General features: G+C 44.9%; 2 protein-coding genes across 4 annotated transcripts; both read left to right on the plus strand.

The window, feature by feature from the left end:
• The first annotated feature begins 7,151 nt into the window (after positions 1-7,151).
• Positions 7,152-7,313, plus strand: LOC137676317 (uncharacterized). Its single transcript, XM_068423032.1, has one exon. It carries the CDS (start codon positions 7,152-7,154, stop codon positions 7,311-7,313), a length of 162 nt encoding a protein of 53 aa, XP_068279133.1.
• Positions 7,314-7,765: 452 nt separating this feature from the next.
• NRG1 (neuregulin 1) lies at positions 7,766-119,261 on the plus strand. 3 transcript variants are annotated; one of them, XM_068423029.1, is made up of 9 exons: positions 7,766-8,393; positions 89,507-89,636; positions 95,710-95,777; positions 102,237-102,260; positions 106,835-106,937; positions 110,324-110,450; positions 111,967-112,097; positions 112,611-112,814; positions 118,560-119,261. In XM_068423029.1, the coding sequence occupies exons 1-9, from the start codon at positions 7,766-7,768 to the stop codon at positions 119,209-119,211; spliced, it is 2,067 nt and encodes a 688-aa protein (XP_068279130.1). In that variant the 3' UTR covers positions 119,212-119,261. The 3 variants fall into 3 exon arrangements, with proteins under 3 accessions (XP_068279130.1, XP_068279131.1, XP_068279132.1); XM_068423030.1 differs by lacking the exon at positions 95,710-95,777 and adding an exon at positions 96,432-96,490; XM_068423031.1 differs by lacking the exons at positions 95,710-95,777; positions 102,237-102,260 and adding an exon at positions 96,432-96,490.
• Positions 119,262-144,179: the final 24,918 nt, after the last annotated feature.

Genomic DNA, 144,179 nt, shown 5'->3' on the forward strand with positions numbered 1-144,179 from the left:
GTGAGAAGACAAGGTCAAGGAACTTCTGTCCCCTGGAGCATGGTCCTGTCCCCATTCTTCCAGCCTGTGTATGTTTATGGGGCCAGGCTGGGCATTAGTTGGTAAGCTTACCCATTAAAAAAAGAAATCTTAAAATAAATTCTTTTAAAGTCAAAAATCAGTTATCTGATCCTGTTGAGAGCCTGGCCACATGAAAAGTGTTACTGAATTAGTGCAGGTGACGGAACAGAGGGAGCAAAAAGAAGGGAGAGACAGGGAAAAGGATGATATTGCTGCCAAACTGTGTTTATCATGAAACCACAGCACTATGCTCCAAAATATCTTTTCAATTCCCGAATTAGGCTCTGATTCAAAAAGGCACTTAGATATATGATGTAGCCCATCTCTAGTCAGGAAGGCATTTCACCACTTGTTTAACTCCGTGCATGTTTAAGTAAGTACTTTATTAACCAGGGGTCAATGAGGGAGGGATAATTCCTTGATACGGGGCTTTCGGGACCTTTACTAAAATTATCAGTGTCCGGTGACTCCCCCAGCAGCAGTGGCAGTGCGGATGTGAAGGCTGGCCAGCACAAAATCCTGCATAGCCATGCCTGTGCAAAGTAGCAATATTGACACTGTCCCATGAACACCCATGAGGAATTTCTTCCGTCTGAATAAAAAGTGTCTCAAATGCAGGCACACAGATGCATGTGAGCACTCAGGTGGGTGGGAGTTAATAAATGAGCCTGCGCCCTGTGACTACAATGCTGCCCCATCTCACTGCCGCACTGTGAAAATAAATAATTGTGACCGCCTCCGCAGGTCTTCTGGAGACTCCAGTGATACGGTGAAGGTGGTGCCAGATCTGAAAAAAAACCAAAAGCAAAACCAAAAAAAACACAGAAAACTGCACATGGTCTTTCTTCTGCTGCTTCTGCCCTCAGGTAGAAGAGTGTAACGGAGTGCATTACATGTCTTTGCATCTCTTAAATGCTGCTTTACCACATGGCAGAGCTAATTATCATTAGTCTGAACAGTGGCAGGGCTCATCACAGTTTTGTGACTGAGCAGAGGCTGGGGGAATGACTCAGTGCCATTGATGAAAACTCCTGACATCCATGGTTTGATGTTGGATTTCTTTGTCTCATGTAGTGCCACTAGCTCTGCTTTTGTTTAGGATGAAAGAAACTCAGTGTCTCACATTTCACTTGAAGATGAAAAGACTCAGAAAACCTTTTGGTTCCCCTGAAATAACAGCCCATTTTATGGCAGTTTTCAGTTTCAATTACTGGCTGTAGCTATTTAAAGTATAAACATCTCTTGAAATGGCCATTGTAGTTTTGTTGTTTTTTCAGATTACTGTTTCTGCAAGCCACAGCTATTGTACTTACAGAAAGCATATTCCTCGTGTAAATGCCTGGTGTAAATGTGCATCAATACAGAAAACGCTGCCACAGAAGCAACATGAGCTCTCCCAAATGTTTTCACAAGCACTGAAGTTTGTATTCTGGGCCCCAGACATTTCCAAGAAATGTACTAGTGTGAGGACCTGCTTCTGACACACCTGTGTGGGCAGTGCAATAATTCCAGTAGTTTTGGCTTGAGGCTACGGAGATAGTTTGGACACAGTCTCTTCAAGTCCTTGTCTCCTGTGTTGTCTGCGGGTAGGGGGTCTTTCCACAGCAGCCCTCTTATACCAAATGAATTAAGCACACTAATGATTCTGCTGACATTGACGTATTTACCCTCATGTCTAAGGCTGATTATGTGCTTAAGGATTTGTATTTTTACTGCTCATGTTTTCCTTCATTTTCTTACAGGCTTGATGTTTCTTCTCCTCCATCACATATGGTTGCAAATAGCCAGAGGGTTTAAAAAAAATAAAGGGGAAAAACGTGGTAGGAATGGGCAGAGACATACAAACAGCACTATCACATGTACCCTGTTTGCTTTCCATCAGGTGAAAAATGGGATGTGTGTGTGCGAGTGACAGCCTGTCCCATTTTAACATTTGCAGTTCCAGTGACAGGACCAGTATGGAAGCAAAATGACGTTTTCTCCCTGTGCCATTTGAGCTGAGAGATGAGGTTGCTAGTGAAGGCTTTTGGAAGGACTTTTTGGAAGGAGAGAGTGCTGGCATCAATCTAAGGGAGATGGATTAAGGAGGGGAGGTTGGTGAAGCACTGAAAGGCAGAGTAAATGAATCGTTTGCACCATGTGTGATAGCCCACTCTTCCCACATCATGATTGCTGGCAGTGATGCTGCTTATTGGACCTGCTCACTGCCTTTGGGTCACATCCCCCCCACCATCTTTAAATAGTGCACTTATTTAATTTGAAGAAAGTGCCTGCAATCAATAAAAAGAGCTGCTTTTATCTTCCTCATCAATCTCTTGTTAATGAACATGCATTTTTTTTTCTTTTTAGCTTCTTGGTTACAATCCTTTTAATTTCTCAATGTATGGAAAAAAAGAGAGTGCAATCAAACACATGATGGAGCTGTTGATGCCACATATTGCTGCTTGCTTCTTTCTGAAGAATTGGCATGTTCTTAAAGGAAAGCAGTGGTCTGGGGGGAGATCACTTGCCCTGCATTGATGTGTGGTCCTCTGAGCATCCTTTCTTAAGCTCTGATCCAGCAGAGCCATGCATAACCACTTGTGAAGACATACTTTACTTTCCTAATGTCCCAGTAGTTGCAATAAAGGAGGTAATTCTTCAGGAATCTTTTTGTTGACTACTGGGACTTTATTTAAAGCAGATGGATATTTGAAATCCAATGGCTTCCATGAGAATGACTTGCCAAGCCTAATTTCCAAAACCTTCAGCAGGTTTGGGTCTGCTTATGGCATGACCAAAGGGTCAGCTGTGTTTAAATGGTTACTTGCTGCTCTAATTGGCAGGATGCTGTCAGTTATGATCACATATCTTTTTAAGCTTCATTCACATCTTCGTGGCTGGCCAGAGAGAATGGTCCTCTCCAGTTTGGTAATACAAAACCAGCCTCCTTTTAGGACTCGTAAAACTGGAGGAACAGATACAGCTTGTTCATCCTCATTACTAGAGTTAACGGAGGTTAATGCTGATTTTGGCTTTGTGTGTCTCCTTGAGTCTTTTGGGAGTGGAACTTAGGAAAAGAACACTTGACTCTTTGCAAAAACACTCCACAAAATAAAATTACAGTTTTGTATGCCTCTGAGTTTCAATCTGTCACTTACATATGGCAAGAGTCCAAATCTCAGTCACAGATTACCTTAATTAGTATAGAATCACACTACTTTTTACTTTAAGCCAAAGAGACCCAAGCCACATAATAATGAGAAATAAATCTTTGCACAAGGACCTAAGCTAATTACAAACAGGCAAGTCATTTCCTTCCTTATTCTTCTATGTTGCCCACCAATGGACTACCCTAGTAAAACTTGGTTACCTCCAAGGTCATGGTCCCTAGTGTTTTCTTCCAGGTTCTCCCTTTCTATTAACCAATTGCTGGCTCTTTTCCAAGGCACTTACGTCCTCCTGCCTGGGCCACAACTCATGTTTAAGCATGGCATGCCAGTGCTAGCATGTCACTACAGATATGTAAAAGGCTCAAAACTGCAGCTGCAGGGAAGTATTTCTGCATTGCTTTGGGAGGGAGGGGGAGAAGAAAGGACCCCCAAAACCAACGAACTCTACCTTCAGTTTACAGTTGTATCTTCAGACCCGAAGTGAAAGATCATCAGCCTTTACCACAGCCGCAAGAGCTGGCACAAAAGGCAGCGTGCTCCCTTACCAACCCAGATGTGGTAAAGAGCATGAAGTTGCATTTTCATCCAACAGGTCCTGAGAGGAGCCAGCCCTGTGCAGTACCGTGTTGCAGCATCCCAGGCAGGCTGTGTCCTGGCCCTGGCTTTGGCCACCGGTGGAGTGGGGCCAGGCCAGCAGTCTGGCCAATGATTCAGCATTGCCCTTCTCCCTTGTTGGCCAGGGAATAACGGGAGCTGCCAGACACCTCCGGAGGCAGGGTGCCACCCTGCTCTTCTCGACGCAGACCCCAGCACCCCGCAGCTCCAGCGGGACTGGGAGGGTGAAGCGGCTCTTGCAGGCTTCCCTGGGGAGGGGGACGTGAGGAGGAGGTCTGAGTAGAGCTAACCACGCGATGCTGAAGCAGGCAGCCTGCACACCAGGTCTGGAGGTGCCGCGGGGGAAGGGACCTGCAGCAGAGGAGGGTACTGCAGCCTGGAAGGGAGCCAGGCCCCACGGAGATGCTGCGGCCGTAGAGGCGGCGGGAGGGGCTGGAGGTGGCTGCGTGCCGGGAGGAGATGGTGCAGGCAGGCTGGGCCCTGGCCGCTGGAGGAGAGCGTGAAAAAGCAAGGGAGGTAGCAGAAGCTGTTCTGGCTCCAAAGGCAAGACCTCTTTGGCAAAGCCCTTCCCCGGTCCCTGTGAGCTCACGGCCCCGCTGACAGCAGGGTGAGGAGCGGGGCAATGCACCCACATGCCTGGGAGCCCCTGGGAGTGTCCCCACTGGGCTCCTGAGGCAAGAGACTCTGAGGTTTCACGGGGCACGGGGCATGCAGAGGTGGCAGCCCGTGGTCCAAACCGGTAAGAATCCATCTCTCCATCGAGCTATGTAGGATTGTGCATGATTAACTTCATGACAACCCTTGTAAGGAAGGTGCAAGATCACCACGTGCATTTCTGTTCACCTCAGCACCAGAAAGATGTGAGCAAAGCAGAAACGTAATTTAAAGGAGAGCAATTAAATGTGGATAGGCTAGCGAGTAGTGAAGATTATAGGAGATTGAACACAGGTTAGTTTGCCTGGAAGGCCAGCGCAGGGAAGATGTGGACAGGGCAGTGGATTAAACACAAGCTCAGAGCAGCATCAGCTGAAAGTTGTCTTACTGGAAATAGGAAGGTTGAAAAATTAGACGTGGGAGGCAAGGGAGGCAAGACATTTTTAAAAACTTGTGCCAAGCATTCAGGTACTGTGGTATCTCATCTGTGCAATGAAAGGAATAGTCTCAGCTGTTTCTCAACTTGCACAGTGCTTTGAAGAGTGATGCTGCAGCTTCACACCTGAGGAGCAGCTTGTGTGTGCGAAAGTACGTCTGGTTTTCCCAGATTTATCAGTTAATCTGATAAAAGATACATCCCTTCCCTAGAAACCTTGCGTACTTGTACCCACAGACCATCACAGCTGTCACGACAATGTTGCTGTGATGTTACGCTTTCTACAGTGGCTGTGTTGTTACTGCTGTTTGAAATTGATTTTGAGATACTTGAAAGAGGCTGCACTCATGCAGAATATTACCAGCTAAAGAGCACATGTGCTTTGTAATAAGAGGAGCCATGTATGTAAATATGCAATGCAAGCTGGTTGTTCTGTCTGAGGTTACTGATCACATCATTAACCTGAAGACCAGACACTTCAGTGGTAATGTAGACTAGATTGTATGATGATTTATCTTTTTACATTCTTTCAGAAAGTGTTATCACTGGCTGTGCTTTAAGGTAAATGCTCCAGGCACTTGAATGTAGTTGCATAGGGATTACTTCAGCTGGCTGAAGTAATCACTTCCAGCCTCACAGGAAGCTTTGTGATCAGACATCCATCCATCAATTAGTCCTTGACATGAGAGTCTGTGGAAACACTATGGAAACACTCACTGAGATTTTGATAAACCTGTTTTATGCTTATGTTACTGAAGTTCCCATGGAAGTCAGGGGAATGGGAGGAGAGAGTTGGAGGCAGAGAGCGGAGATGCGAAGACATCTTTTTTTTGTCACTGCCGAAAATCTATAACTAGAAGGGAAATTACCTTTTGGATGCCTGGCTAAGGTACCAGCAAAAATAAGTTCAGGGAAATTTGTAGCACTTGATTCGTTGTTTCCTTATGCATCCTGCAGCCATTTATACTCAGGAGACAGGGGGATTCATGCTGTGAAATCTTTAATGCAAATGTTGTCACAAAGTCCAAGGAACTGGCAACTGTGTTAAAAGCCCTTGTCCTTTTATACATACGTCTCTGTTGTTACACAGGTGTACTTTTCTGTGGGAGACAGAAGAGACTGGGAATAGAGCAGATTCTAGTCTTACTTTCATTATGTTAAGTGGACTGTTGATTTACCACTGCATCACACTGCAGTGATGGAAATGGGAGTTAGTGCTAGGTATTGGTAGAGGTGAGGAATGACAGGCAAATTTAAGACAAAGTGGAAGCCTTGTTAATAATAAAATTATTTGAATTTTTTTCTTTTTTTTTTTTTTTTTTTTTTTTTTTTTTTTTGCCTGAGGGGGAGTGAGGATATATGCTAGCAGCATGCCAGCTCATAAAAGTATGTTCAGGAGCTGGCTTTAGTGTGAAGTCTTTGCTTTTTTGGTTTTGGAAAGGAGGTTGGAAAATGGGATATTAAAAAAAAATATGCAAACCTCTTTGTAATAACTTACATGCAAATTTGTCAGAGGCAGGAATGGTTTGTTTGGGTTTTTTTTTCCCCCTCTGCTTGACCGAAGATGCATCCCAGCATTATTCCTAGTGAATGAAACTTACTCAGGGGCTTGGAAAGAAAAGCTGTCTCTAGGTGTCAGGCAGGGAGAAACTGCTGCTGGAAAGCGGTCTTCCCCCAGGGAGAGATCGGGTATCAGAGGGAGCGAGCCCAGTCCAGGCCGAATTGCTCCCCCCGACACCCGCTCCCCGCCCGCAGGACCGCGTCGCCGATGGCCGCCGCCCCCGCCCGCGCTCCGGCTGGGCAGAGGGAGCGGGCGGGCGCGCACCTCCTGCCCGCTCCCTCCCTTTGATTTGATGGCCTTTATTCCTCCTAATTGGATAAAATAGGAAGTCACTGACAGTCCTGCGTTGCTGGGAGTACTGATTTCCTTCAGACCAGCCCTGCAGAGGGCGGGGGGTGGGGTAGGGGAGGAAGGAGCGAGTCTGTACATCAGGGAAACAGGCTGCGAGGGGGCTGGGGGAGCGGGGCGGGGGTGTGGGGGGAAGGAGGAAAGTGAATGAGCGCTCAAGAAGGACAAAGAGGGAGGGGAGAGAAAGGGAGTTACCACCGTCTTGGCATCGCTCTTCCTTTCAAACCTCTGTGCGATGATATTGTTTGCAGTGATGCTCAGACAGCGAGCACCTGCTGCTCTGTAATGATTCAGCCTCTTTCAGCCGCCGCTGTAACACCACAGGATGCTGCTGCTACTGTCACTTCTGCTGCTGCCGCTGTTGTTACAGATTTTGCTTTTGCTCCTTCTGCTGCATGACAATTGTTTTCCTCGTCTAAGCAGATACCAGCCTCAGATGCTCAAGGTGAGAGTCTTGCCTTTCGCTCTGGGCTATTGGTTCACTTAATCTGTCAATTGGTTCGGTGTTCATGGTTTTCTTTCTCTCGTCACCCTCCTTCCCCCTGTTTTGTTTTGTTGTGCTTGCTTTTGGGGGGATGTTTCTTCCCTCCCACAGAAGAGCTGGAATTGCTTGAGAGATGTTTAAGGAATTATAAAAGTGGCCAGCAAACAGGAACTCAGTAATTGAGAAGCTACTCTTGCCTCGGAGAGGCAGAGAGAGCAACAGAGGGCTCAAGGGCAGGAGGGGTAGGGGGGGGTCTCCGTTTTCCTGTGCATTACTCCTCTCCCAGTTTGGATGATGTTGCCGAGCTCGGACCTTTTGTTGACTCCCACTCTGTGATTTTTGCAGAGCACTGTGACTATTACTACCATCTCTTTTTGTCTGTGTCTCACAGTAATGGACTGTGATAGAGTTAAGGCCTTTTGGAGGTGAGCTGTTTGAGAGCTGATGCTTAAAACATGTCTGAAGTAGCTGCCGACACTTTCCCCAGCCCCTCAGCTCAGCTGAGCCCTGACACGTCCCTCGACGGGCTCCCGGCTGAGGAGAACATGCCGGGGACCCAAAGAGAGGACAGGAGGGTCCAGGGGATAGCAGGCCTTGCTGCGACCTGCTGTGTGTGCGTGGAGGCAGAGCGACTGAAGGGCTGCCTCAACTCTGAAAAGATCTGCCTCGCCCCTATCCTGGCTTGCCTGCTCAGCCTTTGCCTCTGCATTGCTGGCCTCAAGTGGGTCTTTGTGGACAAGATTTTTGAGTATGACTCTCCTACCCACCTTGACCCTGGGAGGATAGGACAAGACCCAAAGAGCGCTGTGGATCCTACAGCTCTGTCTGCCTGGGTGCCTTCGGAGGTGTATGCCTCAGCCTTCCCTGTACCTAGCCCCAAGAGCAAGGCTGAAGTGACAGTGCAAACTGACAGCTCGTTCGTGCCCTCCAAACCGTTCCTCCAGCCTTCTCTGTATAACCGCATCCTAGATGTTGGGTTGTTGTCCTCTGCTGTACCTTCGCTGTCACCATCTGCCCTGGAGCCTACCACAGCATCTCAGGCGCAAGCAACAGAAACCAGTCTCCAAGCTACTCCAAAACTTTGTAAGTAGAAGCTATGTGTTTCTTTGTTTTTCCTTCCACAAGAAAAAAAAAAAGGCACTTAACTGTTCTGCAGCTGTCCTCGAGGGGGACGTGTGATTGGCATGCAAAGCTTAAATGTGCTAAGACAGGTATAGCATGGGCTGTCTTCTGAGGAGAGCACCTAAGGGCCTCTGAACTTAGTTCTGAGGTGCGCATGTCAATGAAGAGGGCTTCTTTTGGGACTTCGTAAAGCACCAGTACCACCCTTTTCTCTGCATCTACTTATACGGATGTGTGTGATTTATTTCAATTCCACGCGGTCTATCAGCATATTTTTCTTATGAATTTAATTTGCATCCTGTGATGGATCTTCCGTGTATTTTCTTTGCCTTGCCTGCAGAGCACTTCTGCTACCTCCTTCCTGAAGTCTGTTGTTGGCAAACATCCCTGTCATCCTCCTGAAACAGTCAGGGAGAACAGTGGGAAAGAGCGACAGCGTATTTGAAGGAGTTAGAGACTGGGAATTATTAATTTAGCAGTTATCTTATGAACTTTCCCTTTCTTTTAAGACCATAGCGTACATTTCTCTGCATCCTTCCCCTTCTCAAGGAGCTGATTCTTGTTGAACCTGTTTCTCAGACATTGCCTCATTGACTTTTGTGGGGCATTTCAGGAAAGCATTCTTGCTGATGCGGGAGGGGTCAGTTTCCAAATTAGTGTTTGCTCATCCTTAAAGCAAAAAATATCCAGGGGACCTGGATTATTTTCTCAGTAGCGATCATAAAGCATCAAAATACCGCATTGCTGAAGTGTAATGTCTTTGACATTCATCATTTTAACCCATGAAATCTGGAGCAGGTCAAGCCAGCAATTCCTGAGCTGTGTAAAATTCCGCAACTCTAGTAAAAGAGAAGGTAGCATGCCGTTGTGCCAAGAGCACAGGGCTGAGGTTTCCTTTGGAAAGCTGGAGTGACCAGAATGAGCAATTTTGTTCATTGCAAATTGCCTTGCAAGACCTCATCTCATTTATTCTCCCTCATGCCTTCCCTGTAATGCTGCAGGATGGCCACCTTATTCGTGGTACATATTAGACCTCACCCTGCAGCCCTGAAGTCACCAGAAGTTCGCCACTGAGTTTAGCCCACCAGGACTGGACTCAGTATAGATATGTGGCAATTGGATTAGATGCAACATTTTGGGCCAACCACCTTGCTGGTGAAAATGAGCATAACTACAGTGATTTCAGTGGAGGTCCTTCCAGCTGAGAGTCAGTCCTGAACAGCAATCCCAGAATCACTGAAAGAAATTTTAGGTATTCCTGTAGAAGCCCTGCTGCTTTTTGCTTAGATAATGGGTGACAACCAGCCTTTGGATTAAAAGTAATTTGTGTGATGGAAAGAGTCTAGTAGGGAGATATTGCTGTGCAGTTAAATGACAGGGGGCTTTGTTTGTGCGAGGTAAGATATTACTTGAATTATTGGGACACTTAACACCTTTGCAGTTATATAGAACTACACTAAGTGATGGATTTTTTTATTGCTGATGCAGAAAATCTTTTTTTTGTAGTGCAAATATCGTAAGTGACATTAAAGATACAACAGCACTTTTTACTTCATGAAGTGACCAAGGACCATCATCCAATCAAAATGACCTCTTTCATGCGAGAGGGAGAAGCAACCAAAAGCTACTTAGGCCAGGACAACCCTCACCCTCTTGAATTTCCACATGAGGCAAGCCTTTACCAATAACCTGCTAACTTCCATCTCTGAAGTGAATGAAGGCGGGGGAGGGGGGAAGATTCTTTGGAGCAGTCACTGACAAAAAGCTGCTATCTGCATTCAGATCTGCTCATATCTGGGGAAGAAATGGTTGTCCAGAAATTAGGTGATTGGGTTGAGGTGGTTTTTTTACTGTTGCCTTAATTTTCTTAAGATAATGTGTTGTAAGGCATCATAGACTTCCAGACAGATACAGACTGAAAGGAGAGGGAGAACTGGCAGCGGGTCAAGTTTGGTTTGCTCTGAGGTAGAAGGTTGTGTAGAAAGTATTTATTCTAACTGTGGCACGTAATTATGACTATGGCAAGGGGCTACAATTCCCTGCAAAGAAAAATAAGAAAACATAGCTGGAAAAGTACATTGCAGAAGATCTGCCTAAGAATTCAAAGAGGCATGAAAATAACTTTTTGGACAGCTCTAAAAACACTATCTTGGAGTTTTTCAAACAGCTGCATTTCAAACACATCATTGTGTTTTATGTAGAGCAAGATATGTTGGAGAGGTTGACAGATTGCATCAGTGATAACTTCTTTTTTTATGATTGCCTTTGACAGCTATAAAATTCTCAGAGAGATGGCTTGGAAAGTAGCATCTGCAAATTGGACTGTCCCTTCTTTTGACTCTCAGTGTTCTTTTTTCCATTTCAGGCAGAGTGAGGTAACTTATTTCCAGAAAGCCCCTTTTGTGCTGATATTTTTTTTCCAGTGTAGAAATAAAAAAGAACTGACATCTCATATTCTGTGGCTGATATATTGTTTCTGAACCAGGCTCTTCCATGAGTTTCTAAATCCTTTTCTCTTCTCCTCTCTTTTCTGTCTTACTCGGCATATTCCCCTTAAAGCTGTATACTTCAAGGTCATAGTCTGCTGAGAGCTAATTGATTCTTCTTTCTCCTGGAGCCTGGGAGAGAAAGCAGAAGAGAGACAATCCTAGTAATTGTATCTGGTGCATTAGATTCAAGACGGGTCTCACTCCTATTATTATACTTTGCCCTTTATCAATACAGAAATAATCTCTTCCTTTCTGTTTGGTTTCTGTTTTGTATTGTAATATCATTCCTCCTTTGCTGAAACAGAAAGGAAAGGTGAATGTTCTAAAGCACTCCCATATTTAGGGAGCGTGTCAATCTTACCATAATTACACCAGAGAAGATTTCATTACAAGCAGGATATGATATTACTCACGAACCTACAACCTACCTCCCTCTGAGAAGACATGCAGATTGTAAAAGCACTAGCACAGTTTGGGAGCTAAATTTTACTTCTTCCTACACCATCACGTTTAAATACAATTCCACCCTTTACCCAGGCTGGTAATACACGCGGCTCTGTAGTACCGTCAAAACTGTGTTTCGGTAATAACCGCGTCTATACATCTGCAAACCAACCACTTCACTCTTTACAGGTCTTCCCACTGTCTTCTCCTTCCGTTGAAGCAGATTTCCCCCAAAACCACTGTCCAAGGTCCGTGTGGGATTGCCTTTCTGAGGTGACCATTCTGCCAAAGGAGTGCAGCATTCCCGCATTTTGGCTCTGCCCTGAAGCAGAGGTGCCCGAGCCCTTGGCTTTGGGATCACATCTCTCCTGACTTGGTGAGGTGCCACAGGGCACACAAGGACAGGGCAGGAGGTAGACAAGGTCTTTGCTGGAGTGGGGTTCCCAGTGAAAAGGGCAAAAGGCCAACAAACAGCCGTGCTGCCCCTGCGTCCTTTCCACTTTTGACTTCCCTGGCCACCTCGGGTGCCGTGCACTGGTGGGCCAGCTGCATGCCTCACACCATGCTGGTGGCCAGCAGGTGACCAACAGGCACATCTGCATCTCTCTACCTCTGTGCCCACTGAGTTGTGCTGGCCATAACATGTAGGGGTGGGTGGATGGATGCAGCACTGGACCTGTGCATGACCCATGGGAACAGGCAGGGCTCCCTCCTACCTCACCAGTGCTAGCCCTCGCCTGGAAAACGTGGCAAAGTGAAGAAAGGGCTGTGCACTGCTGTCAGACACCCCTGGCTGAGACTGATCCTTTCTCGTGTTTCTGATTTCTGCTGCCACTCCAGGTGTGCTGGGCCAGCATCAGCAAAGGCTGCTGCTTTCTCATCCTTGGTGGAAAAAGTGTTAAAAGAGTGCCTCCGAGAACTGGTAGTGGGCGTTTACCTAGGAAATGGTCTCAGCTCTCTTCCAAAGTTATCCAGGCACAATGGCTGAATTTCTGGTATCTTTTTAGAGCTAGGGATCGGAAAAATGGAAAGAAAACCAGCCTGTCCCTTGTTTTGGTATCATACTGTAAATACTCCTTGCAGTTTCTCTCTGCCTCTTTCACCTCCACTTGTTTTTTCTTAGCTCAGCATTTGATGTCCTTTGTCCTATATACAGTGATTTGCGAAGGTCTGTGTTTTACTTCTGCGGCAGGCTCGAGGGAGATTTTCCCTGCAGTTATAGGTGCTGCAGCCCAGCTGAAGGCTTTAATTTATGGACAGCAAGGGTTTGTTCATAGCAGCTTCACATCGTGTTTATTCTTTTTCTTGAAACAGTCCAAGTCTGACCCATGTTCTGCAGTTCCAATCCCCATCACAGTGCCGCCGTAGGGTTGAGTCCATGCCTGGCAGCCTCTGAAAGTGTCAAGGTCGGGGATGTCTCAGGGAGCCGCAGGGGACTGTACTCACAGGAGGGGGGAGCAGATGATACAGCACAGGCTATATACCAGCCTTTTCCATGCTCACTGTTACTATGCAGGGCAGCGCCACAAGGGAGATTGCTTTTTCCCCAAAGGTTGAAGATGCAAGAGGAGAGCACCTTAAAGCAGATGTTGCTCCATTTCTGATACAGTATTGATGTTGATTAGCTTCAGACACCTCACTTAAGTGCCTGCATTAGGAGGCTAGGCAGCCTTCAGCTTCCTGTTCAGTGCAAAGAAAGAGACCTCCCCCAGGCGATTCCCAGCGTGAGTCTAGCAGGAGTTAACTCTCTTTCTCCAACGAGTGTATAGGGAGACTAACCTTGGAATTCAGTTTCTAAGTTAAATGTCTGCTACACAGTATGAAGACTCCTTTTGAAAGGCATGACTTTTCTTTGACATGTCCTGTGAATTAACAATGTCTTGTCACAGGGAAGTTATAATTAATCACAGTTAAGATACCAGACAAGTTCTGAGCCTAACTCAAGTGCGTAATAAAGAGACACTGATCTCAGTAAGCCCTGGAGACACAACTGGGCCCCCACTAACAAGCAGCAACAAAGCAAGTGCCACTGTACTGAGCCAGCGAGTCTGTATTTCCCTGAAACACTTCTTTCTCTGTGGTCCCAAGGTCATAGTGGTTTACAGATGTATATACTTGTGTCAGGAACACTCAGAGTAAAGTGGGATTGGGACTGATGGGGTGAGATGCATAAGACTCTGCAATTTTTAGGGAGTTCAGATCCATTAAGCCTTCTAAAGTGATAACTGAGACTTCCTCTCCCCAGCCCAGTTAGTCACACTGTCCTTAAAATACCCTCAACAAGCACAGAGTTTGTTCAGACAAGTTTATTGTTTTGTTTCTTTTTGTATCTCTACCATCTTGCTTTGTAACATCCGTTGCCTGCATAGAAACAGTTATTTTATTTAACATGCAGAGGACTGAACTGATCCATCCTGCATTTCTTTCTCTTGGACAAGCACCCCAAATTTATGGCTTTCAAAACTACCTCATGGGTATGTTTTTTCTTTCATGCACCACGCATCATGCACAGAACACGTTGGAGAAAAAGCAGTATTTTCTGAAATACTTTCTCTTAATAACAGCCTGAATTTCTCAGTGCAAAATAGTAGTCTGCACTTGTATTTCTTTTTAAAAGCTTTTTTTACTTTGTAAAATTGACTGAGAATAATTTATGTATTCATGCTACATAGAACTTCAGCATGATCTCCTGCCTCATTTATATACATATGCATATATAAGTATAGAAAATACAATAGTTATATGGAGTATATGGCCATTGTTTCTTTATTAAAAATGACATCTGGGACTGTACTACATCATAAGTTTCTAAGTAAAACTGATTAAAAATTGATGTTGTAACAAAACCCAGGGTTTCGATTTCTGCTGCAGGGGGCTGAAATTATCATCCTTCAGTATCTATTGTACTTTTAAGTGAAATGTTTTATTTCCTATTCATGCACTCTGCACATGAACGCACACAGCAGCCCACCTCAGATTTGCAGTGTCTAACTTCCAGGTGCAGAGAAACCCTGGGTAACTTTCTCAGCATCAGATGAGAAGGCAGAATTTGGCTTTCTGGAGGCTCAGTAGCAGGTTAATTGTGATGCAGAGCTGGAATGATATAAATGAACGTTTTCATCATTTGCAGTCTTGCTAATGGAAGTGCAATAGATTTGCTGCAGAAATCCAACTCGGAATCAATAGCAATGCAATGAGGCAGCTGGTTCAGGGAGAGCACATGTGATGCCAATCTACTGCAGACAGTACCTGAACGGAGACTGCTCTGGCTCTCTGTCGGGAAAGGGCAGACAGCCCTAGAAGATGCCACAGCAGGTAACGAAAGACTTCTGAAAGGAAAAAGCCTGCTTCACCTAGGATGGGGCAGTGTAAGGAGAAAACACTTTCTCTGACCGAGGGAAGAAAACTGTTTTCTTTGAGGAATTCAGATCTGTTTGGACCCAAAGATGTCTTTTTTGCCACAGAGTACTGAGTTAAGCAAAGACAGGAGTCTTTGTGCTTCAGGTTGTGTTCAGGCCACGTGAAATCAAGGAGGGACTGAGTCATGGTGCATAGCTTTGGAGACGGGTAGGTGGTTTTAGAGTATCTCCTGCTACGGGCTTCTGCCCTTTTGTTCCCCAGGCAGACCATGGAGAGGAGTGGGCGCTGCCTTTTTGTGGATTGCTTTGTAGTAGGCACAGGGCTACCTTTACTGTTCATACTGCAGGGAGTCCAGTTTCCTGGAGAGTAAGCACTGTGAATTGCATCTTTATCTTTCACGTTAAAATGTTATATGAAGCACCAGCCTCAGTAGGAGGTACACATTAAACTCAAGAGCCTGAGCATGGCCGTTGTTTGGCAATTAGAGAGCTGTTGAAAGCAGCAAGGGAGAAATACCTATGCATTATTTTTGGGCAGTGGAATGTCTGCTTATTTACATCCTGTCCTGTCTGATCCTGTCTCTCATCCCTACCCCTTCATCCCCAATATAGTTTTAGTCACTGAGAGAAAAGGAAAGGTTTTAGCTGCGGAAAAATGGGTGGGAACAAATCCAGTGGGACATGCCTGGCCACCACTCAGGGCTGCTCTAAGCTAAACCAGTGCCAAGGTCCATCCAGCTCTGGACAAGATCGGTGGTATTGTGGCATCCATCTATTACCTTTGCTCCTGTATTGTTTTATTATGAAAGCCTTATTTTAATATATATCTTCTTGCAGAGTATATCCAGCTTTTTTACATATGCTTTCCCTCCCCCCTCCCCCACTTTTTTATATCTATGCTTCATCCTGGAACTTGCTGGCAGTGCATTCTCATAACTCCGACAGCTTTTTATTTTGGCAATGAATATCGCTTCAGTTTTTGAGATGAAAGGAAATCAATACTGGGTTGGTAGTCACATGGCACGGGGGGGAGTATATGAAGCTATAATCTTAAGCATGATTCGTGACATAGTTCTGTATTTCTATGAAATTCCTGAAAGAGATTTGAATTTTACAATTTTTAACAGTCAATTAATTCATATGATTAGACAGATCAAAGGAGAAAAAAAGAGTATCAAGCTCGTTCAAAAGCCTTTCTCTTATGCAAAAGAGAAGAAAAGACTCCAAGCTCATGAAAGATGACTTGAATCTTCTAAGGTGGTAACTGAAAGCTAGTGTAAAGCTGCTGGAACTGGGTCTTGAGAAGAGAAAGTTACGCTTTTCACTCTAACTAATCTGGATAGTTAATTTAGTTTTTCAGCTTCAATGAAATGGCCTGAATTTTCACTGGCATAAAGGTTCTCAGGTCCGTAGCCCTGTAAGACCTAGCAGAGCATTGGGATGCTCTGGTCCATGATCTATATGACACAGAGCATCCTCCTGACCAAGGTTTCTTCCAGACTCCCCTGGCTGTGGTGTGAAGACTGAGAGCAGGACAGTGTCTGCCTTTTCCCTTATTCTAGCTTCTCTTTTAAACAGAACCACTTACTTTGACTTTGCAAATATGTGTTTGTATTCTGGTCATTCATTCATTTACACCTTTCTCTCCTAGATTAAAAAGCTCTACCGTGCCGTGTATTTTCCCCTCACAAAGGTGCACATACACTGTAATCAGCTCAGCTTTGGATAAGTCTTTTTGACAGGACAGGCAAGATGAGCTCCATAATTCTCCCCATGGAAGGAATTGTTTTCAGTCCTTGAATTATTTCATCCCCCTTCACGCTTTCTCAGTTTTCAGATAAATAGAGCTGTAATTTTGATATGATACTTATACAGGGGCTAGACCAAAATCCCAATGAAGGACAAAAACTGTTCAGTGTCTCAGTCACTGTTCAGAAGCACCCAAGATACAGGAACTAGCACCAGTGTCTGTTTAGTATTTTAAACAGCAAGTAAGTAATGATGTCCAGTCAGAGCAAAAGAGCAAGGTCTCACAAATGCAGGGGCCCTCACTGTTCTGCTTCCTGGCCCTCAGGGTGTCATGCTGCTTCTTACTGGGGTGGAACAACAACCCTAAGGGTCAGTCAAGGGAAGAAGAGACCAATATCGCCCATCCTTGGTAATAATGTGTGCATTTTAGGAGGAGTTTCAGTTCTCCTGTGTAATAATAATGTGTGCATTCTAGGAGGAGTTCAGCCTCAAGCTTCGCCAGGGGAGGTTCAGGTTGGACAATAGGAAGAATTTCTTCTCAGAAAGGGTCATTAGACATTGGAAGGGGCTACTCAGGGAGGTGGTGGAGTCACCATCTCTGGATGTGTTTAAGAAAAGACTGGACATGGCACTTAGTGCCATGGTCTAGTTGACAGGGTGTGTCAGGGCAATGGTTGGACTCAGTGATCCCTGAGGTCTCTTCCAACCTGGTTGATTCTGTGATTCTGTGATTCTCTTATTCCCCAGCTGGTTCTGTCTTGCTCTGAAGGATGCCCTTAGCAAGGCTTCTTGGGCGAACAGGTCAGCTAAATGGTTTTAACTGTGCAGGCTCCCCTGTTTGCCTGACTTCTGCACATGCTTTCAAAGATTTCTCCCCCTGTGCCCTGCTGACACTTCTCCCATTGTTGGCCCAAGGACCACTGCATCGGTTTGCCCTTCATATTGTCTCATCTTCTGCCACATTTGGATCTTCCTTCCAAAAGCAGAAACAGCCCAAGAGCATGGCTTTGTGGGAGGGAAGGATTTGGTGTTTGTGCATTGCTCCTGTCTACCCAGCTTAAAGACACTTTGCTTATGTGATGGATTCTCTTGCATTTCTGTCCTGCAGAGGGTCTGCTGCACGGATGCAGCCTGGTAGGGTCGCATGATGCACAAGCATCTTTTATCGTCACAGGACATGGGAATTCATGAGCATGATCATATCAAGAAAGTCACAATGGCTAATAATTTCAAGATAGCTGGGATTTTCAAGACATTTTTGTATTTTCAAATAGCATTTCTTGGGCTGTGGGTGCGCTCAGCAGGACTGTTAGCAGCATGAAGGTAATACTGCCTTAGTAAGGGAAATGAAGTGTATCAGGGTGAGAGAGACAACTGCAGGGCAATGGAAGAATGATCATTTCTGTATCTAGTCTGCGCTGGTCAGGGAACGAACTAACCCTGTGTTGTTAGGGTTTTAGGAATTAAAGAGCACAGGATAAAAGGGATGATGAAAAGCTTCCTGCTGTGTTGATACAGGGGCTTGGAGCAGCTTGAGTTCATACTGGCAAGAGAGGAACATCGTTAAGTAGCCAGGAGAGAGCCAGGGAACTGGGAAGAAATGGTTGTATCTGCCATGCGCAGGACAGCAGGGAAGGTCTGATGCTTTCTTGACTGGAAGAAAGCAGGAAGAATTGCTTCCCCAGTGCCACAGCTACCTGCAGCCTGCCTGGGACTTGCAGGAGATCCTGAAGCAGCTTTTTCCCCTGCTGAGGGGCTGGACTATGAATGCAATCATCCATTCTTTGGCCATGCTGCATTTCTAAGGGAACCTCTGCAGGGCATATCCTCTTGCCATCCAGCCATGCTTAGCACGGGCTCCTCACTGACACCAAGATCCAAGGCAATGCCCTTTGCACCCTGCTTTACCGAGTGTCCCCAGGGGCTGGAGCCACTCTGCTCTGCCTGTGCAGCAAATGCTGCCAAGTGGCTCTCTGTCATTGAATTCCCTCATTGAATTCCCTCCTACCACTTTGTTCAAAAGCCCTTGGTGTGCTCCAGCCACTGCCTCATGGAGGTTCATCAGCCCACCTTACTTTTTGGAGACTTTGATTTAGTGATAGCATTAAAAGATTTTGAAGGTTATCAGTAACAATTTTTGCAAACTCCTTCAGCTATGTAATTTTCAGGATGTTTGGCCGCGTATGTATTCTGTGTGCAAAGAAAGGCTGTGTTTCAGGATCAAAAAGCCAGTAAATGCATTAGCACACAGAGGCTTTTCTTCAAAGTCAGTTAACAGAAAGATACCTCAAAATTCTCCTTTTGCTTTATAAACTGGTATCTGGCCAGTAAAGCCAACAAATATGCTGGGTTTTGAACATATGAAGGTTCAAGAACATGGCTAGCAACCTCTCTGTTGCTAGCTCCAAGCGTTTGAATTCACCATGCTGTAGAGATTAATGGACATCTCTCAGATAAGTAGCTTTTCAAGCAACCCTCTAATTTTCCTAATTGTTGCTAATCAACTGTTTAGTGTGTGCTGGTTTTCCTTCTCTGAATTTGGAGGAAGGATAAAAAAGACGTGTTCTGTAACTGTATTCAGATAACTGCTACAAGCCCAGGAAGCAGATTTACTAGCTGTGAATCACAGGAAATATCAGTTCCCTCAAGCCACTTAGCTGGGCAGAAGCTGGCAGGGGAGGGGGCTGAAGACAAAGAAAACAGAAAAATATTCTGATGCTTCCTGAACAGGACTGAGATCCAGTGAGCATGGCATGTCAGTATGCTAGCATTCAGGGAAGAATTTGGTATCTAAATTGACTTGCCCCTAACAAATATTTAGCAGGTTCCCCGAGTGGCAGAGTAATATGTCATTATGCTCTGCTTTTGCTTTTGCAGATTATCTGTAATATCTTCCCAGGGCTGTTACTGATACTTTCAGGATGCTAATACACATTGATTTTAACAAATGGGTATACCAATGCTACTGTCTGATGTTAACTTACATTTTATTCATATATTAATTTTCATACATTACTCTGTTTTACAAATGGTGATGGCATAGTGGCAAAATATTCTGGATAATTAATCCAAAATAATGACTTAGCAAAAACACTGGCAAAGTTTTTAAAAAATACAGCTTGCAAATGCTGTTCCAAGTCATGTAAATACTGCCCCTGCAGAGGAAGACTTAAAAATGTCAGTCAATAGAGAAAGATCGGACAAATGACTTGACCATGACTTTTGTGTAATGACAAGTCATATAAGCAAAAATTCGGGGTGTTCAGATCCGTCAAGGAAACACTGCATCGTGTGAGAGTGACCTGAAAATAGATTATTCAAGCTAGAAATTAACCACAGTATTTTTAAGAATAAACCTGTTCAACTGCTGGAATTTTTACTTTGGGGGTTAACTGACCTCCACCAACCATTCGGGAAGAATGCATGTCCCAACCAGTGATGTCAACAATTGCACCATGGTAACTACTACCCCAAGGTGACTGATTCATATTGCAGTCTCATCAAGAGAGAAGCTTTAGCAAATTCGAATCCCACCCTCTGTGACTTTGGGTGAATGCAGATTTCTTCATGTTTACAATAATTACTTGAAAGGACTCTTTACCTACATGCTGACTCTAATTTTCACTGAAAACTAATGGGCAATTCAGCTGCACTGGCCTTTGCTTTACCTTGTGGTGCATTCAGGATTGAAATCCTCTCTACCTTTCCAGTTGCAGCTCAACCTCTCTGGGCTTGTATGTAAAAATAGAAGAAACCTTGGAATGCTCGTTTGAAATCTTGGAATGACCACTTGAAATCTAACACTAATTCTGCTTTAAATTCTGCTAATTTAAAGAGCATTATGTTCCATTCTTGTGGGGAGCTCTATGAAGAATATTCCTAAAGCACAAGAAAACTATGTAGCAGAAGGACCACAAATCTAGAGATATCTGTAAAACTATGAGAGCTTCTGGGGATGTTCACTTGCTAACAAAGGTTTTAAAGTTGTCAGTTTGTGGCTTCCCATGTGTGATCTCAACCTTAGTCTTTCCTGTGCTTCATTTTCTCGCACTGTTAGTGATCTGCCCTTTTCATTGTTTGAGAAGCCTTGAAGCTCGTGTTGCTTGGCATTCTCATCAGACTCGGACCCAGAGATCTGCTTCTGAAGGCAACTCGTGTTTTGAATTATGCATAAGTCCATCACGGAGAGGCTGCACTTCATGGCTCCTTTTTGGGGGTGGTGATGTAAGGGAGTCAAAGTAATATAGTGACACTTTTCATTTTTCATGTCCTAGATCAGTTAAGAGCAGCCCTTGAATTGTGTCATTTTTCTCCCGTGTGACTGTTTAATCACCTGAGAGAGTACCAGCCAGAATTTTGTGGTAAGATTGATTATACTCCCAACAAACTGCTTCCTTCAGCTGAGCACTGGGAAGTAGCCTAGTTTAGCAGCTAATGGGCTTCAGTCTGAAGGGGAAATGGCGATTGTGATTGAAACGTCACTGCGGTGCATGCCAGCCCTTTGGGATGCGTGCTGGACAGTACCTAGATCCTGGGGAGGTTGTTCAGGTTTCAAGGTGGAGGGAGATATTCCTGAGCTGGACCACACGAAGCTGTGCTATGGGGGGCACTTCACCTTCTCCTTTGAAAGCATCAGGGGGACGGGTGTAGGAATATCCAGACCTGCAAGCAGAGAAGGATGTTGCTGCAGACTTTTGTTCACACTGTTAGCCTGCATTGCCATAGGGCTGGTGCTGTGAGGTTTGCAATGCCGCTGCTGGCATAGGCAAAGAATGCTGCAGGACCAGCTAGGACCCCAGTTTGCATGGCATGAGACAAAGAGAACCGTAACAGACTGATCTTCCATTAGCACCCCCCAACACACATTTTGACAGCAGTCTGCAGACTCTGGGAGAGAACTAAGGAAATATACTCACCAGCTCTGTTCTACAGAGCGTGAGTCAATAATAACATCGTAGGTGACAGTTTACAAATGTTTTGCCTTGCTTGGGTGAATTCACAGTGTCTGAGTGCCAACAGCTCCTCTTACAGAGGCCTCTGTGATTTACCCAGTATCACAGAGGAAACCTGTGGCAGCACCAAGAATGAAGTCCCGCAGCCTGAGAGGCAGCTGTCCACTCTAAAGGGTACCGCATACTAATGAAAATCCAGGAAGAAAGGGGAGAAAAATCACAAATAAAGGGTAGTAAATATGGCTGCATAAAGATACAACAAAGCAAAAATCATTCCAGAATCCTTCAGTTCTAGAGGTTTGTTTTTTTTAGTTTGTGATAAGAAATATTGTTTAAAATACGTAGGAAGACGTCTTCACTGTTAAAAGACATTCCTTTCTGGAATTTATTGCTAAAAATAGAAGTAATAAATGTAAACAAAATCAGATCCTGACATTTCAAGTTAGGCTGTTTTTCTGTCATTGCTTCATTGAATGTAATAGACTGTTAGCTAACAGCTTCCTTCAGAAAAAAATAAAAGCAACATTGCACTTCATTGACATTTGACAACTGACAATTTAGCCAAAGTCTGGGGATAACTTTTCCCAAAGTTGAGAGCTTTGAATGTCTAAGACTTGTTCACCCTTTGGCTGAACCTCAAGCAGCTGCAGGGCCTGTTTGTTTATTTGTGTTTGTTTCTGGTTTTGTTTTCTTTTTTTTGTTTGTCTGTTTTTAATAGAGATTGATTGCTTCTTTCCAAACCTTTGCTAGTTTCAATTTTTGTGTATAAATACGCAAAATCAGCTGGTCTATTGAACACTGTCTGCTCCCATGGCTGTTTTTTCAGTCTTGTGTATAGTATGGGTACAGACCTCAGTTCCTCAGTCACTGCCGGAGCCCCATTAAATTTAGCAGCCTTGACTTGCACAAAGCAAGGTTGCAGGAATGACCTTCGCCCCACCACCTCCTCCCCGGGCAGCAGTCACCACATGGCTCTTCTTCTTGGGCCGGGAGAGGAAGGAGCCCACTCTCTGCTGGATGGAGGAGCGTGGTGGTGGGGAGGAAGAGGAGCTGTGGAGGGTCTGCTGCCTTGTCGCTGCGGCGGTGGCAGGGTGCCAGCCCAGTGACCAGGAGGGAGGGCAGTCCCCACAGCGCTGCTCTGGGAGGGTGCAGGCATCCGAGGGGTATGCAGTGCAGGGGTGGCTCCAGCTCACTGGGCAAAAAGGCAGACCCTTGAGGCAGAAGGAGAAGGGACATCAGCACTCTCTGAACACCCGTGGGGAACTTCTAGGTCGGAGTGCAATCTCTTTGGCAGAAATCCCCCTCCTTGCTGGTCAGCCCCGTTCAGAAAGATTTTTTAGCTTTGCCCTTCACTATTGTCATTGCTGTAATAAATTGAGGATAATTGCTTGGCTTGAAACTGCTCTGCCTTCTGCTGTGTAGGTGGGGATATGATGCCAGGAACAATCCTTTCTTCTGCCAGTTTGCTTTTCTCTGCAACAGGGATACTATACATACTGGTTCTATATAGCTGCTTCTGTTAGCAAAAGCAACCTAAGCACTGCCTCAGCTAGAAATGCAAGATTGATTACATTAGATGTGCTTTATTCCCAGTGTCCTGCATGAAATCAGCTTCTGAATAGGTTAATGCCATTGCTTCAGAGTGGAAAATGCCAATGTTAATACAGGGTTTGTTACGGATAGACAACTCCGTACAGATAGACAAATCCCAATGCATGGGATTGGGTCGCTGCCAGACTTCTATCTGAGGAGGGAGGTCAAATGAAGGTTTGCATGTGATGGTATCTCCTATACCAAATTCAGCACATGACCAGTTGGTGGGACACCCCAGGGAGCTGTATCCTGCTTACGTCTGAGTTCAGCTCTGCCATGATGTCATTTACAGAAAACTCAAGTTTTCAGCCATGGCCCAAATTATTTTGCTGCTTCATGGTGAGGGCAGGACACCATGACAACACCTGAAAATGAAACAAGTCTTCTGGAAAGTTTGTAGTTCGAAACTGCAGGGAAATTACTGGAAGCAGAGCAGAGAACATGATGCCTACTGCATGGGCAAGAGCCTCTGCATGGTCTTTGTGCACTGCAAGAGGGAGGGATCCTACCTCTTTTTTCGGACAATGCACAATCTCCAAAAGGCAGCAGCCCTTAGAGGGATGTTCAGGCCTTCTGTTCTACTGGCCCACCACTAGTGATGGTGAGTAGGTTAAGTGATTTTGGCATGGCTCTAGAGCAGAGATCAAGTCCTGGTTTGCCCTTGCTCTGTGATGCTCTTCCTCAGTGGTCCATTGGGCAGAGAGGATACTGGCCTTAACCAGCCATATGAAACCAGCATACCAGATGAGGCTGTGGTTCTTGGCTCTCAGGGGATGGATGTGCAAATGAATAGACAAATGTCTTTTTCCATCCATCTTGTCTCCAGGACCCCACCATCTTTTCTATACATCTTACCTCCAAGAGCCCAGCCTTAGAGTTCAGTTTGTGAGTGTTACTGTACAATCAGTGTAGCCTCCCACTCACAAACACTGTGGCTGGCATGGGGCCACTCACAGGCAGAATGGAGACTTGACAGAGCTGGAGTGAAACTTATGTTTCGGAGGGGTGTCCCAAGAGGGAGAGAGTGCCACTGGTCTGTGATCTGTCCCTGAGGAGTGCTGCACAGAGCCTCACATCATATTTCCATGTCCCCAGCCCCCACGTGCTGCACAGCATCTCATTCATAGCACCCCTTTGCTGTTAACCCAACTTCCAGAGCAGACATCGCTAGCGGGGGAGTGGCAGATTCACACAGTAACCTGGAGACGCTTGAACAGCAAATGACGTGCTGGCCCTTAGGTGAAGACTGGTGCTAGGGTACCCATACAGGGCTCTACACTTGGTTGGCGGTTGTTCAGGACCTCAGGCTGTTAGGAGGTCCTAATCCTTCTTTGGAGTCTGACCATGCCAACATAGTTAAATTCTCTGGGTCGGGATGTGCTAGTTCTGTACACTTTTACTGTTTTCCTGGCCTTTGCACGTTGTCAGGTCACAACCTATATCCATTCTGCACCCCAAGTACTTTTAGGTAAATGAAAGAGGAGTAGTCTACTGTAAGACAGGGAAACACCAGCTCTGAGACTTCTCAGTGTCTTCTGTTACTGGGCAAGGTTGCATATTTTGTGGAATGCTGCAGTCCACAAGGCATGAGGCAAAATGCTGCACATGTCCTAGACACCAAACAATAAAGAACTGTTTGGCTCATGAACTACCAGCAGCCAAAGTGATGCTCTGCCACGCGGCACATCTGGTTTGCATTCAGATCGGACAGAAAGGAAACACACTGAAGGCTATTTTTAACATTTCAGATGAATTGGTGGGCATGCCTGTGGGCTGATCTGTCATAAGAGTCAGAACTAGGAACAAGAAAACATACCTATTTTTTCATTGCTCCTTCTACAGTAGAGTGCATGTGTGCGATAGTGCCTGTTTAATGAAGCTGTAGTTTTAGGCCTGCCTGCTAAGCTTTTACCCAAACACTCTGGAACATCCAAGCACCTGTTTTCATTTACTTTGTTGGGATGATCTCTGAGGCTGGTGTGGACTTCTACAGATATTAAATCTTAATATCTGGAAGATAATTGTCAGCATGTTGTGAGTGGTGGCCTTAGATGGTATGGCCCTGTCCTTTCAACCTTCCTTAGAGATTTGACAACCTCAAACAAAAAACATCTGTAGTAAACAAGGTTTATTGTCCTATTGCTGTCACTGATACTCATGATTAACTGTCTGTCTCTCAACTACCCTCATCTATGTTTTTTCTAAGGCGCTTTTTTTTAAGAGGTCCCTTGCATCCTGAAACATTTCAGTGGTATATTGTTTCCTAATCACAATGCCTTATATCATGTCCTGGTTATCTGACACTTCTAGAGAATGACAGGGAAGCTAAAGTCTCTTTATCGATTGCCTTGGGACATGGCTAAGACCTCCTTTCGCTTACAGATTCAAGGTCTTTATGGGGAAAAGGAGGAAGTCGCCATTTCTTCTCACTAGGCTAAAATTACTATATTGTTGTTATGGAGATTAAATAGAATAATCATGAATGCTCTTAGTGTGTCAGCATCGCCTGATTCCAACTAAGAGACGGTTGAACAATATTTCCAGGGGACCATCTATTATTCATCTCTCTTCCTTCCGCTAAATGAAAGACCATAAACACAGAGCGTAACTGGTTTTACTTTTGCTTCAAAAGAAATGCCACACTGTTTCATCTTCCATGGCGCAATTCAGTCAGGTCCTTTTGGAGAACTACGTTAACAATCTGTTCTTGCCATGCCGGGGGAGGCCATCATTTATTCTAACTGAAAAGGCCTTTTCGGGAGTATAAGACATTACCAGAGCACAAGATACAAGGTTTCATAAATCTCCAGAGATAGACAGAGATCTCTCTAGTAAATGACGATTCTGGTACAGCCTCCCACTCCCCTTTCCAGTGTGTTGCCAATTTTAGGGAAAATTAAACAATTTGGCAGGGGCTGAAGCCATAGCGTTTCTCTCAAGACGACAGTTACAGCAGACCTTTCCTAGTGATGTTTTATTCAGTTCCTCTCACACAGATCTGCTTAGCTCCATAATTGCTTCTCATAAACTGCATTTTTCCGCATAACTCCTGCTTTGTCATTTCTGCAGTGCAGGGTCTTGCTGGCACTGACGAATGGAGCTCTTAGAAGCTCAGGAGAACATGGCAACAGGGAGCGGTGCTGAAATCCCATCAGGGCCTGGATTGTCACAAAAGAGTATTGCATAGTGCAGGGTCTCGCTGGCACTGACGAATGGAGCTCTTACAAGCTCAGGAGCACATGGCAAGAGGGAGCGGTGCTGAAATCCCATCAGGGCCTGGATTGTTACAAAGGAGTATTGCATTGTGCAGGACTCGCCCAGGGCAGGACTCTTCCAAACCATGTACTGACCAAGCTCCTTGGGTACCGCAGGACCAGAGCTGGAAATAATGCATATAGATGTGGTTCCTTTGGGCTTCTCTTGTAGGTCAGCATAACATTGTAGGCCTGTCAGCCTGACCTCGGTGCCAGGCAAGGTGATGGAACAGATCATCCTGAGTGCCATTACACGGCACATGCAGGACAATCGGGGCATCGGGGCCAGCCAACATGGATTCATGAAAGGCAGGTCCTGCTCGACCAACCTGGTCTCCTTCTATGACCAAGTGACCCGCTTAGTAGATGAGGGCAGGGCTGTGGATGTAGTCTATCTAGACTTCAGTAAGGCATTCGACACTGTCTCCCACAGCATCCTCCTAGACAAACTGGCTGCCTGGGGTTTGGATGGGTGGACTCTTAAATGGGTTAAAAACTGGCTGGATGGCCGAGCCCAGAGAGTGGTGGTGAATGGGGCAAAGTCCAACTGGCGGCCGGTCACTAGCGGTGTTCCCCAGGGCTCAGTTGTGGGGCCGGTGCTGTTCAATATCTTTATAGATGATCTAGACGTAGGGATTGAGTGCACCCTCAGCAAATTTGCAGATGACACGAAGCTGGGTGGGAGTGTCGATCTGCTGGAGGGTAGGAAGGCCCTACAGAGGGATCTGGACAGGTTAGATAGATGGGCCAGGACCAATGGCATGAGGTTCAACAAGAACAAGTGCCGGGTCTTACACTTTGGCCACAACAACCCCATGCAGCGCTACAGGCTGGGGGAAGAGTGGTTAGAAAGCGGCCCGGTGGAAAGAGACCTGGGTGTGCTGATCGACAGCTGGCTAAACATGAGCCAGCAGTGTGCCCAGGTGGCCAAGAAGGCCAGTGGCATCCTGGCCTCTATTAGGAATAGTGTAACCAGCCGGTCTAGGGAAGTGATCGTCCCTCTCTACTCGGTACTGGTGAGGCCGCATCTTGAGTACTGTGTTCGGTTCTGGGCCCCGCACTTCAAGAAAGATGTTGAGGTGTTGGAGCGAGTCCAGAGGAGAGCGACCAAGCTGGTGAAGGGTCTGGAGGGTCTGTCCTACGAGGAACGGCTGAGGGAGCTGGGGTTGTTTAGCCTGGAGAAGAGGAGGCTCAGAGGTGACCTTATTGCAGTCTACAACTACCTGAAGGGAGGTTGTAGTGAAGTGGGAGTTGGCCTCTTCTCCCAGGCAACTAGTGACAGGACAAGAGGACACAGCCTCAAGCTTCGCCAGAGGAGGTTCAGGTTGGTCATTAGGAAGAATTTCTTTTCAGAAAGGGTTATTAGACATTGGAATGGGCTGCCCAGGGAGGTGGTGGAGTCACCATCTCTGGATGTGTTTAAGAAAAGACTGGACATGGCACTTAGTGCCATGGTCTAGTTGACATGGTGGTGTCAGGGCAATGGTTGGACTCGATGATCCCTGAGGTCTCTTCCAACCTGGTTGATTCTGTGATTCTGTGATTCTGTGATTTCAGATCCTGTTAATAGCTTGCTAATGCGTATTTATTATTACTAGCATTATCAGGTATGTCTTGAGGTCTGCTACACCAACAAATTGAGATAAGAGGCAGAGCCCTTCCTTTAAGGTGTCGTACTGTACAGAGCCAGGGCAGACGAAGGGCTGAAAGGGAAAGCGGTGTGACAAAGCTCATGCTGTGAGTCAAAAGCAGGCCAAAGAACTGAATCTGAGGCTCCTGGGTCAGGTCTTCTCTGCTGAAGCTACCTTTTCCCAGATCCTGCTGCTGGAGCGGTAGTGATTTACCAAAGCTATTGCTTGTACGGCCAAAGCTGGTCACCTCCCATACACGCTCAAACAGCTCCCTGCCTTTGAATAGCACGTTGGGAGGATGTGATTTGATAGACAAACAGCTTTGGGAGGAGCGAGTACTGGGACAAACATACTTCATCCAGACGCTGCCAAGTACTGTGATCTGAAATCAACTCTGATGGTTCAAATTTTTTCCAAAAGTGATTGTACAGACAGGCTTTTGTGCCATCCAGGTACTGCCTGCCCCTCTATGGCTGGCAGAAGACCACTAAACAGCAAGTAATGAGTAAAACAGGTATTTGCACGTCTTGTTGTGGTGCTGGAAATTAAGAAATTCAGTGCAAACTCTTAAGGGGAAGTGTAAGGAGCAGTGTCTGTTACGTAGCAGCTCTGAAAGGGCTTGGCTTCGCTTTGGACCAAAGGCCAGTAGAGGGATTTGGAGGTGCAGGGCAGAAAGCTGCAGGTCTGAGCCTCAGCTGAAGCAGTGTGCGCTGACCCCAATGCCTGGCCAACAACAAACCACTTCCCAAGCAGGCTGGATGTCCCTGACACAGCGCAGCTAAGGGCTGAGTTTGTGACTACCCCTTACGGACACGTGCGAAGAGAGAGCAGAAGGCTGCCCCATGGCCACGACATCCCGGCTCAGTCTGCTGCGCCTGCTGGTTCGGGCTTTAATTGTGCGCAAAACCCCTACAAAAACAAAGACGCAGCTGCAGGCCCGTTTTGTGTGGCAGCCCTTAGTTAATTCTGTGTAATGTGAGAACAGGTCTGCACCAAGACCAGTGTCCCTCCTTCCTCCTGCCTCCCGCCATGCCACCAGATGCATCTCCAAGCTCAAAACCTGGGCCTCCTGCCCCAGACAGGGAACATATCGGGGCAGATTTTGCATAAGTGGAGAGGAGCAAAATCCCTCATGGCCCAGGCTTAGGTCTGCTTCGTATTACTCACCTGGAAATGGTCAGGATTATAGCCATCTCCTTCTTTGGTTATGCAAGTTCACATATTGCACATACTCCAGAACCACAGCTGCACCTGCAGAAGAACATAGAAAATTAACCTCTCTATACTCAGGTGTGAAATCCCCTCCTCTGGGGCAAATTCACACCCAACCCTCCTACAATCACACACACACACAGAGCAGTGAAAGGCATTGAGGTAGCGGCACTGAGGCTGACTGACAATAAAAGCTGTGGAAGGTGTATGCTCACCTGTTTCTGGTAGATGCTCCTTCTGTGGCAAATTGCTAGGACCCACTGGTAGCGGATGAAGTTATAGAAATGAACCTGTGCAGAAGGAATTGTGTGTGGCCAGCGCATGACGAACGTGTTCTCTCTCCTCTCTCTTTTTCCCCCTAAAAGCTGTACAAGATGGAGGCAGGGGAGGAAGAATTGAAGCATTTTACTCCAGGGGGGAGCTAGACCCTTTTAGCAAATCTCCTTAGGTGTCAACCACCTTAGTTAGGTATTTAAATCCCTCTGAAAATCTCTCCGTGCGTTACAGAAAGGTTGCACTGCCCCTGAAAAACAAATTCTGCAGGTGCAGCCTTGGTCCGCTGCTTCCCATTAAACCTCTCACTGTTCAGGGAGAATAGCAAGCAAGTCAAAAATTAAATCCAGCATTGCTTTCCACTGCCTTCCTGCCTGCAAAAGGGAGGTGATAAGAGCCATGGCTCTTGCTGCAGTAGCAGATTTTCCACATGGCATCTGTTCAGCCATTATTTACCTAGGTTGGCAGTAAAAGCGCCTGCTTTTGTGAATTCAGCCAGTGTAGATGGTGTGAGCCGTCAGCTGGATTGTGGCCCCGATTTGGTCAGCTGTTGTCAAAAAATACTAATGACTATTGACTAAAGATATGCAAACATTAATTAAGATAGCTGTTCTTTGGAGATACCTGCTTTGTAATAAAAAGCACCTCAGAAACATAGACGGTCAGACCAATTGTCTTAGAAGTCGTTTGTAGCCAAGTGATAGATTCCACCAATGCCACGCTTAAAAAATAAGCAATGGAGAGAGGCTTGTAAAATCCATCCAGGTATAGACACCGTCTGTTCTGCGAGGGCCAACACTTAGGCAGTTATCACAAGGCTCTTAGTACTCAAAGCTTTCTTGAGAAAGTAGCAGCCCGTTCAGTCCTGATACTACTTGAAAATCTATACTTCTTTCCTCTGCAGTTTTATTTTTTCATTAATTTCTAATCATGATGATTGCAAAAATAATCTTGAAAATCTGGACAGATAAAGTTGAAAAATCCAGAGGCCAAAAACTAATGTGTCATTTTAAGAGATATTTTCACTTTCATGCCAATTTCATGACTTTTGAACACTTAGGATTGGCAAGACAGACTGTATAACCTTTTAATTGAGAACACAGGCTTCAAATCTTGGCATCTTCAGGAATCTGGATCTTAATAGAACCTTTTTTTTCTTTTTTGGTTACAATGAGACATATTTTAATTCATTTTATTTTATGGCAAGCTCTTCAGGCCAGATTTCTGGATTACTCTTTCTTTAAATAACTGTCCTTGTTCTACAGAGTCTTCAGTTTGGCTGAATAAAAAGTAAACAGGCCCATACATGTTATTGATGGAAGATCTGGATGATGTTACAAATGTCTAAAACCCTCTAGAATGTTTCAGAAACACGTAGGGTAATTTTTGAAACTTCCTGGAATTACTCCACTAATAGTCTTTTCCCACAGGAAATGACTATTCTAGCCCCAGCAATAAACATCCGGCATCCTCCAAAAGACACTGAGCTGATGAATTGTGAATATTGGTTTTCCCTCATCCCCACACAAAATTTCACGTGCTCATATATGCACATGTACACACACACACACACCCCCTGATCCAAACACAGAACATTTTGCCAGACTCGGTGTCGGGATCTTTCTCTCTCCTCACTAATTCCTCTACCATCTCAAGAGCTGCATGTCCTGTGTTGCACAGAAGATCATATTCACGAAATATAGCAACCCTCCCTCTGCTGAGTCCGTAAAGTAGATCTGAGCCAACCAAACGGTTTTATCAGCTGCCCCAAGCAGACTGGTAATTTTTGCTAAAAACTGAGTCACACTTTCATTATGAGCGCACTCTGAAAACTAAACTCCTTTTGAACTATTGTCTAGTGTTACTGCTCTTAAGGTGAGAGTTTAAAGGTTAAAGAAGGCAATTGACTCAAGGCTCATTTAATTAATATCCTTCTACCAGAAGAAGCATGGAGCAGGTTGTCTGTCTGAACAACCTTCCCTGAATATGAAAAGGGGTGGCCTGCTGGAGGGCTAGCCTCTCCCGTGCACTGAGCTGCATTTGAATTTGAACCATGAAAGGGTAAATCCAAAAGGCCTGTGTCTGACATCTGTAGGCAAACTCCGTATCCCGGAAAAATCAGAGTTTGGCACGCAGTGATCTGTTGCAGCAGTAGCATTACATTGTTACACTGCTAAACCCAGAGTAATGATTTAAAGTTTAAATGCATATAATTTCTCTTGCACTGTTTAAGCATTTCTGATCTTGAAGTTATTCACCCCTTTACTTTCATGTGTTTGTGTGTTCATACTCTTGTTTAGGGTGATTGTTGCTGTCCTCTGGACTCTCCCTGGTTTGTCCACATCCTCCTCCTTCAAAAAGGAGTCTCGAGTCCTGCAGGGGAGGCTTACTGGTGCAGCACACCACGGGATGTGCCTTTTCTGTGGCTTTGTTTTTTCCCAACATTTGTGATCCGTAATGAGTCAGATGTCCTTATTCATCCCCACCTGTGGGTATGCAGTTGATCCATTCTGTTTATTTGTTCCCACTGAGCAGCATCTTTCCCGTGTTTTTCAAAATCTCTTTTTGTGAAGAGACTGCCTTCTATGCATTCATACTCTCAAGACCATAACCAAACTTCCCAACCTTTACAGTTTTGCCAGTGTGTAACACAGGACATAGCAATGTGTGACAAATGACAGAAATGTGGAACACTTGTGCCCCATTGCGTAGCGTGCTGTAATTGACAGATTATAATAATTTTTAACCATAAAAACTGTTTACAGAGTGCTTTTTCAGAGAGCGTGAGTCACATAAACCAGTTTGTGTCACTTACTTGTTAGTATGTGAGTTGAAAAATTAGTTCTGTGGCCAAGCTATCTGATGGCTGTAGCCAAATTATCTGATGGCTGAGGCAAAGGATCTCAGCTTGGAACCTCTGTTGGTACCTACAAGGTGGCCAAAAGAGGAGACACCATCCCACTGACTTAGCTGCTATGTGTATCCTCTTCTGTAACTCTGCAGGTGCTCCAGCCCCTCCCCACAGAACCTGGACCAGGTGTAACCATTTGTAGATGTGCTACCATCTTCTAAAGCCTCTCCCTCATGCACTCAGGGCTCGAACATTGGGACTTCTCTCTTCCCCATTCAGTCCCTGCGGGCAGCATGTCAGAAGGCACAGCGTTTTGGAAAGATCAAGCCCCAGCTGTCAGAAAAATGAGTGAAAGGAGATTGGTGGCCATGTCTGAGAACATCCTCACTTGCTTACACTGTGCTGGAAATGTGTGGCAGAGCCAGGGATAAAGCTTGAGTCCCCTTCCAGCACAGCACAAAACCTTAATTGTATAACCACTTCCTCCATCCGTACTGCTTCTTCAGCGGTGGTTACGCAGTTAGCTGGTAGAAAGCAGAACAGTGCCAGATAACAAGGCGTGCATCCTGTGGCAGGGATAGCATCGGCAAGGCATCTCTTACCCAGATGGACAAGAGACCACTGGCATTGCTGGCCTGGCAGCTGTGCAATTATAAATGTGGTGGTGGAGTCTGGTAGCCAAGTGTTTCACCCTCCCCCCCCCAACACAAATCCAGTGAATGCATCGGGAGGATAATAGTACCAGTTTTATAGCAGCTTTAACCCAGCTCACATTTAAATGTGAGAGTGGGAGTGTTTAAGTGGGAGTCGGCCTCTTCTCCCAGGCAACTAGCGATAGGACAAGAGGACACAGCCTCAAGCTTCGCCAGGGGAGGTTCAGGTTGGACATTAGGAAGAATTTCTTTTCAGAAAGGGTTATTAGACATTGGAATGGGCTGCCCAGGGAGGTGGTGGAGTCACCATCTCTGGATGTGTTTAAGAAAAGACTGGACATGGCACTTAGTGCCATGGTCTAGTTGACAGGGTGTGTCAGGGCAACGGTTGGACTCGATGATCCCTGAGGTCTCTTCCAACCTGGTTGATTCTGCGATTCTGTGATTCTGTGAAATGTGCAATCTCACACCCATTCTAAAAACTTGCTACGTACAAGATTTGCAATTAAAATGAGGGAGCCTTGGTGAACATTGCTCTTTATGAGATGCTGCAGAAAAGCAATGGGATTTTTTGTGTAATTTTTAGGAAGCTGTTACCACAGTGCTCTCATTCCATAAATGTATTGCTTATGAGAATAAACTAGCAGTGAGAAATAACTCAAAGTCACCAGAAAGGGAAGTAAAAAGCTTTTGAAAAAGTGTAAAGATGTCTGTCTGGTTACCTGGAAATCTCTTGCCATATTTGCTTTTGTAATTCTCACTTGCACCAACCTCAAGAATCAAATATTATAATGGGATCAGGCCCTGGATGGAGGAGAATAGATAGCTTAGACTGACTCAGCAAAATTTGACATCTGCCTTCCTTCTCAAGTTTATCATGGGAGTTGTTATTTATCATGGTTAGACATGCAGGGCTTGCCCAGGACAAGTTCTGATGCAGGCTTCACCAGGAGCAGTCTGGACACAGAAACACATAGCTGAAAGTCCATCCTCCCTTCCACCTCCCCACCCACAAAAAAAAATGAGGAAAAACATATTTTAGTCCTTCAGAAAACAAATAAATTTGCACGAAGACATGTCAAGTGGGGAGAGCTGCAGCTGCTCCTACATAATCTTTGCAGCAAAAGGTAGAAAACTTTAATAAAAAATCAGGTTCTGAAAAAGCTGCTCCCTTCTGCACTTACCACTAGATCTGCACAGCAACAGCCACTATAGACTGCTTTGCATTCATTAGTTATTATAGTTATTTTAATGAAGTGCTTAAAGGTGTAGGAAAGCATAAAGTGCCGTGACCACGCTGCTCAAGGTTTTTTTATAAGCATTGGCAATTAATAACGAGTACTAAATTAGAAAGCTTTTTCAGTTTGTTGGCAAAGTTATCTGCAAACGTATTGCATAGTAACTGTTCTCAGGACAATCTTCAGTCATGAAAATTCTGTCATTCAGGCAAATATTTGATAACTTTTCAGAGCCTGATAATTTTCAGAACACAGCTACTTATTTCACAGTGAGGGGACAAGAAATAAAAGAAGACATTCTCATTAGTGTTCAGTGTTGCAATATCATTAAGACAATTTATTATTTCAGGGGAAAAGCTTTCCTAATCCAGCTGCACTCACTGATTTTTTTGCCTTTGCTTTCACAGTGTTTGTTTCATAGATGCTCATATGAAAGTGTAAGTAACAGAGTCCTAGAAGATTAGCTGCTGAGTTTGAATGCTTTGTAGCACAAGTATGCCTAGAAATGGGCTGGTCTCACCTGAGAGCTAGCTATTACATTTAAAAGAAAAAAAGAAAGAAAAGGAAAAAAGCACAAAACCTTGCAGCTCCTGTAACTATCTGCCCCTTTTGGGGAAGGCAGCATGTTTTACCTTCTCTGTACACTGAGGGGACTGACTCTTCCAGTTGGAGTCTATACAGTGCTGGACCCTCATGGACCACAGCGAGGTGGAGGGGCCCTTTCCATCAGCTCACATTGCCTATGTGCATGTGGTTGGTGAAGCAGCTCTCCCAGTGTGGTGTCACCAGGAGGATCCCCATCACAGCTTTGTCATTTTGCAGGTAACAGTAATAACTGCAGATACCCAGGGTCTGGAAATTCCCAAATTCATAGCTAAGCCTTCCCACAAGATTGCTTCCAAGTCCTCTTGCCAGCATGGTTTTAGCAAGGCCTGAACTCTTGTGGGACATGGTGACTGCTGCTGCAAAGGAAGAGTCTGTCTGAGGTGCATTTCTGGACATGCAAGTGGGGGTCACGCCAGCTTCTCAGGAACAGGACCCACACCTAGTTACTGTGGGTAACGGCATCCACAGCAAGGGAGCTTGGACCAGAGCCTGGGAAAATGATGGTGGAAGGAGTGCTGTGTCCTTTTTGCAGCCACATGGGTTGTCAATGTTTCAGGTTTTGCCTTCCAGATTCAGTCATGCAGCAAGGACATTCCCTTCTCTTACGCATACTGATGTTGCTCTGCCAGCTTAACGAGATCTAATTGAGTGAAGGCAGTGGGTGTAGATGGTGGAGTACTTGGGGTGATGAAACAGTTTTCTGTTTGCTGGAAAAAAGTAAGGAGAGTGTCCAGCTTTGGAGGTGCTTAGGCCCTTCAAGGAAAACCATTACTTTATTCTTTTCAACACAAGCCAGATATACTGGGCACTGCTAAGCATCTTTTGGTCCTTGAGGACATCTCTGATCACATACTATTAAAGCTCAGCTGAAGGCAAGATGTGAGGCAGTTCCACTCACAACAGAAACATTTTCTAATTACTGTGGAAATGCTGCCATCCTCCCTGTGTCCCCTTGTGTTCCCTTCACCAGTACAGCCTGCTACCATGAGTCATCTGTTGGGGGCTTAATGAAGTTAGTCTGCAGTGTCAAAAGCAATTGAAGTGCTTTTACAGAGCAGCTCCACACAGTTACCTTTAGCTTGTCCTCTGGGAAGTCCTGTGCTGCATCTGCAAAAACTCCCCTGCAAGTGTTGGGGACCAGTTGTGCTGGTTTTGCATGTGGGAATAAAAAATCAGGATTGCTCATGTCCTCAGTGTGGCATTGCTCAGCAGGCTGGCCTGCCCTGGGTTCACGAGTGTGGCTCCTGGAGTCATGTGGTGGGGAAGGAAACTTGGAAAAGGATTGAAAAAGGAGGTTGTTAGTGGCCAGGACCCCTGGGTCTGGGTTAGAAATGGGCTTACTGTGTTCCTGCAGCTCCCACAGACTCATCCTTTGGGGCATGCAGTCTTCACACCTCCACTCTCTGAGGGTACAGGCAATACCCTGTATATATAAATCCCCCCTGAATATAAGCCATAAGAAGACACAGATGTGCTGTTGGGTTGCTTAGGACTCTGGCTAAGGTGTTTCAGTTGGGCACCAGAAGGAAACACAGTCCCTTCCAGTCCTTCCCCACCTGAGCGCCAACAGCTTGACGGTGAAGATAATCCCTCTCAGTACATGGGGATGCAGATTTATTCCCACTTCAGGGGACAAGGGGCTTGATAACAGATCTCTTACACCCTGGCTAAGCACACCAGCCTTCCCTTGTTCCAAAGACGGCTACCCCAAGCCATATTCCTGCTGAAAGCTTTGTAGAAATGCAGACATTTCTGCAGATATGCTACGTTTGCAACAAGTCAGTGCTTTCTGAAAGACTTTTCACTGCACTACCCCACCTCAGCTCATGCTAATCCACAGCCTCTGGGATTTTCCAGTTGAGCAGATGACGTTGACATCTGGCTGGATGTGCACAGTTGTGTCACGCTCTCCCTCAGGCCTGTGACTTGTTGGTGTCTTGCTCTTCCTGATGCTGAGGCTGATCCTCCTTCCCCACACAGGGTCTTCAAGCAAAAACTGAAGCTGAGGTGGAGCAAGCTCTACTCACAGTCAGAGGAAGTGAGCAAGGGATGAGCAAAGCTGAGTGGCAGATGCATGGGAAATGCAGGGACTGACTTCCCAAGCCAGGGCGGAAGGCACCCAGAGAAGAGTGCAAGAAACAAAGGTGCTCCAGAGATTTACAGGGAGAAATAAAGGTAGCTGCAGATACAGGGAAAGTGGTATGTGAAGCAGTAGCAGGTTTTGAGAGGAAGGCATAACAAATACAGTAGTTCTTAGAAGCTTATTCTGAAAAAGGGAAGTGTAGCAGAAAGGAGGAAGCAGCTTGCTTTGTAGCTGTGGCAGCAGCAGAGATCTTGCACCCTCTTTTCCTGCTCGTGGCTCCCCAGCACATCTGCCTGACCCCACATTGGAACGGATGGGATCCCAGTTTCATTGTTCTCCATGGTTTGAGCTTTGTTTCTTTAGTTTTTAAGCTTCATTAATGGTCATCTCATTCAAGCAAAGCAATATAGATATATTTTTCATCTTCTTTTGCGCCTTATCTCAAGGCTTGTGATTTTATGCGGACAACTCTGTGTAATGTTTCCTGGCAGTGGATGGAAACAGGACCCACAAGCAAGGATATGTGTGTGTGGTCTCAGGAGGTGATGTGAATACTTGGGAAATGTCGTGGACCAAAACCATAAGGCAAAGTAGATCAGTTTAGAAATAAGCAGCCTGCTCTGCCTCTAGCACGCAGTCTGGCAGGAACTGCTCTTGGACTGTTCTGCACTGCGTTTCTTTCCATTACAACACTAGGACAATGGTGTGAGCGAGCTAACTAAGCCAGAGTTATTCAGAAGGAATCAGGTCCTGTTTCATTGCTTCAGCACAGAGCTGAGCTGGTAGTTTCCTCCTCTCTTGGGTTTTTCAAGCTGCTACCCCTGGGCATCAGTGCTGGTAGTGAGTATCACCATTAGTAAGAGCATCACCCATCTCTGTGCTGGACATACTTGCCTTGAAACTGGTCTGGCTACCAGCGTATGAACCCTTGTACCGCAGTTTGCCCCTCACCATATCTCTCCATCCCTCCTTTTTCCTTCCATGCATATGTGCCTGCCTCTGTGAGGATGCAGGCAGCAGGGGCCATCTGTGGGCAGTGGAGCAGGAGCATAGGAGGTGCCACGGTGGGTGGCTCCATATCCCTAAAGAAACACAGCAGTAACAGGGCTAAGCACCAAACCAGAGGTGCAATGCCATGGCACCCTGCCTCTGTCAGCTTAGGGTGCAGAGTGGAGCCTGAGCAGTGTGTTGCAAGGCTTTAGGCTGCTCTGCCAGGGGCTGTCCCTGATGCCTGCTGCCCAGCATATCTGTTGTGGAGAGCCTCAGAGCCTATGCTGCAAAGCGCCTGTTTTAGGAAGGGGTCAGTATTCTTCACCACAGCTGGCACAGGCTTCTTTCCTAGAGTTCAAGGAGGAAAGGCAAGCAGCAGAGCTCTCATTGAATAAGCAAACAAACTGTAATGCCACACAGACAAACACGGATTTTCCTGCAGTTCCCTCCCTTGGGCAGAGTCTGTAGCACTGCGCTTTGAAAAATAGTGATTTACTGCACAATCTGAAGAAAGAAATGTTGCATGACTATTAAAAGACACAGCAAGTCAAAAACAGCTTAGTCATGAGTAAAATAGCCTTTGTAACACCTCATCAGCTGTCTGATATCCTCTTTCTGGTGTACAAACCTGCTGCTTCTACAGCACTGCTTTTTGGGGTTATCTTTGGGTTTAGGGTGTTGGGTTTTTGGATGAAAACTGATTCATGGCAGAAATACCCACCCCAGATGTGAGGAATGCCACGTGGACATTTCCTATGACACCTGTCTGAAGCAGGGAGGGGAGGGCGGCAGGTGGTGCCCTCTGGGTGCACACAGCTCCTCTTGTGAGATGTGCAAAATAAGATGAGAGAAAATCTCCATTTCTGCACAGCCTACAACAGCAAGCAAATAGGGAGTACACTGGCACCACGGCCAGCTTGCTTTTAGCCAGTAGCATCTCCAGGCTGTAATTTGTAACACATCTCTCAGTTAGCACATCAGTTTCTGCTGGCTCACCATGCAGCAGAAGTGGAGAAGCTGGCTTCTCAGGAGGTGGTGGAGTGCAGCCATCTCATTTGAAATGCTTTGAGCATTGTGGTGTAACCTTCCTCTGCCCATGAGCTACACAGACTGTTTGAATACCCTCATTTTCCATTCCCCTTTGGCCATTAGGTACCTCTGACCACTTACAGAGTGCAGGACACTGCTGCAGGTACTCCCTGAAAGGCCACTCCATCATTGGAGCTCTTGTATGTTTCTTGCAAGTCAAGAATAGGATGATTATTTGCAGTTTTTTAGGTGACACAACATGTGAATTAGCCTTGGAAAACTGCTACCCTGTCCACAAGTTTTCAGAGTGTTAGTACAGAGACAAAAAGAGGTTGTAAATTAGCTTGAGAACAGCACCATTTAGGGATCAAATATTCATTGAAATTCAGAGATAAATGACTGGGGAGACTCCCAACTGTTGGATATTTTCAGTTCTCCATCAGTATAGCAAGAACAACTTTTGCCTGCTGGCATCTGCCTATTCCTAAGTCACAGGAACTGGAGCAGGTGAGGAAGTTACTGCCCCTGGCTGTTCTTCACTGCCAGTTTTCTGGAGTCACAGTTGAACTACGCTTTTGAGGGTACAGCACTAATTTGGAGTAACTCTATATAGATCAGTGACAAAATACCTTTGTTCCAATGGAGTCACATTAGAAGTAGTTCTGCTGACTCCATCCTACTATGAGGGGAAATAAGGGATTTCTTAAGTGAGGGGAAATAAGGGAATTCTCTTAGATATTAGTTTTAGAGAGCTTGGAATGAAAAAATAGTTCTGATTTAGAGGCTATGTATAAGGCTGTTAAAATAATAGCTCTGCATAGCTGAACGTTTCTGGGCACTAGCCATGTAGAGTCTTGGTTTCTGCAGTTTTTTGAAATGCTTGAGTTTCCCTGATTTTGTTTGGAAGTGCAACACTACCCATTTTTGCATTAGTTTGCCTATCTTTTCATTGCTTTCTGGTGCCTCAGACCATTTGAGGCATGTCTTCAGATATGACATGCCATAAAACAAAGCAGAATAAAAATGTATTGTTCTTGTACCTGTATGTCAACATTTTGAGCCGTGGGTGCTGGTAAGGCCTTTAGCAGAGCCCCTTCACTTAGCAGATTGTGTGCTGCTTCTGTCATCCTTGGCTCTAGCAATACATGTGGGGGCTATGTCACTCTTGGTAACCCCTCTTGTTCCATGTTCTCATTTTGACTTAGGATACCATGAGGCGCATGCACTTGCAAAGTCATTATGGTAACAAAATAGTGTCAATGTTTCAGGTTTTCATATCGCTAAGCACAGAAGGATGCTCTCTTCAGGTTACGCTTCAAACCCTGCTCATCCCAATATACATGCCAGCAATGCAAACAAGCTGCTTCTCTGGCTTAAAAAAAAAAAAAAAAGAGAGAAACAAAGAAAATCAGGTGTTACTTTTAGCAGCACCCCCAGGATGATAAGACATTGGTGTTGCTGTTATGTGATCATAGAATCATCAGTGGATTTGCTTGTTGTGAAAAGTCATGGACCAAGGAGGGAAGAACTCTTTGGATGATTCACTGTCTGTGTGTGGAGATGGAATCTCATTACCAACTCCATGAAATGTCTCCCAGTTTCCATAAGAAGGGGGAAGTTTGGGGAAGGGATGGTGAAGACATGAAGAGAGGGAGAAGGAAAATGACAGGCACGGGATGAGGTTTGAACACTGCGCTGACAGGTATCCTGTCATTGCCTAGTGGCTAAAAATAGGCTCCTGCTAGTATGTACATAATGGATATTTAGCCTCTCTCCAAACTAGGTGTGTGCAGGTTTTACAAATGCCTGTTTTCTTCCCAGGAGGACAGAAACAGGCTGCAGCTCTACCACCTCTCCTACACACAGGCACACAAACTCCTGACTCTCATTTACACTCATTTACACTCATTTAGACTTTTGTTTAGACTAGGGATGAAACAAACCCTGCATGCTCAGTCTAAATAGAGGGCCTTGGCTCCCATTTCCACCAAACCTCTTTATGCTTTGGGAGGAGTGGAAATAGGCTCGGGAACCAGGAAGAATGAGACCCTTGTGTGGGGCCAGTTTGAGGCGGAGCTCCTTCGGCAGCTCATCCCCAGGGATTTACAGGGGCAGGCTTCCAGCTGATGTTGCTCTGAGGAGCTCTTGTAGCCAGTGGAGCTGCGGGGATTTACAATTGATGAAGCTGAGACTCCCAAGCCTGCAAGCATCTGGTGCTGACTCACTGCTGGGTGCAGCAGCCGGGTGCGGATATGGTATGAGAAGGCACTGACATCTCACGCTTTCTGCAGCAAATGCAGCAGTAAAAATGGGAGCACGGCAGGACCTGCTCTTCACGCTAAAGGAAAGGCTCGCCCTGCCAGCCTGGTGCAGAAGCCACAGCGGGGGGGATGGGGCGGGAGGGTGTATACAGAAGCTGTGAGGCTGTGGATTTGTTTTAAATTTTGTTTTCTGTTCTTTGCTTAAAAAGAGATTCTTCGTCCAAATCCCCTTGTCCCTGCCCGCCCCAGCCCCCAAGAAAATAAACCTAAAAAGCATTTTTAGTCACAGAGTATTGCTTCTGTCACATTACTGGCAATAGTGTGTAGCTCTGCACAAACTGCTGCCTGGCTGCGCTGCCAAACCCCTGCCTACATGAGCCCTCCTCACTGTCAGATGTCTCAGCTTCCACATGTGCTCAGTGAGAAGAAAGATTTATTGCAGTGATAAGTGGTCTCTGAAGTGCAGTCCTGATGCTCAGTAATTGAAGCCAAGAGCCAGGCTGTTCCCAGGCCTCGTGTGACTCTCAGCACAGCCAGCACTGCCCATTCCCTGTAGTGTTCCTGGCTGTACTTCTTCCCCGTGCCCAGTGGCAATGCCTCCCTGAGAGCTCTGCCCTCTTCCACCTCCAGTCCCGTGGCTTAGCTCCACACAGGCAAGGGTAAGCAGTTTGCTTTTGAGGTGTATGCATGCTTTCCTCTTCCTGCCAACATAAGTGCTAGTTAAGGAAAAAGAAAACCCTCAACTCAATTCTTTTGTTGTCAGCAGACATCAGTCATGAGCATCTTCCTCAGAGATGAAATATTACAAATAGAGTGTGCTTGCTACAGGCTGCTGCTTATGACAGAGTGGCCAGGCAAAGTTGCCTCTCCTAGGCAGACCTTTCGCTTGGGGCTCTCAGAACAGCTGCCCAGAAAAAATCACATTAGGAGGGGAGTGTGGTCACTGCTGGATGGGTAAGAGGCAGCCCAGGCTGGAGGGAAGGTCCACATGCTGTGGTTGGTTTTGTTCTTATTTGCTCATTTTGTTTGTCATTCAAGGACTTTCTCTGACACCTCCTTTATGAGCATTGCCTTGCTGTTCAGGCCCCAGCAGGCAGATACACGGAGCCTTCTGCAGGGATCCCAGAGGGGCTGAGAGCTGTTTCTGCATGGAAGTGTTTAGGGAAAGCATCAAGAAATGAGAAGAGGTCAGGCTGCGAGAACTGGAGAATATGGCTTGAGTTACTTTACAGCTGAAACATGCTGACTAAGGGCAATTGTATATTTTCCTAAGCACTGTGCCTGTCTGTATTTCAAGCTCAACACAAGCTGTGTAAAACATGGAGGGATGGTGTAGCAGGCACTGCACAGGAAAGTGAGGAACCATTCCAGAGAAGCTGGGGTGACCCAGCAGATCCTCACTGCCCAGGTCAGTTGGGGAGAAATGCCAGTGATGTACAATCACATTGTTGAGCCTGGTTGGGATCCAGCCCCAGGGGCCTCAGCTAGATTTTAAGGCTTGTTGTGTTGGACTCACTGGGAAAGCCATTCATGTGGATGAGGCTTCTTACCCTCCTGCCTGCCCCAGGGTATATTTCTAGGCTGTGAGACATGTCACCCAGGGCAGTGCCTGAGGACACTGCGGTTGTAGTTCCTCCCATTCCACCACACAGAAAGAGGCCAGAAAGGGAAAATACGGCATGGTTTCCCAGGGTGTCTTGTTTCTACCAACTGCTGTGACCCTTGGCAGTAGTGGAGGGAAGGAAGAGAGACTGCGGGCAAAGAGCTCAAAGAATGAAGCAGAGCTGTTAGCATTACTGAACTGAGATCTTTCATACCTACATGCATCTTGGAAGCTACTAATTAGCATCCATGCTGCAGGAGTAGGCTGATCCTGACTGAATAAATGCCTGTGAATAAAGAAGATGATCGAGTTGTCTGTGGGCTGGAGGGAAACAAGGTACATATGAGACAGGCCAGTAATTCACAAACCTTTGACTTATCTCCTTGGTGGCCCAACTCAAGGAGGAGGTGGAAAGGTTAAGGAGTACAAGAGCATCCCAGGAAGAGGATGGCGGGCAGTGCTGTTCCCTGCCTGTCCTGGGGAAAATGGACGGGCCTAATGCTCCCCAGGTAGTGGAGGATCCTCTTCCTCCTCCACAAGGAGCAGGAGGAGACCTAAGGGATGGGGGGGAATGGAGGCAGGTCCCTGCTCGGGGTGGCAGGCAAATCCCATCCCGACCTTCCTCCCCTCCCCACGTCCCCCTGCAGAATAGGTATGAGGTGCTGGAGCCTGAGCGTCTTCCTGAGTGTCAGGAAGACACAAATCTAGGTGAAAGATCCTCTAAGGGGCTACGTAAACAGAAGCAACCAAGTAAGAGGGTTGCAACCAGCTCCAAAAAGGAGAAAAGAAAAGTAATTGTTATAGGCGACTCCCTGCTAAGGGGAACGGAGGGCCCCATATGCAGGCCAGACCTGACACACAGGGAAGTCTGCTGCCTCCCAGGGGCTCGGGTAAGGGATGTTGCCAGGAGGATTCCTCAACTGGTGAGGCCCTCTGACTACTACCCACTATTAGTATTCCAGGTGGGTAGGGATGAGATTGAAGAGAGAAGTCCCAGGGCTATCAAAAGGGACTTCAGGGCCCTGGGGCGTTTGATAAAGGGGGTAGGTGCACAGGTGATATTCTCTTCAATTCCTTCAGTGTCTGGTGAAAACAGGGAAAAGACTATGAAAGTACAACAGATTAATATGTGGCTAGGAGACTGGTGCCGTAGGTGGAATTTTGGGTTCGTTGACCACGGGGCGGCTTTCATGGCACCGGGCCTGCTTATGCCGGATGGGGAACAGCTGAATCAGAAGGGGAAAAGGGTTATGGCCCAGAAGTTGGCAGGGCTGGTTAAGAGGTCTTTAAACTAGGTTCGACAGGGGAGGGGGATAAGACCAGGGCAGCCACAAATGAACCTAGGGGTGACAGGCCTGCGTCGGGGGCAAGGCCGCTAGCCCAGCTGAAGTGTGTTTACACCAATGCACGCAGTATGGGCAACAAACAGGAAGAGCTAGAAGCCACTGTACAGCAGGAAGGTTATGATGTGGTTGCCATCACAGAAATGTGGCGGGATGACTCTCGTGACTGGAGTGCAGCTATGGATGGCTGTAGGCTCTTTAAGAGGGACAGGCGAAGCAGGAGAGGCGGTGGGGTAGCGCTGTATGTTAGGGAGTGCTTGGACTGTGTCAAAATTGAGGAAGATGGTGAGGATGACAGGGTTGAATGTTTATGGGTGAAGATCAGAGGGACAGTCGGCAGGGCGGACATTACGGTGGGAGTCTGTTATAGACCACCCAACCAGGATGAGCAGGCAGACGAGGTGTTTTACAAGCGGCTGTCAGAAGCCGCCCAGTCGCCGGCCCTTGTACTCGTGGGCAACTTCAACTTGCCGGATGTCTGCTGGAAATAGAACATGGCAGAGAGGAAGCAATCTAGGAGGTTCCTAGAATGTGTGGAGGACAACTTCCTCATGCAAGTGGTAAATGAGCCCACTAGAGGAGGGGCCCTGCTTGACCTGTTGTTTGTGAACAGAGAAGGACTAGTGGGAGATGTGAGGGTCGGTGGCCGTCTTGGGAGTAGCGACCACGAAATGTTAGAGTTTTCGATAGTGGGGGAAGTAAGGAGGGGCAAGAGTAGAACTTCTGCCTTAGATTTCCAGCAGGCTGACTTTAGCCTGTTTAAGAGGCTGGTGGACCGAGTCCCTTGGCAATCGGTCCTGAAGGGCAAAGGAGTCCAGGAAGGCTGGACATGCTTCAAAAGGGAATTGCTAAATATTCAGGAGCAGGCTGTCCCAGTCTGTAGGAAGACAAGCCATCGGGGAAAAAGACCAGCCTGGTTAAACAGAGAACGTAGACTAGAACTTAAGGAAAAAAAGAGAACCTACTTGCTCTGGAAGAAGGGTCGGGTAACTTGGGAGGTCTATAGGTACGCGGCCAGGTCGTGCAGGGAGAAGATTAGAAGGGCCAAAGCTCAATTAGAGCTGGATTTGGCTGCTACAGTCAAAGATAACAAAAAAAGCTTTTACAAATACATCAACAGCAAAAGGAGGGTCAAGGAGAGCCTCCACCACTTACTGAATGAGGAGGGTAGTGTAGTGTCAGGGGATGAGGAAAAGGCAGAGGTGCTCAACGCCTTCTTTGCCTCGGTCTTTAATGTCAAGACCGGTTGTCCTCAGGAGACTCGGCCCCCAGAGCCTGAAGTTAGGGACGGGGGGCTGTGTGAACCTCCCGTAATCCAGGAGGAGATGGTTAGTGACCTGCTGTGCCAGCTGGACACCCACAAGGCTATGGGCCTGGATGGGATTCACCCCAGAGCAATGAAGGAACTGGCAAATGAACTTGCCAAACCACTCTCTATTATCTACCGTCAGTCCTGGTTAACTGGAGAAGTTCCAGCTGACTGGAAATTAGCAAATGTAACGCCCATCTACAAGAAGGGTCGGAAGGACGATCCAGGGAACTATAGACCTGTCAGCCTGACCTCGGTGCCAGGCAAGGTGATGGAACAGATCATCCTGAGTGCCATTACACGGCACATGCAGGACAATCGGGGCATTGGGGCCAGCCAACATGGATTCATGAAAGGCAGGTCCTGCTTGACCAACCTGATCTCCTTCTATGACCAAGTGACCCGCTTAGTAGATGAGGGCAGGGCTGTGGATGTAGTTTATCTAGACTTCAGTAAGGCATTTGACACTGTCTCCCACAGCATCCTCCTAGACAAACTGGCTGCCTGGGGTTTGGATGGGTGGACTCTTAAATGGGTTAAAAACTGGCTGGATGGCCGAGCCCAGAGAGTGGTGGTGAATGGGGCAAAGTCCAACTGGCGGCCGGTCACTAGCGGTGTTCCCCAGGGCTCAGTTGTGGGGCCGGTGCTGTTCAATATCTTTATAGATGATCTAGACGTAGGGATTGAGTGCACCCTCAGCAAATTTGCAGATGACACGAAGCTGAGTGGGAGTGTCAATCTGCTGGAGGGTAGGAAGGCCCTACAGAGGGATCTGGACAGGTTAGATAGATGGGCCGAGACCAACAGCATGAGGTTCAACAAGAACAAGTGCCGGGTCTTACACTTTGGCCACAACAACCCCATGCAGCTCTACAAGTGGAAAGAGACCTGGGGGTGCTGATTGACAGCCAGCTAAACATGAGCCAGCAGTGTGCCCAGGTGGCCAAGAAGGCCAATGGCATCCTGGCCTCTATTAGGAATAGTGTAGCCAGCCGGTCTAGGGAAGTGATCGTCCCTCTCTACTCGGCACTGGTGAGGCCGCATCTTGAGTACTGTGTCCAGTTGTGGGCCCCGCACTTCAAGAACGATGTTGAGGTGTTGGAGCGAGTCCAGAGGAGGGCGACCAAGCTGGTGAAGGGTCTGGAGGGTCTGACCTACAAGAAACGGCTGAGGGAGCTGGGGTTGTTTAGCCTGGAGAAGAGGAGGCTCAGAGGTGACCTTACTGCAGTCTACAACTACCTGAAGGGAGGTTGTAGTGAAGTGGGAGTTGGCCTCTTCTCCCAGGCAACTAGCGATAGGACAAGAGGACACAGCCTCAAGCTTCGCCAGGGGAGGTTCAGGTTGGACATTAGGAAGAATTTCTTTTCAGAAAGGGTTATTAGACATAGGAATGGGCTGCCCAGGGAGGTGGTGGAGTCACCATCTCTGGATGTGTTTAAGAAAAGACTGGACATGGCACTTAGTGCCATGGTCTAGTTGACATGGTGGTGTCAGGGCAACGGTTGGACTCAATGATCCCTGAGGTCTCTTCCAACCTGGTTGATTCTGTGATTCTGTGATTCTGTGATTCTGTGATTCTGTGAGTGTACCCAGCTTGGTGAGCATTGGCAGAGGAATTGCTTGGCTTATGAGTAATGATATATGGGACATAACAGTAAGACCTTCAAGAATATTCTTCGTTCAGTTGCAGCACGGATAAATTAGGACAAGTTGCAAGTGGTTCGAACAATGTTGGAGGCAAGAGCAAATTCCACAAGTTTAGCAAGCTTTGAGACTTAAATGATACTGTGTTCAAGCAGAATACCTGTAACTACTAACCCAGCCAGCCGTGGGTTTGGGGTTGGGACCACAGCTAAGTCAACGCTGTGTTAGTCAGCTCAGTTGATCTCACTAAGAGATGTTCACTAATATATTCAGCACATAAGGTGCATCAAGCCAAATCCACCACAGATGTAGGGAGTCACATTGACCTTTGTGAAGTTAAACCCCTAGAACACCAGCAGAAAGTGGTGCTTATGGAGTATAAGAACATTGTGGGATTAGATTAATTTGTTGAAACTGTAGAGGCCTGAAGAGACATCAGTGGGCTCAAGAGCTCACCTATCTTTTTCCAACTCAATCCATCGGTCTACCAAAAGATACTGCCTCCCGGTACAGACCTTTCCTCATTTAAAAGTTAAGGTGTACTAGTGTGTATGAGTTATGAAGAGGGTTCTGCTGCCTGCTTACCTATGTAACTGCAAAAAACACAATTAAATCTTCAGTGGTCCGACATGGAAATATCCTGCCATCACCAAAAGCATTGCAAGCAGCCATCATATTTAGCAGGGCATGCTTGAAATGGATCATCAAAAAATAATTCATGTCCATCAATGGGTTAAAAAAAGTTCCTCCGCTGTTTTAAGATGCTAAGGAAAGCATCAAAGCTTTCCCCTGAATGGAAGGTGTGGCTGCAGTCAATTGAGTACTATTCCAGAGCTGTCCAAAGTACAGAGTAACAAATAGTCCTGCAAGACAAGCGTATATCTTCAGATGAGATCTTCTTCATGCAGATCTAAGCAGTGGCCGCATTACAATGGGAAAAAACAGACCGGAGAGTATATCTGCTGTTTTGTCATTAGTGACCCAGTCTGAAAGACCCTGGAACAATGTCTATAGTACACTGTTTTCATGAGACAGATAATCTCAATAACGGGGCAAACCATAAAGAACAGAGAAAGAACATACAGAGCCAGGGAAGGTGAGGAACCAGAGACACAGTTTAGTTACTAATGCTTTTTGTAAGAAGCTGGATACCTCATGTTCTAGCAAAGGCAAATTTCATTGAAATTAGGCTGGTAGAAAAAAGGCAGATTCAGTGTTTTGTCCTTTTCTGAGCACCCTGGTGAAACAGTGCAGGTGTCCCATCTCCATGAGAAGGCACAGAGAGGATAATCCGCACTGCTGAGTGTAGTGGTGGCATGTGTTCATGGCGACAATGTCAGAGCAGAAAATCTTGTGAGACAAAAAACAGAGGTGGAGGAGATCCTTTCCAGCAGTCACTGAGTGTTTACAGGCAGCCAGGGAGGGAAAAGAATCCAAACTACCATAAAGCCTGTTGAGGGAGGGACCCTGTCTACACCTGGCCCATATTTAGCAAAGGCCAAGTGACTAAGAGTCATTAAATGGGAGGGAAGGAGAACAACAGTAACCCTTCCCTAGTCAGGAAAGTGGCTAGTGGAGATCTGCCAGATGTCTGTGTTTGTCTGCCAGGGAAGAGCAGCCAGCTAGGCAGCACCTCCCCTTCTTCATGTGTGGGATAGCCCCAGGGCCCTCTCCCACCCAGGGATGAAGGACAGTCTCAGCAACCTTGCAGGGGTTGTGCCGAGGCACCTGTGTGCAGTGCGACATGGACAATTAAAAGCTGTTTTGCTTGGTTGTCGCCATGTGCATGGTGAGTGTTTTACCAAAGCTGCAGTCAGGAGCTAGGTCAGCACTGCCTGAGGACTGGGGATACACGGCTGAATATACCCGTGAAGTACCAGACAGCCTCAGCTCCCATTTAGGAGGCGGGATGAGAGGGCAAAGCCAATTCAGAAGACACTGACAAACTGGAAAGGAGAAAAAGGGCCAACTGGAAGGGCCCGCTGTAGCTGATATGATGACTGCTGGACTTTGGGCCATCTCCTAAGACAGGAAAAGGGACAAGCACCAGTGAGAGGAAGGAAGAGAGTGTGAACTTCGTCTAGAAAGTAAAAGACAATCCCTATGGGTGAGAGCAGCTGTGCTCTGGAGCAGGTCTCCAGGGAGTGTGGCAGAGAGCAGCGGGAAGCCAAAGGATGCTGCAGCTCCAATGCTGTAATGGGTTTTCCTTTCCGTAGATTTGCCACCCCCATCAGTCCCTCTTTGTCCTGTTTCTGCTGGTGCTAGCCTGCAGCAGTAGTGAGTAGCATTTGCATGCTCTAGCTGTGGAGGCTATCGGCCAGTGTCCAGCTGTGTGCTGGGCAACCTGTCACCAAGGCACCCTCATCTTCCACCAACCCAAACAGCCGTATCTCAGGGCTTTAGAGAAACGCCAGGAAGTGCTGACAGGCTAGAGGGCAGACTGGGAGGAAAATGCCAGAGGTGACTTGAGTTATAGGCACCTGGGGCATTACCCTGGGTATTCTGTAACAAGGTGCTGTGCTGAGTGACCTGTTTGATGCTACGCTTCCTTGAATTTTGGTCCCCTAAAGATGGCTGTTATCCCCCCTCATGCTCCAAAGGTTCTTTTCTTCCTCGCAACCTAACCTGAGGTGCATATAATCATTACAGCCTGTCTGTTTATCAGCTGAGCACCTCCAAAGGAAAACTCCATTACTTTTTATTTCACTTAAAGTTTATTGACTTCCAGTTGCAGTCAGCATCCCCAAGTTATAACACCCTGGTCTGAAACACAACATGTGCTTTGTGTCCCTGATGTCTTCCAAGAAAGCATTTTGCAGCCAAAAAAAAAAAAAAAGATAGCATCTTTTATACACTGAGACCTGATGTTACTAAAAACATCTGCACAGACAGCCTTACAATAGACTAAAAAAACTGAACATACTATTTCTAAAGTGATGATGTTGCTTTTTCCACCAAACCACCCTGTTTTAAAAATATTTCTCTGTATGACAAGATCTTTTTCGTTCCCCAAATTGTTTAAAAGTCTCCCTTCCTCACAGAATCACAGAATGTTAGGGATTGGAAGGGACCTCGAAAGATCATCTAGTCCAATCCCCCTGCCGGGGCAGGATTACCTAGACCATATCACACAGGAACGCGTCCAGGCGGGTTTTGAATGTCTCCAGAGGAGACTCCACAACCTCTCTGGGCAGCCTGTTCCAGTGTTCGGTCACCCTCACCGTAAAGAAGTTTTTCCTCATATTTATGTGGAACCTCCTGTGTTCCAGCTTGCACCCATTGCCCCTTGTCCTGTCAAGGGATGTCACTGAGAAGAGCCTGGCTCCATCCTCATGACACTTGCCCTTTACATATTTATAAACATTAATGAGGTCACCCCTCAGTCTCCTCTTCTCTAAGCTAAAGAGACCCAGCTCCCTCAGCCTCTCCTCATAAGCGAGATGTTCCACTCCCTTAATCATCTTCGTGGCTCTGCGCTGGACTCTCTCTAGCAGTTCCCTGTCCTTCTTGAACTGAGGGGCCCAGAACTGGACACAATACTCCAGATGCGGCTTCACCAGGGCAGAGTAGAGGGGGAGGAGAACCTCTCTTGACCTGCTGACCACACCCCTTCTAATACACCCCAGGATGCCATTGGCCTTCTTGGCCACAAGGGCACACTGCTGGCTCATGGTCATCCTGCTGTCCACTAGGACCCCCAGGTCCCTTTCCCCTACGCTGGTCTCCAACAGGTCTGTCCCCAACTTGTACTGGTACATAGGATTGTTCTTGCCCAGATGCAGGACTCTACACTTGCCCTTGTTATATTTCATTAAATTTCTCCCCGCCCAACTCTCCAGCCTGTCTAGGTCTCTCTGAATGGCTGCGCAGCCTTCCGGCACATCAGTCACTCCTCCCAGTTTGGTATCATCAGCGAACTTGCTGACAGTGCACTCTATTCCCTCATCCAAGTCATTAATGAATATATTGAATAGTACTGGTCCCAGTACCGACCCTTGCGGGACTCCGCTAGACACAGGCCTCCAACTGGACTCTGTCCCATTGACCACCACTCTCTGGCTTCTTTCCTTCAGCCAGTTCTCAATCCACCTCACTACCCGATCATCCAGACCACACTTCCTCAGTTTAGCTGCGAGGATGCTGTGGGAGACTGTGTCAAACGCTTTACTGAAATCAAGATAGACCACATCCACTGCTTTACCATCATCTATCCACCTGGTTATGTCCTCAATCAAGTATTGTGTCAGTTTTTGAAAGGAAAACTTTTTACAAGAAGAAAAAAGGATGAACATGTTCACCTTTTGCCTTAATCACCTCAGCTCGAGGAGATGTGCATTACATTTATCTGCACCTGAATTAAGGAGTAGTTACATACCCATGGCCTTGTGGGACTAGAAGTAGAATGAATGTTTTTTTGTTGTCTGTGATACAAAGAAGTATGTTTTTTGTAATTAATTAGTTCTGCTGTATGCTGACCACGTTTCATACTCCTGAAGACAAGACATTGTATTTGCTAGGAAGTGGACAAATGTGGTAGCGCCACTGAGGTGAGGCTGCGGCAGCTCCGTACCCCAGGTCCAGGCAGCAGCGAGGCTGGGCACGCATTCCCAGCAGGCATACACACAGACATGTGTACATACACACGTGACCTGTACACATGTGCACACCCCTCACCCAGGAAAAGAGTTAGAAACGGAGTTTAATAAGACTGGACAGACCACACTGATGAGGTGCAAGGCACGGCCACACAAGCAGACTGATCAGCAGCCTATTTACACATGACCAGCCCCCTTTTGTCCCATTATCCCCCTGTTTTCCCAGGCTTGTTCCCCCCCAAACCACCCAGATCCCTCCCTTTCCCTGCCTTTGGTTCCTCCCTAAACATCTCATAACGAGTTTTGTACGATACCAAAATGCAATTCCCTTGCATCTCATAAGGAGTCCCAGTTGCCCATAGGCAGCAACACCCCTCTGAAAGCTGCTCCAGAAAGCCTTTACAGTTGAATCACAGTGGTGGGTTTCATCCCTCCATGTGTGACTAATGACTCCTGTGATGGGCCTGGGAGGGGCCAGGCAGGATATGATTCGAGTCCACCCCCCCCATCTGTGAGTGTCTCTGCGCACTGCCTCGCGGGTGGACAGATGGGCTTTCATCACATAACCTAACTGTGTTAGAATATAAAATAAAGCTGAATTGTGAGATGTAAAGATGAAAAGTGAGATGTGCTCTTCTTCCAACTCTGTCATTCTCCAAATTTAAGATTAATTACATTATGAGTCTTTGTTAGCTATGCCACTCACCAGGAAAAAAAACAACCCTAAACAAGAAATCAGGGTTTCCTCCTGCTTTGTGTTTGCCTTTAGCTGTGCTACAGGCATGCAAATTACTTCTGCATGTTGTGGTTCCCAGATTGCCTCCAGGGACATCTTTCACATAAGCATTTTTTACATAAGCTTAGTGCTGTCAGTGTCTCAGGTGTGAAGTAACAGAGCCACAGCCACACACCTGTGAGGCAGTGTTCTAGTTTCATATCTCAGGCGCCTCGTGGCCAGTCACACAGACTGCCCTGGCTTGTCCTTTTGCTTTGGTAAGCCTCATACTACAGCTGTGACCTTCAGCTTTGTCACCGGCTTTGCCTGTTACAAACTAGGGTTTCTGGACCAAATTTTCCAAAGCAGTGAGTGTTTTGGGGCACCACCAGTGGAACTGAGGGTCAGAGGAGGGGGCTGATTAGGACGACCCGAGTGCATAGCAGTTTGGGGTCCTTTAAAAAACCTCTGAATGAACATCATGCAAAAATGAGGAGCCACTGCTGCAGAGATGTTCACCTCTTTTAACATGCCCTGGGAAAGGCACAGGTGCTAGGGAGGAGGTGAGGGTGTCAGAGAAGAGGTTTAGTTGTTAACCCAGTTGTGGGGCTGACAGCACCCTGGTGCTTTCAGTCCCTCTGCTCTGCCTTGACTTTTCATCTGTCCAGAGACTGGGTGCCTGGGGAAAAGTTTACCAGCCTCCTGTCGGACCCTAACTAGCATTCAAGCAAAAAAAACTTTATTTAAACACTTGTTTAGAGATTAAGTGCAAAACTGTTTTTTCCTGCCAAGGTCTAAACTCAGAGTTCTTTATTTCCTCTGCAGCAGTGGATGACATCATTGCCACTCTCTTACACTGTGTTAAGCATAAAGGAGGCCAGCCAGTGCTGAACAGAAAACAACTGCCTAGAAATCTGGCATAACAAATAAATGACTTTCTTTTAAGCATTTAATGTTCAAATTGTAGTAGTCAATGCCTTGTAGCTAAGGTTGTATGGCATTTTCCATTGTAAGCCCATGTTGTCAGTCATTTACAACTTTGACAGGCTATTCAAATGGAAATTTTCCCTGCCTCATGCTGTAAGTAGCACATTGTTTGTAAAGTTTCAGTGAAAAAGCATTTTCTGTTCTACTGAGAGCAAGATTAGGAAAGTTTCTGCAGAGTAGATTTGCCTGTGCTGAAGAACAGCTTGTGAGTACCTGATAGATGTGCTCACACAGTCACACACGCAGGTGACTCTTCAGATGTAGAGTCATGTGGCTGCAGAGACACCACTATAAAGCACACACATTCAGCATAATGTTTGATTTACGTTTTTGGTATGCTTATCAGAAAGGTAAAACAGCCTTGCTAATGTTTGAGGGAGACAGAGTATCTTGGTGGCTAACAGTAGCACACAGTGTCTTGCATTTTGTATAGCCATGTACAAGCTGCTCCTTCCCAGACCTCAGTGTGAACATTAACTCACAACTGTCTCTGTTTTCTGTTTTTCTGCCTGTTGGTTTTGAAACTTGTCTGAATTGGGTAGGATCTACACGTGGTGCAAAACTGCCAGCCCAGTCTGCGTTACAGGCTTGGTCTCTGGCAGCGGTCCTGAAGGTCTGCCCTGGGCAGCGATTTACTGGTCCACTGGACTCCTGCCACCTCCCTAATGGCTCATCAGCTTCATTCAGCCTCTTCACACAGCCATTTTTTTCTGGGGGCACACAGTTTGCACCCATGTGGGATGCTAACCTGTTGCTGTTGTGACCAAGATGTCCAAAATATTTCTGCCTCTGTGGATGACAAATGCCATAAAGGGGAGACAACGGGGAATTAATGGGAGGACAGAGATAGCAGCAGCAGATTGATCTGATTTAGTGAGTTCCTGCTAGGAAAAAAAAACAGATATTATGCTCACCATGGTAAGCTTGTTCTCCCACAAAGAGGTGGGGGGAGAGAGGAGAAGGGGACATTTCAAAGAGAAAGCGTATACCCGCAAGTTGCAGGATTCCTTAGAAGAGAGAAGAAGCTGTTACTTCACTTTTGGCACAGCTGCCCAATTCACCATTAAGGGAGAATAAAGGTGATCTGCCTCCTGGAGTGAGTCAGCATTGTATGCTATGTTGAGAGGAGTTTCTAGGGTGTTACTTACCTTCTGGAATAATAACTATCTGGGGTTGTGACAGAAGACCACATTGCCCTGAAGCACAATTCTTTTATTGTTGTTCATCTTTTTTTTTTTCTTTCATTTTGTGAACGATCTGGTTTGCGTTTAGCTGAAAGATACAGACTAGCTGATTCACTTGCTGCAGTCTTAAACTGCAAATGGAGAGCCAATTAAAAATTAACAGTAGTAAAAAAAAAACAGTCAAGGTTAAGAGCTGGCGTGATCAGTGATCCTTCCAATTGCATTGAGAGGATGTAGTGCAGGCCACATTTCTATTTTGCCCTTTGATTTGCTATGAGAGGCTGTGAGTAATGTTAAATAGCTTATGCTGCTATGCTTCTCCCATTCATTTCCATAATTTCTTGGTCATCTAACATAATGCCCCAACAGACAGAAACAACGAATATTGGCTTAGAAACAGTGGCTACTTGTCAAACTAATTCTGGCTGCTTTAGGAGAAAAGTCTCTCCTATGTGTCTAAATCCCTTTCACTCTCTTCATCTCCACTTCCCTCCTCTATTCATCGGCAGTTTTTGTTCTGAAAGCCTCATCTCAAACTCAGCCATCACTTAAAATCCTGGGATAGTAATCATAAAGCAGTCTGGCCAGTATTTTAACGAGCATACAATATTTCCGGCATCGGATGAAATTCTGTTGTTTAGCCTTTTGCATCCAAGAGTGAGTGTGTGTACCTGCATCTCTGTGGGTGTGTGCATGGGTGTGCGTGTGTGGTTTTGGTCACTGGTTGGCTAATTTTCTTTGTTACTCTTTTTACCTGCCATACAAGAATGACTCCTATTGAGTTGTGATTAACAGCTCGAATTTGCATTTCATCTGAACTGGAATGTGTTTGATTCATTAGTTGCATCATGACTGTTGCATTAAGTTGCATTCAAAATGCCCTAAACACTGTGGCATGTGCATGAAAAGGAGAATGCACCACTTGCTAGTCTCTCTGCAACTGCTCTTATGGGGCTCCTAGGGCTTTGTTCACGGCTTGCCCAGCTCATGGTGTCCATCACAGGCTGCCTGTGTATCCTGCATCCTCCTGCCATGTCAATCTCCAGCAGCCTGGAGCCTCAGCACTGGATCTGGGAGCTCCCTGTGTAGATCCTTGGGTGTGAAAGGGCTTTTACAGTTTCTCACAACCTCTGTGGAGCTGAGCGAAAGTAACCCTTCCACTGCTGCCCTGGAATATTCAACTCCTTTGCTCAAACAGTGTCTGTAAACCTACAAATGTACAGGTGCCTTAGCAGAGCAGCTCTGCAAACCCCGCACTGGTTATGGACCAGCAGCCCTACGTGTTCAGGAACTGGCTGCAGTGCCGTGGTGCATCACCATCAGCCTGAAAGCAGCAGAGAAGGGAGCGTCAGGGTGTTGCGCACTGGGAAGTTGCAGAGGCTGCCTGAGCTGCTGACCGTGGGAGGCACGGTGCAAGCAGGAGTTAGCAGCAGGCTCGTGTCAGGGGTGACAGGCCGTGGCAGAAGGAACGGCTTCAGCAGCAAACAGCCGATCTGGGAGCAGAAAGGTGTTGAGATCTGGGAATCACAAATTTTAAAAGATGTACTAGCCTGGGACTTTGTATATGCTGATCAGCTGAGAATGGATTTTCCATAGACAGTAACAGGGACTCATGTGTCCCAGGCAAGAGCAGCATCGCCGTCCCCCAAGGTGCTGAGGTGTCCCAACATCACCTGATATGAAAGTCTCCCATGACCCTGGACCTTGGCCCTGGCTTGCCCTTTGGAAATCCTGTGCAGATTAGCTAAATGTGTGGTTGTCCTTGATATTTCTGGGTTTTTTGCACTTCCTGTACATATGAAAGAGAGAGCTCAGAAAGATGCTTTAAGATGGTGGTTAGGTTTTGGTAACCCTGCAGCATTTCAGGAGGAAGATTGTATGTGGTGGTCTCAGATTCCCACATCACATTTTTACTTAAAGTGCATTTTCTTCTATAGTGAAAAACTGTTATCTTTAAGTGCAGTTTAGAACTCACAGAGTAGAGATGATGATTTTCTTTGTACCATGTCCCAACAGAGACACCTCATCCAGTCACAGTGCAATAATTTATTGTAATGCTTTTATGTTTTGCCTTCCAATAAAAAAACCTGTAGGTCTCTTCTCCCAAAAAGCCCTAATTTTCTCTGTTTTCGCTCTCCACCTCCACACACCCCTGAAGTTCCTTTTCAGTGTTACACATCGTGACAGCAAAGCCCTTCAATGTACTATTACCCTGCCATGGTACAGAACAAGTGTCCAAGCACTTAAAAGAAGTAGCATTTCAGAAATGCCAGCAGTGTCAAAAACCCATTTTAACACCACACTCATGCAACCGATTCTTTTCCCCACCACCATGATTTCACAATCCGTGAGCTGCAGACACTGCCACTGTAAAAAGCAGGCTTTGCTATTTCAAAAGAAAGAAGAGCTGGTGGTCTCTCTGTAGCTAAGGCTGTGATTAGCTTGCCTTGTTAAGCCTGGAATTAATCTTCTCTCCTGCTACGGTCAAACGAAATTGGTCCATCTGTAATGTACATGTAGTTCTTCCTTAGGGTCTAATAGCTTCAGAAAGTCAAGGGTAACTGAATGGGAGAGAGGAGGAAGGTTGTCAAACATAGAAACTCAGTATTACCATTTTTGCCTGTCTCTGGTGGCTACTGGATGGAACAGAGGAGGAAGATGATATACAGAAACAACTCCAGCAAGAAACCTAGATTTATGTTTTTCTGTTGTCTTAACTGAAAGCCAATGCACTGGTCTGTGTAAAGAGTGAAGCATAGTAGCCCTAGAGGAATGGATAAACCAAATAAAGTCCTCCAAATTTCTGGCTTGGGTTTTGTCGTTACATGAAAATAAATCTTCTCTAAGTCAGAAGAATGAAAAAATGGAGCAATCTTGCTACATATTAATAGAGGCTGGTTTACAGTTTTATAATTGTCTTAACATTCCTTCTTTTTTTGGCCTCCTGTGTTGTGTCACTAGCAAAATGTGGCTGCTTCCAGCTTCAGACTTCTTAATTTGTTAGTAGTCCAGGCACTGTTGGAATGAGGGTGATTCGTCCTTTTTTACCTTTGTAAGCATGTAAGCACAAGCAGGCATCAATCCATATCAAAGCACCACCTCTTTTAATCATGCAGCAGCATTTAATCTGTTAATCCAAATGGCCAGACATCCTCTTTCTTTCTGTGCTCAATATGCAAAAAATGTTGGGCAGCATGAGGACCTGGCAGGGTAGCTGGGGCACTTCGCATGGGCCTGGCTTAATAACTGCTAGGGACATTTGCTAAGGCAATTGCTAAGTCTTCCCTGTTGGGAAGTTCAGTCCAAGTGGCTTGGCTGCACCTACAGCGCTGCTGCATTGTATTACTTCTTCCCGCCCAAATTATCTGGCACTAGCTTTTCTGTCCAGATTGTTCCTGTGGTTCATCATCACATACTAAGTACAATGCAGGCAAGATTACTCCGTACCCAGTTGTGTCCTCAGGGTGGCCGTGACACTGTGCATGCACTCAGGAAATTAGAAGTTCTTCCAAGCTTTTCCAAATGTAGGTCTTTCTGATGGCAATAAAATGAATCTCAAGAGCAGTCTTCCTTGGTGCATTTTTTCCCATGGAACTTTGGGATGTCTTGGATCTTGCGATGCAGCAGTAGATGGAAACCCATCCTGTTTACTATATATGTGTGACAGCTAAAGCCTTGAGTGTTCAGAGCTGACATTAGCGAAGTTTGGCTGCAAATACGAGGGGTTCAGGAACTGCGTGTCCTGTATTTTGCCATACACAGCTCCAGCCCTTCATTGTCCTTTGGGAGTCAGTAGCTGAGGGTTCCTCAGACAAGACTAAAGCAAAGAGGCATTCCAGAGGAACAGGCAGTGGGGTGAAGTTTCCGCCCTCCTGCTAATCTGGCATGCCTGTCAGCGTGACTCATCAGGGTGCTGCAGCCAGCAGACAGGAGTTTGTTCGTCTGTATCTGGTTGCAATCACATAAACTTTAATGTCCTCTACAGATTTTGCTGCCATGCTGGAGACTGACTGTTGCATCGTGCCCTCCCTCACTGCCACCTCCCATCCGCTCCATGCCTGTACCCCATCCCAGAGGCACTTGGGTGAATGGAAAATCAGGAGAGGCAGAAAGTGTTTAAAGAGTTTGGAGCTGTCCTTTTGCACAGATTAACAGCTGGTAACGCAGAGAGGGAGGCAGCATCACACAATTAGGCAGGTCCCTAGCTGTGGCTAGATGCCATACCTTGGGGCCACGTGGACGTGAATAGCTTCCCTCCCAGGTGTTGCAAATGTCTAGGTCAGATGGGTTCTATGGGATGTTCTTTGAAGTCCTTGCCCAGCTCATGAGAGCCACCATAATCTGTCTTTGAGGCTAAAAATAAGTCCCTGGATAGTTCTTTAACAGGGTTGGAAACCAGAGCAAGTGCCCTACCCTGTCCCACCTACAAAATCACCCATATATCACTAATGGCATGCCAGGCATCCTGGGACAGGTAAGGTCTGTCCATGCCTGTGCAGAAAGCGGGCTCTACCTTTGACCACAGATTAGCTCTGCATCCTTTTCTTCTCCCCTTCAAACACCCCAGATGAGAGGAAAGGGAGGCAGAGCAGCAGCATGCACACTGGAAAAAGCCAGGGGACAACTCAGAGGAGTAAAGGCCTTGCAGGATTTTCCAGTTTGCTAAATGCAGTTTGTTCTTCACTCTGCCCTTGCTCCATGACTCACGAGAGACAGTGTGTCCAAGACTCAAAATGTTTCCTTGTGTGTAAGACAGTCTGTTCAGAATGGAAGTAGCAAAGCAACAGCCATCAGGAATGAGACAGCCCATCAAGAAAGGACTTTCTTCTCTCTGTGTTACGATGGCATTTTATGTAGCTTTCAAGGAGTTGGTGGAATATGGGATATGTTAGGAAAACTGAGGCAGCAGACCCTTGTGTTCCTAACTTCTCTGAAGCACTCAGCCTAGAAAAATAGCATTGCAAGGAATGGATGTGCATGCTGTGCCTATCTTCGCTTGGCATCTGCAGTAAGCAGCACAAAATGCACTTACTAGGATCTATGTCTCAGTACAGAAGCATTTGGAGTGATTATCTGTCAGTGCACTGTTTGAATGTCAGTGGAAATTAGGAGATCCTTGGCTATCTTCTCATCTCTTGGGGGGACTATTACAAATGTGTTCAGATTCTTTATCCATATTTAAGCACCGTGACTTCCACTGAAATGTGTGGGGACTTGGATTCTCGTGTGAACCTGTCCTTTGGCCTTTGAGCTCTCAAAGTGCATGTACACAGACTACTGAGACAGCACACAGCAAAAAAGGTAGGGAGATGCCTCCCATGGCACAGGTGGCAAAAGACAAGCCTCTGTTTCTGTCAGCAGCTCTGAATATACAGAGCCCGTCATATGCTAAGCTCTGTTCTTGCACATAAACATTTGCAACACCAGGGGCAGAGTGAGGTGGCATTTCTTAAACAAGTAAAGACATATTGATGTATGTCAAGCAAGGGTCAATTACTGAAGACCAATGTCCTCTTGTGTACCAGTACTAAAGTAATAATAAGGTTGCAAGAAAGCATTATGGCTGTACAGCATCCCAAATGCAGATAGGTCTACAAGCTTTGTAAGGAGGCCTCTGTTTATTTCTCACACACACCATTTGAGAAAGGAGAGTTGTGCAGAAGGCATTCTTCCTTTACTATAATTTGTGGCTGCCCTTAACTGTGAGTAAGGACCTGTGCAAGACCTATCTTCCTTTTACTTGTGTTTGTATTGTTTTTCGTCTTTACTGCTTAGTAAGACCCACTACTGAATAAATATCTGCCGCTCTTTCGCCCAGTCTCGCAGTGAAATCATACACCTGTTTATGCTCTCACAGCCCGTGACTCTCATGGCACCATGACTCCAGACATCTCGAGTAATGACTTTATTGCAAGACCAATTAAGACAAAGGGCTGTGAGGCAACAGTTCTTTGACAGAAGGCAATGCCCAAGTATGCAGAGGAACTGCAAAGGAGAAGTGCAGTGTGGCAAGCTCGCAGTTACCGTGTGTTTGCTATTCACATGCAGTCTTCATTGAGTTGTTTTTGTAGTCATATGCTGAGCATCTTGTTCTTTGAGGTCCTGTGGTAATCCTGAGGTCAGCACTGTATTTCGCCTGTACCTTGGTTTGCGTGATCTCCCAGATGTCCCAAGATCACATTCATGAGCTAGAACGCCTCGCCCAGCAATCACCCCCAGTTTCTGTTCAGCTGGCTTCCTTGAATCCCCTGACCAGTGGCTATCCATTAATGAAACTGCCATGCCACTTCTACTCTGCCTTTAAGTAAGTAGTTACCGAAAATGAAGCAGTTTCACTTCGTCCAGTTCAGTAGGTGACAATGATGGAGTGGCCCGTTATGCCCACAATGGCACTGAAATTGATTCATTAAATTGAATCAGTTGTAAGACCCAGATTTTGATTAGTTAAAACAGCTTGCTTGGTTAGTGATTAATGTGGCTGCAGGACTGAAATCTGTTTTTTCTAGAAGATAGAGAAGATAACCCCTATGAAATACAGGCTGTGGCACACATCTGATGATCAGAACGGTGACCAGAGCAGATTTTAAGTGTAGCAATACTGGGGTTTTTAAGTCAAAAGGTGGAGTTAATGCTACAAAGAGCATGAGGAGCAATCTTGTATTGCTGCAGAGTCAGCCATGAAAGATGCATTCTTGAAGTAAATGCAAACTCATGCCTCTGGGTCATGGATCTTTATAGCTCAATGGAGGCCAGCTGAGCCCATTAAGCCTGAGACCATCTGAGTGGCTGCCACTGGTAACCTGGTAGTTTTGCTCCTCCAGCAGAGGGCCTTCATGGTGACAGGCGATGCTGGAAAGTAATTTTCACTTACCATATACTAAGAGATGTGAAGAACTTTGCAAGAAAAAGTCCTAAGTTACTTATGCAGACTTTTCTACTCAGTTCTCAGAAAGCTCAGCTTTTAATTTAAGGAAGTTTTCCTCATTGGAAAATCTCCAAGGAAGGATGTCGCTAGCACTGCCGTCTGTCTCCTTTCTGGGGAAGTATCTCTGGTGAATAAGGAGGAATACTGGCTGGCGGCTAACAGCAAGTTTTACTCTTGCATTTGCCAGTTCTGGCCCTAAAGGTGATTTGGTCTGTAACAAAGCAGTGAATATAAAAAATAAATAAATAAATAGGTAAATAAAATGGCCGAACTAAAACATCTAAAATTAGAACTTGTTACAATAAAGTTTAAAAAAAACCCTCAAATTTTTATTCTAGATGCATCTATGACTCTAAAAGCTATTTAGAGAAGCTCTGCTTTTAGGGGGCTGGCACATCACAGTGCAGACTGCTTGGGGTTGGCTAGGTGATGCCTTCCAATGCATTGCCTGTCTTTGAATCATTGGCACAACTTACATCAATAGTACATGTCTCTCCCTTCTGCTCTTACTCTGGGCTGGATATCTATTTGTGAGGAAAACAGGAAAAGAGGAGGGAGGGATAAAATAGCAAAATAATTTTTATTAAGACAAAAAAGTGAAAACTAATAGAAGGAAATACTTTTTCACACAATACACAGTTAGCTTATGGAACTCACTGCCAAAGGATATAACTGAAGCCAAAGACTGCAGGACTGTTCAAAACAGGATTAGGCATAATATGAAGAGCCATGTTAGCCAGAGTCGTAACAGTTAATACTTAAAAATAAACAAGAGATTTGGACAGGAATATAAATCCTTGGGCATCAGGACAGAAGCCAATCTCTAGCTAACAGGGCTTAAGAAGACATTTTCCCTGGTGCCTGCTTATTCTGTAAATGAGCATTAGCAGAGTACCTTGCACCTTCCTCTGAAGCATCTGATGCTGGCCACTGCCAGAGAGGGGACACTGGGTGTCTGGGCCCTGAGCCTGACACAGTCTGGCAAAACCAATTTTCTTTACTTAAATGCAGATTCAGAATTAAAATAGAAACAAAGCAAAAGTTTGGGGAAATCAGAACAAGTTTTCTCATTTCAGATTCTGTGAGCAAAAAAACAGAAGTTAGCCTATCCCCAGTCAAAAGCAGGAAATCTAATACCTAGCCTCGTATGTTGACAAAATCTATGGAGTTCAGCGAAACCTAACCACACACATCTTTAAGTCTCAGCATCAGTATGCATCTGAGAGACCACATCATCCTCTTCCACTGTAACACTGGGGCCTGTCAAAAACCTTTTCTATTTTTAATGCTACTTTTTAATTTTTAAAGTAATCTCAGTGGGACCTTCTGTGCAGGGCAGGAGGTGTGGCAGTTCTGCTGACACAGCAGGGGTTTTGCCAAGACTACATTTCTCCCAGGACCTTCCAGAAAAATCTCACAGAGCTGCAGCCCTTGTGAAAGAAGAGCTTGTTTGTAGCGAAGCACTTGTCAGCATTTGCTCCCAGTGGAGAGGACGGGAAGGGTTACCATGTTTTGGTTGTAAAGTCGGGGTAAGACTGCAGCAATGGGATGGGGAGGACAGGGAGAGGGGAAAAGGAGAATTGGGAGAAAATATGATGATAGGCAAAGAGAAGGCTGGCCCAAAAAAGAAGGCAGAGTTCAACCAATCATTCAGATGCATCTTTTTCTAACGAATAGGCATGTACAAAAAAAGCATGTCTGCTTAACAAAACAACTCCCAATCACATAGGTCTGGGGTTGAATTCTGTATTTCTGGGGCAGAAAAAAGCCCACGGAGAGCAGCATAACTGTCTTCTGTCTGTCCATCTGTCTTTCCCCCCTTCCTACTGATAGTGTTATTGTCCAACCCAAACCACCAGCACGTTTCTTTCCTGGAGGACAGCCTTCTCCCCAGCATTAAAAGCAGCAATGTGGCAGCAGACCTAGGCAACCTCTAACCTTCCCTCCATGCATCAGGGCCAGTTTCTGAGATGCGATCAGCACCCATGATGCAGCCTCGGCTCCCCGTTAAACCTGTTAGCAGAGAGCTTGCTCAGAGGAGACACCAACAGAGGCACTAATCAGTTTCGAAAATTTTACTGTGGGCAGTGTTCAGTGTCACCTCCAACAGACAACAGTGCCTATAGAAGGCCACGGTGGGAGGTGGACTGCATCTGAAAATCAGGTCCTGATAGTGGAAGCAGGCTGCTTTTAAGTCTTTGGAAAAGTCTGCCCCTATTTTATTAGATTATTCTTTATTGCTGCAAGATTTGGTTTCCTGTGAATGTCAAAGTTGAGCTAATTTTTGTCTGTTTTGTTCAACTTTTCTGCTTCCAAAATGCAAAGCAATCTTTTGTTAAACCTAGAGAGAGGATGATATCAATACTGGAAATATTTCTATTCTGAAATGAGTCATACAGCTGGAAATAGATTAGAAAATCAATGTTGTAAAGGTGGGAGCGAGGAAATAGAGGGTCTCTTCTTCACTTAGCATCATATGGGTTCACCAACATGAGTCTGGTTACTGGAACATTGTCACTTCAGTAAGAAAGTTCACTAAAGCATCTGCAACAGTTTGCTGCCTAGTGGCGGTTCTTAGACCAGATGTGCCAATAAGAAAATGACAAAGAGACAAGAAATAAAAAGCAAGATATATACCTATTTATAACTCAGACCAGCTGTAAGGCTCAAAGGACCCCTGAGACAGCTGAACTGAGGAATGAGAACTAAGAGGTCCCCATTTCCTCCTTCCCCTCTGCCCTGAAAAATAGACTGTGGCATGTATTATGTCTTTCAGGGATAATTGGCTGACTTTTATCTATGGTTTTCTCCTGTTTTCCTTCTTGAAACCTTTGGATCAAAGGCACTGCTTGTTTCCTTGTTGAAAGTTAAACTTTGGCTGCAAGTAGGTCAGTCAAAGTTTCCTTGTCTCTTGGGTGACCGTATCTGTGCAGATCTGTTAGAGCAGAGCTCGTGGAACAGAGTTATTTATCATGATTCATATTAAACAGAACTGGCAAATAATACATGATGCAGGGGGGGAAAAGGAAGAAGAGAGCCTCTTAGGGGACAGAGGGAAAGGCAGGCCCCTGGATGCAGGAAAACAGACTATAGGAGACAAACCTGTTCCTAACAGTCGTTTGTGACAGTTTCCTTCCCACTTTGTTAAACTGTTTGAGCCGACACAGGACACAGGTGTAATGAGCCCAACTGACCATTTCCCAAAGGGAAAGCCAGAACCAAGCTACTTACCCACAGTCGTGGCCTTTGCTCGGGACAACCAAGCATTCTCCCTGCCTCTGCTACAGACCCTCAGTCTGTCCTCGGGCACATCATCTCTTATCTTTTATCTGTCTGGTCACTTTGGGTTGTAAGCACCTTAGGGGTGGGTCTTCACCTGTGTTTCAGATATTTCTGAAATAGAAACAGCTTATTCTGCTGCTACCCCGGCACAGCTGTAGTTCGGTAATTTTGGGTTTTAAATCCAAATGAAGAGCTCTTCTGCATACACCACTGTGCTCAAAGACCCAAGTAGCTGTTAGGAAACATATGAATTGGAATTGGAAAACTATAGCGAAAATGTTGTGATGCCTTCATACGAATTGATGATGTACTTTTGTCTGGAGTGCTGCCTGCTGCTTCATTTAACAGATGGAATAGCGGAGTAGAAAGGGATCCAGCAAAGAGTTAAAGGAGTAGCAGAGAGCTTGGAAAAACTCTCAGGGTTTTTCCTATGTGAGGAGATTGGAGCTGAAAGATTTGGGGGACATCATAGTGGAGAGGCCGGGTGATTTTAAAAATGGCCATGAGAGGGTAGACAGGAGATTCTGCTCTCTTTGTCTGCTGGTATGAAAGCAAGATGTGCTCAGTCCCACAGCTTGATGGACTAAAAAGCTGATCAAAGGCAATCTTGCTTTATTCTACATGTAGTTAAACTGTAGATCTTGTTGCCACAGGAAATCATTAGATTAATGATTAGCTGAAACCAGAATGATGTTTCGGTGGATTAGGTTTCTGTGCATGGGATTGTCAGGAAAGCATTGTGACTGCTCAGTGGAAACGATCAGAGACCCTGATTTTTCTTCTCGGAACTAAAGAAAAACTTCTCGGAACTATCATTGTGTGGTAATGATACAAGTGGCAGTATCTTGTCAACTTCAAATCCTGCACCAAAACAGGAATATGGGCCAAGGCAATGGGTAGATGAAGAGGGAGATTACCCTGGCTCAGTCCAGGAGACAATGAAGATGAGAGTGGTCAACTGAAGGAAACGCTTTAGCTAAGGAGCGGATGAAGTCTCTGGTTATTCTGTCTGTTTATCAGAAACTAAGTTTGCTGGGGTCCTTCAGGTGACTCGACAGCATCATGAGGCAAAAATGGCAGCTTTCCAATGGCGACCGGCCAGCCACTTCCAGACAGACAGGAATGCACCACAATAGCACAGACCTCTCTCACCTTCAGTCACATAACACATGGGCAAGAGGTCCTTCTAGCTCCAGCTGATACCAGGTTTGTCAGCCCCCCACAGAGCAGAGAGTCTTCTGAGAATTGTAGGGCAATCCACTGAACAAGAGAGGGTTGCTGCAGAGGTGAGTAACAACAGCAGATGTAGCACCAGTCTTCCATACAGGCCTTTCTCCTGGGTCCATCTTTTGCTGCCAAGTGATGCTCGAGCCTTACAGACTTGCCTTCCTCCATTTCCAGCCCCTCACCTTACGACTGCATAGGCAAAGTAAGGGAGCAGGAACAACGCAGCGAGGGGTGAGCAGTGGGACTCCGGCTAATGCACAGGCTGAGCTGATAACTCGCTCCAGGCTGTGGGAGCTGTATCGCTGCCGATGAACACCCAGAATCACAGAATCACAGAATCAATCAGGTTGGCAGAGACCTCTGGGATCATCGAGTCCAACCATTGCCCTGACACCACCATGTCAACTAGACCATGGCACTAAATGCCACGTCCAGTCTTTTCTTAAACACATCCAGAGATGGTGACTCCACCACCTCCCTGGGCAGCCCATTCCAATGTCTAATGACCCTTTCTGAGAAGAAATGCTTCCTAATGTCCAACCTGAACCTCCCCTGGCAAAGCTTGAGGCTATGTCCTCTTGTCCTATCAGTAGTTGCCTGTGAGAAGAGGCCAACTCCCACTCCAATACAACCTCCCTACAGCTAGTTGTAGACTGCAACTGTAGACCCCTTGGCTTCCAGAGAGCAGACTTGGGTTTGCTTTCAATTACTCCGCTCTTCTCTCACCACAGACATCTTCTATGCAGGAAACACAATTCTCTCTAGAAGATTACGTCCTGGCACCACACTGATAAAAATGCATGGGTTTGCTCCCATCAGCAGGCTCTGTGTGGATCCAGGCTAGGAACAAATGTAGCTAGACTTTCACTTTAAAGAAAACAAAATAAACAAACAAACAAAAAAAAGAAACAGGCAGCATGTTAAAGCTTGAAACCTGACTCTTTACAGGTGGATTTGAATTTAAAATGCTCACTGTTTCTCTGGATACTACTAAGTGTTGGTGGCAGAAAAAATTAGGCATTCTTGCCCAGTTGTTTCAGTCTAACTCCAGGCATCTAGGTTTGAATAGAATAGTATTAGTTTCTCATATCATTCCCTTTTACTCTACTGGACTGTGACAATCTGTAGCCCATATCAAACAGCCCATTTTAGATGCTGTAACAAGAGATTTCTTTTAATATCATACTCTTCTTGCTTGTGGTTTTTAAATGATCTGTCAGATCAGAGGAAAAAACTTGCCATGTGCTTTGTTAACCCAGAGAATGTATGATCTCAAAAAGTAAAGCAGAGACTATGAAGGACAAATGAAACGTGACACAGAAAGTCTTCTAACTAATTGGGTACAGTTTTCTGAAGTAAACAGGCTAAGGACGGTGAAATACTGTGAAACAGAAGCATAGGTAATGTGTGGCACAGGAGCTGACGCATCTTTTCACTTACAAACCATTGCTGCCAAGCAAAATCAATTGCATTTTTTACTTCTCCCAATACTAATAAAAAATAGAGTAAATCTCACAATGAAATCAGTAGCAATTCAGTTCCTGTTGGGATAAGACACACACCCTCAGAGCAATCCCTGTGTAGATTTGTGATTTATGGTCTGCCTTCCCCATAGCCTTGAATTCATTGACCCTTTCAGGGATTTTTTCCTTTAGTAATATTTCTGTACTCTTGAAAAAAAAGCCAGTGATTGCACAGACAGTTCCATATGCTGAAGGAGATAGTCTCTGCCTTCAGAGAGGAGGCAGAGGAACTAGGAGGACATTCAAACCACCTAGTCAGCCAGGGGAACTAGGAGGACGTTCAAACCACCCTGATGCCAGTGCATGACACACTGTATCAGCAGCAGAGTTTACACCTAAAGGCAAGAAAGCCTCTGTTTTCGTCATCCACCATGACCCTCATCCCAGGTTTTCAGCTTCCCCAGGTTTTTGCTGTTCAGTGGCTTGGACAAATAAAACAATCAGTGAATAAGACCTCCCATAAACACCACTTTGCTTCAGTATTTCAGGATTGATACCAGAGACCAGCTGTTTGCTCCATTCATGCTCTAGTTGTGATTGGGTTCCCTGTTAGTTGATGCAATGCTGCCCATGCTGAGGTCTTCCTCTTGCTTGGCAACATGAGAGTGATGTCCAGCTGTCCATGAGCTGATGATTACCTGCAGCTGAACAAGGTTTGTTGTGATCTCAGGAACAAAAGACATTTGAGCCAACAAGCTTTTGGATAGTGGTCATTTTCACCTGTATTTCTGCATGGTAGGGCTGGGGTGCTCAGAGAAGCCTGGAGCGCTGGGCACTGGACTCCTGCCCAGATGATGTTAACCAGCTCACTCTCTTTCAGCTCTTTTGTACATCCCATTTGGGGCAGACTGAAGCCCCTGAAATGAGATTTTTTTTTTTCTCTTAGAAGCCCTTTATAGCAAGCCTGAAAAGTTATTCTCCTGGTTTGGAGGTGAAAGGGCAGAAGAGCGTGTGTTTATTCAACCTGGAGTACTGCGTTCAGCTCTGGGGCCCACAACATAAGAAGGACATGGAGCTGTTGACTGAGTCCAGAGGAGGGCCACGAAGATGATAAGAGGGCTGGAGCACCTCTCCTATGAAGACAGGCTGAGAGAGTTGGGGCTCTTCAGCCTGGAGAAGAGAAGGCTCCGGAGAGACCTTCTAGCAGCCTTCCAGTATCTGAAGGGGGCCTACAGGAAAGCGGGAGAGGGGATTTTTACAAGGGCATGTAGTGATAGGACAAGGGGGAATGGTTTTAAACTGAAAGAGGGTAGATTTAGATTAGATATTAGGAAGAAATTCTTGACTGTGAGGGTAGTGAGACCCTGGAACAGGTTGCCCAGAGAAGTTGTGGATGCCCTGTCCCTGGAAGTGTTCAAGGCCAGATTGGATGAGGCTTTGAGCAACCTGATCTAGTGGAAGGTGTCCCTGACCGTGGCAGGGGTGTTGAAACTAGGTGATCTTTAAGGTCCCTTCCAACCCAAACCATTCTATGATTCTATGATTCTATAACCTTAACTCCCAGCACTCTAATGAAGAAGCCCGTTGGTTTCAGCACTCCTTGTAGCTGATGGAGACATACCTGGAACGTGATTTTGGGGGAGGGTGGGGTGGAGAGCACAACAGAGTGCCACGAGTCCCTCCCTGAATATGGCTCTGTCAGCCCGAGCTGTCTGTTGCTGCTCTGCCTGTTGACCCATCTTCCAAGAAGCAATATCAGGCACAGGCACATAGGTGTTTCTGTGGCAGCATCCTTGCACAAAGGTCTACCATGGTGCATGAAGGAACTGGCTGTCCTTTCCCTCTTGCTCCTGATGAGGGGCCTTAGTAATTCGTGCAAAGGTGCCCATGGCCAAGGATTGTGTCTCCCATGTGAGTCTTCTTCTGAGGTCTTTGTCAGTCACGTTGAGAGGTCTGGCAAGGCTGGAGAAACAAGTCAGTAAGAGGAGGAGGAGGAGGAAGCCTCCAGAGCAATGTCATAAGTCTGATTCCCTCCCAGCAGGGCCTGGGAACAGCAGTGGATGTTCTCTGTGTGTGAAAGAGTAGACTTTTGCTCTATTTGAATTTTCCTTTCACCACAGCCTCATCCACATTTGTTCAGCACTTTGAGGGCACTTCCACAGAGACGTACACAATAAGAAGGCAGGTGGAAGAAAGATGCAGTTTCATCTGCTTCTGGTGCTTCCCAGGAGGAATGAGATTGTCTCTTCCCAGCCACTTTTTCATCTGGCTTTAGCAGTTATCACATCTGTTGCATATGGAAGGAAAATTTCCTCCTTCCCTTCACACTCCAGCACCTTCAAAGACAACATGCAGCCCAGAATTTTATGCGATAGAGGAGATCAAGCCCAGATTTGATCTAATCTGAAATAGGTGCATGCAGTTACAAGGAGGGCTTTTTGTGGGCCTATTAACATGCTGGGAGAAGAAACCCTCAGAGCAATCACAGCACAAGCCCTGGATCTTCATGGGAACCTTCGAAAAGGCTCCTTTTTCCGACGTTTCAGAGAGTCTGGATGTGCTATAGCTATAAAGTGTCCCTTGTCTCTTTACCTCCATGCACCTTCAGTGTCACCTCAGTGAGCTGAAGCTGCATGGAAATCTGAAGAATAAGAGCAAGAAAATAGAAGAGCTGTTAAGATGCTTCTCACTGCAACTTTTAATGCGCCCTGATTTTCATAAAGGGCTGATCAGAGCAGTCTCAGCTAGTCCAGCTGGGTACTCAAATGCTCAGTTGTCCAAATTCATTGATCAGCTCAGATATCCAAAACCAGTGCTTGACATTAAGGGACTGCAAGCCTTTGGGTATGTGCCATCAGATTTCCCCATCCCATAAATCACTGGTCTTTCACTGAAATCTGCCACCTACTCCTACTACTGTGAGAGATCTCTGTTGTGCATGAATGTCTGAAAAAAATGTAGCAGATTAATTGAACAGAAGTAATAACCACCTGCCAGTCCCTTTGGTTTCAGTGAAAGCTGCTCATACTCAGCACCTATGAAAAATGTACTGTATGAGATCATGGTTTAAGTACAGCCAGAGTTAAGGGCAATGCTGAATTCTGGAAGATTCACATCAGCTATGCAATCTTGCCAATTTTTTTTTTTTTTGTGGTAATGTACTGATTCTAAGGAATGATGGGATTGATCCAGGCTCATGAGCAGGGAATTGAGAATTGCATGTGATGTGTGATTCCACATGGAACTGCAATCCTTCATTTTAATAGAAGTTTTGCAGGCATTCTGTTTAGCAGGCAGGAGACCAAGCATTTTACTTTAAGCACTCCAAGGGACAAAAATAACAGTCATGTGCAAAGGATCTAAAGATCTCTAAATTCTGGGATCCATACACACTTTTGTCTTTCCCATGTATGTCTTTTCCTTTTCAGGGTTTGCTGACCCTTCAGAACAGAAGTACTTAGAGCACTGCAGTCTGGTTTACATATTGGTTCTAAGATTAATGGCTGAACATGTTCCTTAGGAAGTAAAAAAACAGAATTATGGGCATGCTGTAAATGGCCAGAGATAAATCTTCTACTTATTCTTTCTTTGTTACGTGAATAAGTATCTTTTATATAATTCTATGAGCAAATAATCTCTTGAAGTATTTAATTTACCTTGGACTCTCTTCCTTCTGCAACAGACCATTGCCAGAAAACATGCGGCCAACTCCTAAATTTCGCTTGACTCTTCTGACGTGAGTCTTTGAAATCCCACCTTCTCTGAGGCCACTGTAAAATGATCATGGCTGACAATCGCAATCTGCATCCATGCTTGTTCACTCTAAGTATTACTTTTACTGTATATTGGAAAGAATTTTGCAAAAGAAAATAGATGATCTCCTCAAAAAATTATATGCATCATAAAGACAGGGACTGAAGCAGTATTACTAGGCTGCAATGTGTAGGTTGAAATGTGCGAAAGCACAGGCTGAACCAACACATCATTTAATCAGGCCGTTAAATCAGCTCCGTAGTAGGTAGCTGGAGCATTTCTGGAGCACAGCACAAAATACAGCACTGGGCTGGATGGGTTTTTGCAGGAGGGACAGGAAGGATTGGCATGTCCAGAAAATTCGTGTCCTCAGTGAGCAGGGCTAGTATTACTGCACAGTCAGAGGATGCTTGTGCAGCTCTGTTGACGGTAGCTTGGCACTGAATACAGCAGGACCAGGCAACCTGATCTCCTCCAGAGCTGCTCACCAAAGCGTGACTTCAGGCAGGGCTTTTCAAGGCATTTGAGAGCCTGTAAGATTGAGACCCAGGCACACTGTCTCCAAGTGGACATGCCTTGTACACCTTGGAGATGGTATATGTGCATGTCGCATCAAGGTGGTGCTTTAAGCAGGCTGCCCAGGCTAGGTTTTGCATTAAAGTTGAAGCTCAAAGGTTAATTAACTTTATCACTTAACAGAGTAAGAAAGGGGTGTTCTTTCTTCAGCTTCCTTACCTCGTTGTCTCAAATTAGCTTAGATAATTGGCCTCACTTTTCTTGCCCTGTGTTGCTTGGTAATTTCCTCTCATAATGTGCCTGTCACTTGCTCCTAATTCACTCTACTAAAAATCCAGAAAGGTCTAGGTACGGGCTGGGGAAAAGAAACCCACAGAAAAGCTGAATCTCCAATTTCAAATCCAAAGCAGTAACCTCAATATAATAAATAGGCTGCTGAAGTCCTAGCAAAACGGACTGCTTCAAAAATGCTTTAAAAGACCTTTTTCATCAGACTAAGTGCTGAGCTGAGGCTTTTCTTTGTGACCCTTTATTTAACACCAAGGGCATGTTCTGTATCAAGATATAGCCAGACCTGTCTCCAGAGAACAGTCAGTCTAGGAGAGGAGGCAGGCACACCAGAATATGCAGGGCATGCAATTACTGATGGGTCTGGTTACTATGTCGAGCCTGCTCCCGCGCGAGAACCCCCCCAGCCTCTCTTACTCGACCGCATTACACACTTCTCCTGCCCTCCAGACAAACTCATACCTGGAGGTAAGGAAAGAGGACAGCCCTGCTCAAGTTGGTCCCAGGAAGGTTTGTATCTTTGATGACCCAGCAAGTCACCTGCATGCCTCGCTAGCCTGCAGGAGAGCAGGGCAGCATTTGTCAAGGTCTGGTGCTTCTGGAGCCCCAAAATATTCCTACTGTCCTTACACCTTACAGGAACAGTGCTGTAAGGGCACATAAGTGGGGTAGGGAGAAGAAACTGAAATAGCTTCAACTGGTGAAGCAGGAGGGCTGTGGGGAGGACTAGAGGGAAGAAATGTGATGAGAAACAAAGAGACAGACAGACAGACTGGACTGCTGGTCTGGCACAGCCTGAAATAAACTGTTGGGGGTAGGGTGAAAGGATCTGAAAACAGGAGTGGGATAAACATTATGCTCTGTAGGTCCATTGCCACAACAATGAGGGCCGGGCTTGGACTTCAGCTCTGCATGGAGTCAGGAAAAGTATCATTTTGAATGGAGTTAAATCCAGTTGGCAGCCGGTCACAAGTGGTGTTCCCCAGGGCTCAGTGTTAGGGCCAGTTCTCTTTAACATCTTTATCAATGATCTGGATGAGGGGATCGAGTGCACCCTCAGTCAGTTTGCAGATGACACTAAGTTGGGCGGGAATGTTGATCTCCTGGAGGGTAGGAAGGCTCTGCCAGAGGGATCTCGACAGGTTGGATCTATGGGCTGAGGCCAGCTGTATGCGATTCAACAAGGCCAAGTGTCAGGTCCCGCACTTGGGGCACAACAACCCCATACAGTGCTACAGGCTTAGGGAAGAGTGGCTGGAAAGCTGCCTGGTGGAAAAGGACCTGGGGGTGTTGATCGATGGCTGGCTGAATATGAGCCAGCAGTGTGCCCAGGTAGCCAAGAAGGCCAATGGCATCCTGGCTTGTATCGGGAATAGCGTGGCCAGCAGGGCAAGGGCAATGATCGTCCCCCTGTACTTGGCACTGGTGAGGCCACACGTTGAATACTGTGTTCAGTTTTGGGCCCCTCACTACAAGAAAGACATTGAGGTGCTGGAGTGAGTCCAAAGAAGGGCAACGAAGCTGGTGAAGGGTCTACAGCACAAGGCTTATGAGGAGCGGCTGAGGGAACTGGGGTTGTTTAGTCTGGAGAAAAGGAGGCTCAGGGGAGACCTTATTGCTGTATACACATACCTGATGGGAGGTTGTAGCAAGGAGCATGCTAGTCTCTTCTCACAGGTACCAAGCTATAGAACAAGAGGAAATGGCCTCAATTTGCGCCAGGGGAGGTTAGATTGGATATTAGGAAAAATTTCTTCACGGAAGGGGTTATCAAGCATTGGAACAGGCTGCCCAGGGAAGTGGTGGAGTCTCCATCCCTGGAGGTATTTAAAAGACATGTAGACGTAGTGCTTAGGGATATTGTTTAGTGGTTGACTAGGTAGTGTTAGGTTAATGGTTGGACTCGATGATCTTAAAGGTCCTTTCCAACAAAGACTATTCTGTGATTCTCTGATTTTAGGCAGCTGTAATTCTTTCTCAGCCTCTGGAAACACAATCTAGTGGGCAAATTTCAGGCTATAATAAGGTCAAAGATGGAATCCCTGAAACTTGCTTTTTCACATTTTATCTCAAAGCAATAACCTCTTCCATTTATTTTTCCAATGTGACACACTCCACCAGATCACACAGAATATATGTGAAAGATGGGAGGTAATGGCATCCTGTTCTCACTCATTTGTAAAATGTGTCTGCTATTGACTTTGGGCCAAACACTGATCTCAGTTACAAGAAGACAGACCTGGTGTAATTCCACTAGGAGTTCATACTGTTGCATTTAAACTCAGATTTCAGAAAGAGAGTGCTGATTTTTTGGGTACTACCATTTTTGGACTCCCTGAATCAAGGCAGCTTCAAGGCATGGTAAGCCCAGCCTGTCTGAAAAGCAGGCCAGCTCAACAGGTCTCGAGCTGGTCCAACCAAAACCAGCAGTATGCTATAGCAAAATGCATGTATCTTATTTTAGAGGAACCACTTTGTGACTATCCTGACTACTGAGCACTAAATGAGTAAAAAAGAAAGGATTTTTGGTAGAATTTCTTGAAAAATCAGTGTAATGGCTTCTCAGACATAGGTAATTTTCTGCTTCCCTAATGGGTGTCCACGACACAAACAGCATACGCTGCAGCAGTCTGATAGACATGCAGGGGATATGCACCACACAAGAGCTGCATTTGTTGACAATATACTGAAAAGATTTTGATAATTATTCAGTTCAAAACTTTATTTTTTTTCTTTTTTACTGATTTTCATGTAGTGTATTTCATCACAATTAAGAGCAAAATGATAAATGAAATTAAGATAGTGATTGTTTCCTTGCAAGGAAAACTGTAACTGTCAAGCTTCCCATTCTTTTCCAAGAAAGTAGAGAAATATATTCTAAATGTTGATCCACTTCTTTTTCCATTTTGTTAACTTTAAAATTCTTCTGAAGATACTAAACATTCTTCTTAACTGCTGTCTCATTCTTCTTAACTGCTATCTGCTGACTTCTTGAAGTTTTTCTCTGGTTTTGATTACTAGTTAGGAAATAAAACTTAGGAAGTGAAAAATGTTGCTCATGCTTTTGGAAGCACAAAATTATTTAATATGTTCGTTGGGCTTCTTGAACTTCTTTCTAGGTTTGCAAAATGCATGAAAGATTTTTTCATTTTATTTTCCTAGCGTCACTCATTGAGGGATACCTCTTTGATACCCAAATTTCTTCTGATCAGCATGAGTAATAAAGGGAAGATCCTTTTCCACAGCAAATTTCTGAAAGACCAGACAAAACTAACAGACCAAAACAAGAAAAAAAGACTTACTGCTAGAAGTTAAGCAAATGTATTTCGTATTATACCTGCTTTGATTTTATATCCATGAAGTAATTTTTCCATTAGTCAGCTCTTTAATCAGAGCTATCACCTACTGATTTAGACTTTTATCTTTCCCCACTTGTGAATGTTTTAAGCTAGTCTGATTAAATAGTCTTTGTTTTCATCCTAGCTAAAAAGGAAAATTTTTATCTAGATGCTCAAATTCACTCATTTTCATGCAGGCAGTGTCTCAAACTATTTAATTTGAATAGCTGCTCTTAGCCTTAGCAGCATTAAAGAAAACTGTGCTCAAAGGACCACTCTTTATTGGTGCATGTAAATAAAAGCAGATAAATTGTGAAAAAATGTCAGAGAGAAGGGACCCTCTCTCTCTCTCTCTGTGGGATCAGTTTCTCATTTTAGTCGAGTCATAAGTGACTCTGGCAGATAAATCCTCCTGGCCTGTTTGCCTTTTTGTCTCAAAGCAGACTCCTTGCACAGTAAAACAGAATTTCATCCCACTCAGTGAGTTTCATAAAGGCCATGGAAATTAATGGCACACAGGGATCATCTCTACAGTACTGGGAGAGTAAAAGACTGCACAAGCATTGTAACTTAGCTCACCACTGGCATACTACCAACACAAGACTTTCATTGCTGCCATGATATTTCCACCACTGGTAACAAAATACGTGGCTTTGGTGGAATGAAGCAAGCCATGTTGAGTAAATGGAGGAAGACAACAGTGTCTGCCACAGCACTATCTGTCATTTAGGTTTTGTGTCCTGCTGACCAAGGTTAAATAAGGCAGACAGCTGACAGAGGTCTCTGATTCAACAGGAAAGTTGAAAAAGTCATGAAGTCAGCTTTGCTCAACTGTAAGAGAATGCCCTGAAGAAAGAAAAAAATCATTCTGTTTTGCCCTGAGATACTCAAACATTGTCTTGTCTTCACTGACCTTGAATTATTTTCCAGTGAGGAAAAGCATTCTGTGAAAGGCTGAATGGGTTTAGGGTAGAGTTGCAGGATGGGTTTAGGCTAGAACTGCTGTTCTGACTTTATATTCACTCGTGTCTTTGTGCCAGGAACCTCACTGAGTTTCTGGAGGTGCAAATTGGTAAGGGAGGTTGCAGGGGAGGGCTGGCGGCAGAAAGTGCGGAGACACCACTCCTCCCAGGCAGACCCTGCAGCTTTCAGGTGCAGCTACATGCCAACAGCATTGGCTCTGGCAGCACAGAGATGCGATGCTGCCTGGGCACAGCCACGGGGCTGCCATGCGTGCCAGGCTGGCATCCAAGTCCTTTCCCCCACACACTCCTTAGCCCTGAAGAGAATCAGCCGGTGAATAATTCTGTCCTGTGAAAGGCTCAACCTTGTCTCAATATTCCTAAGAGTCAAAAAAATTGGTCATTACTAAAACCCTCATCACCTCCCAGGCTGGTAATTTGCTCCTTGCAGTTCACTCTGAGTAAAGCAGCCAGGGATCCTTTGAAAACTGTATTTAGAGGCAGTTTTGTGCCACATTGCTGTCACGTCCTGGAGAACTTCAGGAATTTCTCTTTGTTCCTAGCCCTAGAACAAGCATGGAAAAGGTTGATACATCTGCTCAGTAATTGTGGCATGTGAAGCACATTCTGGTTTTTGGTAGAAATCACACCTAGCTTCACTGGGCTCAGGTGTAAAATTCTATTCCACCCTTCAGGTCTTTCGGACTTTGTTAAGTTACTGGCTGAAACCCAGGAAATAATGCTATCAGACCAGCAATATAACAAGGGCAATCCTTGAGGTCTCTCATGTGGGGTAGTGGATGGCAGTTTCCTCGGTCACCTGCAGGAGGCAATGACACATTTGACACTCAGGGTTCTCATTAGCACAGATTTATGCTTGAACATACACCCCATGGCACTATAAAAGGGATGCAGCAGCTGGGAAGCCTTAACAATTCAGTTTGTAGGCTGAAAGAAGATGGAAAAACAAAGCCTCTAAAAGATTTACTAATGAAAATGTGCTTTCAATTTGATACAAAGGGACTCAAAATTATTTGGAGCGAATGGACTGCTTGGAAGGTCATTGGTAGGGTACCACATGCACTAACAGTTTTCTGCAATGAACCTGAAAGATTAGGCCCAGTCTACAGGAGAAGAGTGATCCTTTCACCCCATGTGGTGCTTTGAAATGAAGAGGTTAAAAAGGTATAGGCTTGGTGGATGCCCAGCTTGGCTCTCTGTGCCCAGAGGGCTCCTTGTGTGTGATACCACTAGAGCACCACTTTCTGCTCTTACCCACACACCTAGGACCTCCACCCCATCAGGCTTTTCCAGTGTCACCAGTACTTTCCTTCTGGTGGTTTCTCATCCTCAGCATCCTTCCAGTGGTTTCTCATCTATTTGCACACCAGCCCCCTTACAGCTTATCCTCTCTTCTCTCCTGTTCACCCTATAGGTGCAGGTTCCCACCTCTGGACAGCAATTGGATGCTTCTTTCCATAAAACACTTATTCAAATGGCCACTTCAAATATTCCTCACTGCTTGGAAGGGCTCTCTGTAAGCCATGCATGTTCATTTTACTTGGAATATTCTTTTTTAGTGGAAGAACCTACAGAAAATCTTGGCTGGCACCATGGAGAGTTTCTTGATGTTTTCTTGTGTCCCCATCTTGTATACCTATGTTTCTTGCCCTTTACATGCCCTGTGAACTCTTCACATTTCTGGCTGGTGTTCTCCTTGATGTTGGTACACAACAGCATCCCAGCTCTGTTTACAATGACAGAAATAATAAATACCAGCAAAGAGCCCCTTCTAAGCTGAAGAGCAGGGACGAAGGATAGCACTACCGTAGCAAAAACAGTTTACGTTAGAAAGGAAGCTGCAATGGATAAATAGGGCTTTTTTTTTTGGTCACGCATTTTCCTCATGTGACTCTGCATGCACTGTTGCCACATCCCCTCCCTTAGCTGGACAAAAATCTTGGCTCAGTTGGAAGTATGATGTTCACCTGGACTGAACATTCTCCTTCACTCTGAGACTGCGTCTTGCAGAGAGACACACACTGTTCAGGCTGTTGAAACCTTTTCTTATTCCTACAGATCCACCCCTTACCAGGTCTGTGTCTGCACAAATACATGAGTACGACAGTGAATCCATTAACGCAGCAATTGCTTGGAATCTGTTAGCATTTCATTATAAATCTGATTTCTGACAGATTTATAACCAGACTGTAAAAATTAACTGCTGGAGGAAATGTGCCATTTAGTCTCAACATGAACACATTTTATTTTTCTACATGGTTGTATTTTTTCTTACCAGACTTTTTTTAGAGGCTAGAAAAATAACCTTATGCTTGTTTTAATGTACTTCTTTTGAAGTGAAAAAAAATTCCAATCTTTTCATAAACATGTAAAAACTGTCTGGCACAGTGACATGTTTATTGCATAGTGCTCTGATGTTTCTTGAGAACAGGTACTGATTAAATGACAGTTACTCTATCAGCACATTAAAACATAACTTCAGTGAGGAAATAACAGCTGAATAAAATAAGGTTCACAGGTAAATAAAATAAAGTGCCAGAACGAACAGTGCCATTGATAGCTGAAAGGTGGTCAGTCCTTCCTATTGCAACAAATACACTACTGTTCATTTTTACAAAACTGAGTTGATAGCAGATATTAATTAAGGACAGCAACCCGTTCCCTCTGCAGTAACCTGAAGTTTTGCCACAGAGCTTTGCCAGTGAACCCAAGGTGCAGTACTGCACACCTTTTAATGCAGATGGTGGCAGAAGTCGTGGGAGTGAGGGCTGAGGAGGGAGAGAAGGCTCGCGGGACTGGCTCTGGGTGTGAGCACTTGCTCCTCTGCTCTCGCGACTGCCACTCGCAACAGTTCGCAGTGGTCCTGGGCAGGGGCGGCAGTAACCACAGGCAGGTTTCGCTGGGGGAACACTGAGCTGGTGCCTACTGATGCGGCTGCTCCCAACATGTCACGCCATCCTTTGAAGCCTGTTGGAGTCAGTTCCAGCAGGACTACAGCCCACAGTTCAGAAAAACCTTCCTTCAGGCTAGGCAATCTGAAATCTTTCAGTTTTGCCCCACTAGTCATGTTTTCTAGGCCATTCGTATTTGCCTTTTTACTGACATGAGTATGTTTTCCCTGAGTACCATTTCATACACACTTGCTTTCAAACAGCACTATAAACAGCGACAGTTTCATACCTCCGGGCTGGAATCAGAGAGGGAAACGAGAAAAGGCTCCCTTACTGCAGAAAGCAATTTCTTTGATAGGAACTTCAAGTGCTTTGACAGTTTGCTATAAAAGGACCCTGCTTACAGAGTCCGAAGGATCTTCCTACAGGCAAAGCACCTAATAATGTCTCTGTCCACCACCCTCCTCTGGAGAACAAAATTTGAAGCAGGGAAGTGGCAAGTCTGTGTTTTTCAGAAAAGGTGGGTCCCTTGGCTGTGCTGGTGGGTAACAGTAGAAATGTCCCTGTGCACCCGCCCAGAGATTTTTCTCCTTGGTCTCTGAGCAACTCCAAAACAGGCCAGGAGGCTGGATCTTCTATCAGAACCTGCATAAGAGACCCAGCAGGTCTGTCTAGCAGTTTCTTATACCTTTTTCCAAGGGGAACTGTCCATTTCAAATATAAGGAATAAGTTTTAACAGCAAGAGAATAAGTCTTTCTTCTTTTCTGCTGGTCGTATCTCAAAACTTGTTTTGAATTGTAAATGACCTTTAAAAAATAAATCGGAGGCCTTGGAAATCTCTGCTGGAATACAAATATCAAATAAACTAACAAATAAATTTGAGCTTCGGTGCATTAGGAAGGAAGCTGTCTTCAACAAGCATTCTTGTTCTTTACTTGCCTCCCATACCTGCGACTCTTAGTAGGGGTCCTTTCTTGTAATACTTTCTTATCATAGGTATCAAGGAGATACTTGACAACCTGTGAACAACCTTTTGTGTGTTCTGAGAGAAGTTGCCTTCGCCCTGTCTTTGACCCAGAAATGGAGGTATATTTCTGTACTAGTCTGTGTTTCAAAGGGTGCCCCAAGAGCCACCGTTACGTGGGAAGAGCCAGTCTCTGCTACTCTGCTTTTCCTCACCACCCAGGGACCTCAGGCTGGTTAAAGAGACTGAGATGTAGCTGCCTCAGGGCCAGCACATTCCTTTCATGTGTCCAGTTTCCAGTGGCTTCTTCTGATGGCCACCCCCATGAAGCAGAAGGCCACTGGGAAAGCAACAGATAGTCTTCTGTGCTTTGGGGATGGGGGCCGGAGGAGGGGACATGCCCTTAATGACTTTGAAGATGTTTCAACATGAATTTCAACAATGAAACAAGATGAAGCTTGTTTCATTGTGGAATTAGTGAACTAGTAAATGTTTTTCGCAGCAGAGCATGCAATAGTAGACAGATTAATGCATGCCCAGGAATCCTGGACTGAACATTTAGAATTATTCAAGGGAAGGCTGCAGGCACAGCTTCCTCTTGCTAACTTATTTAATGTGGGGTATTTCAGTGAGCAAGCTTTGCTTTCAACAAGGCTAAACACTTAAGGCACCGTGCTGAAATCCATTCTACTGCAAAAAAACTTTTTAAAGACACCAAAGAAAAACATGGAAGTGAATGTGACTGACTATAAATTAAGCAGGTACTTGAGTGCTATCTTGAATTTTTGTGGGTTTATACGCTCGGTTTTAAGTATGTTCTTGCTGAAGTGCTTTCCTGAAGTAGGGCTCCTGACAAGGATTATCATGTTGACTTTATATGAAATATCATTTGTAATAGAAAGTTTGCATGCTTCCTTTCATAAGCTGCTGAGTAGTCTTTACTATCCCTGCATCTCTATGAGCAGATAGCACTTAAGTGAAGAGATTATCTGCAGGAGTATAATTGGATACTTGGAATTAATAAGAAAAATCCCTCAGAGGAAAGAGGAACAAGAACAGAGTTTTACTGACCATGTTGTAATGGGATGGAAGTATTTCAACACTTAATGTGGTAAGGAAATAGTTATTTCAGTATCACTACATACCCATCAAGGCAAACTTGATGGTACCAGGTGGAACCTGTAATACAATCCTCTGCCAGAGTAATTTTCAGGAGCAGTAAGACTGCCCTACTACGTGAGCTGAGACTAACTGCAGCTAATGAGAGTTAGATTTTTATTATTATTTATTTTAGTAATAGAATGTGGGTTAAAGCACTGGTGAGCCCCATGATCAACTCTCGCAAAAGGCATCAGACATGGTCTGGAGAAGGGAAAAAATACAGATTTTGCATCCTGAGGCAGGGAGAACACCATAAGCACAGCTGTACTTGCTGCCTCAGGGAGCTTACTGCCATGCCAAACCTACAGTTGGATTTGGGCAGCTGGTAGGGCCCTAGGATAGTGTAAGGATTTCTCTCTGAACAGGTCCTTGAAGGACAGCGATCTGTCTTCATAATCTTCATAGTCTTTATGTGTTTGTCCTTTCAGTTCTGTCAAGGTTCTTTTTTCCCTTTTTTTTAAATTAAAAGTCTTTCTGAGTTAAAACCGATGGGTACGGTTATTTGCTGTATGCAGAAATTATGCTGTTTGCATTAGGGTGCTCCCTACGCTGCGTTGCAGAATCAGGGCATTTCAGACTTGAGAAAAGAGCCCAAGTTCTCTGCTTTACTAGCTCAAGTCTGGTCCTCCTGTCAGGAGGGAAGTGTCTGGCTAGGTCACATCTGTCACCTCTCCAGGCTATAACGCAGCTGCAGATGGTGTAATAGTCCCTTTCTCATTGATTAGGCAGGGTCATGACACCAACGGGAAAACCTGACCTGCTCGGGGGTTTGGTGCAATCAGTTCTCCTAGGGTTGGTATCTACGCCCTGGCATGCAGAAGAAGATGGCTTTTCACCTGTCCAGCAGCTGATTTCTCTTCTTTATGCATTAGCTCCCCTAGCTGTGCACTGAAGGAGGAACTGGACTCTCTGGGCAGCTCTTGCTTCGTGAAGCTTCACCTCCTTTTAAGACTTCTTTACAGTTTCAAGGGCTTGCTCTGCATCTGTACTGATGGTCCTTCCCCAGCAGTGTGAAGAGACCTTTCAGAGCTCTGTGGAGGAGCTGTGAGATACACAGGAGTAAGGTCCGCTGTGACAGAGCTCATCTTACCAAATATGTTATGGGTTGTTTGCATGGGCTCTGCCCCTGTTACGAATTTCCAGCCCAGCGAGTTGTTTAGCTTACCTTGCTGCACAGCAAGCATGGAAAAGAGCAGGGTACAGCCTCGGAAGTAAGGTGAGACCTTTCCTACAGTTTATTTGGCCACCCAGGCTTTTCCACATGGTGGGATGTTCTCCAGTGCAGCAAAGGAATCCACACTGCATAAAGTTCACTACATCATGGCAGTTGCATTCAGCTCCTTATCTGCTGTCTGCTTTAATCTATAAGCTTTCACCCGTTCCTGGCATTTTCAAGGTTGGTTGAGAGTCCCTCAATAGTAAAGGCACTTCTCTATCTTGCTGTCAGTTTAGCGTTCCTGGGCTTAGACCTGTTTTTCCTGCACTGGTTCTGTCTATGCATATTTCCTCTGTGCCCCATTTCTGTTCTTCTTTTGCTGCCCCACCACACACACATTTTTTCCTCTTGGGACCCTCTGGCCTGTCACTGTCTTGTGTTTTGCCATTCACGTCTCCCCTCACCGGGTGGGGAATGTTTTCTAACGGCCCTTGCAGACCTTTTGCAGATGCTTATCACATCACTCTAAAGTGAAAGCTGACACCTTTCATGACAATGGAAAGTATGCTTGTCTCAAAGCCCAGTTTCAACCAGGTCTCTCCTTGCACTCTTCCACAACCCATGTTGCCCCGTTTTTCTGAACGCTCTATAGTGTTTGCAAGCAGTAATTGCATTTCCTCACTAACAACCCGTGAGCTGTGTGTGTCTCTGCCCATCTTTTCTCCCATCCTGAAGTTAAATGAAGCAAACAAAAATTGTTCCTGGTTGGGCCGTCTTTAGCATGTGTCACCTCTCAACCCTCCGTGGTGAGCCAGATGCTGTGCAGGTCTTGCAGTCGCGCGCCTGCCAACTGGGTCAGTCTGTTGGCCTATCGGGGAGGAAGCGATCAGGCGGTGCAGCAAGCTGAAGTGTCTGTCGTTTGTTTTTCTTGTTCTTTTTTTTTTTTTTTTGCTTTCCTTTGCTTTGCTAAGGTTGGATTCGTGAGGGGAAACTGCTGCCGAGTCCGTGTCATAGGAGGAAGAGGGACACGCTGCCTTGGTTCAACAAGAGTTTATGTGCTCTCAATCTTTCCTGAAGTTTCTATCTTGCAGACCCAGCGATTTCCTGTTTCCTTCTTGCTGGCCCTGAGCTTCATAGAGATAGTGCCAAAGTGAGAAGGCATTGTCTTAGGGCCAGAGAGTAATTCTGCTAACTTGTAAGCACTTAAATTCCAGCTGCTGGCAAAACAGCAGGCTCCTTAAATGATCTCCTGTGAAGGTCCCAGGAATCTGTTACACTGCATGTTATTTGTGATGACAAAGGCTGGAAAAATTTTATAACTAGATTGAGCAGCCAGTTTAGCATATTACATCACCAAAGCAATGTGAAAAATTCTGAGCAGCCCCATGAAATAGACTGTAAATGCCTCCTATAGAGATCTGGCATTTTTTTTTTTCTCTGAGACTTATTTGTTGGTGTTGTAGTTTTTTTAAACCTTTGGTATGTTCAGAGCTACATGGATGCAGTTTCAGCTCTGAAACCAATAAGTTTGAAGGGCATGAAACACGTCCTTCTCCACACTTTGTAAAATGGAAATTCTTGTCTGTTCAGAAAGGGGCTGGTTTTTGATTGCTCTCAGGTTTTGGCTTCTGTTCTTGAAGGTACCCATATAGCTTTTGCTGCTCACAGTTTTGCTGGAACCAGCACTTTTCCTCATTCAGTGCAGTACAGAAATGCCAAGGTTTTCTGCAGTCACAAGTACTTTGCAAGTCAGGCTCATCAGGGAAGTCAGATTGAGTTGAAGAGGCTCAGTACTCAGTGGGAAGAAAATGTAGATGGTTTGACTGAGACGTAGAAGGATTAAGTGCTGCAGCCAAGGTTACATGGAAAATCAAGCTACCCTGCAGATCAGGGCTGGACATCTTTAAATTGCCCATCAGCATGTCAAGAGGGAACTGGATTGTGCTTTTAAAGAAATGAATGAGCTTCAAGTGAGGGAATGTGAGTTAGTAAAGCTGACTTTCTTCTGGGGGCACACACTTCGTCACCCCAAAGCTCGCTTTTGTGCACGCTCTCTCCCCCTCCTTCTCTCCCTCTGTCCCTCTCTCACTCCATGCAAGTCCCTTCCTCTTCCATTGTCATGAGCCGCGAGTAGGCTTTGCTCAAGCCTTAGTCTCAGAAAATAGCGATAAGCAGAAGTATTTGTTCTGTTCCTCCCCAGTAATTTACTTTTTTTGTTCCCAAGAGGAGACTGGAAAGGTCTCCACCTGAAGTCCAATAAGGTGACATATTTACAACCCTTAAGTGACCTTCCACTGAGAATGGCAAACCTTCCTTTGTGCTGCAGCTGCCACTTGACTTTGTCTCCATTGAGTCCTAAGTATTTCACTAGTCACCTTGCACGACTTTGAGTGTGTTCTCTGATTTTACACCAGCTTTGCAGAAACTCAAATCAAAGAAGCATGGATACTATTCTGTTTAGTTTGCAAAGCCCTCCTCTCTCAGTCTTTACTCAGAGATCCCTTAGGGCTCCTCTCAGCAGACTGCCTCACCTGAGCAGGGCTTGGGAGTCCTGCTGCTGTAGCCACTGAACTTCAGAGGCAGCTTTGGAAAGCCAGAGAGAGAAAGAGAATGCGTTTTTCTGTTTCAGGACAGAAAAGGATCAGAGATTCCCCAGGTAAACTCAGAATTACATGAAGTTGTATCTGCTTGATATGAAATGGTCCTAAGATAGTTTTGCAGCAGTAATTGTTTCAGAGAGTAGTTTTTGCAAGGTGCAAGAGCTCCTATTTCTGTTCTTGTTAACAACTTTAGGCACTTTCTGTAGATGGGAGCAGATCTCATCCTTTTTCAATGCCATGTGAATATTTGCATTAGCAGGGATTTTGTTCATGCTGCCTGCAGTTGCTTTTTTAAGTGTGATGTTTTTACATTCAGGGGAAAAAAAAAGGTAGAATATGCAATGTTTTCAGATGTTATCTCATGCATGATATTTTCAAATTTCATTACAGCATATAATTTAGTCATTTTAGTAAGCTAGGGGTTTGGTGTAGGACTCTAGAACAAAACAGCTTTTCTATCTTGTGCTTGTATAGCTGAAGAAAACATTACAGAAAAGAGAGGAGGTATGAATTTTGACTAGGTGAATAAAGAACAATGCACGGATATGTGGTCTACAGCTACGCTTTACCTCACCTCTACCTGTCATTCCCACTACACACCCTCCAACTCCATGTCTGCTAGACATGTATGGAAAGGCAGTGTTTTGGGGCTAATATGGGCTGTATGAAATGGGGTCTCATGAACACCTGCTCCCAAACACCACATTTCTTCTGTTATGTGGCTTTAAGTGAAACCCAAAACCGTAGTTAGTGTTTCTTGTATTTAATTTGCAAAATAGACTTACAGTGCATACTCTGAATACTGGCCATATGCCATAAAAACTGTGCATCCTTTGCAAAATAAAACTAATACCAGAATTAACTCACTGGAGACTTTTTTTTCCTCCCCTCACCCCATGGAGTTACAAAACTCAGGCAGATTGGGACTACAGTGCCAGTGGATCAGTAATGCAGAGAAAATTATCGTGCAAGATTTATACAACAGTTTTGAACATGTGATGCCAAAAACGTGGGTAGAGGCACTCCTCACAAATACATGTAAAGCCCTTGTATTGTGAGATTTCTCTGAGAGCTGCAGATTATTCCCATCTGTAGTAATCAGTTCAGAGCAATTGCTGCTATCCAAAGCTCACTTACATCAGCTGGGAAATAACTGTTACTTTGACACTCCATGGTAATCTGCTTTTGATTGAGCTGCTGCTTAAAAAAAAATCGGTAAGCAAGACGATTAAAACAATTATAGATAGCTACAAGCCCACTTGCTACTATATCTACTTTCATAATTCAATTTAAAACATTCCATTAGCCAGCAGGGTAGCAAAATCATTTTTTGTCAGAAACGCTGCAGACAATATTCCTTTTTTTCACTTCCAAATTAATGCATTATCTTTCTGAGCTTGAGGACATCCTCAGAGTGCTTGTCTCACTTGCAGGATGAAGTCTTTCAATAAGGTAAAAGGACACAATGGTGGATAGGCTATCAGCAGTGATAAGCTTAATAGTGAGTTTACCTGCTAAGACAAAGGCTTCAAAATGTGCATTACTATACAGATGGGATTCACTCACCCATGTTTTTCACATCTTAGGTCTTGGTATGCCATAGCCTGTCATGTCAGGCATCTCCTTTGGGCTAATCATCCAGTCTCCTTTCAAGCCAGTGAAGAAGGAAACTCTCTTCCACAAGGCAAATCTCCCCATCCTAAAATTCATGTCAAGGATGGTGGTCAACCCACTGACATCAAGCATAGATGACCCTTCACCGCTGAGCTGATGGCAATCTGTTGGCCAGCCTTTTGTCAGCATTGGGTGCAAAGTCCTGTTTGAACTGGTACTAGCTGAAAGAGTGTCAGACTACTCTTCAAACATGACCCCTTTTCCTGCATCTAGACAAGGCATAAATTTATCCTGGTGGTCTGAGACGTTATAAATCACGCTTTGAGGGGCCAGGAGAAAGGAATGTGTTATTACGAGGAATTAGTACTCCATGTTTGCATTTCATTAGCACTTAAGAGGCCCTAGCCCAGATCAGGATCTGTGGAGGTGTGACACAATGGGTGGGTGCAACAGTGAGAAGCAGGAGGGAGCGTGAGTTTTGGAAGAAGTCACAGGAGGGCTTTTCGTGGCCTGTCAGAGTAGCGCACCCCATGCAAGCAAGGCATCATGGAAGCAAGAGAAAGAAGATGGCATGCTGGTGATTAATGGCAAAGGAAGTAAGGGGTATGAGAGGCCTTAGCTGTACAGGCAGATGGGATTTTGATGGAGTAAAAGCGGGGGGACTTAAATATCCCAGTCACTATCTCATGGCTCATTGAAACAAAATAGCTAAAGCCACTCTGAAAATCGTGCCAGTCAAGGTGGCCCATTCTCCCAAGTGCTGAGTGCTAAAAATGCAGTTTTATGTGGAAGAAGATGGGAAACACATGAAAATCAAATGTGACAGGGACTACTTCATCCTTATTCTCAGAAAGAACTCAAAATGTATACGTGGTATCTGTTGATAGCCGATCTGCTAAAAGCATGTTTTCTTTGTATTCAATGCATGCAGCAAATGGTAGAACGTCATGCATCGCCTACTATAAACATGCCCCTTGGGTGCCTTTGTGTTAGAAAAGGCTTTGAAGATCAGACAACCTTTGTGTAGGTGCTTGCAACTTTCTAGTCAACTCCAGTGGAATCAGTCAGTAGATAAAAGCATTGTTCCACCCCAGGGTAGAAGCTATCTTTCAGAAACAAAAATATTGGGATTTGTTCAGCACTGTAACTAAATTTCTTCTGTATGTCTGGAGATGGCTAAACAAAAACCATGCAGGAATCTTCTCCACTTTTTACAGATAACAGATAGTCACTTCAGATCGTTTTAGCCATTTAAAAATTAGGGGCATAGTCTCAAGAGTTTAAGCTTGCTCTGCAGTCAGTGTAGGGAGACAGACACCATCAGAGGGTCTCTTTATCCCCACCTATTGTGGGGCTAGATTGAGCTGCTTTCTGTGAGCAGCAGAGAGTGCCTTACAACTAAATGGTTCCATTTTAGGCAGATAAATTCAAGTGAAATTAATAACCTGAATGACTTACCAGACGTCACACAGCTTATCAGTGGCGTGGTTCCTGAGCTGGGTACTGACTGGTGTCCAGGGTTCAAATATGCCTACCCTGTTTTGACAGAATTTAGAGCAAACTAGGGGGCAACCAGAGATTGTAGTTCAGGTCTGTAGCTGCAGCCTAGCAGGTACATGTCTGACTTTTAGATTTAACTCAGCTCACTGAGGTGGTTTTGCAGGCACAGAGCAGCATGAGGAGCTGAGGATGTCATATGGCCTCCCCATCATCCCTGTTGCTGTTAGCTAGTTTAGGGCAATCTCAGGCAGATTCACCTTACACCAGTGGTTACCAGCAATGACTGCAATGGGGACTTTTTGAGCACTGTCTCTCCTACAGTACTGCTCCCTTTGGTCAGGGCACTATCATTTCCTTGGCAGACACTGCATGGGCAAATCCTAAGGCTGGGATTTCTCATCCTACCCTGCCAGCCTCCTTAAAGGTTGCTAACTAAACCCTGCTCCTGCCTTCTCCAGGTATTCCCTAAATGCAACAGGGAGTAAGCTAAGAACCACTGCAGGCACAGTAGTACTTCCATTTAATAGCAATTTAGACACCTAATGGTGTCTAGCAGCATTGTTGGCTCAAAACTGTTAATATTTCATGCAGATGAGACCATCTGCAGGAGATGCTAGGTAGGCCTTGCGATCAAAGACTCCTGTGGCAATCGTATACACACAGGATGGGATGACGCCTCTAGCCCCCCTGTCCTCTCTCTCCCTAGAAAGTCGAACCAGAGCAGCCACAGCTCTCATTTATGAGCAGAGGAAGAGGCATTCAGTGTTCAGATGGTTACCATCTACCCTGGGAAAAAAGCAGTGGCTGGACCGAGGGGTTTAGTCCCCACGGGTTTGGTCCCAAGGGGTTCAGTCCCAAGAGGCTGAATCAGCACGAGGCCTCAGGTTGTGCTCCACTGAAAAACACCTACTTCAAGGCAACACCAGAAAGAAACCTCATCCAGGGCCTCATTTCATTGGACACTATGTCAATAGTCTGTAATGACTCACACAACCCACAATCACTTGAATGCAATTAATGCAATTTAAGTAATTGCACATAAATTACATGTTTTTAATGAAATAGACAACTGTTGCAGAAATTTAAGGTCACTTGATGGACAGGGCTGGTGAAATCCTCCCTTCCACCCAGGCTGGGTGTGGGGTAGCGTATCTCTGAGGTATGCATTTAAACTGCACTCCCTGTGTTGATCAACAAAATTCGGGGTCAGGTAATTAATGCATGTGGTAGCAGCAGATAGAGAGCTCAGAGGACTTGCCAGATCCTCTCTGGCCTTACTTCTTTCCTCACATACAGGTACACTTACCAGTCAGGAAGAAAAACCTAAGCCATTCTGATCCATATTTTCACCCTTGTCTTTTCCAGCCACTTCCACATCTACAACTGGGACAAGTCATCTCACGAAATGTGACATAAAGCAGAAAGCCTTCTGTGTAAATGGGGGAGAGTGTTACATGGTTAAAGACCTCCCAAACCCCCCAAGATACCTGTGCAGGTAAGAAATCCTATTTGCTTACTTTGGTGGAGCCACCAAGTTACAGAAATGCTTTTTCTTTAAAGGAGCACCTGAACAATTTCTTCTCCTGCACTTGCAGCATTAGATACTTCCTCATTTTTAAATGTGTGGATATGAAAATAACCTACCAAATATGGCCTCTTTGTTCTACATATGAGGCATAATAGAGGCTAACCAGGAAGTCTTCCCATGTGATAACGGCACAGCAAGCCCCATTGATGTTTACATGGCATGAAGTAACACAGTTTGAGTCTTGTGTTAGAAATAATGAAATAGATACTGTAAACTAAATACACTACAAATAACAAGAAAAGGTGTGTGGATAACTGCATTATATAAGTACCATTTATACAGGACAAACTGACTATTTTTATTGTCTGCTGTAGTAACTGAACCCTTGCTAAACTGGAGTTTTTGCTGTTGTGTTTAATTGCATAAAAAACAATGTCATGGTAATTGGTGGAGGTTACTATTTTGTGTGAGGATCTTGATTCAGGATGTCATATGAAGTATGAGTTTAGTTCTAAGCATGCACTTGTGCACCTTTCTCAAGTCCTGGCCTGTGCTGTGTCAGGCTGTTGCAATAGTCTGTTATGTTGAAGAACATCCATGAAGAGCTATAGTGCTGGAGTTCACCTTCTGCCTGATAGCATATCATGTAGCATTTACCTCTGGAGCTGAACTGGTCACAGTAAGTTACTGCATCTCTCTGGCTTGAGAGGGAACTCTGCATTTAAACCTCGGGAAACGTCCTTGGGACCTAGCAGGACTGAGCAGGAAGGGGGCACTTTTGTAAGGATATTGCTGTTTTTCAAACAGACAAGAGGCAGTGGTCAGTAAAGACTTTAGTCTGCTGTAGCTGCATAGATTTTCAGTTTTCTAGGACTAAAAATCAAATGACACTAATTGTAAAGATGACTCTGGTGGGTGAGTTAGGTGAACGCACCCATTTCATTAGGCCAGGAAGGCACAGACTGCTTGTCTCTGTTGTTAATTTAAAAAAACAAAAAAACCCCACCCAAAAACCCCCACAAACACCAAACCCCACAATGTTCTGCTTTAGTTGTGAGTTTTCTTTTTTTATAGAAGGATGTTACCTGCACTTTATGAGCTTTGTTTTGCTTTGGTTTTCCACAGATTGCTCTGTTGCTGAAAATGATGAATATTTCATTGATTTTAGAATCATTTTTAGCTAAAGTGAATATGGAAAAGTTACTGGCTCTAGTGGGTTGGATTCTTTTTTGAGAGAGAGAGAGAGAAAGATTTGTATTAAATTTACATGATCGTTATAACCCAGCGGTACAAGGTGAGCAGTTTGCCATGACTCTCCATGGCATGTACTAGAGCCTACCTGCCTGTTTCAGCATCCTATCCAAACACCACCCAGAAAACACCAGGCAGCAGAGTTGCTAATAATTAGCATTGTCTTGGCAGTTTCAGAGGTATCCCATTTTCAGTGGTATGGGGAATTTTTTTAAAAAATTCAGAGATCTGACTGTGTTTGTTCTTTGATGTTACAGATTGGCTAATTTTTTAATTAAATGTCTCGGAGACACTTGAATGAAGTGGGGATTTTTTTCCCTCTTGTAGACAAGAAATAACCTTTAATTCTGGGGCTGGAGTTGAAAGAAAAGGCAATTCCCAAATTTGGCAGATGTTCCTCTCTCTGGGTGGCCCAAGACCTATTTGGAAAAAGCATCAGAGCTGTAAAATCAGAGAGGGTGAATCTCATTTACAGTAAGGCAGTGGAAAAGGATTCTTATCCTGAGGACTGTCGGGGCCACTACTATATTGCAGGGCCTTTTGCTATGCTCTCTAACACTTGCCAGAACTGAAACTTTATGTTGTGTAGCAAAACAGGATGCAATACAGCTACGTAAGAAATAAAAGTGTGGGTACTTGACAGTGGGTGTACTGGGAAACTGAAGAGACAAAATATGGTTCTCTTCTTATTTCATTAAAAATACAGATGTCTACTTTTAATTCTAGTATTCCAGTGTTAATTAAAGTAAGTATCTAACCAGTACACATTGCCTTCATTGTTCTGAGAAAATAAATCTTCCCCCAGAACATGCCAGTGGAAACAGAATGCTTGAAATATGGTACTTGCTCTTCATATTTCTGCCTCTGTAGCAAGTTCGCATTTTTCCATATGGTCCATCTGTTGAGAGCAAAAACAAAATTTCTAAAGCATGAGCCATATCATTCTAAATTGGTTTTATCCCTAACCGAAAAAACATGACTCAGATTCACAACAACCGTGGAATTTTCCAAGTGATATCTCTGGTTTTGTACACCCCTAGTCTATCAAAAAAAAAAAAAAAAAAAAAAGGAGCTCCTAAATCCACCTTCTGTTAAAATCTAGCTACGTATTAAAAAAAAAAGTGTTTTGTAAAATACATAGTATAATGATCCAGACTGGATCAGATCTTGCTCTACAGATACTGGTGTGAACTTTAAGAATATTCCCTGCTTTCAAGAGGTAACCATGTGAAATACTCAAGAAATGCGTGAAGACTTAGTAATGCATTGTACAGCTACATCTATGGTAGCATGTATGTTCGCTACATGTATTTTAATTATGTCCTTAGACTGAACAAAACAAGCTCAAAATGTGAAAGATGAAAAAGGAAGCTTTGAGACTACTTAAATAAACTAGTGTATAAAATTTTCAGAAGTTTCATAGGAACGCGAGTCACATTTTGAAAATATCATAGACTGTGGAAGCCTGGACATTACTGGCTTCCCATGTGACTGAGATTCCTAAGTCATTTCTGTTCAGTTGGAAATGTGTCCCCAAGTTCACTGAAGACAAAAAATCAGATAGCTTCTTCAATAAATTAAGACCAGAATTCCTAGCATTTACTTCTTACTTGAAGAAAAATCTATATGAGTATAATATCTGTTATGCTTTTAGAGTGTTCTTTTCAAGTATCCTACCATGAAGGCCTTGCTGGTCTGACTAATTGATTCCTTACTCACAGAGATCATCTTTTCTAGTGCTTTTGCTGTTACTGAAGAAATGAATTTACGTTCGAATTTCACTGCATGAAAATAATGCTTCTCTCTAGCAGAAGGATGCTGCTTCTTTTCTTAAGAGTAAAAGAGTGAATTAGCCAGTTTCTATATCTGTCTTCATATAAAGGCCTTGGTGGAATAGAAATTGTCAGGAGGTTCTTGAAAACCGCAAAAAGAGAAAAATTGTTTCTGTGATACTAGCAAAAGTTCCAGATATTTATTCAACAGGCAGGATAGAAATACTAGTTCTGACTTAGGCTATGAAATGGACTGCTAAATACGGAAGTGTACTGTACTTCCCATGAAAAAAAAACATTCTCCCGCAATGCATTTGCTTATACACAGTGGATGAAATGGAAACGTGCAGTCCTGATCCATTCAGCCATTCCTCTCCTGCTGAAAATCAGTTTGATGATATGCGTTTGATGTTCTAAGAGGAGCCTCCTGAATGCGTATAAATACTGCTCTTTGCAACTGCTGTGTGTAGAGGAAAAAATCAATTATTATTTTAGTATATGTGGTTTAGTATTATGGTTTCACGCAGTTAATACAAAAAATAAATAGTCCAAGTAGCCTTTTTTTAGGCAGAAAGGAAATGTTAAGGCTCTTGCAACACAAATAACTGCTTGTGTAAGGCAGCTCTGTTGCTCCGAGTAGCTTGACTACAAGTTTTACAAGCGTCATAAAAGAAAATGGAACATGGGTAATGAACTAGAAAAGAAAGACACAACAAGAAATAACATCTGGAAACTTTGAGTAGGACAAGGTGTTTTGAAAATGACACCATCACAAGCTGTTTGTAAAAACACAGTCTGCAGTAAGCAACCTGCCAAACAGCACTGGAAACAGTGCTGCACTGCATATCTGAGCAATAAAATGCCTTTAGCATTCACACATAATCATAAGTGGACAGGCTCATCTTGACTCTCATCTCTGCTGGCCCACCCTGGACCCCTTCTCAGCGTCAGGTGCTGCAGTCCATTTGCTGACAGTGGTTTCGGAGTGAGTATAAACACACCTGAACTGTTTGGGGCCTGACCGTTCTCAGTCTGGAAGCGATTTCAACATTGTCTGCACCAGTGCTCGAGTTGTTTTCATCACCTCCACAACTGCACCGTCATCTGAAAACAAGCACAGACGTAGCAAGCAACCACCACTGGCCAGCGACAGGAGCAAAGCCTGAGGCTTTTAATCAGCAGCATGTTCATTGGGGTTGTGTAGGGTTGAGCCTGATGAACAAGATGTAGAGTTCCCTGTGAAATGAAAGCCAATGCAGACGTGAATGCCAGCTTTCCAGGGACAGGTATTTAACAAGATCACCATAGTGCAAAACAAAACTGAAATCACGAGGGTAAAACATTTTTACTCTTATTCAGTAACAAAATGCCTTCTATCCAAGGCATTTTGCCTTCTATCAAAGATGAAAAAAATCTTCTATCATGACCAGCAATATAATATCACCTTTTCATTACAGAGTTACCCCTGTTGCATTTTTCTCAACTGACTATGTCTGTGGAGACTGGGATCTCTCCACACCGGGTACTTATCAAAAGATGTGGCCTTGGCTATGAAGGACATAAACTCCCTTCCTTAATAAACAAATACATCATTACAGCAAATCAGCTCCAAAGAATCATCTGCAGATCCTCAAAATATACCTTTATTGTACAAAAATCATTTCTGCATTTGGTTTATTTGAACAAGATACTAGTGTTTATGCCTGACACTGGTCCTCTGCCAAAGTGCTTTTCTGGAAGTCTCACTTGTACAAAGGCAGCATCCCTGACCCTTAGGGCTAGAGGCAATTGTGGAAGAGTGGAATTAACAGCTTTCAATGCACGTGAAACTCAGATGGATAGAAGAGGTGGAGGATTATTCTGAACAACTTGCATTTGCAAATAAGAAGGCTTCTCGGCCCCTGGCGAGTAAATGATGAATCAGTTTGAAAAGGAGGCTGGCATCAGATGGGCAGCAGGAGAGGAAGAGAGGGAGATTCTTGCACCATGGGAAACTCATGGAGAGCATCAGAAAAACAGGCAACGCAAGTAAGATGTATTCAAGGAAGCAGATATCACGTAATTTCAGGTTACACACTGAGTAAGAGTGGATAGAAGAAGGAAGAGGAAAGAAGATTGAAATCTATAGGTGTTTACTGTGGTGGACAGTCATTCACATTTATTTCTGAAGCACCGGAACCTGCATTGCTATGGTGGTATTTTGGGAGCAAATGCCTGAGCTCTGCCCCAAAACGGAGACTAAAGGTGAAGGAAGAATTGACAGCCAACAGCAGAAGAGAAGACAGGAAAAGCACAGAAGAGAAATTCCTTCACTATGACCAAGGGGCAAGCTGCACTGAAGTTTTCTGCAGAAGAGGTTATGAACTGAAAGGGCAGACAGCTGTGAGGCTTCACATTTTGAGAGCACCTCTGCCCTCTCATCTTACTTACTGACTGGACTGACTATTTTTCCATTTGTCAGCCATGTTAAATATACTTCCTGCCATTGGATTTCAGTTTGTCTTCTCACTTTTTGGAACTTTTTTGGCTTTTATGTGATTGCTGTTTTAACTATTCCCTTTCAAAGGAAATTACTGGAAGACACAACATGCCATTACAGAAATAGGGAAATCATGGTATTTTTGTAGATTTTATGTGGCTGGTGAAAGCAACAGTGTAAATTGCTGTTATACACTGCATTGCAAATTTAAAAAAAAACCTCAATCTGATCCCTTCATGAGGTGGAATAAGCAATGAGCTGATACACATTTTTGCTAGCCCTGACTCTTCTTTCTTTTTCAAAACAGACAAACAAAAAGACTTCCTAGATTTTTTTCTCTGGTGGATTTTTGCTGTAAATTTTGCAAAGTGTTATCTTCTGGAAAGGTTGCACTTTTTTGCCCCTTTTCTGATAATTTTTCACTAACACCTAACCAGGAGGTCATTTAATGCACTCCCATCTCCATAGGCCAGCAGATGTCAGTCTGTTAGTGCAGTGGTTTTGGTGTACTATTGCTTATCACATTTTTGCCCTTTAGGTGCCAACCTGGATTCACTGGAGCAAGATGTACTGAAACTCTGCCCATGAAAATCCAAAACCAAGAAAGTATGTTAAATAATCTGAACTTTGCTTTCTTCCCCAACTACAGCAACAAAATCAATTGTACTTGGTGTTTTCACAGTTCAGCTGGAACTGGCCTCTTTACGCACTAATTTATGACCTGATTCTCTAAAGTAAAATCTGTACACCATGGCATTATTGACCACCAAAATGTTTCTCATTTGTGTGATTTTTGATCTTTCCATCCATTTGCAGATGCATTTGTATTGCACGCACTGGCAGCTTTCTTGTTTGGGAGACTGCTGTAAAGTGCAACTCTAAAAGAGCAAACTCATGGAGATGAGTGATGTACAGATCTTGTGTCCTCACTGCCTTGTGGAAAGTGCATCATAAAAGCAATTCGGGAATTTGGAATGGTGAATTTCTCTCTCACATCTTGAAACACACTTTGATCTGGATTGGTTTGGTTTTGGCTCTTTTTTCAGGGGGGGAGATTTCTTCTCATTTCTACAGAGCAAATGAGTTGCTCTCAACATCTTGAGCCATTTTGACACGCTAAACCGAGATTCAGTTTCTGAAAGTGAACTCACCAAGTCATATCAGTTCACACTGAAGGAGCTTCTTTCTTAGCATATATTCACCTCTTCTCTTTTCTCTGTTTTTTCTCTACCATTTTTTTTTGTTTGTTTTTCCTCTCAGGTGCCCAAATGAATTTACTGGTGATCGCTGCCAAAACTACGTAATGGCCAGCTTCTACAGTACGTCCACTACCTTTCTGTCTGTGCCGCAGTAGAAGCATGCTCAGTCGGTGCTGCTTTCTTGTTGCTGCATCTTTCCTCCAAATTTTTTTTAATCTGTAACTAGATTTGTTGCCTATGGCCTAATATTGATTGTCTCTGCCTGTTGCATGAAAATGATAACAAAAAGCAATTGCAATACTATCCTGGATTGTTTGGCGTTGAGGTTATAGGGAAATGCAAGACTTAGGAACGCTGTGAAATTAACACTGAATGGTGTGACATGGCCTCCCCACTGACATCAAGCAGTAAAAGTGCAAAAATGACGTTTTGAAAGTCTCACGTTTTATTTGCCACAAAAAGCTTATGACTCTCTATACAGGGCAGTACTCCCCCAACAAAGGGACAGGTAGCTACTACTCTATTTGCGTATGAGATTTGTATTTGGACCTGCAAGTTAAAGGTAATTGATGTGCTTACATCGTTTCTAATGAGCACATGCCAAACAGGATCAAAGTGTTCTTCCTCCTCATTGTCCAAGTTTCAGGGGAAAAAGTACAGAAAAAAAAAAGAAAAGGGGGAGAGATGGCATAAACAATGGGGTCTGACATATTTATTTCTGGGTAACAGGTGCAAGAGATCAAGTGTTTCAGAGCCAGATTAATTGGCCAAAGAAATGTACCAGACAGACACATACACACATACCCACACACACAGAGGACTCCGGCTGTGTCAGACTGCTGGTAGAACGAGCATTGCAGTCACATATCTCATAAGCTTTCACATGGAGGGACGGATTAATTGTTGTTAATTGTCAGGGAGGAAACAGAAAGTACACTGAATATTTATTTGCGCTCATTGGCTATAACAAAGTCAAAGGTAACATATAAGAAAATTGCTTAGATCTTACATTTTAATGCATGTATACTATTCATAATTAATTGTTGCTGGCATCAGAACGTACTATGATCTAAGAGCAGTATTATAGGAACTATTTTTTTGATGGATTACTTGCCAGCACAGGAAGATTTCAGAGACTATAGGCTGTCTTAATTAAATTTCCATTAGTATATAGGGCAAAAAGCTGTTAGCATGTGCTGGACATTGTGGAGCCTGAAGAGATGCATAGGTTTTCTCTTATACTGATGGATGAAAAATGTCCATATATAATTCATACTGCCCATCATGGAAGCTACCCATGTAAATCCCAAGAGTGCTGACTGGAGACCAGACTTTCCAGCATTTAAGTGTGTATTTTATGCCCTGTTTTAAAATCTTTATTAGTGTGAGTTATTTTTAAAATGCATCTGGTAACTACGGATTTGGAAATTTTTATGCTGCTACAGTGTTTTAAGTTTACCAAATGTTAGATTTAAATGGTCTTTTCTGTGTATTGTGGTGAAAAGTGCAGTTAAAGTTTTCTGATCTTGGAAGAATAATTTAAAAGGAGGTGGTGTAAAAATGTAAGATCCATTGTTTGCTGCTGAATTTACCCTGAAAACTGTGGAAGAATTGTATGTTGAACATAAATTCATTTGCCTACTCAGAAAAAAAAAAAAAAATGTTTAGGTGGGTTTTCCTGTATTAGTTTTTCAGTTTCCTAACTCTGGTTGGGATTTTTAAAGGAATCTTTGGGCAGTAGACACCAGGCTGAAATTTTCTGAAGTTGCCTCCATGGAAAAGGCATAGACGACCTTGCCTTGCTGCAAGAGATATGCTCAGCTGTAAGTACTTAAGCTGGTCCAGCCCACCTCTCCTTGAAATGCACCAGCAGGAGAGCATACCACTAACTACCTCAGGCTACTCTGAGAGCTCCAGGTAGTGGCTATGAGACTCTGGCACTTCTGCCTACCCTGCACCTGGAGTATAACGTCAGGTTTCTTAAACTGCTACAAATTTTAAAATGACACTTTTGGAAAGGGTCCAGTGAGGGTACATTTATATTTAACCAAAAAAAGTCAATGAAGAAGCATTTATGTTATTTTTTATTATTACACTGAACACAGACCAGAGCCTACAATTAAAATGGGGGCTTAGAATGGGAGTTATCTTCAGGCAAATGTGGCATTTGGGGCTTAAAGCCAAGCTCATATTTTGCACCAAGTGCTCTTAGCTCTGTAGATGCAGCTTTTGCAAAGCATAGAGCAAATTGGGATGTTAAACAGCATAAGTGCCAGTAGGAAACAAGAATGTAAAGCCATAGGACAACCTGTTGTGGCTGAGGGGTGATGACTGTGAGATTCCCCACTGCCAGAGTCACCTCCAGCACTGCAGCTACGCAGTTTTTCCCCTTCAACTGGTGCACCACCACCGCAGACCGAGAGAAACTAAACAACAGACTGCTAGTTTTGCTCATCTCTGGACTCTGTCTGGCAGACCCTGTAATGTCCTTTCCTTGAGCACAGCAGTCACAGCTGCTGCCGGGTGTTTTCCCTAATACCCTGGCTTTTTGCTGTGGCGGTTTTGACTTTGAGACTACTGGTCCAGCGTTGGTCCGTAAGACACCAGAAGATGGTCCACAAAAGTGTTGCAAAAAGACATCTGTTCCATGCAGATGTATTTGCTGTATCTGAATGTTCACACATTCGCTCCCTTGAAGGCAAGGAAGCAAGGCAAATGGAGGAAAATAAAAGTAATGAATTAACATTAAAAGTTTTGGCTAATTTGTATGTAGCTGTGCATGAGAACTCTTACAGCAACACTTTTCAGAATGATCCTTGGAATAAGAAACACTGGTGGAGCCTCGGATTAGTAGAAGGTTGAGAAAACTTCTCTAGAGCATAATCACAGGTAAACTCTGTCCTCCCAAATGCTCCAGTTGGGCCAAGGACTCCACCCAAAGGGCCAATTGACTTGCTTACTCCAGAAGTTAACAGTTATATATATATTGTGAATATAGAACAACTTGTGGGGCATGCTCTGAGCTGTCTCGGGCATGAATTGAATGGGGTCACTGCCTTCCTGAAGGCAAGAATTTCAGCACAGGACCAGTTTAAACTGTCCATTTCAGCTCTGCCATCCTTGGTGAGCAAGAGGGAGGGTATCAAGAGGGGCAGAGGGAAATTTCTGTTTAGATGGTAGGCCCTGCCTCATATTGTCAAGGTGAGCCTGGCTGAGAAATTAAAGGGGGCAAGAGTTGAGTAAAGCTATGATATTCCAGAGGGATGTCCAAAACTGCTGTTACTCTGTAACAGGCTTGATTTTTCAGTCTTTCCACATAAAATACAGATCTTCAAAAGTCCATTTTTCAGCAATTCTGCTAGCTCAGTGTTTCTCAATTTTTATGTATTTCTCAAGCGATCACATTTGTATGAGGCTGTTACACAATCTTACCTGGGATTTTCATTTTCTAAAGCCTTTCAGCACCCTAAATTGTACTTGTGTGCTGAGACCAGGATTCCTAAATGATACAAACAGATTTGAAAAATGTTATTGTCCGTCATCTGCTCAAGGTTAAAGAAGACGTTTTTTCACTATAAACTGCTCAGTTAATGCTCATTAAATGCTAAAATTGCTATGATAGAATACTCTAATTAAGAAAGAACATTTTCTACACTTCTGAGGCTCGAATCAATTGTAGGATAACACTTTTACAGGAACCATAGTACTTAACATCCCAAGTTCAAAATTGATTTTGCAGCCTGAGTACTGCTGAAATGAACCAAGATTTAGGATGCGAAGTGGATCCTAAGCCTCACGGCATCCCAGCCCCTCAAGCAGAATTAGCCAACATGTAGGGATTCTGCTCTGTGATAGTTTGGGGGATTTTAGTTTATTTTCAATTCACATTGCATGAAAAAGAAACTTTTTTAGAATTTCTCGTTACTCACAGAACACATTTAATAAGAAAACCAAACAATTACTCAAGAAACATGGCACCTTGATGCTTCAGAGGTGAAATTGGTCTCCCTGAACCTCTCTGCTTCTGCATGTGGTTGATCCAAATGGGTCCTTCTCTTGTTAGGTGCAAGGTCTCCACACAAACCTGCAACAGTGCTTACCCCTCATGGGGCAGCACTATGTCCACACGGTACCCACCCACCTAACTAACTATAGAGCAGCCATCCCAAAATCTGGGGTGCCTAGCATCTGTGGCACACCACTCATGAACACAGAAGGCAGTCCTGGAGGACATGTTCCAGCATTTCCAGGCATACTCTTCTTCTGTAGACCCCGAACCCCAGCATGCTACAATATATCCAATGAGTTGTAGTTTTAAGTCACTTTTTGGAAAAAAAACCTGCATCCCAAGCATTTTTTCTTCCAATACTCCCCGCACAGAATGAAAACTGAATTGTTAAAAAAAATTAGTTGTATTTCTTCTTAGACAAACCTGGACAAATATTCAATAGAAACCACACTGCATGTAAAAAGTATGCAGCAATATTGGGTTAAATAGGAAAAGATCAAAAATAATGACCTGTTTATAAAATGAGAAATGTTGGGATATCCTGCTTTCTTTGAATCAGGTCTAGGGAATGTAGCTAGGAATACCAAAGATAAATAAGAGCTACATGCCATCTAGGTTTGAATAAGCAATGCATGTTTCTTCAGCATGTTTTCTTGTAAGGGCTTTCAGACAGAGTATATTCCCATTTTAAGTACCAACTTCCCATTGAATTATTTGAAATAGAAACTGCATGATATGAATGACTTCCCCTAAAATTAAATTACATCCAGGCTAGGCATCTTACCTCTAAGTAGGCAAATATACAGCAATATATATGCATGGGCATGTCATTCATTTTATTGAAGACTTAACCAAGCTTTCGACGCAACTAATGTATATCGTTAGCAGTGTTCATGTAGGCATGTAATACTGGCTCTTCAGGAAGAGACCTGGATGGTTTCCAACTTACTTAACCCTTAAAATGTTACTGATTGTCAGGAAAGAAGTGGCAATCCCCATGTGTACAAACTACATAAAAATCCTTTTGGTCAGAAAATTAGGATTGGATTTACATTTCACAAAGAAAGTGAGAGCTACAACAGTTATGGTGTTGGGCCTGTGGGAAGGGTTTCCTGGGGTACCTGCTGGGGGGAAACCTGTGTTCCTCCTCACCCCTGGCTGCTGGGGCCTGAGGGTGCTAATTTAGGCATGTGATCCATGTAAATGGCATCACCCCATTCACCCCAGGGTACACCCAGCCGGCCAGCGTGTGGTTCTGCTGAGGCAGCACAGCCCAAAGGCAGGGGAAAAGGGGCTGGCTCCTCATTTTCCAGAAACGAGAGCCTTGCTGCAGTCAGTATGCAAAGCTGAGAAGGGCTCCCACTGCTGAGCAAGCAGTCCCAGCCATCTCCAGGTCGCAACCTACAAGAGCAAGGAGCCGCGTACTGGGGAAGGGAGGGCAGTGTATGACCCATTTGCAGGGGGATGCCATGCCTTGTAAAGCATCCCTGTGCTCTCATTATCCCATCTGAAAACAATCAGCCATTTTACATGGTGTCCTCAGGCCATAGCCCCCTTCAAATCAGTAAGATCTTTAAGGGTTAATGGTTTCTGCTGTGTTCCCTGCACTATGGCTGTTCAGATCCCCCATACGTATTTTGGTGTGTAACCTTCGCAGAAGGTCCAGTCATGTAGCTTACAGAGGCGCACTTGAGCACTGCCCACGTAACCACGCGCCCCTTTGTCCTGTTTCGTAGGTGCAGACACAGAATAGCCGTAATTCTCATATGTGATTTGTTTTTGAGTACAGTGTATTGCTCTTTTCTTAAACTTTTTCCTTTTTCTTTCTTTTTTTTTGTCAACTTTCTGCATTGGCAGAGCATCTTGGGATTGAATTTATGGGTATGGACCAATCATTCCTTTTAGCCTGCAGATTTTAGAGCCTGAGAGATAAATCCCCTTTTATTTTTTTTTCTCCACCTCCCCTTTTCAATTCCTAACCAATTTCTTTATGCTTTAGAAGGGATCATACAGCTATAACAACAACCCTTGTCAAAATGTTAGCTCAGCAGAGAGATCAGCTCACTAAAATGGTAGTAGTGATAGGATATTCCAGACCTAAGGAGTTCTAGGAATTACTGAAGTAATCATAACGTAGTATACATTCAGTTTTCTGCTGTGTAATTTTGACTCGTTTTGACATTTGCTTTTGCTAAGTTCTTCTAGGGTTGCTGGCTTTTGGAAACACTAAGCATTAAGCAAAATGACTAACTAGTCTATAAAAAAAAGATAAGCTGCTATAGCCACTTAAAATTCTGCAAATATACAGTTTTGAGCTCTGGTTTCCAAGTAAAATTTTATTTCTAAACCCACAGCTAGGTAAGTAAATCAGATGCATATACATATGTGTAAATGATATGCATACATACATTCATTTCTAGGTCGGCAAATTAGAAGTCAGCTGAAAGTTATTTAGAAACTTCAATAGAGATTTACAGCTAGACTCCAGATCCTCAAGTCAGCAAAGATATTCAATATTTCTGATACCAAACTCATGTTGCACCCAACCAAGAACATTGGCAGTGGGTACTATTTTTACACTTCAGCTTAAATATAATAGAAACAGATCTTACAAGTCTTCTTCATGAATAAACTGTATTTATCTGACTAACATTTAGTAATCAGGGGTACAAATAATGCATATCTTGAATAGTCTAATGTGGAATTCGGGTCAGTTTTAGTTTGGAATCTCCTAAAATTGTCGGCAAATGAGAAGAACCAGCCAGTGATGCTTTTCACACAGTTTTAATTCATATCTCGTTAAAAATGCCCCCACAAAATGTCATTACCTTAAGCTGTGAACTGTGGAAAACCCATTACAAGTTCAAATTTTAAAAATCTCTCACAACCCAGCTTAATGTTATTATTATTATCACAAGGTAATATTAATTCTCACTCATAAGTACTAGATTGTGGCAGAAGATATATGGCTACGTTAACATATGAGGAATTAAATTAAAATCCTTTTAAAAACTGACTTGCAAATTTTGCTTTATATATGAAACTACATTAGCAGAACCAATGAAGTTCTTTTGAAAATCCCCAGCGAGCTGTAAGAAGAAAAACTTCAAAACAGAGCAAATTTAAGACCATATATATAATCAATTATGTATAAATTAGGGTGATGTGAAATTAATTGCATAATGTACATGTTTGAAAGGCTGCACATAGCAGGATTTAATATCTTGACTTAAGTTTCGTGTTGATTTGATTTTCGTAGCATTCTGCAGGGGAAATAAAAACTATTCAAACAATTTTTAATTCTTAACAGACTTAAAACCTTTTCTAAATTCTCACTGCACATACATTTCTCTACAGACTTTTCCCCAATGCTGCTATTAATTTTTTTCAAGCTAGGTTGGTGAGCACTGCAAACACAGCACTTGTTATTTGGCTGGGCGTCATTAACTGGCTCTGTAAGTGTTAACACCAGTCAGAGAGAGAGGGCAGTTTCAGGGTGAGACCCGGTATAACTGCAAGTGCCCTGTGGGAGTTCAGTCCCTGCTTCGCAAAACTCTTCTGGCCTTCAACAGAGAGGCCAAGGATCATCCTTGAGGCACCACACCGTCTGCAGAGCCGTGGCCAGGATCCCTGTCCCATCCTGGCCACTAGCATCCCCTGCCACCGGAAGCAGACCCCACAGGACACCCAGGTGTCCCCCAGTCGGCCCCTGCTGTCCCGGGCAGGGAGACCATGTCAGCCAGGAGCACAGCCAGGCTTATATGGGAGCTTGCTGGTTTGCTGGGCAAGACCTGCCTGGACATGTGTGTCTTCCCAGGCAGCCATTCCCCCCATGGCTTGAGAGAGGGCATGGCAATGCCACCATTCATGCACACCATGTCAAGCTGGATTGTCGTAGGGGCCTCATTTCGAAGAGCACAGGAGGGAATTAAGGCAATGAAAGCAGACCCAGGGTTTTACCTCTCCATGGCCCTCAAGACCTACAGTCCCAGCAGACGTGCTGGCGCGAGGAGCATTGCTCAGGGCTGCACCCACGGCCCTGCTCCTTGGCGGCACCTCCCTCCCCTGCAGTGGATGAGATCCCAGAAGCGTCCAACACACAAGCAACAAGCCTCAGCCTGCTGGCAGCTTTAGCAATGCCATCACCAGCCAGTTGCCCTGCTCATTTGCAACAGCCTCAGCCTGGAGTATAAACAACCAAGCAGAGTTTCCAGTGTTAATTAATCTTCTTCCTCCTCTCCCTTCCCCTCCAAGAAAAACGGGCTGATATGTCCTTATTCATTTTGCTTTCACAAACTAACAGCTGACAGTGTGACCAAAAAAAAAAATAATTCAAAGAATAATTCAAAGCGTTTCAAATTTGCCCCTAAATTGCTTAGCGCAATTCTCCTGTTTCCTGTGACATCCTTGTAATATACCATTTCCATGCCTAACTAATAAGTGCTTTCAAAAGGGGCAAAAATGGGAAGGGGATCAAGTGCCACTAACTAGCCTAGGCAAGGAGTTATGCTGTATGAGAAATCCTTTCACACTCTGCTTCAGCCTTTTTTTTTTGTCCCCAAGCATTTCTTCACTCTGTTTTTTCCAGTATCAAGCATGCTGTGCCAGGCCTGCTGTTGACCTCTCAACCCTTTAACCTTGGCTTTTCCTGTATTTCACCTTCCTCTTTTTCTCTTTGTCCTGGTTTGGTTTGGAATTTCATCCCTTTCTTCCTTCCCTTTTTTGATTTTCTGTTCTCGGAGTTATATTTTTGTTTTCTTTAATACATTTTTGCAGCATTCTAGTTTTACCAAACTCACTTCTTTCCTCCTCCCTCCCCCCTTGTTAATAATCAGTGCTATTAATTTTGTCTGACAGTACTCATGATGTGTTTGCTGGTGTTTTGGTTTACAGTGGGTTTGGCTTGTAGAACGAATTCTTTCCATGGTAAGGTGCATTGTATCAGAGAAATTAAGATTTCTTTTTGCTTTGTGGTTTGTGGCATGGAATATATGCCCTTTGCCCACAGCAACTTTCAAACTAAATTAGATAAGCCCGGGAAACACATTGGAGGAATGACTGTTCCCTCTTCAGCAGGGAGCATTTTCTCCTGAACTGGTGTGGCATTTATGACAGCACATCATTTAAGTGCCTGAGCTTGGACAGAGGCTCCTGTCACGTGTAGGGACCATTGTGCATCTCTGTACTTCCTCATGAATTGCCCCACAGACCTTCTATGTTCATGTAAGTCCCTTCCAGCAGGAATAATGCTGGCATTTATCCCAAAGGTAGCGCGGTGCTGTGCATCTTTTATTCACTCATTTATTTTTAATTGCCTGCTGGTATTCTGACTGTGGTTGATATTGCAGTCTGACCTAAGGCCACCCTCCAGTCTGGATCCTCCAGGGCAAGTTTTCTGAACTGTCTACTTAATCAAAAATAAGACTTGAGAAAAAAAAAGAAGCTTCACACCCATTTTTATCCTAAAAGCAGGAATGCAAATCCACATCCATAAAGCATCAACACAGAACGTGCCTCTGTTTCAGCGCTCCTTACATAATGTTTCACTGGCACAGCGTGCAGCGATGCTCTCTGCCAAGCGTGAGTGAGGCTGAAATGCATGGGTAGCTTCAACCCAAACATTACCAGTTCTACTAATGTCTTTATAATAGTGAAATATCTCTGACGAACGAGATCGGTAGCAAGTCATCATCACTGAGCAAGCTGCAACTCTAGATAGAGCAGTTCCTTTGTTGGACACAAAGAGAAGCAAATAGAAACCCAGCATTTCTCTGATACAAGGCACTGCTGGTTGTTGATGTTGCTGTGTTTTTGGAGGAACACTGGAGAAAGAGTCTGAATTTTATGACCAGAGCTCAAACCTGTCTTCATTTCCATTGGTAATATAATTACAAGCCAAGCTCATGTCTCAAATGTAGAATGGTATTTTGAAATCTCTCCTGTAAAGACAACTGAGATATAAATTGACATGTGGGCAGAGGAACATTGGATATGAAAACAATCCAAAAAAGGTAATAAGAAAATAAATTTCTCTTAAGGCCTGTAAAATTGGCCTTCATTCCAGCTGTCTTTGCAGAGTAAAACTTTCAAAGCATTTGCAAATTCATGTTATTACCTTAGTGCATTGCATTTTTATTTCCAGCAAATGCTGAGCATTAGTCAATTGTGAAGTTGTTTCTTAGATATTATTCTCGTTGACTTAAACAAAAAAAAAAAGATTATTTTTGACTGTAGTTGTATGGATGATCATTTGTCCCCAGTACTATGTTAAGAGCTTATGGTGTAGTCTTGTTCTCCTTGCAGTCAATAATGAGTCTGCCTGAAGTGTGGTGGCTGTGTTTCGGTGTGGCTGTGTGAATCTCTACAGTGGTTTGTAGCATGCCAGCTGTTGACTGTGTGCTCCTTGCCTAGCCATCCTCCATGTTGTGACCTTCTCTGTTTTTGTCCCTTTCTAGAAGCTGAGGAACTGTACCAGAAACGGGTGCTGACCATAACTGGCATTTGCATTGCTCTTCTAGTAGTTGGCATCATGTGTGTGGTGGCCTACTGCAAAACCAAGTAAACTTTTCTCTTCTTTTTTATATCTGTGGTTGTTGGTCAGGGCCTTCCCAGTTGACTGTAGCTTCTACTCCTCTGAGCATAAGTTTGTATTTGGGTTTCTCCAGAGCTCAGCTGAAGAGACAAACTTGTGGCCAGGGTGCTCTGGTCCAAGCCAGATGGGTGCAGGTCTCTGTGTCCATCAGCAGGGCAAAAATAAGACAGGTATCTGAAAGGTTTCTCACCATTCAAATGTGACTTGAGTGAATTTCACTGACTTGCAATTCTTTGTCTATCACCCGTTCCAGCTGGTTTCCCCAGCTGGAAAGGAACAAACCCCGACACTGGAATCGTGTTGCTCTCCAGCAGTAAATTTTACATATCAGCCTAGTTTGTTTGTACTTGAGGCAAGATTAACAGTGCTAAAAATTACTAAACACCAAAGGCCAAAGAACAGAAAGCGAAAAACGCTCCCAATGCAAAAGTAGGCACTTAAATGCGTTCTGTGAGTCTCTGTAAATTACTGAGGGTGACTCTCAAACATGCATGAGGCACCCTGGACCATAAATTACACTGAACATCAGCAGGATTTGTGCTGCCAAAACTTCTGGCTGCTCTTATAAATCTCCCCACCAAAACACAGAAAGCCCTTATCATAAATCTTCCACGTTTGTATAAATCTGATTTACTGTTGCAGGGCCTGATTGGCAGTTGGGTTGTTGGTTTTCCTTGTAAGCCCCACCAATAACGGATATGTTAAAAGCAGGGGAGGAGGGGAATCATTTTCCCCTCAGTGAGAGTCCAGCCACACACACACACTGCTCCCACCCACAACCTTGTGCCAGTGGTCAGTGGGGAATGACCAAAATAAAGAATCAAGTCAATTACTGCTTTTAGAAATGAAAACTGGCAAGCCAGGGCAGCTGAACAATATCTTTCCTGGTCTGAACTTCATTGAAATCGGCCCAGACATCCCCATGAATTTCAACAAACATTTAGTTAGTGTCCTGAAGTATGGTTTTCTATATAAAGAGCCCCCAGAATCTATCAGGCATCTGGATGCTTTGTCACGGTTTGTCCCAGACATCAGAGATCACTGCCAGCCAGAAGCGAATGTTTTCAAACACAGCTGATGAGAGTGAAAGTGAGCTGCCAGTTTGTCGCCCTCCAAATGCAGCAGTGATGCCAGGCTGCTATATCTGAGATGTTCCCTGCATGCTCTTTCCTCCTAATAGGGGAAAACCCAGAATCCACGCGAAATCCTGGAGTGGTGTTAGGAGAACACACTAAATAAGTTGTAATGGTTTAGATTTTGTTGGTCTCCTTAAAAGAGTGACTGCTGATCAAATACTAAGGCAATATCTTCTGACACTGAGTCAGTTCAGAGGTGCTTTCTTTGCAGGTTATTTACATTATAGGAAGGGCTTCTCAGAATAAGTGAAGTACACATTAGCTTTTCCATTATTCTTTCTTCTCAGTTTCCTTGAGTAATTTCTTTTTTTAGTTAGTGTCCTTTTACTAGAGGACAAATGGCACACATGGAAGCATGCAAAATGCAATACATTGATGTCTGAAGATGGGAAGTAATGTGGTTTCCTAGGGACAGATTCCTGGGCAATGTGTGCCAGGATCTCAGACCCATAGATGATGAACTACAACTCCCTCTAGAACCCACTTTCTCTACCATGTCAGGTGACTCAGGTTGTCCTCAGCTCCCAAGGTCTCCACAGTCTCATGAAGGGGTGCTGTGAAGTGAAGTTAAACCCTTGTCTGTGTTGCTTCTCAGTCCAGACTGATCTTTGGGTAGCTGCTCAGATATCTCCTAGCACTGCACTCTCCATCTTCCCTAACCACCTGTGTGTCCTAAGATGATGCCTGTTACCCTCCAAACACAAAGCCCACATGGACCAGGGACTGTGTCTTGCTGAGACAGGAGCATTTCCAAGGTAGCTGTGTCTGCTTATACCATTCATGTGGAGCGACATAAATTAAATGTCTTCCACTATCCAGGCACATACACACAGAGAAAATACGTAAAATGCAGTGTGTCAGGTCATGTTTTCTTTGTCTTTAAGCTTCCCTGGCTATCAAGCTTCAACATATTTATTGTTTTCCCTCCCTGCTCCTTTTTGGTAAGCTTGGAATAGTCCCCTTGAGTTCAAAACGGGATTGAAAATGGTTATATCTTACACTGTCCTACTCTGCCAAAACTATCTGCACTTCTGCATACGGCTTAGGGAATTGTGTGTGTTTTATCTCTTGCCACAGCCAAGGTCATGTGCACTCTGCAGTGTGTTGGAGCCTGCATCCTCCCTTCATTTCCCTGGATTCTGTGGCAGGATGGTGGAAGTTCTCCAGTATAATCAGACAAAACTGGGGAATATTGATAAATTAAGTCTGAAATTGAATAGCTCTTTCCCCAGTTACTTATTTTGGTGTTCTATTTAGTGCATTCTGCATGGCCTTCACAGCGGCAGGTTTTACTATGCTGCAAGTTTTGTTACTGACAGCTTGTAATGATCTCCTGAAAAGTTCTCTTGAGGAGAGCTGGAAGGATTAGCTGAGGGAACTGAGGATTAACTGAGGGAGGAGCAGCTGAGTACAGGGCACAGTAAAAGCATCCAAGTCAGCTGGAGACCATGCCATTAGTACACATGGTTGCTGGATGGTTCTACTGAATGCATTAGCAGCCCTGGCATCTACCTGGTAATCATTACGTTCCAGAGTTAATCTGATGCTGCTGTAACAAAACCTTCCAGAGCTTCCAGGATGGCTGCAGGCTCAGACATACCTCACACACTCACTCACCTTGGATTTCTGGGGCTTCCTCTGCACTCTTCACTTCTTTAACACAACTGGGTATTTTGAGTGCACTGTTGAGCTAGGGGACAAATCACATAAAAAAATGCATAGCTGCCACATCACAAAGATGGTGGCACATGCTGTGTTTTCCAGTGGCCGCAAGCAAGCCCCGTGGCGAGGCCACCTGTGGTGAATGGAGAAGCGTAACTCAGTGGGCTGTCAGAAACCTGGCTGTGGCTGCAGTGCGGGTGTCAAGGTGGCTGGGTTAAAATCTCTTCCCCCTGCCTTCTAAGTGCAGCAAAGAGCTCCTCCTGAGATGGAGCATGGCTTAGAAAAGGCTTGCCTCTTCCTCGCACTTTTTCCCATCCTTCTGTGGCCTGCTGACTCCTGGAAGGGTTCCCACACGTCCTTCCCCCTCTGCAGGTCCCCGCAGCTCCAGCTGCAATTAGACCTGCGGTCTTCAGAGTTACTCTGAGATCTTGCAGTGGTGGGAAAAGTACTGGCAAAAAAAGTGATGTGATATTATTATCATCATCATCAACATGCTGAAAGGTGCAGCTGCTTTCCCTTTGTCTATTAAAATCATTTCCATGTTTCGTGTGCAGAAAGCAGAGGAAGAAGTTGCACGACCGCCTTCGGCAGAGCCTGCGCTCGGAAAGGAACAATGTGATGAACATGGCCAACGGGCCGCACCACCCCAACCCGCCACCGGATAACGTCCAGCTGGTGAACGTAGGTTTTACTGTCTGCATTTCAGCCTAGGCTGCCAGTGCCACAGCAAAGCTCGCCCCATAGCTTTTCAACTCCTACCTGCCACAGGCTGGTGACTGAATTCTCTTGGTTTTCTCCACCCAGAAACAATTAGAGACTGCAAAACATACGCAGTAAAATGAGATGTGTTTCTGCAGATGGCCAGCTTACTGGGGCATGCCACAGTGCTGCAGCTGTACCTGTGGATCTAGGACACCAAAACCAAGAAAAACACCTCAGAAAGAAATACTAACGGCTCTACAGCAGGGCTAAGTGCTGTAGGGATTAATTTCTTCAAACACATGTGTCTTGCTCTTCCTACTGCCCTTGGCCTGATGGCTGGTGAGTAGGAACAGGGGCCAACCCCCTCACAATGTGATATTATGAGCTCGGGGGTAAAAGCCTGAGTGAAGATCTCACCTGAACTATAGCAGTAGCTGAGGAGAGGGGGCTGGAGCAGATTCTCCACCAGCATCCCCCAGCCATTTGTCAGAGTGGAGCAGAGAGTTACTCTTCAACTAACCCCTTGGCCAAGCCACTTGACCTCAGAGGCCAGGGCTCACACTGCCTGTAGCGGCTTCCTCCTCTCCTCCCTTTCCCAGGGAAGCCTGGTGCCAGGAGGGAGCATTGGCTTCCTGCTGCCTCGAGCCATCCCCGCTCTCCCACTCCACCATCACTGTACAGATTCATGACAGCTTGTTGCAGGGGTGAGCCCTGGCTCTGCTAAGTCAATGGCAGCACTCCCACTGACCTTGGTTAAGGCCAAGACACCTTTTCAGAAGAGCTCAGCTTCCAATATTTCCCCTAAAAAGACCTAAAGTCATGGTCAGATTATTAAAAGAGGGAAAACCAAGAGGCAGTCTTGGTACTCTCCTCCCACTGAGGAGAATGGAGAGTCCTACCAGCAACAGCACTGGGGGGGCTCCAGATGAAAGCTGTGCAGGAGGTTGGGCACTGCACATCTGCAGCCCTGTCTCAGGAGGCTTTGGCCCATTCTGCAGATCAACCCCTGGTTAATAGGTCTGTCGTGGTGCTTCATCTGTGGGCACTGAAAATAGCCATTTCCTGCCCATATTCTTATCGTGCAATGAACAATTGCTACTGCTAACTACTGCTGTCTTCTCCATCAGAGAATAGTATTTTTGATGTATCTGGTAGTAAAGAGGGGGTTGCCTTTCCAGGTCTTTATCCATGAAGACTTCTCATTCCATTGTTAAATATGTATGTTGTTTATAGCCTGTTTGGGATGCAGACCTTTGCTAATTTCTGCATTTGTTTCCTCCTTCTTTGAGTTTAGATGGGCTATATATGCAGAGGTGTACATGAATGTGCTCAAGTGTGTCAGTGTTGTTTCTGCCTGTATTTAAGTGACAAAGTTTGTGCTTTGGCACATGTGAAAAACTGTGACTTGGCGGGGGGGGAGGGGATTGGAAATTATGTCTGCAAATGTGCTGTGAATTACAGTTTGTAAACCTGAGATTTGTCTGGTTCTTTTCAGCAGTACGTTTCAAAAAATGTAATCTCCAATGAGCGTGTCATCGAGCGAGAAACAGAGACCTCATTTTCTACGAGCCACTACACCTCAACAACACATCACTCCGTGACAGTCACCCAGACACCCAGCCACAGGTACTGGAGGGGGAAGGCAAACAGCACCTGTAATATCTGACCTATTGCTGTTGCAAAACTAAAAAGATGTGTAGAAAAACAAACCCAGAAAAATCTATGCTTGCTTGGTAGTGTTTTCATTTTAGGACTAACAATATTTGGAGTCATGTCACCTAACTAATTCTCTTTCCAGGAATTTACAAAGAGCTTTATTGACTGAATGGCATCCCAATACTGTTACAGTGAATTTTACTATATGCAGATTGCTAAATCAGTGACAGTCCTGGTGATTGGAAAGCCCTCCTTCCCTCTCCTTTAATCCACACATGCAAAATCACCTTGATGCTTGTGGATTCATACAATTCACAAAACTCTGCAGCCCCAGTTACCAACCTGAAAGTTACATGGCACATCCTGAGCGTCAATAGAGCCCTTACTTTCCCCTGGCTAAACTTCTGCTCATCTGCATTTTCCACCAAAGCACCCTTTCACACTCCTCTCCCTTCTTCTCCTTTCCTGGTTGCTGCTCTCCAGCTGGAGTAATGGCCACACAGAAAGCATCCTCTCTGAAAGCCACTCAGTGCTCATCAGCTCCTCCATGGAGAACAGCCGGCACACCAGCCCAGTGGGGCCTCGGGGCCGCCTCAATGGCATCGGCGGGCCACAGGAAGGCAACAGCTTCCTCCAGCATGCGAGAGAGACCCCTGACTCCTACCGAGACTCTCCTCACAGTGAAAGGTAGAACACACCACCTCATTGCTTTCAGCTGGCAAGGCCTGGTGTTCCCAGATGGTCTGAAAGCTTGGGAGCACAGGAGAAAACCCAGCGGTGCAGCTGTTCATGTGGGGTGTACATTTCCTCATTCCTAAAGGTGGAGAGCTTGGTAGTAGTTTAAAGTCTACCAAAAGCATTTCTTCCCTTCTTGCCTCTGTTGGATTTATTCCTAATAGCCAGCAGTTCACATTTGGATAAGCTCCACCGAAGTAATTTGTCAGAAATCTCCATTGTAAAGTAAAAATGGAACTTTGCCTAATTATCAGTTTCTTAGAAGAAGCGAGTGAGAAAACTGAGGGATTTTGTGAGACATGAAAGGTGGGGAGAAGGCAATGTATTGATCCATAGGAGGAGAGCACTAAGGATTCCTAAGCAGTATAGGAATTCTGCCGCCAGCTACTTTCTGAGGGATTCTAGCTCCTAAACTCATTATCTCCTTCAAAAATTTCCCTTGACCCTGTATTAAATAAAAGCAAGGAATACAAAGTGCAAGCCAGGTTGTTATTAAATCAGGAGTAGTTAGAAATAAAGTTGGCCAGGAGTTTTCCAACAGAGTAATTTTTTCTCTGAAGAGGCTGGTTCATCACTACCTAAGGTCTGCCTTGAAGTGTATCAGTTGCAAGAATACTTCTACTGAAAAAGTCTTCTCAGCTTTAGGCTAGAATTTTAAGTCAGGAGGATGGGATGGCCCCAGAGTAGCAAAAGAAAGACTGAGAAGAAACCAGGCATGTAAAGAGAGTTTGCTCCCAACAATCAGGGTCAGAAGAAAAGGAAAACAAAGGGTTACTGGACCAATTCTCTGAACATTGTGAAATCACAAGGGATTTGATCTCATTGGATGTCCATGATGTCAAAAATGCAGCCAGGCAATCCCCAAGGAGACCAAGTTGTGTGGGAGACAAATTGTGGTTTCCAGAAAAATGAATGCGCCAGTACAGCAAAAGGCATTTCTGTGGTACTCCCTCTGCTACACGAAGAACAACTGCTTGGCGGTGGGATAAGGCACCACGGCTGAGGGCTCTCTAAATAAGGCCTGTAAGACCACTAAGGATAGTTAACTGGCTCTTTCCTTATAACGAAGTTATCTGTTATTTACCATAGAATTTAATTTCAGGATATGTGGCTCACATGACATGGCCTCAATCCAGTAGAGCACTATAACAAGATTAACTTTTAATCGTGCAAGTAACCCCGTTAAAATCAGTGGGATTACTCACGCGAGTAGAGCTCTGCATGCGCTTAAGTGCTTTCCTGGATCAGGACCTATAGCAGTAAATACTGCATTGTCTCCTGCCTGGGAACCTCAAGGACGCACGGCCACACAGCCGCTGACAGCGTGGATTACAGCTTAGTATGTTTGGGCATCTGCGTATGAGAAGCGAAGACCGCTCGTGCTGTCTTCCCCCATTGGCTGGGATACCCAGAGCATCATTCTGATGTGAGCTGTTTAGGTTTTAGTGGGGCAGAAAGGAGCACGTGCCTTTCCATTTCGATGAGAAGAAAGAAGATATTTCATCAATTGTTGTGTTTCTTGAAGATTATTCTACAAGTGAAAAGTGGCAACATTTCTGTGATAATTCACCAGGCATTGATGGCCTAGCCTGCGCCTGAAATGACCGTGAATTTGGAATGCAGAAGATAGTTCCTTGGGCATTAAATTAGGCCTCATCTATTTTTAGCAAGCAGGAAATACATGGCAGAGTATTTCTGAGAAGGATTGAAAGTATGTGTACATATATAAGGGGCAAAATGAGAGTTATTTGTGACTAAAAATTACTCTGAAACATAAAGGAATGTACAAGCTGACAAATTACTTCCTGAAGCCATCAAATGTTGCTGTGCTGTGAATTGGTAGATCAAAGCTGTGCTCCCTCCACCCCGAGTCTCCCAGCTCCTTGACAATATCAAAATCACAGAATCACAGAATCACAGAATCAATCAGGTTGGAAGAGACCTCTGGGATCATCAAGTCCAACCATTGCCCTGACACCACCATGTCAACTAGACCATGGCACTAAGTGGTCCAGAGATGGTGACTCCACCACCTCCCTGAGTAGCCTATTCCAATGTCGAATGACCCTTTCTGAGAAGAAATTCTTCCTATTGTCCAACCTGAACCTCCCCTGGCGAAGCTTGAGGCTATGTCCTCTTGTCCTGTCGCTAGTTGCCTGGGAGAAGAGGCCAACTCCCACTTCACTACAACCTCCCTTCAGGTAGTTGTAGACTGCAGTAAGGTCACCTCTGAGCCTCCTCCAGGCTAAACAATCCCAGCTCCCTCAGCCGTTCCTCATAGGTCATACCCTCCAGACCCTTCTGGTCGCCCCCCTCTGGACTCGCTCCAACACCTCAACATCTTTCTTGAAGTGCGGGGCCCACAACTGGACACAGTACTCAAGGTGCGGCCTCACCAGTGCCAAGTACAGAGGGACGATCGCTTCCCTAGACCGGCTGGCTACACTATTCCTAAGAGAGGCCAGGATGCCATTGGCCTTCTTGGCCACCTGGGCACACTGCTGGCTCATGTTTAGCCAGCTGTCGATCAGCACCACCAAGTCTCTTTCCACCAGGCCGCTTTCTAACCACTCTTCCCCCAGCCTGTAGCACTGCATGGGGTTATTGTGGCTGAAGTGTAAGACCCGGCACTTGTTCTTGTTGAACCTCATGCCGTTGGTCTCGGCCCATCTATCTAACCTGTCCAGATCCCTCTGTAGGGCCTTCCTACCCTCCAGCAGATCAACACTCCCACCCAGCTTCGTGTCATCTGCAAATTTACTGAGGGTGCACTCAATCCCTACGTCTAGATCATCTATAAAGATATTGAACAGCACCAGCCCCAGAACTGAACACTGGGGGACACCGCTAGTGACCGGCCGCCAGTTGGACTTTGCCCCATTCACCACCACTCTCTGCACTCGGCCATCCAGCCAGTTTTTAACTCATCGAAGAGTCCACCCATCCAAGCCCCTGGCAGCCATTTTGTCTAGGAGGATGCTGTGGGAGACAGTGTCGAATGCCTTACTGAAGTCTAGATAAACTACATCCACAGCCCTGCCCTCATCTACTAAGTGGGTCACTTGGTCATAGAAGGAGGCCAGGTTGGTCAAGCAGGACCTGCCTTTCATGAATTCATGTTGGCTGGCCCCAATGCCCCGATTGTCCTGCATGTGCCGTGTAATGGCACTCAGGATGATCTGTTCCATCACCTTGCCTGGCACCGAGGTCAGGCTGACAGGCCTATAGTTCCCTGGATCATCCTTCCGGCCCTTCTTGTAGATGGGCATTACATTTGCTAATTTCCAATCAGCTGGAACTTCTCCAGTTAACCAGGACTGACGGTAGATAATAGAGAGTGGTTTGGCAAGTTCATTTGCCAGTTCCTTCATTCCTCTGGGGTGAATCCCATCCGGGCCCATAGCCTTGTGGGTGTCCAACTGGCACAGCAGGTCACTAACTGTCTCCTCCTGGATTATGGGGGGTCCACACAGCCCCCCATCCCTAACTTCAGGCTCTGGGGGCTGAGTCTCCTGAGGACAACTGGTCCTGACATTAAAGACTGAGGCAAAGAAGGCAATGAGGCAAAATGAAATAGGATAGACATTACAAGGGGTTCTTTTGCATTACCCCCTCCCTTTGTTGGATCCCATGCCCTGACACCTGTTTACGTGAGCAGAAGACCCAAGCACGTGTATTTTAGAAAGTCCTTAGCCATCTTACAGGAGAGAAGATCAAAAAACACCATCTGCACAAAAGGCTGGATTATATGATGAAGTTGGCAGCATGTAACTGGTTAGTGCTTGCTGGCTGTCTGTGGATACACTGATCCCCTTTCACTGAGCCAGCATTGTTTACCTCTTGTTGACCGTGAAGCTGGATAAATCTATTGCCTTTTAACGTTCCTTTCGGGATGTGCTAGAGCTGTATGTGTTCGGCTCCTGTGCCTCACTCAGCTCGTGGACAGCAGCTTGTTAGCACTGCCCCGTTATGGTGTGGGGGAATACAACAGAAATGTGTGAATGCACAACACCCCAGTGTGAGTAACTTGACACTGATGAAAGCATGCACAGTACACTGAACACATTTAAGTAACAATGTGTTAACTGAACCAGTTTAGCTAAAGTGCAGTGTGTCAGGAAGATGTATGTCCAACAGTGTACCACCTGGGGAAGTAGAATGGCTTCATTTTTTCAGATAATGCCTATTTTAAAATATCAAAGGGATGAAAAGCTCACTCATGGAAGGAAAAATAAAGAATTACTTCATTCATCCAATGCACAGACCTATTAATTGCCCTTCGCTCTCACTAGCAACCAACTTGATTAATTCCCATGCATAACTCCAGTTTTGTTTTTCTTTCTCCTGTTTCTCAGTTGATGTAAATCAATGTGCATCTACTGAAAGGAATTTACTACACAGCAGTTCAGGATCTGTCCCACTTTCTCTTTAATACAATAACTCTGTTTTAATCAAGTGTAATATGTGCAACTGAGTCATAGACTGGATAAGAAAGTTGGATTCATATTTATTTTAGTAATTTCAGACCCAGATAAATAAATCACTAATGAAAAACTAAATAACTTCATTGATATATATAGCCATATAAGTTGTCTTACTGGGCCTGTGTAAGAGATGGAGCTTAAAAAAATTTTAAATTTGGACACTGGTGAAATTCAGGCAGATGAACTTAGGATAAGAACAAAACCAATGCCAAACTATGCAAAATGTCATGCTGGGCACTGTGCCTTTGATCAAGAGGTTTCAGGCAGATCCTCACCTGGCATGAATCTGCATGACCTCCTAGCATCTCATGGAGCTCAGCTGATTCAAATCAGCTGAGAGTCTCACATTTTTTGTCCTCTTCCTTTGGGACAAGCTCTGTACTGGCACCTGAGCTTTGTTTTCAGAAATCACCTTTGACCATGACTCTTTCCACAGAAACTTATGAAGGAATAGGGGCAAGTTTTCCAGAGCAGTAATGAACACTAGACCAGACAGTCCTGTCTATCAGCATTTGTTCCCACAGGAGAACAAATAATGCCCTATGTTTCTTTGCAGATAGACGTACCAACCAGTGTAACTAGCACCCAAGGAGCAGATAAGCACAAAGCTGCTGGGACAGTGCTACAAATCCTTCTCTGACTACCCCCAGTGATTAAAATTAGCAGAATCTAGCTCTAGATTTTGTCCAAACTTTGCTTTCCTCCTTAGCTTGAGACAGTCTGGCCAGAAGAGGGTGAAGCCCCAAGTGGACTGTCCCTCGGTTCTCTTCCTTTCTCGCCTCCTGTCTGTTTGTGTGCACCCCAGGTTCTGGTCAAATGCTGCCAGAAGTGCAGAAGCCGTTTTCCTTTTGAGAAAATACTTGCAAATGCATTTTGTTTCTGGAAGCCCCCCAGTCTCTGAATCCCATTCCTGGATTCGTTCCAAGAAGTTATTCTGGCAAATAATTTACAGCATCTCCATGGCTCTTCTGAGGCGAACAGACCTAGAGGCTTTACCGTGCCTCTCCTGCTCTGAAACATTTTTGCCTAGAGTCCCAGAAGTCAGCGGTTTTATAGGATTAATAGCAACAGGAAAGTTTCCCTGGTAGCCCTGTGTGAGGATGCTGGGGATCTTAAGGGATCCCTGCCTTTTCCCTCCCAGCCCACATGAGCAACTGTGTTCCCATCACCGTCGCTCCTGTGCTCGCAACCTTTCCCCATCTTTTTTCTTCAGGTATGTCTCAGCTATGACCACACCAGCTCGCATGTCACCAGTTGATTTCCACACTCCAACTTCTCCCAAGTCCCCCCCCTCCAAAATGTCGCCACAGGCTTCCAGCTTGACCGTCTCCATCCCTTCGGTGGCGGTGAGTCCCTTCATAGAAGAGGAGCGACCGCTGCTCCTGGTGACCCCGCCACGGCTATGTGAGAAGTACGACCACCACCTTCAGCAATTCAACTCCTTCCACCACAATCCTGCCCACGAGAGCAACAGCCTGCCACCAAGTCCTCTGCAGATACTGGAGGATGAGGAGTATGAGACCACGCAGGAATACGAACCAGCACAGGAGCCTCCAAAGAAACTCACCAACAGCCGGAGGGTCAAAAGAACAAAGCCCAATGGCCACATTTCCAGCAGGGTGGAAGTGGACTCCGACACAAGCTCTGAGAGTAGCAGCTCTGAGACCGAAACCGAAGATGAAAGAATAGGCGAGGATACACCATTCCTGAGCATACCGAACCCCATGGCAACCAGTCTGGAGCCGGCCGCTGCCTATCGGCTGGCTGAGAGCAGGACTAACCCGGCAAATCGCTTCTCCACACCAGAAGAGTTGCAAGCAAGGTTGTCCAGTGTGATAGCTAACCAAGACCCAATTGCTGTATAAAACGTAAAACACATAGATTCACATGTAAAACTTTATTTTATATAATGAAGTATTCCACCTTTAAATTAAACAATTTATTTTATTTTAGCAATTCCGCTGATAGAAAACAGGAGAGAAAAAAAACTTTTATAAATTAAATATACGTATGTACAAATGTGTTATGTGCCATATGTAGCAATTTTTTACAGTATTTCAAAAATGGGGAAAGATATCAATGGTGCCTTTATGTTATGTTACGTTGAGAGCAAGTTTTGTACAGTTCAATGATTGCTGTCCCATAGTATTTTGCAAAACCTTCTAGCCCTCGTTGTCCTGGCTTTTTTGTGCACTGCATTATAATGACTGGATATATGATTTGCAAGAATTGCAGAAGTCCCTCTCGTTGCTTGTTGTAGAATCCCCAGATCAAAAAACCCTGTAATGTCACTCCCACCCTACCCACCCCACCAGAAAAACACACACACAGAGAAAAAAAAAAAAAAGAGAAAAAAAAAAAGCTGAAAAAACCAAAAAAAAATATTTTCTTCTATAAGACGTTTTATTTGCTTTCCGTATATGAGATGCGTTTTGTCTGCTCTCTGCCAGCCAAAAGGTTTGCTTCTTTGAGCACTGGGATAATAGTAGATCCGACAGCATGCTACTATTAATTACAGCAGGATAACAAAAAAAAAACCACAAAAAAAAAAATCAAAAAAAAAGCCAACCTGCATTAAATAATGTTACCTATAGAAAGAAAGTAATACTGTGATTTTAAATCAAATATATTATTAATCAGAGGTCAGCTTATAATCACTAGGAGCTGCCATTTCATTATTTTCCAGATATTAATTGTTCTAGTTATCCCTTAGAAAATGGGTTTAGGTTAGCTGAGGCTTTGAACTCAACACTCTGTTAAAAAAAAAGAAAAAAAAAAAGAGAAAAAGAAAAAATTAAAAAAAAGATTTCTATTAGTTTCAGTTAATGGGGCAAATATAATGGCAGATATCTGTAACCAAGCAAGGAAGAGATCTAGCTGGAAAATAAATGCCACTAATAAAAGTGCGATCAGTTTTCACCTCTACTTTAAAATGTTGATTACTAATAGATGATTTATCCTTTTTTTTCCCTCTCAATTTTCTCCCTTTTTTTCTCCTCCTCAGAGAGAACCCTGACAAGCTTCTAGCAATACCTTGTTAGAGTTGCTGTTGGAGCAAGGCTTACTCTTGGACACAGTAATTACTTTCAGGGAAGAACTGATTTGCTGAATGATTAAGAAGTATAGGCAAGTAGGAAGGACGCAGTGGAAGTATGGAGTTCATTTCTGCTCGCCTTTGTTAACTCCATTATTTGGGTGAGAGAGGCAAGATTGATGCAAAACCCATTTATGAAGGCAAGCACACCATGTGGGTTACAGCCGTAGTGTATGTGGCTATTTGATATCAATGTTCATGTAGCCAGTGATGGCCTTGAAGTCTTTTGCTAGTAATGAACAAGGATGCTGTCAGTGCTGGAGCGGTTGCATCCATTCAGACAGAAGCAAATGGCCTCTTTTGCACTGAATTCCTATCAGTTTAGTCAGGGTCACTCAGCCTCTTCTTTTGATTTTTGTTGTGTGTTCAGTTGGCACAGCATAGACTCAGGATTGATGTGGAAAACAAATGTTTTTCCTAGACTCTGGGGATTCTGAAAAACATATGTTCTACAGGTATTACTGGACTCTAAATAAGAGCCATGTCAAGAGAAAAAGAATTTTAGCCAAACTACACTCATCCTTTGGGCCACATACTGGTCCCAGTTAAATGAAGATAAATAAGTCAAGGAAATTTTGTGATGTAAACCTGAGGAACTAAAGTCCCGACTCAGTATTGTTCAAGCATATGCTTATGCTAATCCCAGCAAAAGTTATCTTCAGCATGTGCTAGACTCCTATTGATGCATCCAGCGCATGCATGAAGTTAAGCATGCGCTTAAGAGTTTTGCTGAACAAGGTGTCCTATTGATTTGAGACCTGAAAGCAAAGTCTAGTAAATGAAGGTGTTTATCAGGATGATGAAAACCAGTGAGTTGCTCACTGTATAAATCAACCACATCACATTAGTAAGAACATGGGTGAGTCTACCTGACAACCAGATTCAGCAGAAAAAGAACAAAAAAGCCTTAGTATAGCAAGAATATGATGACAAAGTTGTAAACTAGGATGTTGGTGGTAGAAGCAAAAGGCTAGGAAACTAGCACAGCTTTGGGCTACGTGGTAGCTGAAATAGCACTGCTTATTTGAGAAGTCTATGGGAGATGGCAAAGTTTGTCAAACATACTGTCTAGACTTAAGTCCCCTTTGCCATTTTTTCCCTAGCTAGCATGTACTTGAACACACTTTGCCTTTGCAGACCAGAACAAAACTTCTCTACAAATTCTAGATAACCATACACTCATTTTCATCCCTTTAGTCATGCCTATTTATCTGCAATGCCATGCAGCAGAACATCCACCTCCCCAGTAACTCTGCAACTCACTAGTACAGAGAGCCAGCTGGGCTTTCCTGATGCAAACCACTGGTTTCCAAAGGATTTGCACTGTTGAGTTTCCAGAGGCACTTGAAAATCTGTCCTTTCAGTAAGGTATCTGATATTGCAAAGATCTTACAGGACAGACAAGACAGAACAAGGATGGCAGAGGAACAAGAGATTTGCCCAAAAATCACCCGTTTTAGTGGCAGAATAGAGATTGTAATACAGGTCTTCTATAATCTCCTCCAGTATAGATCACCCACAAGGCCAGCTCTCATTGAAGTGTCTGTGATAGACCAGACAGATTAATCAGGATGGAAAGGGAACTTGCCTTGAAGTGGGGTAAATTATTTGACTACTAACACTGTTATTATAGAGAGCCAGTATAAAACAAAGGAGCAATTGCATGCTTGGGAGCTGTATATGTGAGATTTATTCGGTATGGGTCTAGGGGAAAAAGTCACACCTCTTCTGTTGCAGTGCCTCAGAGTCAAAGTGGTGTGAGTCCCTGCTCCTCCTCCCCCTGGTACATATAGTAGTGTGTTGCAGGGTAAGCATGAAAATAGGCTGAGGGCTTCACATGGACCTAAGAACAAGAAAATACAATTGGGGATATGGCTGCCTAAGCCCTTAGGTCTTTGGGGAGAACCCAGCCTTACAGCACAATTCATGCAACAGCGAGTTATGGGAGTTGCCCTGGCTTGGCACTCACAGAAGTGGAAGTGGGATGCAGCCCCTCACCTCTGGACTTGCTTTTAGCACACTGTGAGGATGCTCCGCATCAGTCAAGTCCACACCCCAAAGTCAGCGTGGCCACAGGTTCTGCTGGCAGGCTGCAGCCAGCTCCTGCTGGCCAAGGGGCTGGAGACTGCAGCAGCATGGAGCAGAGCCAGCAAGTGCCTATGGGAAAGGCCAGCTCCCCTGTTGGGGATATTCGCTTCATTATCCGGACCTCTGAGCTAGGCAGTCCCAACACACTTGGGCCATCACTGTGTAACCCTTGCCAACTTACAGCTGAAAGTCACGGCAAGGAGAAACATACTTTGAAGAGGGGGGAAATATTCCAGTGGTGGCAGAGTTGTTCCAATTGTCCTGGTTTCTTTCCATGTCATTTAACCAGAGCTGTGAGTTTTCCTTGTGTACGTGTTTATAAGCAGGAATTATTCCAGGATAAAAGGCTTCCTTCAGGGGTATATAGCTGGAATATGTTGTGCACAACCTGGTACAGCCTGCCTGTTCAGCTGGTGTAAATCATTAAAGCTCCACAGAGGTTCTCATGTAACAGAGAAAAACCTACTCCCTCCTCTTGGCCCATCTATTCCCTTCCTCACTTGAGCCACCCCAACACCCCCAGGTTTAAGAGATCAATCACTGCCTTTATCAGGGAAACAGGAAAGCTCCTCTTTCCAGTGCTCCAAAACAACAACGCTGCATCTCCCTGCTTCTCTCACACACATTTCAAGCAGTTTCCTGAGCATCCAGGATAGCAAACTTGTGTCCCCTCAAAGGACACACTTCTCAGCCTGTTGAACACTTCTTGGCCCTGCAGTGTGGCTACTTACCATCAGCTGGGACTTACTTCTAGTAAGAAACAAAAAAAGCACCTATGAAATGCTGCAGAGAAGGGCAGACAAAGAACATGGCCAATTATCATCATTTGTAATTCTCTATTGTAAATACATCTTGTACATACTTGGATGTTTTCATCATTTACTGTCTTTATGGATTATGTGTTAAATGAGACTCTCTTAGTTTATTGTGTAACACTGTAAATAACATAACGTCCTTTATTATTTATGCATAGGCATCTAACACGCGGAGAAAGTTATCCTCATATTATTTTAAGATAAATGTCAAAAATATGTTGCATTTTTCTTTTTGCTTTGAAAAAATTGTAATATATCCTCTTTTTCCCTTCTTTTCCTTTAAAAGAAAAATGAATGCTAATTTATTGTTCAGGAGAGAAAGGGGATGTAACTGAAAGGCAAACTGTTCAAAGAACATGCTATGGAAGCCACAAGCTACTGATAAACTAAAGAATTTATTATCCCAAATACAGCAATAAGTAATTGTTGATTTATTAAGGTTTTGTTATTCATTTTCAGTAAAAGAGGTGCTGGATTAAATTCTTTATGTGTTGTACTGGCCCAGCTGCTCAGCAGACTGTGTCAGATGACTAGCCACCATCTTTCTGGATCTAAACATTGTTGTAAAGGTCTTGTTCTGTCTTTGTGGGCCACTGTTCCCTGAGTTTTTTGACTCATCCTTATGGAGGTCTCTGGCAGATACTCTTGGTCCTATGTACAACCTTTTTAGTTTCTTAAATTAGAATTATTGGCTTTACCCTGACCATTACTACTCAAGGTGGATGGGGGCTGGAGGGCACAGAAACGACACAGTCTTAGAATCATAGAATCATAGAATGGTTTGGGTTGGAAGGGACCTTAAAGAACATCTAGTTCCAACACCCCTGCCATGGGCAGGGACACCTTTTCACTGGACCAGGTTGTTCAAAGCCCCATCCAACCTGGCCTTGAACGCTTCCAAGGACGGGGCATCCACAACTTCTCTGGGCAACCAGTTCCACTGCCTCAACACCCTCACAGTCAAGAGCTTCTTCCTAATATCTAATCGAAATCTACCCTCTTTCAGTTTAAAACCATTCCCCCTTGTCCTATCACTACATGCCCTTGTAAAAGCCCCTCTCCAGCTTTCCTGTAGGACCCTTCAGGTACTGGAAGGCTTCTAGAAGGTCTCCCCAGAGCCTTCTCTTCCCTAGGCTGAACAGCCCCAACTCTCTCAGCCTGTCTTCATAGGAGAGGTGCTCCAGCCCTCTGATCATCTTTGTGGCCCTTCTCTGGACTCGCTCCAACCACTCCATGTCCTTCTTATGTTGGGGCCCCCAGAGCTGGATGCAGTACTCCAGGTGGGGTCTCACGAGAGCGGAGTAGAGGGGGAGAATCACCTCCCTCGACCTGCTGGCCACACTTCTTTTGATGCAGCCCAGGATACGGTTTGGCTTTCTGGGCTGCAAGCACACATTGCCAGCTCATGTTGAGCTTCTCATCAACCATCACCCCCAAGTCCTTCTCCTCAGCACTGCTCTCAATCCATTCTCTGCCCAGCCTGTATTTGTGCTTGGGATTGCCCCGACCCACGTGCAGGACCTTGCACTTGGCCTTGTTGAACTTCATGTGGTTCACACAGGCCCACCTCTCAAGCCGGTCAAGGTCCCTCTGGATGGCATCCCTTCCCTCTAGCGTGTTGACCACACCACACAGCTTGATGTCGTCGGCAAACTTGCTGAGGGTGCACTCTATCCCACAGTCCATATCACTGACAAAGATGTTAAACAGCGCTGGTCCCAATACCGACCCGTGAGGAATGACGCTCATCACTGGTCTTCACTTGGGCATCGAGCTGTTGATCGTAAGTCTTTGAGCGTAAGTCTTTGAGCGTGACCATCCAGCCAATTCCTTATCCACCGAGTGGTCCATCCATCAAGTCCATGTCTCTCTAATTTAGAGGAAAGGATGTCGTGCAGGACAGTGTCAAATGCTTTGCACAAGTCCAGGTAGATGATGTCAGTTGCTCTTCCCTTATCCACCAACGCTGTTGGGGCTGTGAGAGCCTGCTCTACAAAAATGCCACCTCACTGCTCAGTAATAGTCAATAAAGCAAATCAGATACTAGGAATTATTAGATGACATCACCATGCCACTGTATAAATTCATTATTTGTGCAGATCTTAAAATACAATGAGTGGTCCTGGTCTTTTTGTCTCAGAACAGAAATAGTATAATGGGGAAGGGTTTGGAAGGCAACATGGGTGAGCAAGTATCTGGAGCTGGTGAGGTCCAGGGGACACTGAGTAGGCTGGGTCTCACTAGTCTGGAAGAAAGAACAGCTGAGGGGAGATACCACATAGGTCTATGGAAACATAATTATCTTGTAAAGGGTAGGAGAGGACTTGCCATTCAATACCTCTTCCAATACAAGAAATTGAGTTATCAATCATAACTACTGGGCACCATATTCAGGAAGATGTGGCTCTTCATATGGGGTGTAGGGAACTTGGAGAACTCCTTGCAGCAAAGAGATTATGTATTGTAAAAGTTTACATGGGTTTAAGGGGAGTCCAGATCTTTGACAGTAATCCAATGAGAATTGCTAAATCCATGGAAACCACATCAGACGTGGGAAATACCTGAACTGAAAACCTGTGGAGGTTGTATAAGGTGGAATTCTTGCCCTGCTCTTATCCTTCTCCACCTATCTGCTACTCTTGGAGAGAGGGCAGGACAGATATCTGATCTGGCTGTCCTTACATGATACTAGTATGTAAAGTCATTTGCTATTGACAAGCATTAAATAAGAGGCGGAAAGCTAGGAGTGAACAAAGGAAGGAGGAATGCATCAAAGAAATCTTGGATGTGTTTCACATCCATTTTTTGCCAGACCTGGTGGAAACATGTAGGTCAGATTCCTTCCACCTACCTATAGGTACTGAATGAGATGCCAAACTGAGGAGAGAATGGAGGGATGGAGGAATGGAAGGAAAGAAGAATGGAGGGATGGAGGAATGGAGGGACAGAGGGAGGAGGGAAGGGAAGAAGGAAAGGAGGGAGGGGTGGGAATGGGTTTTCTGTCACCCTCCCTTCCCCATTCTCAACACTGAGACTGAAGACCTGGCAGGCCAGTCAGAGCTCAGGACAGGTTCCATTCCCTTCTGACAACCTCCCTGTCTTGCCATTGCATGTAGAGGGATTCTCTAGCCAGGAGTCTGGGTGCTCAGGCTATTTGCCTCACCTGAACGTCTTAGTTGGGTAGCACCTTGTCACCTCAGAGCAAGACCAAGCCACCATCCCATTGCACAGTACTACTACTGAGGAAAGGAAGATGCTCCTCTTGTATTCCATTGCAGGCTGTAGAAACGGGAATAGGTTGCTCTGAGAAGCCATTCTCCTCCTCAGGCATCCCCACTGGCCTTTCTTGGTTGGGAGAGGAAGTCAGAGGATTTCTGAAGCAATTAAGTACGATAAGAACAACTCAGATTCAACAGGACTAAGGACCTTAAGTCACATTTGACAGACTAGAGTGCTTTAGGGAACGCATTTTTGGGTGTCCCAAATAGCTGTCCTTGCAAAAACGGTTTGTCACTCCTTGCTGTCTTTATCCTAATGTCTGTCTCTGCCAAGCTCCTGCCTCTGCACTTCTCCAGAAGGTCTGGAAGCAGATGGCCTCAGGGAACACTACAGGAAAAGCAAACAAACCCTTCTCATTTCTGCAGCCCACAGCTGGGTATGATCTTAGCATGCCAACTCCACCCAGTTATGAGCGCATGATTTGCATGACGCATTCCCCAAGTTAGTTCTCTCTGTCTGAGCTACAGCTGATGGGAAGAAAACTATATAAAATGCCTCAGGATGTTGCAGCTAGTCACCAATGATTAACCTGTGTAGCCCAAGCAAAGCAACATGGACTATGCTCAGGTTATGAGCCTGAGAACTTTTCTTTAGTGACAACATACCCTTAACAACAGCACAGGGAACACTTGAGGCCTAAATCTCATTTTACTATTCAGGAAAAAACATCCAGAGCCTTGGGGATTTCTGATCCTAGAGTGTTCCTTCTACCTGATGCTATGACCTTTTGCTGGAGTCATTACAAAGTTGCCCTTATTAGAAAAGTTATACTGATTGCAAGATTATTCCCCATGTCTCCAGGCTAAGTGTGGCAGGACAAATGTCCCAAATCACTAGTATGTTTCTGATGCCCCCACTTCCACCCATCAAGACAAGGACTTAAGGAAAGTTCCACCCCTCACAGAAAGGAAGAGGTGGAACATGATCAGGCCCATGCACATCTAGGAAGGCTGCCATGTCAATGGAGTTGAGGACAGTATGGCTCTCTCCACCAGGGATATTTAGAGCTCTGCACTTTCTAAGCTTTGCACAGATTGTCTGAGCCTGAGACAAAGCCATCTGTATGAACAGAATTAATTCCCCTTGAAAACTAGACCTCACTTTCTAAGCCTTTATGTCCAGGAGGTAACCTAGCACCAACTTTAGTTGGAAGCTGAACTTTTAACATAAATGGCAGCTGCTGAGGTTTCCATTTTGTTTCTTCCCCTTGGGGATAGCAAAGAGATTTCCCTGAACTAGATGCATTGCCCTGGGAACTCAGGAGAGAGGAACCCTGGCAGCAGTGCATAGAAACCACCCGAAGTAAGGGCAGCTCTTCTGATGACAGCAACAGAGTAGATGGCAAGGGTATCATTGCAAGGTTACATGCTCATCAGTTGGTAGGGAGTATAGTAATTGTTAGCAACTGATTAAATCATTACTCCAGTAATGGCCAATTTGGAACCAAGCTTCAGAAGCCAAACATTGTGTGGGAGGTATTTTAACTTACCCTGCACATTACTGCAGACAATTGGGTGATGTGTTCACTATGTGTACCCACACAGTCTCCCAATTTGCTGTAATGATTTCCTGATGTTCAGTGCATGCTCAGTGACAGAAAAGGAAAAATGCCTCAACAAGGCTATTCAGCAGCTGCAAAATTGCCAGCATCCGAGAGGAAACACCTTCTGCACAGCAGAGAGGAAAAAACGAGGGTGGTATTTGACCTGTACAGCTGTGAAGAGATGGAATGGGAATGCCTCTTACTTCCCCAGTTGGACAGGGTGGATCACAGCTTGCAGAGGAGCCTTCACAGGGCCACAACTGAGAAGGGGCTGGCAAGGTGGAGGACTGAAGGGATGCAGACTAGGGTCAAGGGTGGCAGTGTGTCTCTCATTTCATTGAAAAAACCCTAGACACAAAGGATTCATCCCAAACAGAAAGAAAGTCACCGAAGATGACGGAGTGATGGGTCCTGGGCCTTCTATATGTGGCAAAAAGGGAGAATCTCCAAAGAGCAATTCTCATCTTGAGCTCTGGCTCTCGGGAGGTTCCCGTCTTGTGCTCCACCTTCTCACCCTAAAGGTGCCAAAGCTGAGGAGGGTCAGATCCTCCACAGAAAGAAAGAGTAATCTGCTGAATATATATGAGGAGACTCAGATACCTGCACCTACAGCATCATTCCTGGAAAAAGCAATGGGATTGACTAGGGCTGTGAAAGCAATTATCCAAAACTATAGGAAATGAAGGCCACTTTACATGAATGCCACAGTATAAATCCAGGAACCTGCAATTGAGCATCCAGTTTTAAAATCATCCCCTAGTAAAAGCTCTAGAAATCAAAATAATACCATCCCACTGATACACGAACTATTTTAATCATTAAAAAAAAAGCCCTGCAATTCTGACATCTTAGCATCTGCACACACCATCTTACCATATCTAAGTAAAACATGCAATATTTATCTGATGGCTAAAGATTACGAAGTAAAGCTCAAAGTAATGAAACTCCAGAGAAGAACTGGCAGACCACAGCTATCTTGTGTCTGTTTTATAATCAGCAGCTCAGTTGTTGTGGTACTAAATCACACATTCCAGATCATATAAATGAAATAACAGAAAGGAACTCCTATACATTAGTCCCTATTGCTTTCATTTCCATGTGCCAGCTTCCTTCAAATAGGACTTACATGGCCTGTTACAAACAGCTTTACCAAATCCGAAGAGGAAATTGTGATTACTGAAGTCCAGGTGACAATTAGAAGTCCAGGTACCCTGAAGTCCAGGTAACAGGATTGTCTTCATGGTAAATCTACCCTCAGCTCTTCCCTTCATTTGGCTGCTCAATATAGACCAGAGCCTATCTGAATATTTCTATGCCTCTCCTAATTAGTTAAAATTGCCATTCTAGGACTTCAGATGTGGCTATCATGGCATTTTTAGTAAACTTCACTTGCTGCCTTACAACTTCATTTGACTGACAAGCGCTTTCCCAGCTCAGCAGCAGAACAGCTCTCAGCTTGGTCCCTAGGTGACTGCAATAGGTCCTCAGCTGGTTGCTGCTCCTTCTTTGGTATTTCACCAGGATCACATAATCAATGTCAGCACGTAGTTCCAGGACGTTCTTTGGAAATATTTCTGGTTGAAGATCTAAAAGGGCTGAGTTTGTTTCCCACCACCTTTCCCACATGCATGCACCACATCTTTCAGATTTAGGGAAACAGAAAGAGCTTTTGGGGGCGAGCAGAACAAAGGGGATGCTATATGGTTCTGTCTCAGGAGTAAAAGATAAACAGCTTTGCCATCGAGCCCATATTTATCTTTGTAATACTCACCGAGAAAGGTAATATGCATCACAAACTGAGGTGGTGGAAAATGTGCCATACTGCCTGAGGAATACAGTGATGCTGAACTTCAGAGCAGAGGTTCAAAATCCCTTACAATTAAGGAGTGGCACCCAGAGGCCTGGCTGACCTGGGAGCTCCAAAACTATTCAGAGCATTGCCCTAATAAGGCGTCCATCTGAGTGCATTGCAGTGCGTCGTGCCCTAGGCATGTGTGGAGGTTTCAAAGGTCAGCCATTCTTGGTTGCAACTTGCTTCCTTGCCCACTTGCAAGCTGGCAAGGAAGCCCTTTAGCTTGAAGACACCTATCCAGGACTTTCTTCCTGAAGCCGGTGAGGAGACCCAGGGTCTCAGCAGTGCTCCTTCCAGCCCAGAGTAGGAGGAAACAAATGCACAGCTTGACTTTCTGTATGTTGACCTGAAACCAGACACTGTGTCAATACTCTGCTGTGACAGCTATGGTAGTGAGAATTACTTCAAAACAGAGGCATTCAGTGACTTAGAAGCTGAACAATCTCTTCCACCAAAGACCAGATGTTTTCCCTGATTTCTTGGAGGGGTGGTGGGTGGGCACTGAGATGATGAAGTGCAACAGAAACTTTCAGCCTGCAGGCTGGGTTAGAGTCCTCCAAAGCCTGGGGGTACAGACAGCACTTCGATAGTAGATGCTCTCAGCCACTGCCAACATGGAGCCTCAGCTTGCTCCTGGTGGCAAATGCATCTCAGGCTCTTCAGGAGAGGAGGGTGGCTGGTTTAACTGGTGCTATTGCTTGGTGGCTGGTGTTGAGACAACAAGGTGACAACCATCCTTGTACAGCCAAGCAGTGACATGAGTGTCCAGTGACTGTAGTTCTGTAACCAGCTGTCCCATCCACCTGTAGATAAACATTGTACTTATGCGGCAAGAACTTGCTGCATGTTATCCTCTGCCCGTGCAAGATGTTTATTTTCCCTACAGCGCGTCACTGCACTCATCCAAATGTAAACTCTCCTGGAGAACTCACTTAGTATCTCTAAAGGGCCTGATCTCTCTGTGAAAGTCCCCAAGACTTTGAAAGCTGGAATCCCTGTAAGGGGAGAGGATAACCCCTTTGCTGCTGATAGCAAAGTAGCAGTAGCGGTGACAGCAGAGAACCTAGCACGCACTGGCCACAGGGCTACTTAGCTAGGCTTCTGTAAAGATTCTGAAGTGCAGATCAAGCTCTCTGCTGTGGTAGTTAACATTGATCTGCCAGCTTGACTGTGCCTATGTGAAGAGTGGGAAGGTGTTCAACAGTTGACATTTCCAGGAATTGCTGAGCCATCTCTATGGCTAAACATGGTGAGCCTAACTCCCGCTCTTGTACTCAGACTAGTAAATTTCCCACCACCCCTCTCCCCAAGATATCTGACTCCTGTAGTCCAAGTACAAAATGACCCATGTCATGTATGCTCAATCCCGCCTTTCTGGAACAGCCTTTTCCACTATTGTATTAAACAGGAGAAATGCCTGAGGTCCAATTCTGTAGGAGGGGCTTGGGAAAGTGCAAAATCTCTAAAGTATCTGGCCAAAGAGAATCCTGCTTATGAATCATTAATGCTTTTGTGCGTCCCCACAGAAGTTGCTCGCTTTTAACAGAGAAATGAAGATAACTGGGTTAAATGCACAGAGTCTTCACCCTGACCCTTCCCAGGAGCCATTTTGCTGCTTTGCTTGGTCTTTGAAGAGTAATGACTTGCCCTGGAGGAGAAAACTTTCTATAATGATTGTAGCCCTCATTTGCATGTGCTGATTAGCCTCAGTATCACCCTGCTTTGGTTGTGCAGGTGAGCACTCTGCAGCTTCTCAAAAGATAATGAATGTTCCTGCCTTCCTTCACAAAGCTGCAAAGGTTTGGCAATGGTATGAGTAACTGCTTTGCTAATAGCAATCACTAATGCAATGACTGGGATTAAAAATAGGATTGCTAATGCTATTAATGTAAGTGACAATGATAATGTCACAGTGCTATATAGTATGTAACCTTCTTACAGCTGAAGTTTGTTACCACTAACATACTTTTGGGTTCTCTCTCAGCTAATTTGCAGGAAGTGTCAGCTGCAAATGGCGTATGTTTGGAGTATTAAATACCAATCCCATGCAATGCCCCAGTTCTTGGAAGGACCCTGGAACAAAAATGCATCTGAGCCTGGTGCTGTTAATAGAACAGGAAAGAAAAATGTCTGAAGGCCCCTGCTGGCAGCTGAAACACAACAAAGCTGTTTGGAGTGCTCAATAATATGGTTTGCTCTTGTTCCATAATGGCTGGTGCACAGAAGATGACTTTTAGGGTGCATGTGAAATAGGCTTTCCCTTCAAAGACAGGAAGCAAAGAGCATCTCTCTGCTGCTCCAATTTCCTATGGACTGCCTAGTAAGGCTGCTTGGACATCTCCATGTGGAATAGGGCAAGAAGCTGACCAGCTGTGAATATGTAGGACCTTTGGAGAAGGAAGGCAGGAACAGTTCAGAGGGCGTAACTGGAAAGCAGTGGCACAAATGTCTTACTTATGAGAGGCAGTAAGAATTAAGCATAGCTAAAACAGTTAGGGATGCCCCACCCCTGTTAGAGACAGCATCACAGGCATTTGGGCTGAATAGCTGGGAGTTGCAGCTCTGCCCATGCATGGTCCCCATTGCCCTAACACCTACATGCTGCAGCCAGTGTGCAATGGCAAGGGACAGGACAAGCAGTTTCGTTAGTTCACAGAGAGCTTATTCTAGAGAGGCTGTGCACAGCAGTCATCTTTCTTGTGTCTCCTAAGCTAACAGCAACACCTGCCTGGTCATCAAGAGCAAGTATTAAGAGGAAGAAGACCTCTGAATTATCCAGCTCCATAAGGCTGCAGTCTGTTGTTGAAGAAGCAGACAGTACTTGCTTCTCCATTGCAAAAAACTGTGCACAGTGGCTAGAAACAGCCCACTAGAAGTTACCCCTGTGCAAGCAGGACTGGAAGAAAATAAAAGTGAAATGAATAGTGCCGTTCAGTCAGCAAGGGAGTCTGCTGCATGGTGGGGAGAGGTCTGTGTGCCTCCTGGCCAGATGAGATCCTCCCTGTCAGAAAAAAAATTACAATGGATTTCTGCAATTACCAGCAGTATGCTTCCAGAAACTGAAGTCTTTCCTCCTTTACTCTAAGGATAGAGGAAGAATGACTTAACTGGTTGGCTGGGGCATGTTTATATGGTCTTCCACTAACAAATCCCAGGCACCATGCCAATTAGCAGGCCTGTGTGATGTCTGAATTATGCTTGTTATAGCATTCTTGTGTCCTTGCTGCTCTGACTTTTCCACCCTTCTGCGTAGAAACGTACCCATCTTTCAAAACAGCACGTAAGTGCTGACCCTAGTCCTCAGTCTGATGTTTGTGCCGGTTACCATGTGTCTAATTCTACCCTAGCCTCAGACAACAAAACCACAAACTGCTAGAAAACAAAACTCTGTTTCTTACACCTAAATGGGGACAAAGTTTTGCCTTTTGGTCTTTTGCCCATCTAATTCCTCTTCTCCGAGATCACAGCTTAACTCCTGGGTGGCTGCAGCTAGGGCACCTTCCCATAACGACATTGTTCTGGTCTTGCCACACTTCATCCAGCTGACGCAGCTTTTTGCTTGCAGAGAACTGAGAATTTTCTTCCTGCAGAGGGGTTAGCGGCAGATCGGGTAATATATCCTTGCTGTCCCACAGGACCGTGAGGGTTGATAAGCTGGGTTTCTCTGAGGTGTGCTGTGGACTTCTTGCAAGGATGACCTCTAATTGCCAGGTTGCACTTTGGCATTGCCAGTTTTGTCGCTTCTTCGGTTGCCGCAGTCTGTAGGATCTGCTGTGCCTCAGCCCAGACACTCAGCTAGGCTGTCATGGACCATCATCTCACTACAGCTATTCATAAGTGGAAAGCAGATTGGTATATACTGCTGGAGAAGACCTCTTATGATAGCCACAAGGAATGGAGTGCTCCACCTGAACAGGACCTGTGTGTTTTAGGGACACGCACTGTGAAAAGTGAAGATGGACCAAGGTAGACAGGTTCTTCAGTGGCCCACCTTGCCCCTTGGCCATCTCTGTTGTTTTCATAATTTACAGCCTACATTCCTGTGTTCCCCCAGGTACTGAACCAGTCCCTTCTCACAAGAAGGTGCCCAGCAGCATTTATGTCTGATACTAGTTGTTCCAGCTATAATTACTAAAAACTGCACCTCCATTGACAATCTGACCCAAGTAAGGTCACAAGCTGGGGCAGCGTACCCTACAACATTGGCACTCTATTGCCTCCCTACCTTACCCTTCACCAAATGGAGCCGAAAGTCCCTTTTTTCCTAACTGTTATAACTTTTTGATTAAAAACTTCTCTTAAAGACATACCTGCAATTCTAAGAGTTTGTCACTTGAAACAGTACTTAGAAAGAGAAAATATAAAGGGCTTAATCATGTTGAAATGCATCATCTGGCTTCTTTTTTAGTTGGTGGTGCTGAGTTACATTTTAGTTTCTACGCAACTGGAAGAGAAATAAGACACTTGTGGAAGTGGGAAATAGCCTAAGCAAGGTTAAAGTCAAGAAGGTTAATTAATTTTTTTTGAGTCAACTTGTTCATTGAAGTGCAGGCCCTCAGAAAATCATTTTCTGATGTGTAGACTGTGTTGCTGTAGGCAACAAGAGTAAGCCAGAAATGTGATCAGATTTTTCATCTCGCTTTAATGCTGATCTATCCTATCCAGTGCTATTCATGCATTAAAAAAGACCTGGTAGGGAGAAGGCAAAGTCAATTTCAGATTAAGAGCACTGAAGGCTAAATGAATGCAATAGGAAAGGGTTTCCAGAAGTTATGGACAAAATAAAAGGGAAACCAAGGTATAGTCTCAGTTGCCCTTTAGGACAACTAAGTCCCTATAGCCCCTTGATTCTGTCTTATGCAGGGAGATACCCAGCCTTTGAATAGTGTTAGATGATTAATTTTGAAATCAAAGGGGTCTGGGAAAAAAATCCATGACATCTCCAGTGTTTTGCTTAGATACCAGCTATAAAAAATGTTTTCTTGTGTGCATTCTTCAAGTGGCATGGTCCCAACTGCGTAAATGCAGGCAGCACACATATAGAGACATGGGCTGTGCAAATGATTCAGTACTCAACCCAGTTATGCTTAGACCATTATCAAACGTCTGCTTGCTGCAAGGTCTCATAAAAAAACAACGTGCTAAATGGAGGCAGAGAGACTGTGAAAGTAGCTGCTAGTCCGTTTAGTCACGTCAGCTTTCTTAGGCTGTTCTATAGCAGGCAAGAAAAATTGGTTTAAGGACACTGACTCAGCTTCAGCCAAGGCATCTCCTCTATGAGTTAGCTGGAAGGATTGAATTCAATTATCTTCTCCAAATATGCAATTACTTGTTAGATATCCCTCTTGTCCCTGGTATAAGGAGGGATGGATCTGCTTTATCCAGCTGCATGCGCTGTGCTGTTTTGCATCTGCCCATACTTACTCTCTGAGGGACTTCAGGATGAGGCACTTCAAGTGGATGGGAATATTTCCTTTCAGCCTTGAACAGACCCAGGTCTACCCAAGGCAGACTGATGATGGCCAGCTACAATTCTCTTGCCTTCCAGGACTGGGCCACCAGTTTGTAGATGACAATGCTATGTCATCTGGCTCCCAGGCTGCCGTATTTTATGCAGGACTGTCAGTAAGGGGGTTCCTTTTAACCTCAGAGGGCTAAATTCAACTTTACCATTTGGATCAATCACAGTAATGTCCTGAGCTGGTGCCTGGGAGACAAATACAGTGGGCAAGCCTGGTGACACCACCCAAATGGGCTCTGGGATGGAAAGCATACAGGTAAGTGAAAAGACAGGTGTACTGGCCAGATAGAAGACACAAACCCATAAATAAAGACCAAAAAGTCTCTTGTGAAATTGACAATCCAGAAGGGCAAAGAAAGAGGAAAGATGCAGACATCTTGTCCACCACAACATGAGGGTCATTAGGAGTGGAGTCTGACTGGGTGACAAACTCCTGCCAGTTTTACTCTGCCTTTGGGATTAGCTGTGAATACCTTCCATGCTGAAGGGCTGGACTTGTGCTTGCATGCAAGACATTAATCAAACATTGGCCATTTTGTGCAGCCCAGAGTATCAGATGGAGTACATGATCAGGTACGCGAGGGAAACACATTCAAACTAGAGTTGCAAAGGAAATTTTTAGCTGTTCTTATTCTTCACCAAACCTATCTTTAATTCCTTCTTTCAGGATGAGACCTCTCCCAAAACTGGGCACGATCTTTGGTTTCAGGGGTACAAAAGTATCTATCTACTTGTGTGACTAGCGTTTTTATGGGTGTCTAAGAGAGTGTTAACAGAAGCACAGAGTATCTGTTTAAACTATTTCAGCAGCTAGGAGAGTTACATACAGTGTCAGATATTTTTCAGATTAGTCCTTTTAGCAGCTGATAACATATGGGTCTGAGCTGAAATGCTATGATGTAAGCCATGCAAGAGGCCCACAAGGCAAATTAAGCAATAACATGCTTGATGCTCTGGCATCATAAACTGTGTTTCTTTCTAAGCAGTGCACAGTGGGGAGAGCTATCCCCTCCCTTTCACTCTCCTCACATTCACCCTCAGGCACAAGATGACAGACTCTGTGCTAAGTATCTTGGGCTGCTTTGTACGGCTGAGGGTACCAGCTGTCCCCCTGGCAGCCCCCGACAGCAGGACACCTGGAGGAGCTGGCAGGCTGCTTGCCTCTCCCCGTGGGCTCCTCCAGCCTGCTCCAGAGCCACTTCGGTGGGGAGAGCAGGGGCAGGGCATCCTGGAGAGATAAGCTGGGTGAAAGCAGAGAGAGAAAAAGGCAAAGAGGAGAAGGCTGTGGAGTCAGGGTGAGGAGGAATAAAAGGCTGCTTTACCCCCAGACCAGTCACACTCTTCCTGGGCACCGTCTCCTTTGGACGGATAGGAGCAGAGGCATTGCCTGGAGCTGGACAGGACAGGACAGCATAGAAATCACTCGGCAGCATGGGGCAGCCCTTCTGCCCCTGCACCCTCTGTCAACAACCAGAAAGCTGGGCTGGGCTCAGCTCTGCCTGCCGCCCCAGCTCTGAGTGCCTCTGTGCACATCACTTGCTGCAGCCCAGCCAGTGTGGGAGGGGGCAGAAAAATGGCCAGGAAGGGTGAAACAGAGAGCAGGACATGCCTGGCCACTATGGTCTGGGACAGAACCGATGAAAGGGTAAGGGGATAGGAGGGGGACGGGGACTACTCCTGAGGAGGGCTGCAGGACTCCCACATGCAGCAAGCAGGGTTGTTAGCAATGCTACCTGTCCTGCTCAGCACATGGGCAACATCTCTACTCTAAGACCCAAAGCCAGATGGGATCTCACCTATGATTACATGGTTTTCTGCCTGAGAGAGGGTGGCTGGCAGTGCTGCAGTGCGTCCAACAACCCTCACGATAGCCAGGGGAGCACAGGCCACCTGCTGCCTGTCACAGGGAGCTGGCAAGGGATGCTCAGCAGCAGGTTTCAGGATGCCCTTGTCCTGAGCCATGCTTTAGCTGGCATCCACCACCCTATCAAGGAGAGCTGTGGTCACCCAGCAGTAAACCTGAGGTTGCCTCATCACTACACAGCTGCTTGGGTAATTTACAGGGAGAGGGATAAAAGGCCCTCCTGCAATGGGTCACAAACCTGCCATGATGCTAGAGAGAGAGGTGTGGTGTGGAGGAAAAAGGCAAGAGTTGTGCAGTCAGGAAAAGCCACTGTTGCACACATTGCATTGAACCCTGAGACTTCCTGAAGCCCAGCTGCATGTCCCAGTGGCAGTGCCTGCATAATTGGACTGATGAAGCTAACCTGATGCTTTTCTGGATCCTTGGAAATCCAGCTTGGCCTCAGTAACAAAGTGCAGATACACACTGGAACATGTAGAGACATATCCTGTGCTGTGATGCTGTGATGGGGAAAACTCCTATTTTTGAAATCATTATACTCCCTAGCTGAAGTGCATAAAGTTCAAATAACTGTTACTGGTTGTAGTCTAGCCAGGAAACCTCGACCTCCGAGGTGAGGTCATTAAAGCTGAACGTCTGGAAACTCAGAGGTGTTTAGAGAGCCTGATAATTACTGTACGAAACCTTTAGACAATGCTGGCTCCTGGGATTTCCGGAGCATTAGCACTTCAGTAGCAGTTGGGCCCAGATCACTCCACTCCCTCCTCACAGGAGTATCTCCTGATGCAAATACTGCCGGTGTCTTCTCTATGGTCATGCATGCAGAGGTAAGACAGTCAGAAGAGTCAGAGGGTGTCAGAAGCTGGCCCTCAGCATTTCCTAGCAGGTGTAAGTCCTTTTTGTCTCATTACCATGGAGCTGACATCATCTGTTTGCCATGTTTATCTGACACCTATGAAGCACCAGATAGTTCCTACCCACTGCAGAATAAGCTGCCTATTTTTTCCAAAATCGTGTCCCTCCAGGTACCTTACTCCTGTACTCTCAGCAAGCCAACGGGTCAGCACAAGGATGGAGCGCCGTGGAGGCAGAGCACGGTTTTAATGACAGTGTGGAAACCAAATGCCTAATCCATGAAAAATGCCTATGACAAAATATGAACAACTGAATTAATAATCGTAGTAACACTGGGAGCAGAGCTCAGCAAAACAGTTGTATTCTTTCAATCAGGCGAAGAAGCTGTTGCCCAGCAGCTCTCACTCTTTCCAGCTGGACACTTACATTCCCAAACATGTCCCATTGAAGGCAAGCCTTCTTTACAGGGGGGCAACTGATACCCCTACACAGCAGGGGGAACAGCAGCATTTTGTGGACCCACTGTAGTTAATGAACTTTAGCAGGCTGACCAATGATTTTCTAGCAAATATAGCCTGCCATGGTTGAAAAGCAACCACAACAGATTTGTGTTACTGCATCTACAGTAGCAACCCACAGCAGCTACCGCTACATCATGGGCATCAGGGTCAGCGCTTCTGGCCATCAGCCTGCTTACCTGGTACTCCTGCAGACAGGCCAGAGACCTAGCACAGTCAGCTAGGGTTGCTACACACATACAGTTTCCTAAGGACATTCAGACACCCAAATCTAGCTGATCTAGGCACTGACGTTTCCAGCAGTGACTATTTGCAAAGCCCTCAGTGGGGTCCCCAACTATACCAGACTACACCTGCTCCCCTGCCGGCAGCACAGAGGAATCCAGGAGCTGAAACTGAACCCATACCCATCCTTATTGATGGCTGCAGGGCCTTATCCAAGGACTATTGTTTCTCTGGCTTTGTCATTTATACATCATGGAACACGCTGCACAAAGCATGCTGAGACAGATGAACAGCTCTCTATTAGCAGGGTCTGTAGCTGATGGCATGCACTGACTGTAATGGTGGAAGTTACTTTAGGGGGAAAATAAAAATTGAAAGAAAGAGAAAAGAGAAAGGAAAAAAACTCTCTGTCAACAAGTGGGGAGAGAAGCAATGGAGGTTCCCAGGCACAGAATCACAGAATCACACAGAATCAACCAGGTTGGAAGAGACCTCAGGGATCATCGAGTCCAACCGTTGCCCTGACACCACCATGTCAACTAGACCATGGCACTAAGTGCCATGTCCAGTCTTTTCTTAAACACATCTAGAGATGGTGACTCCACCACCTCCCTGGGCAGCCCATTCCAATGTCTAATAACCCTTTCTGAAAAGAAATTCTTCCTAATGTCCAACCTGAACCTCCCCTGGCGAAGCTTGAGGCTGTGTCCTCTTGTCCTGTTGCTAGTTGCCCAGGAGAAGAGGCACATGTCCTCTTCCTGATTTCGTCTCCAGGGCAGCAGATAATCCCCCCATAATTTTTCCCCATAGAAATTGTAAAGTTTTCCTTTAGGTGCACAGACTCCCTTCTGGTTCTCCCTGCTGTGGGATGCTCTACACACTAATGCACCCTTTGCTCAGGTGTAAGTGCTGCACAATGACTGGCTGTTAAGCTTTATACATGCATGCAATGGGGCTCCCAAATATAAACCAAAGCAACAAAAGACAGGGAAAAAGGGGGAAAGCAGGCAGAGTTCTCAAGTCAGTGGCAGTCACTTCCCGTGGGAGCCCATCACAGCAACACTTGTAGAGCCACAGGTGCAAGACCATGAGAACAGCAGTAAAACAACAAGGGGAGAACACTCCAGCAGTCCGTCCAGAAAACACAGCCACAGCACCTCAGGTAAAAAAGTACTGAGCTGCAGGTACAAGGCAGGCTGCAGAGTTGCAAGTTTCTACTTGCTGCAAGCCTATTTGCAAAAGCCTTTGGCATCACAAAAGCTAAGGCACCTACAGCACCTTGCAACAATCAGCTCCAGCAGGGAAGAGTCCAGGAGCCCTGCACTGGCACAGTCAGTAAGCTAGTGCATGAAGTGCTGTTTTTCACTTTGAGAAAGGAAGTCTAAAGTTCCTGCCTCATACCTACTACGGACCCCTCAGTGCAAGGATCTGAGCTGCTCTCTCCCTCATCCCAGTCAGGCAATCACCACCATGTGGCTGTGCCTGCTCTCTGCGAGACAGTACTCTCACGCACAGATGCAGGAGCACTCTGTTTAGGAGCTGGAGAAGTGTTTATCCTGGGGATCCTGAGACAGGTTACCTCTTCCTGCTCTGCTCTGGTCCTCTGCAGCTTGCTTGTGTCAGGCTTAGACAGGTGTAGGCTCGTCCTCTTTCCTCAGGCACTAAGATCTCCCTATGCTTTGCTTTGGAAAGTCTCTGCATCTGGTTGGAAGACAGGGGAGAGTCAGAGGCATATTCCTCAGCTGCTTCTGCAGAGCTGAGCAATCTTTCCACTGCACAGAGGTGTCCTTAGCCAGATGATAACACGAGCCGTTGTTCAGCGAAAATTGGAACCTTGAGGAAAGAGCAGTCAATTAACGGATATTGCAGACTAAAATGTTGTTGCAACCTGTGGTTTTCTGTCTCCCCTTATATAAATGAGGTTTAGTGCTGGCAGCTGTGAGAAGGTAGGCTGTGAATGTGCAGTTTCTTTATAAAAGAAACCAAAGGGCAGTTTGCTCTGTATGACTGTGACCTCATGTACCTGAGTAAGGAAGACTGCTGAAGAAGACTGGACTTGGCCTGGTCTCAAATTGAGAAGCATAAAGTGGTTTATCCCCATTCTGGAAGAAGTCTTTCTGCTGCCTCTGTGCACGAGGTTTAGTTAACTGATTAGTGACTAGCTCAAGTTAACTAACAGCCTGCTCATGGTCTCAAAATTTGGTCTAGATCATGTAGGTATCAATCAGGTAACCTGAACACCTGGGATCATCATGACAGTTGTGCTGCTTTAGTGTTTCAACAATTATTAGACAGCACTGCATCTTGCGTCCGCTTATCAGCTCTCTCCAAATACCGTAGTGGCCAAACACATGGGTCTGAACAAATCCCACAGTTCTTGCTATTTGTGCATTATTCATCCCTCAGCTTCCAATCCATGTGCAAGTCATATGCATAAGCCATATTCTACACCCTAACAGATTAGATACTGATTTTCATAAGCACATCAAGTTTAAGTTAAAGGGGCTTCAACAAAACTTTCATGTCTATTATGAGCAGCAGTGCTGTAGGAGAGTCTTTAGTGAGTCTTGCTACCAGGTTAGTAGTAGTTTTGATACTCAAGTCTATGTGTTGTCTTATGTCCTGAAAATAGCAGGATACAGGAGGGAGAAGTGGGGAGAAAGAGACAAGTCCTTCATCTCTGGTCACTGATGTGCCATAGGCGAGTTTCCAGTTGGAGAACTATGGCAAGCTATGGTGGCTGAGAGGTACAAGCAGTGCATTGCCTCCCTAACAAAATGACAGTCTCTTACAAGGCTTGACAATGCTGTCAGACCCTTGGCCCCTGAGTGGAGAAGCAGCTGTTCTGCCCCAGCTTGCTCTGCCCCTCTTTCTACACATAGGGATGACAAGAAGACTCTTAGGCTTTCTCTAGCTGCTACTAAATTACATGGTGCAAAGCTATGAAGAATCAGCCACAGTTACATTTTTGAGAAGATGAAATAGGGTAATGTTTTCTTTCCCCATGTGTGTTGCTGCACAACATCACCAGATACAAACAAGATTTGTCACTCTGAGGGGCAGAGGGAGATCTTGTTCAGGCTGTTATGTATGTCAGGAACAGCTTAATCACCAGTAGGGTTGCTTACTTGCCTAAGACCGTTGCTGTATCTTTCAGGAATCATCAATGTTCCACTTAGGAAATATTTTTGCCTCTAGTGATTTTTATGTGTGTGTTAGCCGTCCAGAAAAAGATGGCATGACTAAATAATCCAACAAGTGTTTTATCAGCTTGTGTTTGCTCCCATTTCTAAGACAATGCCCCCCAAACAGTCATTCCCCAGGAATGCAGATCTTAGAGCTTTGGCATTAAATTTCACTTAATGGAATTTGCTGCACAGATAAAACACAAAAAACAGCAAGTCCTGACTCTGAGGACATTTCCTTTGATAACAAACAGTTGACATAGGAAAAAATATAATTTATCCACTGGTTTGTCCGAGGTCAATGATTTAAAAAAAAACAAAGTTTTTAAAAAAAATCCAGACAAGCACCCAAGAAGAATGGATTTCAAATTGGTGAGGTATTTCATCCTGATTTTCAAGACATATGAGCTCACTTGCTGCCGGACATGCTTTAGAGGACTGGCACTAGGAGCTGCAGAGGAGTTGTGTTGCCATTTCAGCAACTGGAGGAAATCATGCTTCATATCTGGTGCCCTAAGATCCCTCTGGACAGCCAAGTGTGACAGAGATCTGGCCCTGGCCAGGAAAGTGGCAATGAGTGTTACGCGTCCTTCAGATGCCTTTGGAACAAAACCAGCATCCACAGATGTGTTGGTCCCGACAGTCTCCTGTGACTGATGCTCGGCCAGGGCAGTCATGGGGAACCTTTCTCTGGTACACCACAGTGCTTTTCCAAACTGGAGACTGAACAGGCTGGTAGAAACTCAGAGAAAACCAGAAAAGGCTTCCACCCTTCCAGAGTACAGCTACCTTCTACAGATGCTGCTGTCTTTATATGGTTTACTATCATGTCTTCTTTGCATCCTATGCCAGGGGCCACTGACCCCTCCTTTGTTGATTTGGCAGGTTGCAATGGGGACAGGAGGGAACTGAGAGAGACTGTAATATGTCTGAAAATGTTGGCAAGTGAAGAATTTGTGTTGCGGGCAATTGTCTCCATTAGTTACTGCTTCAGCATACCAGTCAGACACCAAAGTGAATGGAGATTGGTACTCGTCTGACTTGTCAAGGTCCCAGAAAAATTTATTAAAGCAGGAGGAGAAGATCATGTAATGGAAGAAATATACTGTCCAGCTGCCTCTCTGTTAAAGGGTATAAGCCCTGCTATTGCATTCCTCATGCCCCATCCTCCTCTCATGGCCCTCCAGTCTGAACTTCTGAAGTTCGCCTGCGTTGCACCATGGGATGATTGATCTCTTTATGCCAAAGTGAAGGCCTGAGCAAAGAGACCTGAAATATCTGAGCTGCTCCACAGTACCAGGTCAAGCCTACGGGGTAAACTAGCTGGCAGCACTCCTTAGTGGGCAGAGAAGCATGCAGTGCAGAACAGTGTGCCTTTTGGGGATATGGGAGCTTTCTTCTCAGTTCCTGTCTATTGCTTGTCTCTCTGAATGACAGTCCTGAAATTGAAGTGTGCAATGTATTTGCCATCTCTGTTAAAAAAAATGTTTCCACCCTAGAGGGTATTACAAAAGAAACAGAGCGATTTGACATTTGCTATCAGAAATGGCAGTGTACATGCTCTTTTCAGGAGTAGATTTCCATCCCCAGGTGAGATATTATTAATAGCAGTAGACCTGGATAGGCACAGGCATAGAACTTTCTCAGGGAGAAAAGAAGAGAGCAATAATGCAGTGTTGGGCAGGCAGACTTCCCTGCCCTGCTCTAAGAGCATGGATATTGCAAGGTTGTGTGGTATAGATCTATTTGCAAAGTAAAAGAAGGTGTGCTATGGGCTTGCAGGTTGTTAATGCCTTAGAGTCATCTAAGGAGCTCGAGTGGTGGTGAAGAAAACCATTTCCTCTGGAAAGGAACTCCATTGTCTATAATTGCCAGTGGTTTTCTAGTATACCGGTCTGCCCACCCAGTATCAGCTTTCCTAAAGTACAAGTGAAGATGTGGTAACGGAGCCATAACCCATGAAGAATGACATCTTGACTGGCTGGCCTCCAACA

The sequence above is a fragment of the Nyctibius grandis genome, chromosome Z (assembly GCF_013368605.1).
Source record: "Nyctibius grandis isolate bNycGra1 chromosome Z, bNycGra1.pri, whole genome shotgun sequence".
Classification (NCBI taxonomy): domain Eukaryota; kingdom Metazoa; phylum Chordata; class Aves; order Nyctibiiformes; family Nyctibiidae; genus Nyctibius; species Nyctibius grandis.

What these genes read in the sequence shown, in the direction of transcription:
- LOC137676317 (XM_068423032.1), top strand. Translation starts at nt 7,152, where the DNA reads ATGCTGCTGCTACTGTCACTTCTGCTGCTGCCGCTGTTGTTACAGATT.
- NRG1 (XM_068423029.1), top strand. Translation starts at nt 7,766, where the DNA reads ATGTCTGAAGTAGCTGCCGACACTTTCCCCAGCCCCTCAGCTCAGCTG. An exon ending in CCCCCAAGATACCTGTGCAG is followed by an intron (nt 89,637 to 95,709) that starts GTAAGAAATCCT and finishes TTTGCCCTTTAG; the next exon opens with GTGCCAACCTGGATTCACTG. An exon ending in ACCCAGACACCCAGCCACAG is followed by an intron (nt 112,098 to 112,610) that starts GTACTGGAGGGG and finishes GCTGCTCTCCAG; the next exon opens with CTGGAGTAATGGCCACACAG.